Genomic DNA, 133,805 nt, shown 5'->3' with positions numbered 1-133,805 from the left:
ACGTACCAGTTCAACCAGCACACCGCACCTTATGCCTCGTGCAATTTCTTGCTGCTTTTTCTACCTCATATTGACTAGGACAGTCTGTGCAATCATACCACTAGCCACAGAGCTCTGCTAAAAAACCATGCCCTGTCTAGCGTGTTTGTTTAGGTCACTTAACTCTGACCTGTTGTGTTTACAACTGTGTTGTAATGTATGTAAATATGATTGAGTGTGTGGGGGTGTGTGTGTGGGGGTGTGTGTGTGGGTGAGTGTGTGTGGGTGAGTGTGTGTGTGTGTGTGTGTGTGTGTGTGTGTGTGTGTGTGTGTGTGTGTGAGTGGGTGTGTGTGCGTGTGTGTAAGTAAAATAAGTGTGTATGTAGGTATGGTTGTGGATAGGCACTTGTGTGTTGAATCTGTGTAGACTCAAATAGTGTATGTAGGCACTATTACGTATTTGTCTTGTCCATACTGTGTTGTAACAGTTGTGTGTATCACCAATCGCTCCCGGTGAAACATTGTCTCGTCTCACTATGTACTGTGTATATGGCTGAAACGACAATAAAAACCTACTTGACTTGACTTGACTTGAACAATAACTTAAAGACAAACTTTACACTTACTTGTGCCGAGCAAATGAGGACTGATTGGAAACATCCACTCTGAGGAAACGTTTCAGTGCAGGCAGAGGTCAAGTTCATCTGATAGGCAGTGAAAACGGAGCTCAGTGAGGTTTGATCTCCAGCAGCTGTGGATGCAGCACAAGCTGAACAAGTTTAGACTGGCTTTGTAATGTTTCTGTGCAAATGCATCACAAATGAAGAAACAGTCAGAAGAGTGAATGATGAATGAAGGGATGTTACGCTGCCTTTTCATCGTTACCAGTTACAATAACTAGGTAGAAAAAAATCACAACTCACTGTGCTGCTCAAAGGCTACTGACAATTACCAGCAACTATTAAGGTGGAATGTTTTCTTGCATGTTACTCAATGCATGCATTGACGTTGTGAACCAATCAATACTCCTTAAATGTCGATATGACAAATATGAGCATTGGCTTTATTGGCTCTCTCACAAGACTTTAGTAATGATTGTAGAAACCTGCGGCACTCTGCTGCATCATCTTCTACATAATACAATCTGTTCCACAATCTGATTTAACTTAGTTTTCTGAAAAGATAATGAAAGTCATCAAAGAATATTGTTGCCTTTGTAAATTAAAAGGATTCATTGCCTTAAATTGGTGTTTCCTAATAATCAAAGATCAAATCAAATCAAATTAATAGTTCTCTTACACAAAGTGTGATTTATTTCATTGATTCTTTCCTACACTCATACTTGACTTTGCATGTCAAAAACAGATTTGACTATTTCTGAAAATGGGGCAAAAATATTTCTGAAGATCTTCCACTTGATGGAGCTGCTGGTACACGTGTCCAGTACTGAATGTGTTTTCCATTCATCCAACTGGGTCTGTACTATCATCATGTCTGCACTTTGATGTAGTCATCTCTGGTGGCAAAGCAGAAAGGCTCATAGCAGTACATACCTGTGTGAACAACTGTTCTCTTTGATGAAGATAAACAAAACGTCACACAGAAGTCGTCTTACTGACAAACACCTTCAATCAATCCTGAGGGTTTCCTCAGCTCAGAGCCGGAGCCCAGACATAGATGAACTTGTATCCAAGATGAGACACCAAGTGTCTGGCTCAGAGGATTTTATTAATCCCTCGGGAAGATTCGTGTGGGAAATTCAGTTTCCAGCAGCATCTTTACAGTACCATTAAAGAGTCAATGACAGATACAGTAAATAAGAGCAAATGTTAAAATATGAAATGTAAAGCAGCAGGAATTTAAAAAAATAAGTGAAGTGTAAAAGCTGCATAATCAACACAAATGTCCAAGATTGATTGTATAATGTTCAGGTAGAAAAGTGCAGTTATTGTTCAATTGTCTTGTATTGTTTGAAGTGCAGTTATTTTACTGTCCTTTTGTATTGTTTAAAGTTTGAGGTGTGGTTATTTATTTTTTTATTGTTCATTTGTCTTGTTTGTTTAGTCGGCCACGTTCAGGCCTCCTCTGAAAAATATTGCAGCAGCAAACTGAGCTTTAATGCTTTTTTCTACAGGGCATCTGATTTTTCTTTGAAGTAAATTAATTTCTGGCTGTTGTTTGCCTGTAGAAAAAATGTTTTCAACTTAAATTACTCTGGAAACATTTCATAGCCATAAGAAATTAATGCAACTGATTTTTCATTTATTTAATGATTTATGTTGTTTTATAGGAAATAACTTCTGTGCAGTGTTAGTTCCAGATTCATTTCAATTTGTTTTCAGTAAACACTGGACCAATCCGGCCCTCGACTTGGAGCATTTTTTAAATTTTGGTCCACTGTGTATTTGGGTTTGACACCCCTGGATTAGATGCTTTGGATGAAAGTTTGCCAAGAAGACTTTCTGGAGACAGTGGACTGGCAGAATACTGTGAGTCCCAATTTACCATCACCTGCAGCTGCAGAGAGCTGCTGAGAAGCCAACACAAAGGTTCTTAGTAAAGTATTGTTCCACTAGACCATCTTCAGTGCTTCTTGTCAGAGTGGAGGATGAGCAGCATTCTTCTGAAACATATTCCTTCATTTAAGGAGTGCTGTCTAACATCTGACTCCAAAACCTTCACTGCGTCCTCACGTCCTGTGGATGAGGACAGCTTCTCTTTTAGATCTTTTCCTCTCACCATCGTGATCCAAAGTCCTGCTCAGCATTTGTATACATGTCACAGAGTCCAGTATGAGCTACTTGCAGTACATCTGTATGAAAGCATCTGCATTCTCTATGCTCCTCCAACTACTTACTTTATGTTTACACCTAATATTATTAAGTGTTGTCCACATTGTGATTTGACCTCAGTCATCAGGTATGGTAGGTATCAACTCCAGATGTACCTTTCCTGACCTACATCCATTAACACCAGTAAGAGATGGGGAGTTATTCACTTATTCAAGCTCTTTGAACTGGGACAGCTCTTATCAGTAAATGTGTTTTCAATCTAATGTTCCATTTCTTAGAAAAAGGAAAGCTTTGGATGTCTGTGACTCTTTTGTTGAATCTGTTTTTAATCTTTTTTCATTTTGTTGTGGTTTGAAGCCCAAAAATCGTGACGAGGATCATTACTGGACTGAACGCCATCGTCATGAGCAAACTGTGACTTGTACTGATTCCACACAGTATCATATTCTGCAGCAGTGGAGTTTCCTGTCACCCTCTGCCATATGTGTCTTGTCAGTGTCCAGTTGAAGTCAGTGAACATGAGCAGGAAATGCTGGTAACATCTGAAGTGTGGACTTCTTCTAAGCTGATTAGCTTTGTTATCTGTAGCTTTGTGTTTCTTGCAATGTGGTTGGGAGCCAAACGTCCTCCGAGGTATGAGAGGTTAGGTTTAACAGTGAGCTGAGGTAGAATGCTTAAGAGATGCTTTCCTTGATATGTCTGGATATTAAAGACCTGCAGGCAGTGCATCGTTCCTGGTGACATTTTGTCTAGCACCAATCCATCTGCCATCTTTGTTCAGAAATGTTTTGTTATGTTGAGATGAAAATAGTTGATGAAATTTTGGCTGATTCATGATTTAGTCCAGAGGAAAATATCCTGACAGCTGCTCAGAATATCAGTCACAGAGTAAGAGACAGAAATTAGCTGAGAAGACCCGAACCCAGCAGCTCGGTCACTTCCAGAATCTGCACAATGATAATGTGGAAACTGGTGCACAGATAGAGCTCCACAATTCTGATGCATGTTGGAGGATCAGCTTTAAAGTAGAAAACAAAACTCAAACTGAATTAAAGGGACAGATAGAAACAGAATCTACTGTTGACACTGAACCACTTTACATGCAGGTATGTATCCACAGTCTGAGTCATTACAAACACACAACTCCTGTGACTGATTCACATCTTTTAATAAGCACAATGTAGAAGAGAAAATCAGAGCAGCAATTCAAACACAACTGTCAGCATGGATTCAGACTGAAAACAGCCCTGTGTTAAATAAAGTAAATAAATAAATGAATTTTCCAAAATGCCTCCCTTCAGTTTGGGAATAGGAATATACAGGCTTCACTGACATAATCAAAAACAACTTTCTAACAATCATAGGAGGACCGTCCTTACATGTTGGAGCTGTTGGAGGTTTGGCTGCTGTAGGTTAAACTCAGTCGTCTCTCTCCTCCATGTCCTCACAGACAAAGTCCTGCAGAGCTGTTCCACCAGAGATGTACTTGATGCTGTCTATCTCACCTCCACAGTTACTGGACTTCTGAAAGTGGATCCCCAGATAGTCCTGAAGGTCCTCGTCCTCCATGATGTCCTTGATGTCCTTGATGTGATCCAGGAGGATGGTTCTCTTCGGAGAGCCACAGAAGGTCTGAAAGGAATCACAAACATCAGCTTTGTCATCACTGTGCTGACATTGGCTCTGTGTATTTAAGTCTCTGTGTTTCCCTCATTCCTCTGAGCTTCCTCATGCTTCTACTTAGTTCCTGTTCATGTTTTACTGGCAACAGGAATTTTGATGTTTTATACTTATGTTGCATTATGAAGCTCGTCTGAAGTCACAATGACAGGGGGCCCAGCCCCATTATGGTCTATCTGCACACATATCTGCCTTCATTCAAGATACAAATATGAAACTGGTAGAAACAGTAAGTGATATTTATCTCATGGGTTCTGTCTCAGACAGTCAAATGATTTTCAGAAAACATCAAACAGCAGCAGAGTGTGTGTGTGTTCACACTGGGAGTCATGAGGAGGTTTCATGTCTTAATAACACTTCAGCATGTAAACTTCAGTCTGACTGAGACTCAGTCCAACCAGTCACACTGCATATTTGGATAATGAAGAGACAACACACACACACACACACACACACACACATATCTCTCTGGGCAAAGCCTTGCAGTTTACTTTCATTTTGACCAAACTTTGTGGCGCAGATGATTTTCTCCATCTGAAGGTAAATGTCAGCAGTTTTAATGATTTACCTCTCAACTCTCGCTGTTGTTACCTGGGATTTCTGGCGTTAGACTTATTGTGGTTTTTTTTCAGGGTTTTTTTTGTGTGTCAGTTAAAGTGCACACAGACACACACACAAGAAGCTGAGGAAAAAGAAGCTTGAACTGAAGAACTAAGAGCCTTTCCTACACTGACAGGAGGGAGCTGCAGAGGGATGAAGTTCATGGGAAAAATGAGTAAGTGGAGCTCTTGATTGGTTTGATTTGTCTTCATTAAAGGGACATGGTTTTCTCTTTTGTGGAAAATGTTGACAGTGACGTCACAGGTTCTTCTGGTTATTTTAACTGGAGAAACTGGTTTATTACCAGTGTTTTATAGTTGGATGGAGTTTGTTTAAATCAGGAGGACGTTTGAAACAGTCGTCGTCTCAAACTGAAATATCAGCTTGGAAACTTTAGACGAGTAAAGATGGCCGTCTGTTCATGACACTCATGTTTATTTATTTAGCCTTTATTTAACCAGGTAAGTCAGTTGAGAACCAGTTCTCATTTCCAACGACGGCCTGGCCAAGAGACAGAAGAATGAGGCGATACTGAACACAATTACAAACATGAAGTTCACTCTCACAAATATATACAATACATACAACAAGGAGATCCCACGAGCAAATTAGAAGCAGGTGCACTGATCGGAAATTATAGATTGTAATGAGTTATTGAAGGTAGATAAAGGGATGAAGGTACAGAGCTTTAGTGTTTTTCTAACTTATTCCAGTCGCTAGAGGCAACAAAATGGAATGAGGAATGACTGAAGGTGTCGTGTGTGTGTGTGTGTGTGAGCAGGAAAAAAAACTGTTACGAGTCTAAAAGGCAGATCAGTGAAAATGATGAACTTTACAGACGATATTGAACCATGGTGAAATTACAGGATATGGTCTGTAACAGACATGGACTCATGGGCCTCCTTCTCAGAGCAGGAGGAGCAGCTGAATGTTCACTGAATAAAAGCTTTGTTACACTTTTTGATCCAAGCAGATAAAAACATTTTTCAAGTTGACCAACTAAATCACCACAGTAACTGCAACGGTAACTACATTTTCTCTGTGTGCTGCTCTGCACTTCACTGCAGCTTCATGACCCCATCTAGTGGACTGACAGTGGAAGTACAGCAGCTGATGGCAGCTTCCTCTGCCTCACACTGCTGTCTGACTGCATTCAGCTGACACTGATATGAAAGAGGAAAGAAGAGCCAATCAATGGAGGAGCAGCTGATATTTCTACAGGACAAATGATGGAGAGGATGATTTCAGTTGATGTGCAGATGAATGATTTGTGTTTTCTCTCCAGATGAAGGTAGAAAGTGTGTGTGAGCTGATGTGGATGTGAATTCAGCATCATGAATCAGTGTGAGGACAGAGAGGAGGGAGCCCCTCCCCCTAAAAGCAGTCTGTGTGGGGACCATGAGATCCAGACCAAAGCTCAGAGGTGAGATGAGGATCTCTAACTGTCCATGACTCTTCTCCATGTCAGAGCTCAGCACTCACATCACTGCACCATCATTATTCACACTCAAAGCTCTGTGTGTGTTGTGTTGAAGGCCAGAGCAGCAGCACACACCAGACTCTGCTGGACCTGGACCTGAACATGGACCTGAGCCCAGCTGTGTGTCCATGAAGAGTGACAGGTCAAACGATCGCTTCATTGATTTCAAAGGACAGCCTCCCTCTGCTGCAAAGAAGTGAGCTGCAACTGACTACATGTTTTCTTCTTTACTATGAGAACACTGTATGAATAATAGATATGTTGTCCCTGTCCCCTTGTCCCTGATGGTCTTAATCTCTGTGTCCACCAGGATTCATCAGAGACCAGACCTCTCTGTACCTGAGCCCAGCTGTGTGTCCATGAAGAGTGACAGGTCAAAGGATGACCCCATTCATTTCAAAGGACAGCCTCCCTCAGCTGCAAAGAAGTGAGCTGCAGCTGAGTTTAAAATGTATCAGACAGCTGTCCTGTATAACTGGTCTTCTATGAAAGATGAAGTGATTGTGTTTTGTCTCCAGGCTTCATGAATGACACAGTATATGAACATGATCAGGCTGAAACACAGGCTTTAGTGGCAAAGTTGATGTTTCTCTTTTAAAGAAAAGCACTTCTTATGTTCTTGTTCTGTGTGTCATTCAGATCAGAACTAAAACTCCCTGTAACTCAGCACCTATCCAGTTCCAGTGTTTGTGTTAGTGTCCTGTAGCAGAGGTGAGACTTCTGTCAAACCCAGTGTGAGTCCTTAAAACTCATCATTTAAAAGGTGGACTTGTTGTGATGCCGCCAGGTTAGCTCAGTTGGCAGAGCATGAGACTCAACCTCTCAGGGTCGTGGGTTTGAATCCCACTCTGGGTGGCACCACCTCCCATGGGCTCACCACCTGTGGAGGTGCCATAGGCCTTCGGTGCATTGTGAAATGGGCGGGCTGCCCCCGCAACCTGGGCCGGGACCCAGATAAGTGGCAGATGATGACATGACTTGTGATGACTCTAGGTCATGAGGTACAGAACTGATTGCTTGTTTCCTCTCATTGAGAATGTCACAGCACAGTAGTGTTTGCTTTAATCAGGACAGTCACCACAGAACATAAAAGCAGCTGTTGTTTGTGTACAAAGCATAAAACACTCACAGATGCTGCAAACATAATGTGAGCTAATTCTTCATGATTCCTCCACAGAGTGGACCAGGAGAGCTCAGAGGTTCCCAGTGCTCAGTCTGCCCAGCAGCATCAAACACACCTGGACTCCATATTTATGGTCTGTACATGGACAACAACTACTTTGACATCTGTTGTGTTGACAATAATCTCCATGCTGCACTTTTTAGAGCAGTGGGTTGTCAGTGTGTCCAACATGGATCTGATGTTTGGCTCCATGGTTTTACTTTGATTGTGTCATTCATATAGTTTTCTGTTCCAGCTGCTGGAGGAGAACATTGTCACTTTTGTGAAGAAGGAGCTGAAGAAGATCCAGAAGGTTGTGAGTCCAGATTACCCAGAATGCTCAGAGAGTCAGAGGGAGGATGAGGAGGTGTTGGATGGTGAGGATGAAGAGCAGAGGTGGAGCAGCAGAGAGGCTTTTGTGAAGATCACAATGAACTTCCTGAGGAGAATGAAGCAGGAGGAGCTGGCTGACTGTCTGCACAGCAGTAAGAGGAATTCTCGAAAGATTCAACATGATGGACAAATGGGACATTTACTAATGTCTCAAGACATGGAGGGAAACATGTTCATGTGTGTTCTTTAGGGAGATGAACATGTCATGTTTTCTTTATGAATCAGTCATTGATGTTGTTTCTTGTTTGTTCATTCAGGACATGATGCTGCAGTTTGTCAACGTAAACTTAAATCTACTCTGAAGAAGAAGTTCCAGTGTGTGTTTGAGGGGATCTCTAAAGCAGGAAACCCAACCCTTCTGAATCAGATCTACACAGAGCTCTACATCACAGAGGGAGGGACTGGAGAGGTCAATGATGAACATGAGGTCAGACAGATTGAAACAGCATCCAGGAAACCAGCCAGACCAGAAACAAGCATCAGACAAGAAGACATCTTTAAAGCCTCACGTGGAAGAGATGGACAAATCAGAACAGTGATGACAAAGGGAGTGGCTGGCATTGGGAAAACAGTCTTAACACAGAAGTTGACTCTGGACTGGGCTGAAGACAAAGCCAACCAGGACATACACTTCACATTTCCATTCACGTTCAGAGAGCTGAATGTGCTGAAAGAGAAAAAGTTCAGCTTGGTGGAACTTGTTCATCACTTCTTTACTGAAACCAAAGAAGCAGGACTCTGCAGGTTTGAAGAGGTCCAGGTTCTGTTCATCTTTGACGGTCTGGATGAGTGTCGACTTCCTCTGGACTTCCACAACACTGAGATCCTGACTGATGTTACAGAGTCCACCTCAGTGGATGTGCTGCTGACAAACCTCATCAGGGGGAAACTGCTTCCCTCTTCTCGCCTCTGGATAACCACACGACCTGCAGCAGCCAATCAGATCCCTCCTGAGTGTGTTGACATGGTGACAGAGGTCAGAGGGTTCACTGACCCACGGAAGGAGGAGTACTTCAGGAAGAGATTCAGAGAGAAGGAGCAGGTCAGAAGGATCATCTCCCACATCAAGACTTCACGAAGCCTCCACATCATGTGCCACATCCCGGTCTTCTGCTGGATCACTGCTACAGTTCTGGAGGATGTGTTGGAAACCAGAGAGGGAGGAGGGCTGCCCAAGACCCTGACTGAGATGTACATCCACTTCCTGGTGGTTCAGTCCAAACTGAAGAACATTAAGTATGATGGAGGAGCTGAGACAGATCCACACTGGAGTAAAAAGAACAGGAAGATGATTGGGTTTCTGGGAAAACTGGCTTTTGAGCAGTTGCAGAAAGGAAATCTGATCTTCTATGAATCAGACCTGACAGAGTGTGGCATCGATATCAGAGCAGCCTCAGTGTACTCAGGAGTGTTCACACAGGTCTTTAAAGAGGAGAGAGGACTGTACCAGGACAAGGTGTTCTGCTTCATCCATCTGAGTCTTCAGGAGTTTCTGGCTGCTCTTCATGTCCATCTGACCTTCATCAAGTCTGGAGTCAATCTGCTGTCAGAAGAACAATCAACCTCCAACTGGTCTAAACTGTTCAGAGACACACTTGATCCAACACAGCTCTACCAGAGGGCTGTGGACAAGGCCTTACAGAGTCCAAATGGACACCTGGACTTGTTTCTCCGCTTCCTCCTGGGTCTTTCACTGCAGACCAATCAGATTCTCCTACGAGGTCTGCTGACACAGACAGGAAGTGGCTCACAGACCAATCAGCAAACAGTCCAGTACATCAAGAAGAAGATTGAAGAGACTCCCTCTGCAGAGCAAAGCATCAACCTGTTCCACTGTCTGAATGAACTGAATGATCGTTCTCTAGTGGAGCAGATTCAACAGTCCCTGAGTTCAGGACGTCTCTCCACAGATGAACTGTCTCCTGCTCAATGGTCAGCTCTGGTCTTCATCTTACTGTCATCAGAAAAAGATCTGGACGTGTTTGACCTGAAGAAATACTCTGCTTCAGAGGAGGCTCTTCTGAAGCTGCTGCCAGTTGTCAAAGCCTCTAACAAAGCTCTGTAAGTGTATAGATAGTTGGATTTATTCATCATTATATAAAGACTCTGTTATTTTATTCAGCAGGAGGGAAAATAAATTCCTCTCTGCTTTAATTCCTTATCATCATCTCTGAGCTCTGAGCTTCATCACATTGAATCTGAATTAAAATAATGGATCCTACATTAAAGAGCCAAGTCTTAGCTTTAATTTGAGCAGGTTGACATCAGTATAGAAAGAACTGTGTGGGAGATTCAGCCCTTTTAGTGGTTCAAAAGTAACTGGACAAATACACATGAAGTGAAACAAACTCATCAGATTTAATATTTAGTGTAAAATCCTTTGCAGTCATTGACTGTAGTATCCATTATTATATTTTAAAGTGAATGTGCTGAGATCCCAAATAACATATCATGTCTAACTGTCCAAATACTTACGGTCTTGACTGTACATGTCTGTTTATTACTGATTGTATCATATTTAACTGTCATGTCTCCAACTTGTTGAGTATAAAACAGAAAGGATTTGAATCAGAGTCAATGAAAGATGATCATCAATGTAGAAACTCCTCATTGGTTAGCAGGTGGATAAAGAGCTGATATTTCTGCTTCACTCAACAAATCTGTGTTTGATGTTTGGCCCAGTTTTCAAATGCAGGTCTGTTAGTTTGCTGTGAGCTGCAGAGCAAACTGACAGTTTTGTTCCTTTGATTGTCCTTTCAACACAAATGTTATTTGACTTTTTCTTCATTGTTTCCTCTTCAGACTGAGCAGCTGTAACCTCTCAGAGAGAAGCTGTGAAGCTCTGTCCTCAGCTCTCAGCTCCCAGTCCTCTAGACTGAGACACCTGGACCTGAGTAACAACAAGCTGCAGGATTCAGGAGTGAAGCTGCTGTGTGGTTCTCTGGAGAGTCCACACTGTAGACTGGAGACTCTGAGGTCAGTTCACTGTCTGTTACTGTTGTAGATCTTATATCTTTAATCCACAACTGAACCTGGTTTATCTTCATCCAGAACTTGAATCCATTCATCTTGAATGAATGAGATTTGAAATAATTGTTGTTCCATATTGTGACTTTTTCTTATCTCAGACTAAGAATTATTCCTTCAGTTTCACTTCATTTCAGTCTTTTGTCATGAATAACGTCTGTTGACTTCAATGAAACCTTCAGTTAAATGTGTTAAGGAGCAAAGACTTAAAGGACCACACTGTTGGTTTATAGATAGATATACTTTATTCATCCCTCAGGGGGAAATTGTTGTTACAGCAGCAAGTAAAACAGTCACAGTGTGTACATTTATAATAGAAAAATAGAGCCATGGTTCTCTAATGGTGGTATGTACAGTTGTGCAGCAGTGTATAGTTATGTACACATAATATACATATACTAGGGGTGTGCGATATGACGATATTAGATCGTGAAGGATTAGAAAGTGTTGACGATCTGCCAGAGGAGAGAGATCGTATTATCGGCTATAGGGCACATTCTATTAATTGCAGCTCTATGCTTGCGCACAGACGCACGAGAAGGTTTTTTTTTCCTTGGGCAACTAACAGCCCGCTTCACGTGAACATGACCAACCAATCATGACAAAGTATGAGCAGTGCTGATTTTATTTTTACTAGCCTCGCTGTTTCAGTCAAGGTGTAGCGGGTAGCCTTGGCCGACAACGAAAGTGAAAGCTTGGAGTTGGTCCCCAAAAAGAACTCCATTTCAGTCGTATGGACAGTGTTGGGGAGTAACGGAATACATGTAACACCGTTTCTGTCTTGGCCAACACATTCCTGTCCCAGCTCTGTTTTGCCGGCTGCGGCTCAAGTTCTCACTCCTGCTGCTCCTCGTCCGACTCCATTCTGACCGACTGATCAGGTAAATAGCTCGATTATTTACATTTGTTTTCGTGGAGCTGGGGCTTCTGGGAAACGCGTCGGGTTGCCTTCTTTCATTTAGAGAATAAATATAAACTCGTGAAACAGAGAAGTATCGTCACGTAATCCATTGATTTCAACAATGTAACTGTATTCTGAATACTATCTATTTAAACTGTAACTGTAATGGAATACAGTTACTCAGAATTTGTATTCTGAATACGTAAGAGATGACTCTTTTATCTTTAGGGCTAAGTTTTTACATAGAGAATAGTTTGGTTCTAAATTAACTTCACTGTAAAAATGAACTGATAAAATAGTGATCGTGATTTTACCATTAACAAACCGTGATGTGATATTTTTGCCATATCACCCACCCCTAATTTCTCCTAAAGACAGATCACATCTCTCTGATCACATCATGTTGAAAAGAATTCAACCTTATTGGTTTGTTAATTGTGTTTGTGCTCGATCAGTTTTGTGTTGACGACAAATCATTATTCAGTCGTCTGCTACGCTTGTCTAAATATTTCATCCTTTCATATTTAAATATGTGCAGCTCTGATATTGTCAGTCCGTTAGTTTCATTTGTACCTTTTGGTAAAAGTCAGTCCATGTTGCAGCTAATGGACGTGAAGCTAACAGCAGCAGGTAGCTCACAGAGAGAGATCATCTTTAGCAGCTGTCACTGTTCACTGAGCTCAACTGGAGAAAAATATCCTGGAGTCAGAGAAAAATCCTGGACAGTAAAAATGTGGGCGACAGGAGCAGAGTCATGATGGGGACATGTTGGACAGGACAGTTTTTCAGCTTCCAGAGGTTGATGTTGTGGTCCATCAGTCAGTGAAGGTGAGGCTGTAGAGCAGGGGTAGGCAAACTGTTCCACCAAGGGCCGGTGTGGCTGCAGGTTTTTGTTCCAACCAATGAAGAGCACACAGTTTGACCAATCAACTGTCTGAAGACTGAGATCAGTTGATTAAATGAGTCTAGTCTGGTGTGCTGCTGCTTGGTTGGAACAAAAACCTGCAGCCACACCGGCCCTTTGTGGAACAGTTTGCCCACCCCTGCTGTAGAGTGTGATGGACATGAATTCTTCTGGAGCTTCTGGAGAGGAGAAAGGACTCTCTGTTGTAATGACTACAAAAAGAAGGCAGCTGAGACCAGTCACAGTGTTTGGGATTTAGAGCAGGTACACACTGGATATAGATGTGAAAAAGCTGCTGTTTCCTAACAAATCCCACTTTATTTAACAATCATCTGACTGTTGAATCTCTGAGAAATGAAACATGGAGTGAATGAAGAGATCTTTGGATGACAGAGTTTAGGAAAGTTTTCAAAGCTTTGTTATGAATGAAAACCACTTTGTGCTCAGTCTCTGTTGAGTTGAATGAATGTTTTCGTTGTGGATCCAGGAAATAGACTCTACACATGAGAGACATGATAGAATGTGTTGAACTGCTCCTTCCTCCACCAGCCTATGATACCAAACTGCAGTGAGGACAAGCTCAGCGGGAGTCTGTTCTCTGAGCAACTAATTCCAGTAAGAGCAGTTTCTAATGAGCAGATCTCACACACTGACAAACTACAGTCTCCATGACTGGAGCGTCTGGGGTCAAAGGTCAGAACCACCCTCAGGACTTATTACAGAAGACAGTGCGACAGTGATTCATCAGTGTACAGATACATGTCAGTAAATGTTTACCACACTCCATGAAGATCAAACTGCAGCAAAAGCTCAGATCTTCTGCTACAGCTGCTCATTTCTACCTGTCAACAGGTGCAGAGCTCTTCAACAAACAGGTTTTACACCTGGTTAAAGTCATAGAGGTGATGATGATGAATGACACCATCAGATCTGATGTTTGTAAAAAGGCTGGAAGCTGTTTCCAAACAGAGCTGTGAAGCTGAGAGTTGAAGGACGACACCAACAACTCCTTTAATCTGCATCTGACATCTGACTGTTGTTTTCAGATCCAGCTGTGAACATGTGGACTTCTCATTTTAACTGCACAAACCTACTGAGCTACTAAATATATTGATCCTCTAATGACAGACCTGACTGATATGAATCTGCGTTGACATGAACAGGTGTGTGAATGTTGTGGTGACATGTGGATGATGTGTGTAGAAGGCTGACATGATGATGATCCACAGCAACAGAAGGACACAGTCACTCTGCTCATGTTAGAGAGAAGCTCATTGATTAGCACATATCTGATTGGATTATCACTGATTTTCATCTTCATCTGTTATCCTTTGTTCAGGTTGAGTTACTGCAGGTTGTCAGAGATCAGCTGTGCGTCTCTGGCCTCAGCTCTGAAGTCCAACCCCTCCCATCTGAGACACCTGGACCTGAGTGAAAACAGCCTGCAGGATTCAGGAGTGAATCATCTGTGTGGTTTTCTGCAGAGTCCAGACTGTGGACTGGAGACTCTGAGGTCAGACTCCATTGGTTACTTGTGTGCTGAGATGAATATGATGTGAAAGTTGTGCTTTATTCAGTATTTATTAGGTCAAATCTCCTTCAGAATTTCTAACATTCAAAGTGTGAAATGGTTGAAAGGAAGTTGTGAAAGTGCTGACTCTGATTTTCAAAGTGATTTTTAAAGCTTTGAAAATGATTTGGATTCTGACTCTTACAGTCCACATTGACAGTGTCAGCAGTTTGACTGAGTTGAGCTTGTGTTATTCACAAAGTCTCATTGAGATCAGGATGTTTGACAAGAACTGATCTGTACAACACGTGTGAGCAGGTCTGAAGGCACAAGTGTTCATAGCTGCTCCCAATGGCCTCACTCACAGGCACAGTGAAAAGCCTGCTGTCACAGAGAGGACATTTTCACACAGTGTCTCCTGAAGACATTCATAGAGCTACACTCAGCTGCTGAGCTGAACAGGGACACAAATATTTGTGGAACCAATGAAAACAGAGCAGAGAGAGAAGTTCAAACCCTGGCTCCTTTCTCAGCTCCACACAGCCGACCAATCACTGAGCCCACTGGGTGTCAACGTCCCACTGTGTCTTTGTCACACCGACACAAACTGTGGGACACAGACCCCCCCTAAGCTGACAGCCACCAAGAAGGTGGGGCCAGGAATCCCAGAATGCAATGCTGGAACAGCAGATTCAAATGTGTGAGCAGAGAGTGTTGGATGAAGCTCAACTTGCTTTGGACCAAAGACACATGACTGGAATGTGATGAAATGTCTCATTCAACACACTGCACATGTGCTGAATGTCTGCAGCTTCTCAAACTCTCAACACAAACTTCAGTCACACTCAAAACATCAAAGGCTCAAACTATTATTTCACACAATATGAAAGATTTCATTTGAAACCTTAGTGAACACTTTGAAAACTTTCTTCCAAACTGTTAAACCTGAGTGTGAATGTGGGACTTTTTGAAGGAGATTTGAGCTCAGAGATTTGATGCTGATCCACACTGAGCATCTTGTTCAGCTTCATATTTCAAACTCATTGAATGAAGATTCAAAATCCAACACTTGCTAATTGACTCTTTACTTTGGAACAATTTCATCTTCACCTTCAGTTGACTTTTATATTTCTTCACATAAAAAGCAAATATTCCACATTAAGACAGAAAGAAATGTTTCTTCACTCTTTGCTTTATGATCTGTGATGTTTATAGTGACTGAAGTTAATGAGAGCTGTGTTTGACTTTTAGTATCTGACTGTTTTTAAGCTGCATCCTGTTGGTTCAGGTGTTTGGAGTTTCCATTTTCCAAACTTGTACATTCTCAACCTTCTTCAGCTCTGAACAGATGATGAAACACTCAACGCTTTCAAGCAGGAACTTTGTCTCCTAAACTCACATCTTTTATTCTTTATTCAGGTTGAGTTCCTGCAGTTTGTCAAAGATCAGCTGTGCTTCTCTGGCCTCAGCTCTGAAGTCCAACCCCTCCCATCTGAGAGACCTGGACCTGAGTGGAAACTACCTGCAGGATTCAGGAGTGAATCATCTGTGTGGTTTTCTGCAGAGTCCAGACTGTGGACTGGAGACTCTGAGGTCAGACTCCATTGTTTACTTGTGTGCTGAGATGAATATGATGTGAAAGTTGTGCTTTATTCAGTATTTATTAGGTCAAATCTCCTTCAGAATTTCTAACATTCAAAGTGTGAAATGGTTGAAAGGAAGTTGTGAAAGTGCTGACTCTGATTTTCAAAGTGATTTTTAAAGCTTTGAAAATGATTTGGATTCTGACTCTTACAGTCCACATTGACAGTGTCAGCAGTTTGACTGAGTTGAGCTTGTGTTATTCACAAAGTCTCATTGAGATCAGGATGTTTGACAAGAACTGATCTGTACAACACGTGTGAGCAGGTCTGAAGGCACAAGTGTTCATAGCTGCTCCCAATGGCCTCACTCACAGGCACAGTGAAAAGCCTGCTGTCACAGAGAGGACACGTCACCATGGTTTAAATACGGAGAGGACATTTTCACACAGTGTCTCCTGAAGACATTCATAGAGCTACACTCAGCTGCTGAGCTGAACAGGGACACAAATATTTGTGGAACCAATGAAAACAGAGCAGAGAGAGAAGTTCAAACCCTGGCTCCTTTCTCAGCTCCACACAGCCGACCAATCACTGAGCCCACTGGGTGTCAACGTCCCACTGTGTCTTTGTCACAGGGACACAAACTGTGGGACACAGACCCCCCCTAAGCTGACAGCCACCAGGAAGGTGGGGCCGGGAATCCCAGAATGCAATGCTGGAACAGCAGATTCAAATGTGTGAGCAGAGAGTGTTGGATGAAGCTCAACTTGCTTTGGACCAAAGACACATGACTGGAATGTGATGAAATGTCTCATTCAACACACTGCACATGTGCTGAATGTCTGCAGCTTCTCAAACTCTCAACACAAACTTCAGTCACACTCAAAACATCAAAGGCTCAAACTATTATTTCACACAATATGAAAGATTTCATTTGAAACCTTAGTGAACACTTTGAAAACTTTCTTCCAAACTGTTAAACCTGAGTGTGAATGTGGGACTTTTTGAAGGAGATTTGAGCTCAGAGATTTGATGCTGATCCACACTGAGCATCTTGTTCAGCTTCATATTTCAAACTCATTGAATGAAGATTCAAAATCCAACACTTGCTAATTGACTCTTTACTTTGGAACAATTTCATCTATACCTTCAGTAGACTTTTATATTTCTTCACATACAAAGCAAATATTCCACATTAAGACAGAAAGAAATGTTTCTTCACTCTTTGCTTTATGATCTGTGATGTTTATAGTGACTGAAGTTAATGAGAGCTGTGTTTGACTTTTAGTATCTGACTGTTTTTAAGCTGCATCCTGTTGGTTCAGGTGTTTGGAGTTTCCATTTTCCAAACTTGTACATTCTCAACCTTCTTCAGCTCTGAACAGATGATGAAACACTCAACGCTTTCAAGCAGGAACTTTGTCTCCTAAACTCACATCTTTTATTCTTTATTCAGGTTGAGTTACTGCAGTTTGTCAGAGATCAGCTGTGCTTCTCTGGCCTCAGCTCTGAAGTCCAACCCCTCCCATCTGAGACACCTGGACCTGAGTAACAGCAACCTGCAGGATTCAGGACTGAATCATCTGTGTGGTTTTCTGCAGAGTCCAGACTGTGGACTGGAGACTCTGAGGTCAGACTCCATTGTTTACTTGTGTGCTGAGATGAATATGATATGAAAGTTGTGCTTTATTCAGTATTTATTAGGTCAAATCTCCTTCAGAATTTCTAACATTCAAAGTGTGAAATGGTTGAAAGGAAGTTGTGAAAGTGCTGACTCTGATTTTCAAAGTGATTTTTAAAGCTTTGAAAATGATTTGGATTCTGACTCTTACAGTCCACATTGACAGTGTCAGCAGTTTGACTGAGTTGAGCTTGTGTTATTCACAAAGTCTCATTGAGATCAGGATGTTTGACAAGAACTGATCTGTACAACACGTGTGAGCAGGTCTGAAGGCACAAGTGTTCATAGCTGCTCCCAATGGCCTCACTCACAGGCACAGTGAAAAGCCTGCTGTCACAGAGAGGACACGTCACCATGGTTTAAATACGGAGAGGACATTTTCACACAGTGTCTCCTGAAGACATTCATAGAGCTACACTCAGCTGCTGAGCTGAACAGGGACACAAATATTTGTGGAACCAATGAAAACAGAGCAGAGAGAGAAGTTCAAACCCTGGCTCCTTTCTCAGCTCCACACAGCCGACCAATCACTGAGCCCACTGGGTGTCAATGTCCCACTGTGACTTTGTCACAGGGACACAAACTGTGGGACACAGACCCCCCCTAAGCTGACAGCCACCAGGAAGGTGGGGCCAGGAATCCCAGAATGCAATGCTGGAACAGCAGATTCAAATGTGTGAGCAGAGAGTGTTGGATGAAGCTCAACTTGCTTTGGACCAAAGACACATGACTGGAATGTGATGAAATGTCTCATTCAACACACTGCACATGTGCTGAATGTCTGCAGCTTCTCAAACTCTCAACATAAACTTCAGTCACACTCAAAACATCAAAGGCTCAAACTATTATTTCACACAATATGAAAGATTTCATTTGAAACCTTAGTGAACACTTTGAAAACTTTCTTCCAAACTGTTAAACCTGAGTGTGAATGTGGGACTTTTTGAAGGAGATTTGAGCTCAGAGATTTGATGCTGATCCACACTGAGCATCTTGTTCAGCTTCATATTTCAAACTCATTGAATGAAGATTCAAAATCCAACACTTGCTAATTGACTCTTTACTTTGGAACAATTTCATCTTCACCTTCAGTTGACTTTTATATTTCTTCACATACAAAGCAAATATTCCACATTAAGACAGAAAGAAATGTTTCTTCACTCTTTGCTTTATGATCTGTGATGTTTATAGTGACTGAAGTTAATGAGAGCTGTGTTTGACTTTTAGTATCTGACTGTTTTTAAGCTGCATCCTGTTGGTTCAGGTGTTTGGAGTTTCCATTTTCCAAACTTGTACATTCTCAACCTTCTTCAGCTCTGAACAGATGATGAAACACTCAACGCTTTCAAGCAGGAACTTTGTCTCCTAAACTCACATCTTTTATTCTTTATTCAGTTTGAGTTGGTGCAGTTTGTCAGAGATCAGCTGTGCTTCTCTGGCCTCAGCTCTGAAGTCCAACCCCTCCCATCTGAGACACCTGGACCTGTGGGGAAACAACCTGCAGGATTCAGGAGTGAATCATCTGTGTGGTTTTCTGCAGAGTCCAGACTGTGGACTGGAGACTCTGAGGTCAGACTCCATTGTTTACTTGTGTGCTGAGATGAATATGATGTGAAAGTTGTGCTGACAGTAAAGTGCAGACATCACACTGATATTATACTGATCCACACTGAGGATCTTCATGGTAAAGTCTGTTTTCTTCTTCTGTGGTTTAGTCCACTGACTGTGGCAGAGCAATGTTGAGCTACAGATTTCAAAGCTTCATTTAACAAGAAAAAAGCTTCACTCTTTAAATCACATCCAAGTTTTTTCCACACTCACATCAACAAATATATATTCAGTATTTTCTTCTTCCAACACGACTAGAAAGTGATGAGACTAAAGTCAAAGTGACTCAGATACAGCTCTGGAAAAAATTGAGAGACCACTGCAAATTCTTCTGAAATCAATATCTCTACAGGTATGACAGCCATTCCATTCCTGTGTATGTTGAATTCCAACACAAGCACACCTCAGTCTACTTAATGAGGTACTGATTAGGTGATCACCTGAACCAAATCCTATTTAATGAGGAAAAGTATAAAAACCACTGCTGTGATCATCACTATGCTCTTGCAATAGGACTGGATGGATGGCACAAACAGTGCTGGTAGTACCTCAAAAGTAATAGCAATCAAAAAAATAACTATTGACCATGCTAAAACAGTTGAAAAGAAAAGTTTTGTTTGAGGAAAAGAGAGAAAAAAGAGGAAAATTCTGGCTTTACTGGCAGAGGGATACAGTGAGCGTCAGGTTGCTTCCATCCTTTAAATTTCTAAGATGGCTGTTCATAAGAACAAGGTCAAGCAGCAGACACTGGGGACAACAAAGCTACAGGCTGGCAGAGGGCGAAACGACTGTCCACTGACCAGGATGACCGTCAACTCATGCGAATGTCACTCAGCAACCGTAGGATGACATCAAGTAACCTACAAAAAGAATGGCAAATGGCAGCTGGGGTGAAGTGCACGGTGAGAACGGCTCGAAACAAGCTTCTAGGGGCAGGGCTCAAGTCGTGTAAAGCTAGAAATAAGCCCTTCATCAATGAGAAGCAAAGAAGAGCCAGGCTGAAGTTTGCAAAAGATCATAAGGATTGGACCATAGAGGACTGGAGTAAGGTCATCTTCGCTTATGAGTCCAATTTTCAGCTTTGCCCAATACCTGGTCATCTAATGGTTAGACGGAGACCTGGAGAGGCCTACAAGCCACAGTGTCTCACACCCACTGTGAAATTTGGTGGAGGATGGGTGATGTGCTTCAGCAAGGCTGTAATCGGGCAGATTCATCTTTGCGAAGGACGCATGAATCAAGCTACGTACAAGGTTATCTTGGAAGAAAACTTGCTTCCTTCTGCTCTGACAATGTTCCCCAACTCTGAGGATAGTTTTTTCCAGCTGGACAATGCTCCATGCCACACAGCTTGGTCAATCAAGGTGTGGATCAAGGACCGCCAAATCAAGACCCTGTCATGGCCAGCCCAATCTCCAGACCTGAACCCAATTGAAAACCTCTGGAATGTGATCAAGAGGAGGATGGATGGTCACAAGCCATCAAATATACCTGAGCTGCTTGAATTTTTGCATCAGGAGTGGCAGAAAGTCACACAACAGCAACGTGAAAGACTGGTGGAGAGCATGGCAAGATGCTTGAAAGATGTGATTGAAAATCGGGATTATTCCACCAAATATTGATTTCTGAACTCTTCCTAACTTAAAACATTAGTATTGTGTTGTTTAAAAATGAATATGAACTTGTTTTCTTTGCATTATGTGAGGTTTGAGAACACTGCATCTTTTTTGTTATTTTGACCATTTGTCATTTTCTGCAAATAAATGCTCTAAATGATAATATTTTTATTTGGAATTTGGGAGAAATGTTGTCAGTAGTTTATAGAATAAAACAAAAATGTTCTTTTTACTCAAACACATACCTATAAATAGTAACAACGGATAAACTGATCATTTTGCAGTGGTCTCTTAATTTTTTCCAGAGCTGTATTGAGAACAAACTCAGCATGTTTGTTAAATGTCGTCACCGTTACATGAAGTGAAAATCTTTTCCATTTTGTCTCAATCATTTGTTGACTTTCCTCCAAACTTCAGCCTGACATGTTTGTTCTCTGTCAAAACTTTAGGATCTTTAGTAGAATCTGAAACAAATGTCAACAACATGAGTTTGTATAGATGGAGCCACTGGTGGAGCTGGAAGAGTTTAAGAGCTGAAGTCACTATGTCTTTATTGAAGCAGCAGCATGTTGTCATTAATATTAATGAGAGCTGTGTTTGACTTTTAGTATCTGACTGTTTTTAAGCTGCATCCTGTTGGTTCAGGTGTTTGGAGTTTCCATTTTCCAAACTTGTACATTCTCAACCTTCTTCAGCTCTGAACAGATGATGAAACACTCAACGCTTTCAAGCAGGAACTTTGTCTCCTAAACTCACATCTTTTATTCTTTATTCAGGTTGAGGGGCTGCAGTTTGTCAGAGATCAGCTGTGCTTCTCTGGCCTCAGCTCTGAAGTCCAACCCCTCCCATCTGAGACACCTGGACCTGAGTAACAACAAGCTGCAGGATTCAGACCTGAAGGAACTGTGTGGTTTTCTGCGGAGTCCAGACTGTGAACTGGAGACTCTGTGGTCAGACTCCATTGTTTACTTGTGTGCTGAGATGAATATGATGTGAAAGTTGTGCTTTATTCAGTATTTATTAGGTCAAATCTCCTTCAGAATTTCTAACATTCAAAGTGTGAAATGGTTGAAAGGAAGTTGTGAAAGTGCTGACTCTGATTTTCAAAGTGATTTTTAAAGCTTTGAAAATGATTTGGATTCTGACTCTTACAGTCCACATTGACAGTGTCAGCAGTTTGACTGAGTTGAGCTTGTGTTATTCACAAAGTCTCATTGAGATCAGGATGTTTGACAAGAACTGATCTGTACAACACGTGTGAGCAGGTCTGAAGGCACAAGTGTTCATAGCTGCTCCCAATGGCCTCACTCACAGGCACAGTGAAAAGCCTGCTGTCACAGAGAGGACACGTCACCATGGTTTAAATACGGAGAGGACATTTTCACACAGTGTCTCCTGAAGACATTCATAGAGCTACACTCAGCTGCTGAGCTGAACAGGGACACAAATATTTGTGGAACCAATGAAAACAGAGCAGAGAGAGAAGTTCAAACCCTGGCTCCTTTCTCAGCTCCACACAGCCGACCAATCACTGAGCCCACTGGGTGTCAACGTCCCACTGAGTCTTTGTCACAGGGACACAAACTGTGGGACACAGCCCCCCCTAAGCTGACAGCCACCAGGAAGGTGGGGCCAGGAATCCCAGAATGCAATGCTGGAACAGCAGATTCAAATGTGTGAGCAGAGAGTGTTGGATGAAGCTCAACTTGCTTTGGACCAAAGACACATGACTGGAATGTGATGAAATGTCTCATTCAACACACTGCACATGTGCTGAATGTCTGCAGCTTCTCAAACTCTCAACACAAACTTCAGTCACACTCAAAACATCAAAGGCTCAAACTATTATTTCACACAATATGAAAGATTTCATTTGAAACCTTAGTGAACACTTTGAAAACTTTCTTCCAAACTGTTAAACCTGAGTGTGAATGTGGGACTTTTTGAAGGAGATTTGAGCTCAGAGGTTTGATGCTGATCCACACTGAGCATCTTGTTCAGCTTCATATTTCAAACTCATTGAATGAAGATTCAAAATCCAACACTTGCTAATTGACTCTTTGCTTTGGAACAATTTCATCTTCACCTTCAGTTGACTTTTATATTTCTTCACATACAAAGCAAATATTCCACATTAAGACAGAAAGAAATGTTTCTTCACTCTTTGCTTTATGATCTGTGATGTTTATAGTGACTGAAGTTAATGAGAGCTGTGTTTGACTTTTAGTATCTGACTGTTTTTAAGCTGCATCCTGTTGGTTCAGGTGTTTGGAGTTTCCATTTTCCAAACTTGTACATTCTCAACCTTCTTCAGCTCTGAACAGATGATGAAACACTCAACGCTTTCAAGCAGGAACTTTGTCTCCTAAACTCACATCTTTTATTCTTTATTCAGGTTGATTAACTGCAGGTTGTCAGAGATCAGCTGTGCTTCTCTGGCCTCAGCTCTGAAGTCTAACCCCTCCCATCTGAGACACCTGGACCTGAGTGAAAACTTTAACCTGCAGGATTCAGGAGTGAATCATCTGTGTGGTTTTCTGCAGAGTCCAGACTGTGGACTGGAGACTCTGAGGTCAGACTCCATTGTTTACTTGTGTGCTGAGATGAATATGATGTGAAAGTTGTGCTTTATTCAGTATTTATTAGGTCAAATCTCCTTCAGAATTTCTAACATTCAAAGTGTGAAATGGTTGAAAGGAAGTTGTGAAAGTGCTGACTGATTTTCAAAGTGATTTTTAAAGCTTTGAAAATGATTTGGATTCTGACTCTTACAGTCCACATTGACAGTGTCAGCAGTTTGACTGAGTTGAGCTTGTGTTATTCACAAAGTCTCATTGAGATCAGGATGTTTGACAAGAACTGATCTGTACAACACGTGTGAGCAGGTCTGAAGGCACAAGTGTTCATAGCTGCTCCCAATGGCCTCACTCACAGGCACAGTGAAAAGCCTGCTGTCACAGAGAGGACACGTCACCATGGTTTAAATACGGAGAGGACATTTTCACACAGTGTCTCCTGAAGACATTCATAGAGCTACACTCAGCTGCTGAGCTGAACAGGGACACAAATATTTGTGGAACCAATGAAAACAGAGCAGAGAGAGAAGTTCAAACCCTGGCTCCTTTCTCAGCTCCACACAGCCGACCAATCACTGAGCCCACTGGGTGTCAATGTCCCACTGTGACTTTGTCACAGGGACACAAACTGTGGGACACAGACCCCCCCTAAGCTGACAGCCACCAGGAAGGTGGGGCCAGGAATCCCAGAATGCAATGCTGGAACAGCAGATTCAAATGTGTGAGCAGAGAGTGTTGGATGAAGCTCAACTTGCTTTGGACCAAAGACACATGACTGGAATGTGATGAAATGTCTCATTCAACACACTGCACATGTGCTGAATGTCTGCAGCTTCTCAAACTCTCAACATAAACTTCAGTCACACTCAAAACATCAAAGGCTCAAACTATTATTTCACACAATATGAAAGATTTCATTTGAAACCTTAGTGAACACTTTGAAAACTTTCTTCCAAACTGTTAAACCTGAGTGTGAATGTGGGACTTTTTGAAGGAGATTTGAGCTCAGAGATTTGATGCTGATCCACACTGAGCATCTTGTTCAGCTTCATATTTCAAACTCATTGAATGAAGATTCAAAATCCAACACTTGCTAATTGACTCTTTGCTTTGGAACAATTTCATCTTCACCTTCAGTTGACTTTTATATTTCTTCACATACAAAGCAAATATTCCACATTAAGACAGAAAGAAATGTTTCTTCACTCTTTGCTTTATGATCTGTGATGTTTATAGTGACTGAAGTTAATGAGAGCTGTGTTTGACTTTTAGTATCTGACTGTTTTTAAGCTGCATCCTGTTGGTTCAGGTGTTTGGAGTTTCCATTTTCCAAACTTGTACATTCTCAACCTTCTTCAGCTCTGAACAGATGATGAAACACTCAACGCTTTCAAGCAGGAACTTTGTCTCCTAAACTCACATCTTTTATTCTTTATTCAGGTTGATTAACTGCAGGTTGTCAGAGATCAGCTGTGCTTCTCTGGCCTCAGCTCTGAAGTCTAACCCCTCCCATCTGAGACACCTGGACCTGAGTGAAAACTTTAACCTGCAGGATTCAGGAGTTAAGCATCTGTGTGGTTTTCTGCAGAGTCCAGACTGTGGACTGGAGACTCTGAGGTCAGACTCCATTGTTTACTTGTGTGCTGAGATGAATATGATGTGAAAGTTGTGCTGACAGTAAAGTGCAGACATCACACTGATATTATACTGATCCACACTGAGGATCTTCATGGTAAAGTCTGTTTTCTTCTTCTGTGGTTTAGTCCACTGACTGTGGCAGAGCAATGTTGAGCTACAGATTTCAAAGCTTCATTTAACAAGGAAAAAGCTTCACTCTTTAAATCACATCCAAGTTTTTTCCACACTCACATCAACAAATATATATTCAGTATTTTCTTCTTCCAACACGACTAGAAAGTGATGAGACTAAAGTCAAAGTGACTCAGATATTCAGAGCAAACTCAGCATGTTTGTTAAATGTCGTCACCGTTACATGAAGTGAAAATCTTTTCCATTTTGTCTCAATCATTTGTTTACTTTCCTCCAAACTTCAGCCTGACATGTTTGTTCTCTGTCAAAACTTTAGGATCTTTAGTAGAATCTGAAACAAATGTCAACAACATGAGTTTGTATAGATGGAGCCACTGGTGGAGCTGGAAGAGTTTAAGAGCTGAAGTCACTATGTCTTTATTGAAGCAGCAGCAGCATGTTAATATTATTATATATTAATATTAATGAGAGCTGTGTTTGACTTTTCTCAACCTTCTTCAGCTCTGAACAGATGATGAAACACTCAACGCTTTCAAGCAGGAACTTTGTCTCCTAAACTCACATCTTTTATTCTTTATTCAGGTTGAGTGACTGCAGTTTGTCAGAGATCAGCTGTGCTTCTCTGGCCTCAGCTCTGAAGTCCAACCCCTCCCATCTGAGAGACCTGGACCTGAGAGGAAACAACCTGCAGGATTCAGACCTGAAGGATCTGTCTGATCTTGTGAAGAGTCCAGACTGTGGACTGGAGACTCTGAGGTCAGTAGAGGGTTGGAGTCAGTCCATGCTGCTTTCATCTGTATTGTACTAAACACAGTTCGTATCAAAGCAAAGATCCAGTGTCTCCTGTAAACCTCCAACCTTCTCAGTGGCTGCTTTCCTCATTGAAGCTGTGAGAGGAGAACGGGGACAGGCCTCAGGATGGGACAGAAAGACAGAGACGCAGAGGACAGTCAGCCAATCACAGCAGCCACAACCTAATTGTGATCTGTTGTTGTTGTTGTGTTCATGTCAACAGGAAATAAAGCTGGATCACAGCTGACAGCCTCACAGGATGTGTAGAGACAGTTGTCCTCATTGGTCCAACTGTCCTACCATCACATCTAATCTGAGAGTTTGTTGTCTCATTTCAACAGTAAAGAATTGATGAGTTTGATCTTTGTCACAGCTCTGAGATCAGTCTGACTGCAGCCTGCAAATCACTGGCTCTGATTTCAGAGAAGCATCATGACATTTTGTCAGCATGTGGTCTGATACAGAGCAGAACCTCTGCTGAAGTCCAGTGATCACATCTGTATATCTGTCCATCTGTCAGATACTTTCAGTGACAGCCTCCATGTTTATTTGTCAGCTGATATTTCAGAAGCAGATCAGATGTTCATCAACACACAGAGACTCTTTCTTTAAATGGAACATGAGTTGACATGTAACAGCAGTGAATCCATCACTAAACTGTTTGTGCAGTAATGAAGCTTCATGACTCAGCAGTTTATTTCCACTGTGGACTTGAGTGAAATGTTCAGAGTAAACAGACTTGATGCTAAAAGTCTCTGCAGGTGTGTGAGCTTCCAGCTCAGTGTCTTCACTCCAATACGTTAACATGAGAGCTGAGAGGAAGCTGCTACACTACACAGCTGCTCCACTTCTGCTCTGAACAGGACTGAAGTCCCTGCTGCTCTTTATACTGGATGTGCTGCATCAGTGACTGACAGCTGATGAAGTGAGTCTCTGTAAACACTGATTTATCACCTCTGTTGTCTGTCTTCTTCTCTCAACAGATGGAGGTAGTGATCTTTCTAAAGGAGAGAGTGAAGAGGACGGTGTGTGTGTTGAGAGAGGACGAGCTGTGTCCTGATGATCCAGAGAGGTTGAAGCAGCAGCAGCTTGTGTGTAGAGAGGCTCTGATTGGTCCATGTTACTGGGAGGTAGAGTGGAGAGGAGAGCTTCATCCAGCAGTGACTGACAGAGGAACCAGAAGAAGTGGAGAAGACTCTCAGTGCTGCAGTCTGAACTGCTCTGAGAACAGCTCCACTGTCAAGTCCACCATCATCCCTGTGTGTTCCTCTGGATCTGAAAGAGAATCATCAGTGTATCTGGACTGCTCTGCTGCTGCTCTGTCCTTCTACACAGTCTCTGCAGACACACTGAGACTCCTCCACCTCCTCCACCCTCCACCTGGACTTTATCTGGTCTTTCTATTTCATTCACAGATGCTGAACCCAAAATGATAAATCAGATTAATCAGCTCCATCATGTGGTGTGATGGAGAATTGCAGCTAATTTGCACATTATTTTTTTAGTGCAGAGCCTGACGATACATATATTATTATTCACCATACGTCTTATTCTACTTATTATCAAACGACATCAAAAAGTAGTTTGACAGCCTGATTGCTTTGTTATACATGTTTATATACGTTATAATTTATGTGAAATATACATTTCACATAAAAACATGGTTGAAACCTGAAATAAGTCACAAGACTTTACCTTTACCAAGAGTTTACAAGACTACTTTTTACCTTTTTATGAAATCACAGTTAAAGTGTTATATTTTTTCTTTTTATTTTTTTCACTGTCTCAGATTTTATAATGGGTGTGTATTGTATGAAATGTTCAGAGCTGCAGTGACTGACATCACCCACACTCTGTCTAACATCTATTAAAATTTTCCCTAAAAGCTTCTTTCAACTTCTTCATTCTCACAATTACCAACCTTCAGGGACAAATAATATATGACAATGTATAGAAAGTTGTCCTCTCTCACCCAGTGTTACTCTCATTGTGACACAACCCACAGTTTTTAAGTAAATCCCCTCCATACTGACCAAACCTCCCATAGACTGCCACGTTAAACTGAGCTCTGAACTTCTCGTCATGAACAGAGATGATGGGAGGATTTAAACTGTGACAGCTCGTACACCATAAACAGCAGGGACATATAAAATATATCACAAGGCTTTACTGAAGCCTTGTGATGCTCATGGTGAAAATAAAAAAAAGGAATTCAATTTTTCCAACTATCAGGGCATTTTTGATGACATGTTCTGTCCTACTGCTGGGGAGCCCACTACCCTGCACTGCTGACTGCAGCAGACTTTACAAGGTCTAGAAAAGACTTTGAAGCTCCCCTGTGTCCCACTACTGCAGACAGCACCGTAGTGGGCGAATGAGAGCTGCAAAGTCTATGTTCATCGCCACCGTCTGCAGTAAGTGAACCTTCCATTGTGTCTGTGGTCCCCTTTTAAACCTTTTAAATCGTTTTTGGGGAAAAAAAGGTATTTAAATCTTTATTTGTAACAACTTTCCTTTTTAAAGGGTCATTTTAATCTTTCTATAGGATTATAAATAAGAAGATTTTTAAAGATTTTAAATACATAATGCCCGTGCCCCATGGAGCACTCATACAGAGTGCTGCATCTCTTCACCTAACCTAACCTCATCATCCCCAAATCTATCTGTCTCAATCTATCACTCATATGTGTAAAAAATAAAAAGGGTTTGTAGTGTTTTATTATGTGTATAATATAAAGAGCTTAGATGAAGCTCCATGCTTTCAATATCTGTCTTATGGGGAATCTAAATATGCATACTGTTCATTTTTGTTTGCTTTTGCACATTGTGTAAAAGTGTATGTACATGTGTGTCCTAGAGTGTGTGTGTCACCTGGAGAAGGGGGCTGGAGCAGGAAGAGACAGTCTTTTAACCTCACATCCTGGATCCCTGGCTGCTGTAGACTTTTACATTAAAAGACATCATGAATCTCTGAGTTTCCCTTGTGTGCGTGTGTTTGAGTACAACATGTATATAATCCTAAACCTGGGGGCAGTAGACACCAGACATGAACTGCATCATGTTAAAATCAGAGCAAAGCAGCAACGATTACAAAAAGACAGAAAGTCAAACATGTGAGAGCACGATTGAATGTGGAGGAAGAGACAGAGATGATGGTTCTACTTCAGTCCAGCTGCTGAAAACTGTTTCCACTGCAGTTCTACTCCAACGTGGAAAAATGCAGAATATTACCTGACACTTCTAACAGACAGGAGCTGAAAACTTCACACAGAAAATACAAGTGTCCCTGAATAACAAAGAGAGGAACGAGAGGAAGAGAAAGTGGGTGGACAAAGAGAAAAGAAGGAGCTGAGAGAGAGCAATGGAGGAGAGAAACTTTAAAGTCCAACAGTGATTCATCATAGTTTGTGAAAACTAACTGATACTTGTCCTGAGTGTTCAGTCAGTGAAAGAAACCATGAAAACAAAGCTGATTCTTCATTTTACATTTATCATGAATGAGTAAGGGACTTTTTTTTGGATCACTTGATTATTCATCTGAGAAAAGCAGTAAGTTCTTTGAGTTACTGAGTCACTGCAGTGTGTTCAAAACAACTATACTTATAGAAATGAAGGCACTGATCACACAGTCTAAAACATAAGCTTCAGAAAAAAATGAATACATTTCATATGCTGAAGGAAATGTTAGGTTTGTGTCATGTCCAACAGTCGACAATCAACCAAATACCCAAAAAATCCAAGCTGTCTCTTGGGAAAGAAAGCAAAGGCCCACGTGGGACACTTTTCAAAACATTTGACTAAATGAACTAAACACTGACATGAACTACTAACATGTATTGACTCAGCGAAAACCTTGGAGCTGATCTGGACTTTCCTGTGGTTTCCTCTTGTCCTTGTAACAGCAGTAGCTCCTCCCTTCCTTGTCAATAATTGTGCAGAAATATCTGAGGGCTTCTTTCTTCCTAAATCATAAGCAAGTCCTGTCCAGTCCAACTGTTTCTGCTCCTGTTTGACTTCTGAACTTGTCTCTGGCTGTGTGTCCACTTACTGCAGCCTCTGACATCAGACTGTAGAATCTTGATACATCAAAGGCATCAAAGGACAAACACACGCTCACACATACCGGTACTTATATCTTTGTGAGGACACTCTCTGGCATAATGCTTTCCCTCGCCCTAACCTCTCTCTCTCTTAGCATCTCAGACCTATGTCAGTACCTGTGCCTCTGTCAAAGAATACAAAAAAAAAAAAACACTAGACCTGTACACACATAAAGTCATGTATTCATCTGTGAATGTGTGTTTGATGAGTGCAAAGTGAAAATGCTGCATGAACCTTGTTTTTGTAAAAGCTTCTCTTGTTTCCTTTGCTTCTTACAACTGTATATTTTTCAAGCATCATCTGTCATATTGAAGAAATAAGTTCATTCAGTAGCGTTATTTCTTTTTTTACTGTCATCATGTACACTTTTCTTGTCTCGAAGACGGCAGCATCCCCACCAAAGCCTAAAAATAAAGTATACCAGCGAAATGACAACATCTAGCACACATTTCTTCCGCAAAGAAAGAGCAAAGTCGGACAGGGGAGCTCCCACTTGTGGCGCTCTATAAAGATGTTTGACTTTTCACCAACTCAAAAGGCTCAGCCATAAGGCCGAGCCAGCCAAAAATAACTTCAACTCATTGGTGTTCCTCTCCACGGAAGTCTTTAGTAAAAGGCGAAAGACTTGTGCGTTATGAAGAGAAACAAGAGTCAGAACAGGCCTGTCTCAGAGAGCAGCTGAGGACCCTAGTCGTCCCAGCTACCACCGTCGCGGTGCGCCTCCCTTGGCTTGCCGCGTGCTAAATCCCAGCCTCCCCTCCATTGCCCCCCCAGCATCTCCAGCCTGAAAAATCCAGGCCTGGCTTTTACATGGACACTACAAAGTCTGGGAAACGATCAGGCGTCTTCAGGGAGTCCGCGACCAATCATCGTAGCTGAAGTGCACTGTGTTGTTGAGCGGGGTTCCCTGGGTGATATCAGTAAATCAACTGACTGGTTGTGCACAATTCACTTGATAAAAACTTAGCCGCATTTTCCTTCAGCCACTGTAAAAGTTTGACTCCTAACTAAACGTGTGTGTCAGAGCTTGATTTTCTACAAAGCAAGAGAAAGGTGCACCGTTCCCGGCGGCACTGCAATGCCAGGTCGATGCGTGGAGTGAGCGGAGCAAGCTCCCTTTTCAGCTCCCTCTCCTAAAAATGGGTTTAATACGTTATCCCCATATAGGGGACATATCAGATATTAAACTGATAAGAACAGATACTACACTTGATCTTAGCCAAAAGGCCGAGAAGCGATGAGGCCCAAGCATTTGACGTCCAAATCAAGCTCTTGGTACAACCGTCACTTGTCGCGGTGTCCCGTTTGTAAGCCAGCTTATCAATTGCCGCCACTTAGCAACTCCGCCCATCTGTCTGCTGTGTACTTTTCCCTGCCGCTATACAAAGATGTTTGACCTTTCACCAACTCAAAAGGCTCAGCCATACGGCAAACCGGCCAAAAATAGCTTCAACTCATTGCTGTTCCACACCAAAGCCTAGAAATAAAGCATACTAGAACAACATCTAGCACACATTTCTTCCACAAACAAGCAGCACAGTCGGACAGGAGAGCTCACACTTCATTTTGTCATGGAAAGGCCACGCCCACTTCCCCAATTCCAATGGGAACACGGGGAATTGTCATGACTAAACACGCCACTCTGTAGCGCACGCCAGAGAGCTTCTGCAGAGCAACACTGCCGCTTTGTGGACAGACTGCAAAAGCTGACATGTAACTCCAAATCAACAAAGCCACTTCACAAAATGGAGAGCCTTCAGCAGGTTAGCACATGGGCATTCCTGACACATTGTGTTTTCTTCTACACGCACGCAACAGGGGAGAGCGCGAACGCAGTCCCCCACTACCAGAAATTATGCAGTCGAGATTCCCACATTTGGGGAATTCGCAGGGGTCAGCACAGCCGGAGTGCAATGGCTGAGCCTCGCCCTGGGTGAACCACCTTGTTGATCATGGTATCTCCCCTGCCAGGTAAGTATGAGCTGCAGTTGGAAGAGAGCGGGTGGTGGTCACTAGGCACAGCGCTCTGGCTGACGGTGCCTACAATGCATAATCCCACATTTCAGCGCCTTGAGCATCAGCTCCCCTTTGTCTGTTACATTTATGGCTGAAAAGACACAAACACTGCTGCAAATAGGCTGTGGCGTGCGGCAAACGCGCTTTGTTGGATCTACCCATCATGCACTGCTCTGCCAAAAACAAAGGAACACTGTGTGAAATGCCACTAGTCAAGCTGTCTCTTGGGAAAGAAAGCAAAGGCCCACGTGGGACACTTTTCAAAACATTTGACTAAATGAACTAAACACTGACATGAACTACTAACATGTATTGACTCAGCGAAAACCTTGGAGCTGATCTGGACTTTCCTGTGGTTTCCTCTTGTCCCTGTAACAGCAGTAGCTCCTCCCTTCCTTGTCAATAATTGTGCAGAAATATCTGAGGGCTTCTTTCTTCCTAAATCATAAGCAAGTCCTGTCCAGTCCAACTGTTTCTGCTCCTGTTTGACTTCTGAACTTGTCTCTGGCTGTGTGTCCACTTACTGCAGCCTCTGACATCAGACTGTAGAATCTTGATACATCAAAGGCATCAAAGGACAAACACACGCTCACACATACCGGTACTTATATCTTTGTGAGGACACTCTCTGGCATAATGCTTTCCCTCGCCCTAACCTCTCTCTCTCTTAGCATCTCAGACCTATGTCAGTACCTGTGCCTCTGTCAAAGAATACAAAAAAAAAAAAACACTAGACCTGTACACACATAAAGTCATGTATTCATGTAGTCATCTGTGAATGTGTTTGATGAGTGCAAAGTGAAAATGCTGCATGAACCTTGTTTTTGTAAAAGCTTCTCTTGTTTCCTTTGCTTCTTACAACTGTATATTTTTCAAGCATCATCTGTCATATTGAAGAAATAAGTTCATTCAGTAGCGTTATTTCTTTTTTTACTGTCATCATGTACACTTTTCTTGTCTCGAAGACGGCAGCATCCCCACCAAAGCCTAAAAATAAAGTATACCAGCGAAATGACAACATCTAGCACACATTTCTTCCGCAAAGAAAGAGCAAAGTCGGACAGGGGAGCTCCCACTTGTGGCGCTCTATAAAGATGTTTGACTTTTCACCAACTCAAAAGGCTCAGCCATAAGGCCGAGCCAGCCAAAAATAACTTCAACTCATTGGTGTTCCTCTCCACGGAAGTCTTTAGTAAAAGGCGAAAGACTTGTGCGTTATGAAGAGAAACAAGAGTCAGAACAGGCCTGTCTCAGAGAGCAGCTGAGGACCCTAGTCGTCCCAGCTACCACCGTCGCGGTGCGCCTCCCTTGGCTTGCCGCGTGCTAAATCCCAGCCTCCCCTCCATTGCCCCCCCAGCATCTCCAGCCTGAAAAATCCAGGCCTGGCTTTTACATGGACACTACAAAGTCTGGGAAACGATCAGGCGTCTTCAGGGAGTCCGCGACCAATCATCGTAGCTGAAGTGCACTGTGTTGTTGAGCGGGGTTCCCTGGGTGATATCAGTAAATCAACTGACTGGTTGTGCACAATTCACTTGATAAAAACTTAGCTGCATTTTCCTTCAGCCACTCTAAAAGTTTGACTCCTAACTAAACATGCGTGTCAGAGCTTGATTTTCTACAAAGCAAGAGAAAGGTGCACCGTTCCCAGCGGCACTGCAATGCCAGGTCGATGCGTGGAGTGAGCGGAGCAAGCTCCCTTTTCAGCTCCCTCTCCTAAAAATGGGTTTAATACGTTATCCCCATATAGGGGACATATCAGATATTAAACTGATAAGAACAGATACTACACTTGATCTTAGCCAAAAGGCCGAGAAGCGACGAGGCCCAAGCGTTTGACGTCCAAATCAAGCTCTTGGTACAACCGTCACTTGTCGCGGTGTCCCGTTTGTAAGCCAGCTTATCAATTGCCGCCACTTAGCAACTCCGCCCATCTGTCTGCCGTGTACTTTTCCCTGCCGCTATACAAAGATGTTTGACCTTTCACCAACTCAAAAGGCTCAGCCATACGGCAAAGCCGGCCAAAAATAGCTTCAACTCATTGCTGTTCCACACCAAAGCCTAGAAATAAAGCATACTAGAACAACATCTAGCACACGTTTCTTCCACAAACAAGCAGCACAGTCGGACAGGAGAGCTCACACTTCATTTTGTCATGGAAAGGCCACGCCCACTTCCCCAATTCCAACGGGAACACGGGGAATTGTCATGACTAAACACGCCACTCTGTAGCGCACGCCAGAGAGCTTCTGCAGAGCAACACTGCCGCTTTGTGGACAGACTGCAAAAGCTGACATGTAACTCCAAATCAACAAAGCCACTTCACAAAACGGAGAGTCTTCAACAGGTTAGCGCATGGGCATTCCTGACACATTGTGTTTTCTTCTACACGCACGCAACAGGGGAGAGCGCGAACGCAGTCCCCCACTACCAGAAATTATGCAGTCGAGATTCCCACATTTGGGGAATTCGCAGGGGTCAGCACAGCCGGAGTGCAATGACTGAGCCTCGCCCTGGGTGAACCACCTTGTTGATCATGGTATCTCCCCTGCCAGGTAAGTATGAGCTGCAGCTGGAAGAGAGCGGGTGGTGGTCACCAGGCACCGCGCTCTGGCTGACGGTGCCTACAATGCATAATCCCACATTTCAGCGCCTTGAGCATCAGCTCCCCTTTGTCTGTTACATTTATGGCTGAAAAGACACAAACACTGCTGCAAATAGGCTGCGGCGTGCGGCAAACGCGCTTTGTTGGATCTACCCATCATGCACTGCTCTGCCAAAAACAAAGGAACACTGTGTGAAATGCCACTAGTCAAGCTGTCTCTTGGGAAAGAAAGCAAAGGCCCACGTGGGACACTTTTCAAAACATTTGACTAAATGAACTAAACACTGACATGAACTACTAACATGTATTGACTCAGCGAAAACCTTGGAGCTGACCTGGACTTTCCTGTGGTTTCCTCTTGTCCTTGTAACAGCAGTAGCTCCTCCCTTCCTTGTCAATAATTGTGCAGAAATATCTGAGGGCTTCTTTCTTCCTAAATCATAAGCAAGTCCTGTCCAGTCCAACTGTTTCTGCTCCTGTTTGACTTCTGAACTTGTCTCTGGCTGTGTGTCCACTTACTGCAGCCTCTGACATCAGACTGTAGAATCTTGATACATCAAAGGCATCAAAGGACAAACACACGCTCACACATACCGGTACTTATATCTTTGTGAGGACACTCTCTGGCATAATGCTTTCCCTCGCCCTAACCTCTCTCTCTCTTAGCATCTCAGACCTATGTCAGTAGCAGTGCCTCTGTCAAAGAATACAAAAAAAAAAAAAAAAACACTAGACCTGTACACACATAAAGTCATGTATTCATGTAGTCATCTGTGAATGTGTGTTTGATGAGTGCAAAGTGAAAATGCTGCATGAACCTTGTTTTTGTAAAAGCTTCTCTTGTTTCCTTTGCTTCTTACAACTGTATATTTTTCAAGCATCATCTGTCATATTGAAGAAATAAGTTCATTCAGTAGCGTTATTTCTTTTTTTACTGTCATCATGTACACTTTTCTTGTCTCAAAGACGGCAGCATCCCCACCAAAGCCTAAAAATAAAGTATACCAGCGAAATGACAACATCTAGCACACATTTCTTCCGCAAAGAAAGAGCAAAGTCGGACAGGGGAGCTCCCACTTGTGGCGCTCTATAAAGATGTTTGACTTTTCACCAACTCAAAAGGCTCAGCCATAAGGCCGAGCCAGCCAAAAATAACTTCAACTCATTGGTGTTCCTCTCCACGGAAGTCTTTAGTAAAAGGCGAAAGACTTGTGCGTTATGAAGAGAAACAAGAGTCAGAACAGGCCTGTCTCAGAGAGCAGCTGAGGACCCTAGTCGTCCCAGCTACCACCGTCGCGGTGTGCCTCCCTTGGCTTGCCGCGTGCTAAATCCCAGCCTCCCCTCCATTGCCCCCCCAGCATCTCCAGCCTGAAAAATCCAGGCCTGGCTTTTACATGGAGACTACAAAGTCTGGGAAACGATCAGGCGTCTTCAGGGAGTCCGCGACCAATCATCGTAGCTGAAGTGCACTGTGTTGTTGAGCGGGGTTCCCTGGGTGATATCAGTAAATCAACTGACTGGTTGTGCACAATTCACTTGATAAAAACTTAGCCGCATTTTCCTTCAGCCACTGTAAAAGTTTGACTCCTAACTAAACATGCGTGTCAGAGCTTGATTTTCTACAAAGCAAGAGAAAGGTGCACCGTTCCCGGCGGCACTGCAATGCCAGGTCGATGCGTGGAGTGAGCGGAGCAAGCTCCCTTTTCAGCTCCCTCTCCTAAAAATGGGTTTAATACGTTATCCCCATATAGGGGACATATCAGATATTAAACTGATAAGAACAGATACTACACTTGATCTTAGCCAAAAGGCCGAGAAGCGATGAGGCCCAAGCGTTTGACGTCCAAATCAAGCTCTTGGTACAACCGTCACTTGTCGCGGTGTCCCGTTTGTAAGCCAGCTTATCGATTGCCGCCACTTAGCAACTCCGCCCATCTGTCTGCCGTGTACTTTTCCCTGCCGCTATACAAAGATGTTTGACCTTTCACCAACTCAAAAGGCTCAGCCATACGGCAAAGCCGGCCAAAAATAGCTTCAACTCATTGCTGTTCCACACCAAAGCCTAGAAATAAAGCATACTAGAAGAACATCTAGCACACATTTCTTCCACAAACAAGCAGCACAGTCGGACAGGAGAGCTCACACTTCATTTTGTCATGGAAAGGCCACGCCCACTTCCCCAATTCCAACGGGAACACGGGGAATTGTCATGACTAAACACGCCACTCTGTAGCGCACGCCAGAGAGCTTCTGCAGAGCAACACTGCCGCTTTGTGGACAGACTGCAAAAGCTGACATGTAACTCCAAATCAACAAAGCCACTTCACAAAACGGAGAGTCTTCAACAGGTTAGCGCATGGGCATTCCTGACACATTGTGTTTTCTTCTACACGCACGCAACAGGGGAGAGCGCGAACGCAGTCCCCCACTACCAGAAATTATGCAGTCGAGATTCCCACATTTGGGGAATTCGCAGGGGTCAGCACAGCCGGAGTGCAATGACTGAGCCTCGCCCTGGGTGAACCACCTTGTTGATCATGGTATCTCCCCTGCCAGGTAAGTATGAGCTGCAGCTGGAAGAGAGCGGGTGGTGGTCACCAGGCACCGCGCTCTGGCTGACGGTGCCTACAATGCATAATCCCACATTTCAGCGCCTTGAGCATCAGCTCCCCTTTGTCTGTTACATTTATGGCTGAAAAGACACAAACACTGCTGCAAATAGGCTGCGGCGTGCGGCAAACGCGCTTTGTTGGATCTACCCATCATGCACTGCTCTGCCAAAAACAAAGGAACACTGTGTGAAATGCCACTAGTCAAGCTGTCTCTTGGGAAAGAAAGCAAAGGCCCACGTGGGACACTTTTCAAAACATTTGACTAAATGAACTAAACACTGACATGAACTACTAACATGTATTGACTCAGCGAAAACCTTGGAGCTGACCTGGACTTTCCTGTGGTTTCCTCTTGTCCTTGTAACAGCAGTAGCTCCTCCCTTCCTTGTCAATAATTGTGCAGAAATATCTGAGGGCTTCTTTCTTCCTAAATCATAAGCAAGTCCTGTCCAGTCCAACTGTTTCTGCTCCTGTTTGACTTCTGAACTTGTCTCTGGCTGTGTGTCCACTTACTGCAGCCTCTGACATCAGACTGTAGAATCTTGATACATCAAAGGCATCAAAGGACAAACACACGCTCACACATACCGGTACTTATATCTTTGTGAGGACACTCTCTGGCATAATGCTTTCCCTCGCCCTAACCTCTCTCTCTCTTAGCATCTCAGACCTATGTCAGTAGCAGTGCCTCTGTCAAAGAATACAAAAAAAAAAAAAAAAACACTAGACCTGTACACACATAAAGTCATGTATTCATGTAGTCATCTGTGAATGTGTGTTTGATGAGTGCAAAGTGAAAATGCTGCATGAACCTTGTTTTTGTAAAAGCTTCTCTTGTTTCCTTTGCTTCTTACAACTGTATATTTTTCAAGCATCATCTGTCATATTGAAGAAATAAGTTCATTCAGTAGCGTTATTTCTTTTTTTACTGTCATCATGTACACTTTTCTTGTCTCAAAGACGGCAGCATCCCCACCAAAGCCTAAAAATAAAGTATACCAGCGAAATGACAACATCTAGCACACATTTCTTCCGCAAAGAAAGAGCAAAGTCGGACAGGGGAGCTCCCACTTGTGGCGCTCTATAAAGATGTTTGACTTTTCACCAACTCAAAAGGCTCAGCCATAAGGCCGAGCCAGCCAAAAATAACTTCAACTCATTGGTGTTCCTCTCCACGGAAGTCTTTAGTAAAAGGCGAAAGACTTGTGCGTTATGAAGAGAAACAAGAGTCAGAACAGGCCTGTCTCAGAGAGCAGCTGAGGACCCTAGTCGTCCCAGCTACCACCGTCGCGGTGTGCCTCCCTTGGCTTGCCGCGTGCTAAATCCCAGCCTCCCCTCCATTGCCCCCCCAGCATCTCCAGCCTGAAAAATCCAGGCCTGGCTTTTACATGGAGACTACAAAGTCTGGGAAACGATCAGGCGTCTTCAGGGAGTCCGCGACCAATCATCGTAGCTGAAGTGCACTGTGTTGTTGAGCGGGGTTCCCTGGGTGATATCAGTAAATCAACTGACTGGTTGTGCACAATTCACTTGATAAAAACTTAGCCGCATTTTCCTTCAGCCACTGTAAAAGTTTGACTCCTAACTAAACATGCGTGTCAGAGCTTGATTTTCTACAAAGCAAGAGAAAGGTGCACCGTTCCCGGCGGCACTGCAATGCCAGGTCGATGCGTGGAGTGAGCGGAGCAAGCTCCCTTTTCAGCTCCCTCTCCGAAAAATGGGTTTAATACGTTATCCCCATATAGGGGACATATCAGATATTAAACTGATAAGAACAGATACTACACTTGATCTTAGCCAAAAGGCCGAGAAGCGATGAGGCCCAAGCGTTTGACGTCCAAATCAAGCTCTTGGTACAACCGTCACTTGTCGCGGTGTCCCGTTTGTAAGCCAGCTTATCGATTGCCGCCACTTAGCAACTCCGCCCATCTGTCTGCCGTGTACTTTTCCCTGCCGCTATACAAAGATGTTTGACCTTTCACCAACTCAAAAGGCTCAGCCATACGGCAAAGCCGGCCAAAAATAGCTTCAACTCATTGCTGTTCCACACCAAAGCCTAGAAATAAAGCATACTAGAAGAACATCTAGCACACATTTCTTCCACAAACAAGCAGCACAGTCGGACAGGAGAGCTCACACTTCATTTTGTCATGGAAAGGCCACGCCCACTTCCCCAATTCCAACGGGAACACGGGGAATTGTCATGACTAAACACGCCACTCTGTAGCGCACGCCAGAGAGCTTCTGCAGAGCAACACTGCCGCTTTGTGGACAGACTGCAAAAGCTGACATGTAACTCCAAATCAACAAAGCCACTTCACAAAACGGAGAGTCTTCAACAGGTTAGCGCATGGGCATTCCTGACACATTGTGTTTTCTTCTACACGCACGCAACAGGGGAGAGCGCGAACGCAGTCCCCCACTACCAGAAATTATGCAGTCGAGATTCCCACATTTGGGGAATTCGCAGGGGTCAGCACAGCCGGAGTGCAATGACTGAGCCTCGCCCTGGGTGAACCACCTTGTTGATCATGGTATCTCCCCTGCCAGGTAAGTATGAGCTGCAGCTGGAAGAGAGCGGGTGGTGGTCACCAGGCACCGCGCTCTGGCTGACGGTGCCTACAATGCATAATCCCACATTTCAGCGCCTTGAGCATCAGCTCCCCTTTGTCTGTTACATTTATGGCTGAAAAGACACAAACACTGCTGCAAATAGGCTGCGGCGTGCGGCAAACGCGCTTTGTTGGATCTACCCATCATGCACTGCTCTGCCAAAAACAAAGGAACACTGTGTGAAATGCCACTAGTCAAGCTGTCTCTTGGGAAAGAAAGCAAAGGCCCACGTGGGACACTTTTCAAAACATTTGACTAAATGAACTAAACACTGACATGAACTACTAACATGTATTGACTCAGCGAAAACCTTGGAGCTGACCTGGACTTTCCTGTGGTTTCCTCTTGTCCTTGTAACAGCAGTAGCTCCTCCCTTCCTTGTCAATAATTGTGCAGAAATATCTGAGGGCTTCTTTCTTCCTAAATCATAAGCAAGTCCTGTCCAGTCCAACTGTTTCTGCTCCTGTTTGACTTCTGAACTTGTCTCTGGCTGTGTGTCCACTTACTGCAGCCTCTGACATCAGACTGTAGAATCTTGATACATCAAAGGCATCAAAGGACAAACACACGCTCACACATACCGGTACTTATATCTTTGTGAGGACACTCTCTGGCATAATGCTTTCCCTCGCCCTAACCTCTCTCTCTCTTAGCATCTCAGACCTATGTCAGTAGCAGTGCCTCTGTCAAAGAATACAAAAAAAAAAAAAAAAACACTAGACCTGTACACACATAAAGTCATGTATTCATGTAGTCATCTGTGAATGTGTGTTTGATGAGTGCAAAGTGAAAATGCTGCATGAACCTTGTTTTTGTAAAAGCTTCTCTTGTTTCCTTTGCTTCTTACAACTGTATATTTTTCAAGCATCATCTGTCATATTGAAGAAATAAGTTCATTCAGTAGCGTTATTTCTTTTTTTACTGTCATCATGTACACTTTTCTTGTCTCAAAGACGGCAGCATCCCCACCAAAGCCTAAAAATAAAGTATACCAGCGAAATGACAACATCTAGCACACATTTCTTCCGCAAAGAAAGAGCAAAGTCGGACAGGGGAGCTCCCACTTGTGGCGCTCTATAAAGATGTTTGACTTTTCACCAACTCAAAAGGCTCAGCCATAAGGCCGAGCCAGCCAAAAATAACTTCAACTCATTGGTGTTCCTCTCCACGGAAGTCTTTAGTAAAAGGCGAAAGACTTGTGCGTTATGAAGAGAAACAAGAGTCAGAACAGGCCTGTCTCAGAGAGCAGCTGAGGACCCTAGTCGTCCCAGCTACCACCGTCGCGGTGTGCCTCCCTTGGCTTGCCGCGTGCTAAATCCCAGCCTCCCCTCCATTGCCCCCCCAGCATCTCCAGCCTGAAAAATCCAGGCCTGGCTTTTACATGGAGACTACAAAGTCTGGGAAACGATCAGGCGTCTTCAGGGAGTCCGCGACCAATCATCGTAGCTGAAGTGCACTGTGTTGTTGAGCGGGGTTCCCTGGGTGATATCAGTAAATCAACTGACTGGTTGTGCACAATTCACTTGATAAAAACTTAGCCGCATTTTCCTTCAGCCACTGTAAAAGTTTGACTCCTAACTAAACATGCGTGTCAGAGCTTGATTTTCTACAAAGCAAGAGAAAGGTGCACCGTTCCCGGCGGCACTGCAATGCCAGGTCGATGCGTGGAGTGAGCGGAGCAAGCTCCCTTTTCAGCTCCCTCTCCGAAAAATGGGTTTAATACGTTATCCCCATATAGGGGACATATCAGATATTAAACTGATAAGAACAGATACTACACTTGATCTTAGCCAAAAGGCCGAGAAGCGATGAGGCCCAAGCGTTTGACGTCCAAATCAAGCTCTTGGTACAACCGTCACTTGTCGCGGTGTCCCGTTTGTAAGCCAGCTTATCGATTGCCGCCACTTAGCAACTCCGCCCATCTGTCTGCCGTGTACTTTTCCCTGCCGCTATACAAAGATGTTTGACCTTTCACCAACTCAAAAGGCTCAGCCATACGGCAAAGCCGGCCAAAAATAGCTTCAACTCATTGCTGTTCCACACCAAAGCCTAGAAATAAAGCATACTAGAAGAACATCTAGCACACATTTCTTCCACAAACAAGCAGCACAGTCGGACAGGAGAGCTCACACTTCATTTTGTCATGGAAAGGCCACGCCCACTTCCCCAATTCCAACGGGAACACGGGGAATTGTCATGACTAAACACGCCACTCTGTAGCGCACGCCAGAGAGCTTCTGCAGAGCAACACTGCCGCTTTGTGGACAGACTGCAAAAGCTGACATGTAACTCCAAATCAACAAAGCCACTTCACAAAACGGAGAGTCTTCAACAGGTTAGCGCATGGGCATTCCTGACACATTGTGTTTTCTTCTACACGCACGCAACAGGGGAGAGCGCGAACGCAGTCCCCCACTACCAGAAATTATGCAGTCGAGATTCCCACATTTGGGGAATTCGCAGGGGTCAGCACAGCCGGAGTGCAATGACTGAGCCTCGCCCTGGGTGAACCACCTTGTTGATCATGGTATCTCCCCTGCCAGGTAAGTATGAGCTGCAGCTGGAAGAGAGCGGGTGGTGGTCACCAGGCACCGCGCTCTGGCTGACGGTGCCTACAATGCATAATCCCACATTTCAGCGCCTTGAGCATCAGCTCCCCTTTGTCTGTTACATTTATGGCTGAAAAGACACAAACACTGCTGCAAATAGGCTGCGGCGTGCGGCAAACGCGCTTTGTTGGATCTACCCATCATGCACTGCTCTGCCAAAAACAAAGGAACACTGTGTGAAATGCCACTAGTCAAGCTGTCTCTTGGGAAAGAAAGCAAAGGCCCACGTGGGACACTTTTCAAAACATTTGACTAAATGAACTAAACACTGACATGAACTACTAACATGTATTGACTCAGCGAAAACCTTGGAGCTGACCTGGACTTTCCTGTGGTTTCCTCTTGTCCTTGTAACAGCAGTAGCTCCTCCCTTCCTTGTCAATAATTGTGCAGAAATATCTGAGGGCTTCTTTCTTCCTAAATCATAAGCAAGTCCTGTCCAGTCCAACTGTTTCTGCTCCTGTTTGACTTCTGAACTTGTCTCTGGCTGTGTGTCCACTTACTGCAGCCTCTGACATCAGACTGTAGAATCTTGATACATCAAAGGCATCAAAGGACAAACACACGCTCACACATACCGGTACTTATATCTTTGTGAGGACACTCTCTGGCATAATGCTTTCCCTCGCCCTAACCTCTCTCTCTCTTAGCATCTCAGACCTATGTCAGTAGCAGTGCCTCTGTCAAAGAATACAAAAAAAAAAAAAAAAACACTAGACCTGTACACACATAAAGTCATGTATTCATGTAGTCATCTGTGAATGTGTGTTTGATGAGTGCAAAGTGAAAATGCTGCATGAACCTTGTTTTTGTAAAAGCTTCTCTTGTTTCCTTTGCTTCTTACAACTGTATATTTTTCAAGCATCATCTGTCATATTGAAGAAATAAGTTCATTCAGTAGCGTTATTTCTTTTTTTACTGTCATCATGTACACTTTTCTTGTCTCAAAGACGGCAGCATCCCCACCAAAGCCTAAAAATAAAGTATACCAGCGAAATGACAACATCTAGCACACATTTCTTCCGCAAAGAAAGAGCAAAGTCGGACAGGGGAGCTCCCACTTGTGGCGCTCTATAAAGATGTTTGACTTTTCACCAACTCAAAAGGCTCAGCCATAAGGCCGAGCCAGCCAAAAATAACTTCAACTCATTGGTGTTCCTCTCCACGGAAGTCTTTAGTAAAAGGCGAAAGACTTGTGCGTTATGAAGAGAAACAAGAGTCAGAACAGGCCTGTCTCAGAGAGCAGCTGAGGACCCTAGTCGTCCCAGCTACCACCGTCGCGGTGCGCCTCCCTTGGCTTGCCGCGTGCTAAATCCCAGCCTCCCCTCCATTGCCCCCCCAGCATCTCCAGCCTGAAAAATCCAGGCCTGGCTTTTACATGGAGACTACAAAGTCTGGGAAACGATCAGGCGTCTTCAGGGAGTCCGCGACCAATCATCGTAGCTGAAGTGCACTGTGTTGTTGAGCGGGGTTCCCTGGGTGATATCAGTAAATCAACTGACTGGTTGTGCACAATTCACTTGATAAAAACTTAGCCGCATTTTCCTTCAGCCACTGTAAAAGTTTGACTCCTAACTAAACATGCGTGTCAGAGCTTGATTTTCTACAAAGCAAGAGAAAGGTGCACCGTTCCCGGCGGCACTGCAATGCCAGGTCGATGCGTGGAGTGAGCGGAGCAAGCTCCCTTTTCAGCTCCCTCTCCGAAAAATGGGTTTAATACGTTATCCCCATATAGGGGACATATCAGATATTAAACTGATAAGAACAGATACTACACTTGATCTTAGCCAAAAGGCCGAGAAGCGATGAGGCCCAAGCGTTTGACGTCCAAATCAAGCTCTTGGTACAACCGTCACTTGTCGCGGTGTCCCGTTTGTAAGCCAGCTTATCGATTGCCGCCACTTAGCAACTCCGCCCATCTGTCTGCCGTGTACTTTTCCCTGCCGCTATACAAAGATGTTTGACCTTTCACCAACTCAAAAGGCTCAGCCATACGGCAAAGCCGGCCAAAAATAGCTTCAACTCATTGCTGTTCCACACCAAAGCCTAGAAATAAAGCATACTAGAAGAACATCTAGCACACATTTCTTCCACAAACAAGCAGCACAGTCGGACAGGAGAGCTCACACTTCATTTTGTCATGGAAAGGCCACGCCCACTTCCCCAATTCCAACGGGAACACGGGGAATTGTCATGACTAAACACGCCACTCTGTAGCGCACGCCAGAGAGCTTCTGCAGAGCAACACTGCCGCTTTGTGGACAGACTGCAAAAGCTGACATGTAACTCCAAATCAACAAAGCCACTTCACAAAACGGAGAGTCTTCAACAGGTTAGCGCATGGGCATTCCTGACACATTGTGTTTTCTTCTACACGCACGCAACAGGGGAGAGCGCGAACGCAGTCCCCCACTACCAGAAATTATGCAGTCGAGATTCCCACATTTGGGGAATTCGCAGGGGTCAGCACAGCCGGAGTGCAATGACTGAGCCTCGCCCTGGGTGAACCACCTTGTTGATCATGGTATCTCCCCTGCCAGGTAAGTATGAGCTGCAGCTGGAAGAGAGCGGGTGGTGGTCACCAGGCACAGCGCTCTGGCTGACGGTGCCTACAATGCATAATCCCACATTTCAGCGCCTTGAGCATCAGCTCCCCTTTGTCTGTTACATTTATGGCTGAAAAGACACAAACACTGCTGCAAATAGGCTGCGGCGTGCGGCAAACGCGCTTTGTTGGATCTACCCATCATGCACTGCTCTGCCAAAAACAAAGGAACACTGTGTGAAATGCCACTAGTCAAGCTGTCTCTTGGGAAAGAAAGCAAAGGCCCACGTGGGACACTTTTCAAAACATTTGACTAAATGAACTAAACACTGACATGAACTACTAACATGTATTGACTCAGCGAAAACCTTGGAGCTGACCTGGACTTTCCTGTGGTTTCCTCTTGTCCTTGTAACAGCAGTAGCTCCTCCCTTCCTTGTCAATAATTGTGCAGAAATATCTGAGGGCTTCTTTCTTCCTAAATCATAAGCAAGTCCTGTCCAGTCCAACTGTTTCTGCTCCTGTTTGACTTCTGAACTTGTCTCTGGCTGTGTGTCCACTTACTGCAGCCTCTGACATCAGACTGTAGAATCTTGATACATCAAAGGCATCAAAGGACAAACACACGCTCACACATACCGGTACTTATATCTTTGTGAGGACACTCTCTGGCATAATGCTTTCCCTCGCCCTAACCTCTCTCTCTCTTAGCATCTCAGACCTATGTCAGTAGCAGTGCCTCTGTCAAAGAATACAAAAAAAAAAAAAAAAAAACACTAGACCTGTACACACATAAAGTCATGTATTCATGTAGTCATCTGTGAATGTGTGTTTGATGAGTGCAAAGTGAAAATGCTGCATGAACCTTGTTTTTGTAAAAGCTTCTCTTGTTTCCTTTGCTTCTTACAACTGTATATTTTTCAAGCATCATCTGTCATATTGAAGAAATAAGTTCATTCAGTAGCGTTATTTCTTTTTTTACTGTCATCATGTACACTTTTCTTGTCTCAAAGACGGCAGCATCCCCACCAAAGCCTAAAAATAAAGTATACCAGCGAAATGACAACATCTAGCACACATTTCTTCCGCAAAGAAAGAGCAAAGTCGGACAGGGGAGCTCCCACTTGTGGCGCTCTATAAAGATGTTTGACTTTTCACCAACTCAAAAGGCTCAGCCATGAGGCCAAGCCAGCCAAAAATAACTTCAACTCATTGGTGTTCCTCTCCACGGAAGTCTTTAGTAAAAGGCGAAAGACTTGTGCGTTATGAAGAGAAACAAGAGTCACAACAGGCCTGTCTCAGAGAGCAGCTGAGGACCCTAGTCGTCCCAGCTACCACCGTCGCGGTGCGCCTCCCTTGGCTTGCCGCGTGCTAAATCCCAGCCTCCCCTCCAGGCCTGGCTTTTACATGGAGACTACAACGTCTGGGAAACCATCAGGCGTCTTCAGGGAGTCCGCGACCAATCATCGTAGCTGAAGTGCACTGTGTTGTTGAGCGGGGTTCCCTGGGTGATATCAGTAAATCAACTGACTGGTTGTGCACAATTCACTTGATAAAAACTTAGCCGCATTTTCCTTCAGCCACTGTAAAAGTTTGACTCCTAACTAAACATGTGTGTCAGAGCTTGATTTTCTACAAAGCAAGAGAAAGGTGCACCGTTCCCGGCGGCACTGCAATGCCAGGTCGATGCGTGGAGTGAGCGGAGCAAGCTCCCTTTTCAGCTCCCTCTCCTAAAAATGGGTTTAATACGTTGTCCCCATATAGGGGACATATCAGATATTAAACTGATAAGAACAGATACTACACTTGATCTTAGCCAAAAGGCCGAGAAGCGATGAGGCCCAAGCGTTTGACGTCCAAATCAAGCTCTTGGTACAACCGTCACTTGTCGCGTTTGTAAGCCAGCTTATCAATTGCCGCCACTTAGCAACTCCGCCCATCTGTCTGCCGTGTACTTTTCCCTGCCGCTATACAAAGATGTTTGACTTTTCACCAACTCAAAAGGCTCAGCCATACGGCAAAGCCGGCCAAAAATAGCTTCAACTCATTGGTGTTCCACACCAAAGCCTGGAAATAAAGCATACTAGAACAACATCTAGCACGCATTTCTTCCACAAACAAGCAGCAAAGTCGGACAGGAGAGCTCACACTTCATTTTGTCATGGAAAGGCCACGCCCACTTCCCCAATTCCAATGGGAACACAGGGAATTGTCATGACTAAACACGCCACTCTGCAGCGTACGCCAGAGAGCTTCTGCAGAGCAACACTGCCGCTTTGTGGACAGACTGCAAAAGCTGACATGTAACTCTAAATCAACAAAGCCACTTCACAAAATGGAGAGCCTTCAACAGGTTAGCACATGGGCATTCCTGACACATTGTGTTTTCTTCTACACGCACGCGACAGGGGAGAGCGCGAACGCAGTCCCCCACTACCAGAAATTATGCAGTCGAGATTCCCACATTTGGGGAATTCGCAGGGGTCAGCACAGCCGGAGTGCAATGGCTGAGCCTCACCCTGGGTGAACCACCTTGTTGATCATGGTATCTCCCCTGCCAGGTAAGTATGAGCTGCAGTTGGAAGAGAGCGGGTGGTGGTCACCAGGCACAGCGCTCTGGCTGACGGTGCCTACAATGCATAATCCCACATTTCAGTGCCCTGAGCATCAGCTCCCCTTTGTATGTTACATTTGTGGCTGAAAAGACACAAACACTGCTGCAAATAGGCTGCGGCGTGCGGCAAACGCGCTTTGTTGGATCTACCCATCATGCACTGCTCTGCCAAAAACAGAGCATTTCACTGTGTCAAATGCCACTAGTCAAGCTGTCTCTTGGGAAAGAAAGCAAAGGCCCACGTGGGACACTTTTCAAAACATTTGACTAAATGAACTACGAACATGTATTGACTTACTGAAAACCTTGGAGCTGATCTGGACTCTCCTGTGGTTTCCTCTTGTCCTCGTAACAGCAGTAGCTCCTCCCTTCCTTGTCAATAATTGTGCAGAAATATCTGAGTGCTTCTTTCTTCCTAAATCATGAGCAAGTCCTGTCCAGTCCAACTGTTTCTGCTCCTGTTTGACTTCTGAACTTGTCTCTGGCTGTGTGTCCACTTACTGCAGCCTCTGACATCAGACTGTAGAATGTTGATACATCAAAGGCATCAAAGGACAAACACACACACACACACTCACACGTACTGGTACTTATATCTTTGTGAGGACACTCTCTGGCATAATGCATTCCCTCGCCCTAACCTCTCTCTCTCTCTTAGCATCTCAGACCTATGTCAGTACCTGTGCCTCTGTCAAAGAATCCAAAAAAAAAACAAAAAACACTAGACCTGTACACACATAAAGTCATGTATTCATGTAGTCATCTGTGAATGTGTGTTTGATGAGTGCAAAGTGAAAATGCTGCATGAACCTTGTTTTTGTAAAAGCTTCTCTTGTTTCCTTTGCTTCTTACAACTGTATATTTTTCAAGCATCATCTGTCACATTGAAGAAATAAGTTCATTCAGTAGCGTTATTTCTTTTTTTCTTGTCATCATCTACACTTTTCTTGTCTCAAAGACGCCAGCATCCCCACCAAAGCCTAAAAATAAAGTATACCAGCGAAATGACAACATCTGGCACACATTTCTTCCGCAAAGAAAGGGCAATGTCGGACAGGGGAGCTCACACTTGTGGCGCTCTATAAAGATGTTTGACTTTTCACCAACGCAAAAGGCTCAGCCATAAGGCCAAGCCAGCCAAAAATAACTTCAACTCATTGGTGTTCCTCTCCACGGAAGTCTTTAGTAAAAGGCGAAAGACTTGTGCGTTATGAAGAGAAACAAGAGTCACAACAGGCCTGTCTCAGAGAGCAGCTGAGGACCCTAGTCGTCCCAGGTACCACCGTCGCGGTGCGCCTCCCTTGGCTTGCCGCGTGCTAAATCCCAGCCTCCCCTCCAGGCCTGGCTTTTACATGGAGACTACAACGTCTGGGAAACCATCAGGCGTCTTCAGGGAGTCCGCGACCAATCATCGTAGCTGAAGTGCACTGTGTTGTTGAGCGGGGTTCCCTGGGTGAGATCAGTAAATCAACTGACTGGTTGTGCACAATTCACTTGATAAAAACTTAGCCGCCTTTTCCTTCAGCCACTGTAAAAGTTTGACTCCTAACTAAACATGTGTGTCAGAGCTTGATTTTCTACAAAGCAAGAGAAAGGTGCACCGTTCCCGGCGGCACTGCAATGCCAGGTCGATGCGTGGAGTGAGCGGAGCAAGCTCCCTTTTCAGCTCCCTCTCCTAAAAATGGGTTTAATACGTTGTCCCCATATAGGGGACATATCAGATATTAAACTGATAAGAACAGATACTACACTTGATCTTAGCCAAAAGGCCGAGAAGCGATGAGGCCCAAGCGTTTGACGTCCAAATCAAGCTCTTGGTACAACCGTCACTTGTCGCGTTTGTAAGCCAGCTTATCAATTGCCGCCACTTAGCAACTCCGCCCATCTGTCTGCCGTGTACTTTTCCCTGCCGCTATACAAAGATGTTTGACTTTTCACCAACTCAAAAGGCTCAGCCATACGGCAAAGCCGGCCAAAAATAGCTTCAACTCATTGGTGTTCCACACCAAAGCCTGGAAATAAAGCATACTAGAACAACATCTAGCACGCATTTCTTCCACAAACAAGCAGCAAAGTCGGACAGGAGAGCTCACACTTCATTTTGTCATGGAAAGGCCACGCCCACTTCCCCAATTCCAATGGGAACACAGGGAATTGTCATGACTAAACACGCCACTCTGCAGCGTACGCCAGAGAGCTTCTGCAGAGCAACACTGCCGCTTTGTGGACAGACTGCAAAAGCTGACATGTAACTCTAAATCAACAAAGCCACTTCACAAAATGGAGAGCCTTCAACAGGTTAGCACATGGGCATTGCTGACACATTGTGTTTTCTTCTACACGCACGCAACAGGGGAGAGCGCGAACGCAGTCCCCCACTACCAGAAATTATGCAGTCGAGATTCCCACATTTGGGGAATTCGCAGGGGTCAGCACAGCCGGAGTGCAATGGCTGAGCCTCACCCTGGGTGAACCACCTTGTTGATCATGGTATCTCCCCTGCCAGGTAAGTATGAGCTGCAGTTGGAAGAGAGCGGGTGGTGGTCACCAGGCACAGCGCTCTGGCTGACGGTGCCTACAATGCATAATCCCACATTTCAGTGCCCTGAGCATCAGCTCCCCTTTGTATGTTACATTTGTGGCTGAAAAGACACAAACACTGCTGCAAATAGGCTGCGGCGTGCGGCAAACGCGCTTTGTTGGATCTACCCATCATGCACTGCTCTGCCAAAAACAGAGCATTTCACTGTGTCAAATGCCACTAGTCAAGCTGTCTCTTGGGAAAGAAAGCAAAGGCCCACGTGGGACACTTTTCAAAACATTTGACTAAATGAACTACTAACATGTATTGACTTACTGAAAACCTTGGAGCTGATCTGGACTCTCCTGTGGTTTCCTCTTGTCCTCGTAACAGCAGTAGCTCCTCCCTTCCTTGTCAATAATTGTGCAGAAATATCTGAGTGCTTCTTTCTTCCTAAATCATGAGCAAGTCCTGTCCAGTCCAACTGTTTCTGCTCCTGTTTGACTTCTGAACTTGTCTCTGGCTGTGTGTCCACTTACTGCAGCCTCTGACATCAGACTGTAGAATGTTGATACATCAAAGGCATCAAAGGACAAACACACACACTCACACGTACTGGTACTTATATCTTTGTGAGGACACTCTCTGGCATAATGCATTCCCTCGCCCTAACCTCTCTCTCTCTCTTAGCATCTCAGACCTATGTCAGTACCTGTGCCTCTGTCAAAGAATCCAAAAAAAAAACAAAAAACACTAGACCTGTACACACATAAAGTCATGTATTCATGTAGTCATCTGTGAATGTGTGTTTGATGAGTGCAAAGTGAAAATGCTGCATGAACCTTGTTTTTGTAAAAGCTTCTCTTGTTTCCTTTGCTTCTTACAACTGTATATTTTTCAAGCATCATCTGTCACATTGAAGAAATAAGTTCATTCAGTAGCGTTATTTCTTTTTTTCTTGTCATCATCTACACTTTTCTTGTCTCAAAGACGCCAGCATCCCCACCAAAGCCTAAAAATAAAGTATACCAGCGAAATGACAACATCTGGCACACATTTCTTCCGCAAAGAAAGGGCAATGTCGGACAGGGGAGCTCACACTTGTGGCGCTCTATAAAGATGTTTGACTTTTCACCAACGCAAAAGGCTCAGCCATAAGGCCAAGCCAGCCAAAAATAACTTCAACTCATTGGTGTTCCTCTCCACGGAAGTCTTTAGTAAAAGGCGAAAGACTTGTGCGTTATGAAGAGAAACAAGAGTCACAACAGGCCTGTCTCAGAGAGCAGCTGAGGACCCTAGTCGTCCCAGGTACCACCGTCGCGGTGCGCCTCCCTTGGCTTGCCGCGTGCTAAATCCCAGCCTCCCCTCCAGGCCTGGCTTTTACATGGAGACTACAACGTCTGGGAAACCATCAGGCGTCTTCAGGGAGTCCGCGACCAATCATCGTAGCTGAAGTGCACTGTGTTGTTGAGCGGGGTTCCCTGGGTGAGATCAGTAAATCAACTGACTGGTTGTGCACAATTCACTTGATAAAAACTTAGCCGCCTTTTCCTTCAGCCACTGTAAAAGTTTGACTCCTAACTAAACATGTGTGTCAGAGCTTGATTTTCTACAAAGCAAGAGAAAGGTGCACCGTTCCCGGCGGCACTGCAATGCCAGGTCGATGCGTGGAGTGAGCGGAGCAAGCTCCCTTTTCAGCTCCCTCTCCTAAAAATGGGTTTAATACGTTGTCCCCATATAGGGGACATATCAGATATTAAACTGATAAGAACAGATACTACACTTGATCTTAGCCAAAAGGCCGAGAAGCGATGAGGCCCAAGCGTTTGACGTCCAAATCAAGCTCTTGGTACAACCGTCACTTGTCGCGTTTGTAAGCCAGCTTATCAATTGCCGCCACTTAGCAACTCCGCCCATCTGTCTGCCGTGTACTTTTCCCTGCCGCTATACAAAGATGTTTGACTTTTCACCAACTCAAAAGGCTCAGCCATACGGCAAAGCCGGCCAAAAATAGCTTCAACTCATTGGTGTTCCACACCAAAGCCTGGAAATAAAGCATACTAGAACAACATCTAGCACGCATTTCTTCCACAAACAAGCAGCAAAGTCGGACAGGAGAGCTCACACTTCATTTTGTCATGGAAAGGCCACGCCCACTTCCCCAATTCCAATGGGAACACAGGGAATTGTCATGACTAAACACGCCACTCTGCAGCGTACGCCAGAGAGCTTCTGCAGAGCAACACTGCCGCTTTGTGGACAGACTGCAAAAGCTGACATGTAACTCTAAATCAACAAAGCCACTTCACAAAATGGAGAGCCTTCAACAGGTTAGCACATGGGCATTCCTCACACATTGTGTTTTCTTCTACACGCACGCGACAGGGGAGAGCGCGAACGCAGTCCCCCACTACCAGAAATTATGCAGTCGAGATTCCCACATTTGGGGAATTCGCAGGGGTCAGCACAGCCGGAGTGCAATGGCTGAGCCTCACCCTGGGTGAACCACCTTGTTGATCATGGTATCTCCCCTGCCAGGTAAGTATGAGCTGCAGTTGGAAGAGAGCGGGTGGTGGTCACCAGGCACAGCGCTCTGGCTGACGGTGCCTACAATGCATAATCCCACATTTCAGTGCCCTGAGCATCAGCTCCCCTTTGTATGTTACATTTATGGCTGAAAAGACACAAACACTGCTGCAAATAGGCTGCGGCGTGCGGCAAACGCGCTTTGTTGGATCTACCCATCATGCACTGCTCTGCCAAAAACAGAGCATTTCACTGTGTCAAATGCCACTAGTCAAGCTGTCTCTTGGGAAAGAAAGCAAAGGCCCACGTGGGACACTTTTCAAAACATTTGACTAAATGAACTACTAACATGTATTGACTTACTGAAAACCTTGGAGCTGATCTGGACTCTCCTGTGGTTTCCTCTTGTCCTCGTAACAGCAGTAGCTCCTCCCTTCCTTGTCAATAATTGTGCAGAAATATCTGAGTGCTTCTTTCTTCCTAAATCATGAGCAAGTCCTGTCCAGTCCAACTGTTTCTGCTCCTGTTTGACTTCTGAACTTGTCTCTGGCTGTGTGTCCACTTACTGCAGCCTCTGACATCAGACTGTAGAATGTTGATACATCAAAGGCATCAAAGGACAAACACACACACTCACACGTACTGGTACTTATATCTTTGTGAGGACACTCTCTGGCATAATGCATTCCCTCGCCCTAACCTCTCTCTCTCTCTTAGCATCTCAGACCTATGTCAGTACCTGTGCCTCTGTCAAAGAATCCAAAAAAAAAACAAAACACTAGACCTGTACACACATAAAGTCATGTATTCATGTAGTCATCTGTGAATGTGTGTTTGATGAGTGCAAAGTGAAAATGCTGCATGAACCTTGTTTTTGTAAAAGCTTCTCTTGTTTCCTTTGCTTCTTACAACTGTATATTTTTCAAGCATCATCTGTCACATTGAAGAAATAAGTTCATTCAGTAGCGTTATTTCTTTTTTTCTTGTCATCATGTACACTTTTCTTGTCTCAAAGACGCCAGCATCCCCACCAAAGCCTAAAAATAAAGTATACCAGCGAAATGACAACATCTGGCACACATTTCTTCCGCAAAGAAAGGGCAATGTCGGACAGGGGAGCTCACACTTGTGGCGCTCTATAAAGATGTTTGACTTTTCACCAACTCAAAAGGCTCAGCCATGAGGCCAAGCCAGCCAAAAATAACTTCAACTCATTGGTGTTCCTCTCCACGGAAGTCTTTAGTAAAAGGCGAAAGACTTGTGCGTTATGAAGAGAAACAAGAGTGACAACAGGCCTGTCTCAGAGAGCAGCTGAGGACCCTAGTCGTCCCAGCTACCACCGTCGCGGTGCGCCTCCCTTGGCTTGCCGCGTGCTAAATCCCAGCCTCCCCTCCAGGCCTGGCTTTTACATGGAGACTACAACGTCTGGGAAACCATCAGGCGTCTTCAGGGAGTCCGCGACCAATCATCGTAGCTGAAGTGCACTGTGTTGTTGAGCGGGGTTCCCTGGGTGATATCAGTAAATCAACTGACTGGTTGTGCACAATTCACTTGATAAAAACTTAGCCGCATTTTCCTTCAGCCACTGTAAAAGTTTGACTCCTAACTAAACATGTGTGTCAGAGCTTGATTTTCTACAAAGCAAGAGAAAGGTGCACCGTTCCCGGCGGCACTGCAATGCCAGGTCGATGCGTGGAGTGAGCGGAGCAAGCTCCCTTTTCAGCTCCCTCTCCTAAAAATGGGTTTAATACGTTGTCCCCATATAGGGGACATATCAGATATTAAACTGATAAGAACAGATACTACACTTGATCTTAGCCAAAAGGCCGAGAAGCGATGAGGCCCAAGCGTTTGACGTCCAAATCAAGCTCTTGGTACAACCGTCACTTGTCGCGTTTGTAAGCCAGCTTATCAATTGCCGCCACTTAGCAACTCCGCCCATCTGTCTGCCGTGTACTTTTCCCTGCCGCTATACAAAGATGTTTGACTTTTCACCAACTCAAAAGGCTCAGCCATACGGCAAAGCCGGCCAAAAATAGCTTCAACTCATTGGTGTTCCACACCAAAGCCTGGAAATAAAGCATACTAGAACAACATCTAGCACGCATTTCTTCCACAAACAAGCAGCAAAGTCGGACAGGAGAGCTCACACTTCATTTTGTCATGGAAAGGCCACGCCCACTTCCCCAATTCCAATGGGAACACAGGGAATTGTCATGACTAAACACGCCACTCTGCAGCGTACGCCAGAGAGCTTCTGCAGAGCAACACTGCCGCTTTGTGGACAGACTGCAAAAGCTGACATGTAACTCTAAATCAACAAAGCCACTTCACAAAATGGAGAGCCTTCAACAGGTTAGCACATGGGCATTCCTCACACATTGTGTTTTCTTCTACACGCACGCGACAGGGGAGAGCGCGAACGCAGTCCCCCACTACCAGAAATTATGCAGTCGAGATTCCCACATTTGGGGAATTCGCAGGGGTCAGCACAGCCGGAGTGCAATGGCTGAGCCTCACCCTGGGTGAACCACCTTGTTGATCATGGTATCTCCCCTGCCAGGTAAGTATGAGCTGCAGTTGGAAGAGAGCGGGTGGTGGTCACCAGGCACAGCGCTCTGGCTGACGGTGCCTACAATGCATAATCCCACATTTCAGTGCCCTGAGCATCAGCTCCCCTTTGTATGTTACATTTATGGCTGAAAAGACACAAACACTGCTGCAAATAGGCTGCGGCGTACGGCAAACGCGCTTTGTTGGATCTACCCATCATGCACTGCTCTGCCAAAAACAGAGCATTTCACTGTGTCAAATGCCACTAGTCAAGCTGTCTCTTGGGAAAGAAAGCAAAGGCCCACGTGGGACACTTTTCAAAACATTTGACTAAATGAACTACTAACATGTATTGACTTACTGAAAACCTTGGAGCTGATCTGGACTCTCCTGTGGTTTCCTCTTGTCCTCGTAACAGCAGTAGCTCCTCCCTTCCTTGTCAATAATTATGCAGAAATATCTGAGTGCTTCTTTCTTCCTAAATCATGAGCAAGTCCTGTCCAGTCCAACTGTTTCTGCTCCTGTTTGACTTCTGAACTTGTCTCTGGCTGTGTGTCCACTTACTGCAGCCTCTGACATCAGACTGTAGAATGTTGATACATCAAAGGCATCAAAGGACAAACACACACTCACACGTACTGGTACTTATATCTTTGTGAGGACACTCTCTGGCATAATGCATTCCCTCGCCCTAACCTCTCTCTCTCTCTTAGCATCTCAGACCTATGTCAGTACCTGTGCCTCTGTCAAAGAATCCAAAAAAAAAACAAAACACTAGACCTGTACACACATAAAGTCATGTATTCATGTAGTCATCTGTGAATGTGTGTTTGATGAGTGCAAAGTGAAAATGCTGCATGAACCTTGTTTTTGTAAAAGCTTCTCTTGTTTCCTTTGCTTCTTACAACTGTATATTTTTCAAGCATCATCTGTCACATTGAAGAAATAAGTTCATTCAGTAGCGTTATTTCTTTTTTTCTTGTCATCATGTACACTTTTCTTGTCTCAAAGACGCCAGCATCCCCACCAAAGCCTAAAAATAAAGTATACCAGCGAAATGACAACATCTGGCACACATTTCTTCCGCAAAGAAAGGGCAATGTCGGACAGGGGAGCTCACACTTGTGGCGCTCTATAAAGATGTTTGACTTTTCACCAACTCAAAAGGCTCAGCCATGAGGCCAAGCCAGCCAAAAATAACTTCAACTCATTGGTGTTCCTCTCCACGGAAGTCTTTAGTAAAAGGCGAAAGACTTGTGCGTTATGAAGAGAAACAAGAGTGACAACAGGCCTGTCTCAGAGAGCAGCTGAGGACCCTAGTCGTCCCAGCTACCACCGTCGCGGTGCGCCTCCCTTGGCTTGCCGCGTGCTAAATCCCAGCCTCCCCTCCAGGCCTGGCTTTTACATGGAGACTACAACGTCTGGGAAACCATCAGGCGTCTTCAGGGAGTCCGCGACCAATCATCGTAGCTGAAGTGCACTGTGTTGTTGAGCGGGGTTCCCTGGGTGATATCAGTAAATCAACTGACTGGTTGTGCACAATTCACTTGATAAAAACTTAGCCGCATTTTCCTTCAGCCACTGTAAAAGTTTGACTCCTAACTAAACATGTGTGTCAGAGCTTGATTTTCTACAAAGCAAGAGAAAGGTGCACCGTTCCCGGCGGCACTGCAATGCCAGGTCGATGCGTGGAGTGAGCGGAGCAAGCTCCCTTTTCAGCTCCCTCTCCTAAAAATGGGTTTAATACGTTGTCCCCATATAGGGGACATATCAGATATTAAACTGATAAGAACAGATACTACACTTGATCTTAGCCAAAAGGCCGAGAAGCGATGAGGCCCAAGCGTTTGACGTCCAAATCAAGCTCTTGGTACAACCGTCACTTGTCGCGTTTGTAAGCCAGCTTATCAATTGCCGCCACTTAGCAACTCCGCCCATCTGTCTGCCGTGTACTTTTCCCTGCCGCTATACAAAGATGTTTGACTTTTCACCAACTCAAAAGGCTCAGCCATACGGCAAAGCCGGCCAAAAATAGCTTCAACTCATTGGTGTTCCACACCAAAGCCTGGAAATAAAGCATACTAGAACAACATCTAGCACGCATTTCTTCCACAAACAAGCAGCAAAGTCGGACAGGAGAGCTCACACTTCATTTTGTCATGGAAAGGCCACGCCCACTTCCCCAATTCCAATGGGAACACAGGGAATTGTCATGACTAAACACGCCACTCTGCAGCGTACGCCAGAGAGCTTCTGCAGAGCAACACTGCCGCTTTGTGGACAGACTGCAAAAGCTGACATGTAACTCTAAATCAACAAAGCCACTTCACAAAATGGAGAGCCTTCAACAGGTTAGCACATGGGCATTCCTCACACATTGTGTTTTCTTCTACACGCACGCGACAGGGGAGAGCGCGAACGCAGTCCCCCACTACCAGAAATTATGCAGTCGAGATTCCCACATTTGGGGAATTCGCAGGGGTCAGCACAGCCGGAGTGCAATGGCTGAGCCTCACCCTGGGTGAACCACCTTGTTGATCATGGTATCTCCCCTGCCAGGTAAGTATGAGCTGCAGTTGGAAGAGAGCGGGTGGTGGTCACCAGGCACAGCGCTCTGGCTGACGGTGCCTACAATGCATAATCCCACATTTCAGTGCCCTGAGCATCAGCTCCCCTTTGTATGTTACATTTATGGCTGAAAAGACACAAACACTGCTGCAAATAGGCTGCGGCGTACGGCAAACGCGCTTTGTTGGATCTACCCATCATGCACTGCTCTGCCAAAAACAGAGCATTTCACTGTGTCAAATGCCACTAGTCAAGCTGTCTCTTGGGAAAGAAAGCAAAGGCCCACGTGGGACACTTTTCAAAACATTTGACTAAATGAACTACTAACATGTATTGACTTACTGAAAACCTTGGAGCTGATCTGGACTCTCCTGTGGTTTCCTCTTGTCCTCGTAACAGCAGTAGCTCCTCCCTTCCTTGTCAATAATTATGCAGAAATATCTGAGTGCTTCTTTCTTCCTAAATCATGAGCAAGTCCTGTCCAGTCCAACTGTTTCTGCTCCTGTTTGACTTCTGAACTTGTCTCTGGCTGTGTGTCCACTTACTGCAGCCTCTGACATCAGACTGTAGAATGTTGATACATCAAAGGCATCAAAGGACAAACACACACTCACACGTACTGGTACTTATATCTTTGTGAGGACACTCTCTGGCATAATGCATTCCCTCGCCCTAACCTCTCTCTCTCTCTTAGCATCTCAGACCTATGTCAGTACCTGTGCCTCTGTCAAAGAATCCAAAAAAAAAACAAAACACTAGACCTGTACACACATAAAGTCATGTATTCATGTAGTCATCTGTGAATGTGTGTTTGATGAGTGCAAAGTGAAAATGCTGCATGAACCTTGTTTTTGTAAAAGCTTCTCTTGTTTCCTTTGCTTCTTACAACTGTATATTTTTCAAGCATCATCTGTCACATTGAAGAAATAAGTTCATTCAGTAGCGTTATTTCTTTTTTTCTTGTCATCATGTACACTTTTCTTGTCTCAAAGACGCCAGCATCCCCACCAAAGCCTAAAAATAAAGTATACCAGCGAAATGACAACATCTGGCACACATTTCTTCCGCAAAGAAAGGGCAATGTCGGACAGGGGAGCTCACACTTGTGGCGCTCTATAAAGATGTTTGACTTTTCACCAACTCAAAAGGCTCAGCCATAAGGCCAAGCCAGCCAAAAATAACTTCAACTCATTGGTGTTCCTCTCCACGGAAGTCTTTAGTAAAAGGCGAAAGACTTGTGTGTTATGAAGAGAAACAAGAGTCACAACAGGCCTGTCTTAGAGAGCAGCTGAGGACCCTAGTCGTCCCAGCTACCACCGTCGCGGTGCGCCTCCCTTGGCTTGCCGCGTGCTAAATCCCAGCCTCCCCTCCAGGCCTGGCTTTTACATGGAGACTACAACGTCTGGGAAACCATCAGGCGTCTTCAGGGAGTCCGCGACCAATCATCGTAGCTGAAGTGCACTGTGTTGTTGAGCGGGGTTCCCTGGGTGATATCAGTAAATCAACTGACTGGTTGTGCACAATTCACTTGATAAAAACTTAGCCGCCTTTTCCTTCAGCCACTGTAAAAGTTTGACTCCTAACTAAACATGTGTGTCAGAGCTTGATTTTCTACAAAGCAAGAGAAAGGTGCACCGTTCCCGGCGGCACTGCAATGCCAGGTCGATGCGTGGAGTGAGCGGAGCAAGCTCCCTTTTCAGCTCCCTCTCCTAAAAATGGGTTTAATACGTTGTCCCCATATAGGGGACATATCAGATATTAAACTGATAAGAACAGATACTACACTTGATCTTAGCCAAAAGGCCGAGAAGCGATGAGGCCCAAGCGTTTGACGTCCAAATCAAGCTCTTGGTACAACCGTCACTTGTCGCGTTTGTAAGCCAGCTTATCAATTGCCGCCACTTAGCAACTCCGCCCATCTGTCTGCCGTGTACTTTTCCCTGCCGCTATACAAAGATGTTTGACTTTTCACCAACTCAAAAGGCTCAGCCATACGGCAAAGCCGGCCAAAAATAGCTTCAACTCATTGGTGTTCCACACCAAAGCCTGGAAATAAAGCATACTAGAACAACATCTAGCACGCATTTCTTCCACAAACAAGCAGCAAAGTCGGACAGGAGAGCTCACACTTCATTTTGTCATGGAAAGGCCACGCCCACTTCCCCAATTCCAATGGGAACACAGGGAATTGTCATGACTAAACACGCCACTCTGCAGCGTACGCCAGAGAGCTTCTGCAGAGCAACACTGCCGCTTTGTGGACAGACTGCAAAAGCTGACATGTAACTCTAAATCAACAAAGCCACTTCACAAAATGGAGAGCCTTCAACAGGTTAGCACATGGGCATTCCTGACACATTGTGTTTTCTTCTACACGCACGCGACAGGGGAGAGCGCGAACGCAGTCCCCCACTACCAGAAATTATGCAGTCGAGATTCCCACATTTGGGGAATTCGCAGGGGTCAGCACAGCCGGAGTGCAATGGCTGAGCCTCACCCTGGGTGAACCACCTTGTTGATCATGGTATCTCCCCTGCCAGGTAAGTATGAGCTGCAGTTGGAAGAGAGCGGGTGGTGGTCACCAGGCACAGCGCTCTGGCTGACGGTGCCTACAATGCATAATCCCACATTTCAGTGCCCTGAGCATCAGCTCCCCTTTGTATGTTACATTTGTGGCTGAAAAGACACAAACACTGCTGCAAATAGGCTGCGGCGTGCGGCAAACGCGCTTTGTTGGATCTACCCATCATGCACTGCTCTGCCAAAAACAGAGCATTTCACTGTGTCAAATGCCACTAGTCAAGCTGTCTCTTGGGAAAGAAAGCAAAGGCCCACGTGGGACACTTTTCAAAACATTTGACTAAATGAACTACGAACATGTATTGACTTACTGAAAACCTTGGAGCTGATCTGGACTCTCCTGTGGTTTCCTCTTGTCCTCGTAACAGCAGTAGCTCCTCCCTTCCTTGTCAATAATTGTGCAGAAATATCTGAGTGCTTCTTTCTTCCTAAATCATGAGCAAGTCCTGTCCAGTCCAACTGTTTCTGCTCCTGTTTGACTTCTGAACTTGTCTCTGGCTGTGTGTCCACTTACTGCAGCCTCTGACATCAGACTGTAGAATGTTGATACATCAAAGGCATCAAAGGACAAACACACACACACACACTCACACGTACTGGTACTTATATCTTTGTGAGGACACTCTCTGGCATAATGCATTCCCTCGCCCTAACCTCTCTCTCTCTCTTAGCATCTCAGACCTATGTCAGTACCTGTGCCTCTGTCAAAGAATCCAAAAAAAAACAAAAAACACTAGACCTGTACACACATAAAGTCATGTATTCATGTAGTCATCTGTGAATGTGTGTTTGATGAGTGCAAAGTGAAAATGCTGCATGAACCTTGTTTTTGTAAAAGCTTCTCTTGTTTCCTTTGCTTCTTACAACTGTATATTTTTCAAGCATCATCTGTCACATTGAAGAAATAAGTTCATTCAGTAGCGTTATTTCTTTTTTTCTTGTCATCATCTACACTTTTCTTGTCTCAAAGACGCCAGCATCCCCACCAAAGCCTAAAAATAAAGTATACCAGCGAAATGACAACATCTGGCACACATTTCTTCCGCAAAGAAAGGGCAATGTCGGACAGGGGAGCTCACACTTGTGGCGCTCTATAAAGATGTTTGACTTTTCACCAACGCAAAAGGCTCAGCCATAAGGCCAAGCCAGCCAAAAATAACTTCAACTCATTGGTGTTCCTCTCCACGGAAGTCTTTAGTAAAAGGCGAAAGACTTGTGCGTTATGAAGAGAAACAAGAGTCACAACAGGCCTGTCTCAGAGAGCAGCTGAGGACCCTAGTCGTCCCAGGTACCACCGTCGCGGTGCGCCTCCCTTGGCTTGCCGCGTGCTAAATCCCAGCCTCCCCTCCAGGCCTGGCTTTTACATGGAGACTACAACGTCTGGGAAACCATCAGGCGTCTTCAGGGAGTCCGCGACCAATCATCGTAGCTGAAGTGCACTGTGTTGTTGAGCGGGGTTCCCTGGGTGAGATCAGTAAATCAACTGACTGGTTGTGCACAATTCACTTGATAAAAACTTAGCTGCCTTTTCCTTCAGCCACTGTAAAAGTTTGACTCCTAACTAAACATGTGTGTCAGAGCTTGATTTTCTACAAAGCAAGAGAAAGGTGCACCGTTCCCGGCGGCACTGCAATGCCAGGTCGATGCGTGGAGTGAGCGGAGCAAGCTCCCTTTTCAGCTCCCTCTCCTAAAAATGGGTTTAATACGTTGTCCCCATATAGGGGACATATCAGATATTAAACTGATAAGAACAGATACTACACTTGATCTTAGCCAAAAGGCCGAGAAGCGATGAGGCCCAAGCGTTTGACGTCCAAATCAAGCTCTTGGTACAACCGTCACTTGTCGCGTTTGTAAGCCAGCTTATCAATTGCCGCCACTTAGCAACTCCGCCCATCTGTCTGCCGTGTACTTTTCCCTGCCGCTATACAAAGATGTTTGACTTTTCACCAACTCAAAAGGCTCAGCCATACGGCAAAGCCGGCCAAAAATAGCTTCAACTCATTGGTGTTCCACACCAAAGCCTGGAAATAAAGCATACTAGAACAACATCTAGCACGCATTTCTTCCACAAACAAGCAGCAAAGTCGGACAGGAGAGCTCACACTTCATTTTGTCATGGAAAGGCCACGCCCACTTCCCCAATTCCAATGGGAACACAGGGAATTGTCATGACTAAACACGCCACTCTGCAGCGTACGCCAGAGAGCTTCTGCAGAGCAACACTGCCGCTTTGTGGACAGACTGCAAAAGCTGACATGTAACTCTAAATCAACAAAGCCACTTCACAAAATGGAGAGCCTTCAACAGGTTAGCACATGGGCATTCCTGACACATTGTGTTTTCTTCTACACGCACGCGACAGGGGAGAGCGCGAACGCAGTCCCCCACTACCAGAAATTATGCAGTCGAGATTCCCACATTTGGGGAATTCGCAGGGGTCAGCACAGCCGGAGTGCAATGGCTGAGCCTCACCCTGGGTGAACCACCTTGTTGATCATGGTATCTCCCCTGCCAGGTAAGTATGAGCTGCAGTTGGAAGAGAGCGGGTGGTGGTCACCAGGCACAGCGCTCTGGCTGACGGTGCCTACAATGCATAATCCCACATTTCAGTGCCCTGAGCATCAGCTCCCCTTTGTATGTTACATTTGTGGCTGAAAAGACACAAACACTGCTGCAAATAGGCTGCGGCGTGCGGCAAACGCGCTTTGTTGGATCTACCCATCATGCACTGCTCTGCCAAAAACAGAGCATTTCACTGTGTCAAATGCCACTAGTCAAGCTGTCTCTTGGGAAAGAAAGCAAAGGCCCACGTGGGACACTTTTCAAAACATTTGACTAAATGAACTACTAACATGTATTGACTTACTGAAAACCTTGGAGCTGATCTGGACTCTCCTGTGGTTTCCTCTTGTCCTCGTAACAGCAGTAGCTCCTCCCTTCCTTGTCAATAATTGTGCAGAAATATCTGAGTGCTTCTTTCTTCCTAAATCATGAGCAAGTCCTGTCCAGTCCAACTGTTTCTGCTCCTGTTTGACTTCTGAACTTGTCTCTGGCTGTGTGTCCACTTACTGCAGCCTCTGACATCAGACTGTAGAATGTTGATACATCAAAGGCATCAAAGGACAAACACACACACTCACACGTACTGGTACTTATATCTTTGTGAGGACACTCTCTGGCATAATGCATTCCCTCGCCCTAACCTCTCTCTCTCTCTTAGCATCTCAGACCTATGTCAGTACCTGTGCCTCTGTCAAAGAATCCAAAAAAAAAACAAAAAACACTAGACCTGTACACACATAAAGTCATGTATTCATGTAGTCATCTGTGAATGTGTGTTTGATGAGTGCAAAGTGAAAATGCTGCATGAACCTTGTTTTTGTAAAAGCTTCTCTTGTTTCCTTTGCTTCTTACAACTGTATATTTTTCAAGCATCATCTGTCACATTGAAGAAATAAGTTCATTCAGTAGCGTTATTTCTTTTTTTCTTGTCATCATCTACACTTTTCTTGTCTCAAAGACGCCAGCATCCCCACCAAAGCCTAAAAATAAAGTATACCAGCGAAATGACAACATCTGGCACACATTTCTTCCGCAAAGAAAGGGCAATGTCGGACAGGGGAGCTCACACTTGTGGCGCTCTATAAAGATGTTTGACTTTTCACCAACGCAAAAGGCTCAGCCATAAGGCCAAGCCAGCCAAAAATAACTTCAACTCATTGGTGTTCCTCTCCACGGAAGTCTTTAGTAAAAGGCGAAAGACTTGTGCGTTATGAAGAGAAACAAGAGTCACAACAGGCCTGTCTCAGAGAGCAGCTGAGGACCCTAGTCGTCCCAGGTACCACCGTCGCGGTGCGCCTCCCTTGGCTTGCCGCGTGCTAAATCCCAGCCTCCCCTCCAGGCCTGGCTTTTACATGGAGACTACAACGTCTGGGAAACCATCAGGCGTCTTCAGGGAGTCCGCGACCAATCATCGTAGCTGAAGTGCACTGTGTTGTTGAGCGGGGTTCCCTGGGTGAGATCAGTAAATCAACTGACTGGTTGTGCACAATTCACTTGATAAAAACTTAGCCGCCTTTTCCTTCAGCCACTGTAAAAGTTTGACTCCTAACTAAACATGTGTGTCAGAGCTTGATTTTCTACAAAGCAAGAGAAAGGTGCACCGTTCCCGGCGGCACTGCAATGCCAGGTCGATGCGTGGAGTGAGCGGAGCAAGCTCCCTTTTCAGCTCCCTCTCCTAAAAATGGGTTTAATACGTTGTCCCCATATAGGGGACATATCAGATATTAAACTGATAAGAACAGATACTACACTTGATCTTAGCCAAAAGGCCGAGAAGCGATGAGGCCCAAGCGTTTGACGTCCAAATCAAGCTCTTGGTACAACCGTCACTTGTCGCGTTTGTAAGCCAGCTTATCAATTGCCGCCACTTAGCAACTCCGCCCATCTGTCTGCCGTGTACTTTTCCCTGCCGCTATACAAAGATGTTTGACTTTTCACCAACTCAAAAGGCTCAGCCATACGGCAAAGCCGGCCAAAAATAGCTTCAACTCATTGGTGTTCCACACCAAAGCCTGGAAATAAAGCATACTAGAACAACATCTAGCACGCATTTCTTCCACAAACAAGCAGCAAAGTCGGACAGGAGAGCTCACACTTCATTTTGTCATGGAAAGGCCACGCCCACTTCCCCAATTCCAATGGGAACACAGGGAATTGTCATGACTAAACACGCCACTCTGCAGCGTACGCCAGAGAGCTTCTGCAGAGCAACACTGCCGCTTTGTGGACAGACTGCAAAAGCTGACATGTAACTCTAAATCAACAAAGCCACTTCACAAAATGGAGAGCCTTCAACAGGTTAGCACATGGGCATTCCTCACACATTGTGTTTTCTTCTACACGCACGCGACAGGGGAGAGCGCGAACGCAGTCCCCCACTACCAGAAATTATGCAGTCGAGATTCCCACATTTGGGGAATTCGCAGGGGTCAGCACAGCCGGAGTGCAATGGCTGAGCCTCACCCTGGGTGAACCACCTTGTTGATCATGGTATCTCCCCTGCCAGGTAAGTATGAGCTGCAGTTGGAAGAGAGCGGGTGGTGGTCACCAGGCACAGCGCTCTGGCTGACGGTGCCTACAATGCATAATCCCACATTTCAGTGCCCTGAGCATCAGCTCCCCTTTGTATGTTACATTTGTGGCTGAAAAGACACAAACACTGCTGCAAATAGGCTGCGGCGTGCGGCAAACGCGCTTTGTTGGATCTACCCATCATGCACTGCTCTGCCAAAAACAGAGCATTTCACTGTGTCAAATGCCACTAGTCAAGCTGTCTCTTGGGAAAGAAAGCAAAGGCCCACGTGGGACACTTTTCAAAACATTTGACTAAATGAACTACTAACATGTATTGACTTACTGAAAACCTTGGAGCTGATCTGGACTCTCCTGTGGTTTCCTCTTGTCCTCGTAACAGCAGTAGCTCCTCCCTTCCTTGTCAATAATTGTGCAGAAATATCTGAGTGCTTCTTTCTTCCTAAATCATGAGCAAGTCCTGTCCAGTCCAACTGTTTCTGCTCCTGTTTGACTTCTGAACTTGTCTCTGGCTGTGTGTCCACTTACTGCAGCCTCTGACATCAGACTGTAGAATGTTGATACATCAAAGGCATCAAAGGACAAACACACACACTCACACGTACTGGTACTTATATCTTTGTGAGGACACTCTCTGGCATAATGCATTCCCTCGCCCTAACCTCTCTCTCTCTCTTAGCATCTCAGACCTATGTCAGTACCTGTGCCTCTGTCAAAGAATCCAAAAAAAAAACAAAAAACACTAGACCTGTACACACATAAAGTCATGTATTCATGTAGTCATCTGTGAATGTGTGTTTGATGAGTGCAAAGTGAAAATGCTGCATGAACCTTGTTTTTGTAAAAGCTTCTCTTGTTTCCTTTGCTTCTTACAACTGTATATTTTTCAAGCATCATCTGTCACATTGAAGAAATAAGTTCATTCAGTAGCGTTATTTCTTTTTTTCTTGTCATCATCTACACTTTTCTTGTCTCAAAGACGCCAGCATCCCCACCAAAGCCTAAAAATAAAGTATACCAGCGAAATGACAACATCTGGCACACATTTCTTCCGCAAAGAAAGGGCAATGTCGGACAGGGGAGCTCACACTTGTGGCGCTCTATAAAGATGTTTGACTTTTCACCAACGCAAAAGGCTCAGCCATAAGGCCAAGCCAGCCAAAAATAACTTCAACTCATTGGTGTTCCTCTCCACGGAAGTCTTTAGTAAAAGGCGAAAGACTTGTGCGTTATGAAGAGAAACAAGAGTCACAACAGGCCTGTCTCAGAGAGCAGCTGAGGACCCTAGTCGTCCCAGGTACCACCGTCGCGGTGCGCCTCCCTTGGCTTGCCGCGTGCTAAATCCCAGCCTCCCCTCCAGGCCTGGCTTTTACATGGAGACTACAACGTCTGGGAAACCATCAGGCGTCTTCAGGGAGTCCGCGACCAATCATCGTAGCTGAAGTGCACTGTGTTGTTGAGCGGGGTTCCCTGGGTGAGATCAGTAAATCAACTGACTGGTTGTGCACAATTCACTTGATAAAAACTTAGCCGCCTTTTCCTTCAGCCACTGTAAAAGTTTGACTCCTAACTAAACATGTGTGTCAGAGCTTGATTTTCTACAAAGCAAGAGAAAGGTGCACCGTTCCCGGCGGCACTGCAATGCCAGGTCGATGCGTGGAGTGAGCGGAGCAAGCTCCCTTTTCAGCTCCCTCTCCTAAAAATGGGTTTAATACGTTGTCCCCATATAGGGGACATATCAGATATTAAACTGATAAGAACAGATACTACACTTGATCTTAGCCAAAAGGCCGAGAAGCGATGAGGCCCAAGCGTTTGACGTCCAAATCAAGCTCTTGGTACAACCGTCACTTGTCGCATTTGTAAGCCAGCTTATCAATTGCCGCCACTTAGCAACTCCGCCCATCTGTCTGCCGTGTACTTTTCCCTGCCGCTATACAAAGATGTTTGACTTTTCACCAACTCAAAAGGCTCAGCCATACGGCAAAGCCGGCCAAAAATAGCTTCAACTCATTGGTGTTCCACACCAAAGCCTGGAAATAAAGCATACTAGAACAACATCTAGCACGCATTTCTTCCACAAACAAGCAGCAAAGTCGGACAGGAGAGCTCACACTTCATTTTGTCATGGAAAGGCCACGCCCACTTCCCCAATTCCAATGGGAACACAGGGAATTGTCATGACTAAACACGCCACTCTGCAGCGTACGCCAGAGAGCTTCTGCAGAGCAACACTGCCGCTTTGTGGACAGACTGCAAAAGCTGACATGTAACTCTAAATCAACAAAGCCACTTCACAAAATGGAGAGCCTTCAACAGGTTAGCACATGGGCATTCCTCACACATTGTGTTTTCTTCTACACGCACGCGACAGGGGAGAGCGCGAACGCAGTCCCCCACTACCAGAAATTATGCAGTCGAGATTCCCACATTTGGGGAATTCGCAGGGGTCAGCACAGCCGGAGTGCAATGGCTGAGCCTCACCCTGGGTGAACCACCTTGTTGATCATGGTATCTCCCCTGCCAGGTAAGTATGAGCTGCAGTTGGAAGAGAGCGGGTGGTGGTCACCAGGCACAGCGCTCTGGCTGACGGTGCCTACAATGCATAATCCCACATTTCAGTGCCCTGAGCATCAGCTCCCCTTTGTATGTTACATTTATGGCTGAAAAGACACAAACACTGCTGCAAATAGGCTGCGGCGTGCGGCAAACGCGCTTTGTTGGATCTACCCATCATGCACTGCTCTGCCAAAAACAGAGCATTTCACTGTGTCAAATGCCACTAGTCAAGCTGTCTCTTGGGAAAGAAAGCAAAGGCCCACGTGGGACACTTTTCAAAACATTTGACTAAATGAACTACTAATATGTATTGACTTACTGAAAACCTTGGAGCTGATCTGGACTCTCCTGTGGTTTCCTCTTGTCCTCGTAACAGCAGTAGCTCCTCCCTTCCTTGTCAATAATTGTGCAGAAATATCTGAGTGCTTCTTTCTTCCTAAATCATGAGCAAGTCCTGTCCAGTCCAACTGTTTCTGCTCCTGTTTGACTTCTGAACTTGTCTCTGGCTGTGTGTCCACTTACTGCAGCCTCTGACATCAGACTGTAGAATGTTGATACATCAAAGGCATCAAAGGACAAACACACACACTCACACGTACTGGTACTTATATCTTTGTGAGGACACTCTCTGGCATAATGCATTCCCTCGCCCTAACCTCTCTCTCTCTCTCTTAGCATCTCAGACCTATGTCAGTACCTGTGCCTCTGTCAAAGAATCCAAAAAAAAAAAAAAACACTAGACCTGTACACACATAAAGTCATGTATTCATGTAGTCATCTGTGAATGTGTGTTTGATGAGTGCAAAGTGAAAATGCTGCATGAACCTTGTTTTTGTAAAAGCTTCTCTTGTTTCCTTTGCTTCTTACAACTGTATATTTTTCAAGCATCATCTGTCACATTGAAGAAATAAGTTCATTCAGTAGCGTTATTTCTTTTTTTCTTGTCATCATCTACACTTTTCTTGTCTCAAAGACGCCAGCATCCCCACCAAAGCCTAAAAATAAAGTATACCAGCGAAATGACAACATCTGGCACACATTTCTTCCGCAAAGAAAGGGCAATGTCGGACAGGGGAGCTCACACTTGTGGCGCTCTATAAAGATGTTTGACTTTTCACCAACTCAAAAGGCTCAGCCATAAAGCCAAGCCAGCCAAAAATAACTTCAACTCATTGGTGTTCCTCTCCACGGAAGTCTTTAGTAAAAGGCGAAAGACTTGTGCGTTATGAAGAGAAACAAGAGTCACAACAGGCCTGTCTCAGAGAGCAGCTGAGGACCCTAGTCGTCCCAGGTACCACCGTCGCGGTGCGCCTCCCTTGGCTTGCCGCGTGCTAAATCCCAGCCTCCCCTCCAGGCCTGGCTTTTACATGGAGACTACAACGTCTGGGAAACCATCAGGCGTCTTCAGGGAGTCCGCGACCAATCATCGTAGCTGAAGTGCACTGTGTTGTTGAGCGGGGTTCCCTGGGTGATATCAGTAAATCAACTGACTGGTTGTGCACAATTCACTTGATAAAAACTTAGCCGCCTTTTCCTTCAGCCACTGTAAAAGTTTGACTCCTAACTAAACATGTGTGTCAGAGCTTGATTTTCTACAAAGCAAGAGAAAGGTGCACCGTTCCCGGCGGCACTGCAATGCCAGGTCGATGCGTGGAGTGAGCGGAGTAAGCTCCCTTTTCAGCTCCCTCTCCTAAAAATGGGTTTAATACGTTGTCCCCATATAGGGGACATATCAGATATTAAACTGATAAGAACAGATACTACACTTGATCTTAGCCAAAAGGCCGAGAAGCGATGAGGCCCAAGCGTTTGACGTCCAAATCAAGCTCTTGGTACAACCGTCACTTGTCGCGTTTGTAAGCCAGCTTATCAATTGCCGCCACTTAGCAACTCCGCCCATCTGTCTGCCGTGTACTTTTCCCTGCCGCTATACAAAGATGTTTGACTTTTCACCAACTCAAAAGGCTCAGCCATACGGCAAAGCCGGCCAAAAATAGCTTCAACTCATTGGTGTTCCACACCAAAGCCTGGAAATAAAGCATACTAGAACAACATCTAGCACGCATTTCTTCCACAAACAAGCAGCAAAGTCGGACAGGAGAGCTCACACTTCATTTTGTCATGGAAAGGCCACGCCCACTTCCCCAATTCCAATGGGAACACAGGGAATTGTCATGACTAAACACGCCACTCTGCAGCGTACGCCAGAGAGCTTCTGCAGAGCAACACTGCCGCTTTGTGGACAGACTGCAAAAGCTGACATGTAACTCTAAATCAACAAAGCCACTTCACAAAATGGAGAGCCTTCAACAGGTTAGCACATGGGCATTCCTGACACATTGTGTTTTCTTCTACACGCACGCGACAGGGGAGAGCGCGAACGCAGTCCCCCACTACCAGAAATTATGCAGTCGAGATTCCCACATTTGGGGAATTCGCAGGGGTCAGCACAGCCGGAGTGCAATGGCTGAGCCTCACCCTGGGTGAACCACCTTGTTGATCATGGTATCTCCCCTGCCAGGTAAGTATGAGCTGCAGTTGGAAGAGAGCGGGTGGTGGTCACCAGGCACAGCGCTCTGGCTGACGGTGCCTACAATGCATAATCCCACATTTCAGTGCCCTGAGCATCAGCTCCCCTTTGTATGTTACATTTATGGCTGAAAAGACACAAACACTGCTGCAAATAGGCTGCGGCGTACGGCAAACGCGCTTTGTTGGATCTACCCATCATGCACTGCTCTGCCAAAAACAGAGCATTTCACTGTGTCAAATGCCACTAGTCAAGCTGTCTCTTGGGAAAGAAAGCAAAGGCCCACGTGGGACACTTTTCAAAACATTTGACTAAATGAACTACTAACATGTATTGACTTACTGAAAACCTTGGAGCTGATCTGGACTCTCCTGTGGTTTCCTCTTGTCCTCGTAACAGCAGTAGCTCCTCCCTTCCTTGTCAATAATTGTGCAGAAATATCTGAGTGCTTCTTTCTTCCTAAATCATGAGCAAGTCCTGTCCAGTCCAACTGTTTCTGCTCCTGTTTGACTTCTGAACTTGTCTCTGGCTGTGTGTCCACTTACTGCAGCCTCTGACATCAGACTGTAGAATGTTGATACATCAAAGGCATCAAAGGACAAACACACACACTCACACGTACTGGTACTTATATCTTTGTGAGGACACTCTCTGGCATAATGCATTCCCTCGCCCTAACCTCTCTCTCTCTCTTAGCATCTCAGACCTATGTCAGTACCTGTGCCTCTGTCAAAGAATCCAAAAAAAAAACAAAACACTAGACCTGTACACACATAAAGTCATGTATTCATGTAGTCATCTGTGAATGTGTGTTTGATGAGTGCAAAGTGAAAATGCTGCATGAACCTTGTTTTTGTAAAAGCTTCTCTTGTTTCCTTTGCTTCTTACAACTGTATATTTTTCAAGCATCATCTGTCACATTGAAGAAATAAGTTCATTCAGTAGCGTTATTTCTTTTTTTCTTGTCATCATGTACACTTTTCTTGTCTCAAAGACGCCAGCATCCCCACCAAAGCCTAAAAATAAAGTATACCAGCGAAATGACAACATCTGGCACACATTTCTTCCGCAAAGAAAGGGCAATGTCGGACAGGGGAGCTCACACTTGTGGCGCTCTATAAAGATGTTTGACTTTTCACCAACTCAAAAGGCTCAGCCATAAGGCCAAGCCAGCCAAAAATAACTTCAACTCATTGGTGTTCCTCTCCACGGAAGTCTTTAGTAAAAGGCGAAAGACTTGTGCGTTATGAAGAGAAACAAGAGTCACAACAGGCCTGTCTCAGAGAGCAGCTGAGGACCCTAGTCGTCCCGGCTACCACCGTCGCGGTGCGCCTCCCTTGGCTTGCCGCGTGCTAAATCCCAGCCTCCCCTCCAGGCCTGGCTTTTACATGGAGACTACAACGTCTGGGAAACCATCAGGCGTCTTCAGGGAGTCCGTGACCAATCATCGTAGCTGAAGTGCACTGTGTTGTTGAGCGGGGTTCCCTGGGTGATATCAGTAAATCAACTGACTGGTTGTGCACAATTCACTTGATAAAAACTTAGCCGCCTTTTCCTTCAGCCACTGTAAAAGTTTGACTCCTAACTAAACATGTGTGTCAGAGCTTGATTTTCTACAAAGCAAGAGAAAGGTGCACCGTTCCCGGCGGCACTGCAATGCCAGGTCGATGCGTGGAGTGAGCGGAGCAAGCTCCCTTTTCAGCTCCCTCTCCTAAAAATGGGTTTAATACGTTGTCCCCATATAGGGGACATATCAGATATTAAACTGATAAGAACAGATACTACACTTGATCTTAGCCAAAAGGCCGAGAAGCGATGAGGCCCAAGCGTTTGACGTCCAAATCAAGCTCTTGGTACAACCGTCACTTGTCGCGTTTGTAAGCCAGCTTATCAATTGCCGCCACTTAGCAACTCCGCCCATCTGTCTGCCGTGTACTTTTCCCTGCCGCTATACAAAGATGTTTGACTTTTCACCAACTCAAAAGGCTCAGCCATACGGCAAAGCCGGCCAAAAATAGCTTCAACTCATTGGTGTTCCACACCAAAGCCTGGAAATAAAGCATACTAGAACAACATCTAGCACGCATTTCTTCCACAAACAAGCAGCAAAGTCGGACAGGAGAGCTCACACTTCATTTTGTCATGGAAAGGCCACGCCCACTTCCCCAATTCCAATGGGAACACAGGGAATTGTCATGACTAAACACGCCACTCTGCAGCGTACGCCAGAGAGCTTCTGCAGAGCAACACTGCCGCTTTGTGGACAGACTGCAAAAGCTGACATGTAACTCTAAATCAACAAAGCCACTTCACAAAATGGAGAGCCTTCAACAGGTTAGCACATGGGCATTCCTGACACATTGTGTTTTCTTCTACACGCACGCGACAGGGGAGAGCGCGAACGCAGTCCCCCACTACCAGAAATTATGCAGTCGAGATTCCCACATTTGGGGAATTCGCAGGGGTCAGCACAGCCGGAGTGCAATGGCTGAGCCTCACCCTGGGTGAACCACCTTGTTGATCATGGTATCTCCCCTGCCAGGTAAGTATGAGCTGCAGTTGGAAGAGAGCGGGTGGTGGTCACCAGGCACAGCGCTCTGGCTGACGGTGCCTACAATGCATAATCCCACATTTCAGTGCCCTGAGCATCAGCTCCCCTTTGTATGTTACATTTATGGCTGAAAAGACACAAACACTGCTGCAAATAGGCTGCGGCGTACGGCAAACGCGCTTTGTTGGATCTACCCATCATGCACTGCTCTGCCAAAAACAGAGCATTTCACTGTGTCAAATGCCACTAGTCAAGCTGTCTCTTGGGAAAGAAAGCAAAGGCCCACGTGGGACACTTTTCAAAACATTTGACTAAATGAACTACTAACATGTATTGACTTACTGAAAACCTTGGAGCTGATCTGGACTCTCCTGTGGTTTCCTCTTGTCCTCGTAACAGCAGTAGCTCCTCCCTTCCTTGTCAATAATTGTGCAGAAATATCTGAGTGCTTCTTTCTTCCTAAATCATGAGCAAGTCCTGTCCAGTCCAACTGTTTCTGCTCCTGTTTGACTTCTGAACTTGTCTCTGGCTGTGTGTCCACTTACTGCAGCCTCTGACATCAGACTGTAGAATGTTGATACATCAAAGGCATCAAAGGACAAACACACACACTCACACGTACTGGTACTTATATCTTTGTGAGGACACTCTCTGGCATAATGCATTCCCTCGCCCTAACCTCTCTCTCTCTCTTAGCATCTCAGACCTATGTCAGTACCTGTGCCTCTGTCAAAGAATCCAAAAAAAAAACAAAACACTAGACCTGTACACACATAAAGTCATGTATTCATGTAGTCATCTGTGAATGTGTGTTTGATGAGTGCAAAGTGAAAATGCTGCATGAACCTTGTTTTTGTAAAAGCTTCTCTTGTTTCCTTTGCTTCTTACAACTGTATATTTTTCAAGCATCATCTGTCACATTGAAGAAATAAGTTCATTCAGTAGCGTTATTTCTTTTTTTCTTGTCATCATGTACACTTTTCTTGTCTCAAAGACGCCAGCATCCCCACCAAAGCCTAAAAATAAAGTATACCAGCGAAATGACAACATCTGGCACACATTTCTTCCGCAAAGAAAGGGCAATGTCGGACAGGGGAGCTCACACTTGTGGCGCTCTATAAAGATGTTTGACTTTTCACCAACTCAAAAGGCTCAGCCATAAGGCCAAGCCAGCCAAAAATAACTTCAACTCATTGGTGTTCCTCTCCACGGAAGTCTTTAGTAAAAGGCGAAAGACTTGTGCGTTATGAAGAGAAACAAGAGTCAGAACAGGCCTGTCTCAGAGAGCAGCTGAGGACCCTAGTCGTCCCAGCTACCACCGTCGCGGTGCGCCTCCCTTGGCTTGCCGCGTGCTAAATCCCAGCCTCCCCTCCAGGCCTGGCTTTTACATGGAGACTACAACGTCTGGGAAACCATCAGGCGTCTTCAGGGAGTCCGCGACCAATCATCGTAGCTGAAGTGCACTGTGTTGTTGAGCGGGGTTCCCTGGGTGATATCAGTAAATCAACTGACTGGTTGTGCACAATTCACTTGATAAAAACTTAGCCGCCTTTTCCTTCAGCCACTGTAAAAGTTTGACTCCTAACTAAACATGTGTGTCAGAGCTTGATTTTCTACAAAGCAAGAGAAAGGTGCACCGTTCCCGGCGGCACTGCAATGCCAGGTCGATGCGTGGAGTGAGCGGAGCAAGCTCCCTTTTCAGCTCCCTCTCCTAAAAATGGGTTTAATACGTTGTCCCCATATAGGGGACATATCAGATATTAAACTGATAAGAACAGATACTACACTTGATCTTAGCCAAAAGGCCGAGAAGCGATGAGGCCCAAGCGTTTGACGTCCAAATCAAGCTCTTGGTACAACCGTCACTTGTCGCGTTTGTAAGCCAGCTTATCAATTGCCGCCACTTAGCAACTCCGCCCATCTGTCTGCCGTGTACTTTTCCCTGCCGCTATACAAAGATGTTTGACTTTTCACCAACTCAAAAGGCTCAGCCATACGGCAAAGCCGGCCAAAAATAGCTTCAACTCATTGGTGTTCCACACCAAAGCCTGGAAATAAAGCATACTAGAACAACATCTAGCACGCATTTCTTCCACAAACAAGCAGCAAAGTCGGACAGGAGAGCTCACACTTCATTTTGTCATGGAAAGGCCACGCCCACTTCCCCAATTCCAATGGGAACACAGGGAATTGTCATGACTAAACACGCCACTCTGCAGCGTACGCCAGAGAGCTTCTGCAGAGCAACACTGCCGCTTTGTGGACAGACTGCAAAAGCTGACATGTAACTCTAAATCAACAAAGCCACTTCACAAAATGGAGAGCCTTCAACAGGTTAGCACATGGGCATTCCTGACACATTGTATTTTCTTCTACACGCACGCGACAGGGGAGAGCGCGAACGCAGTCCCCCACTACCAGAAATTATGCAGTCGAGATTCCCACATTTGGGGAATTCGCAGGGGTCAGCACAGCCGGAGTGCAATGGCTGAGCCTCACCCTGGGTGAACCACCTTGTTGATCATGGTATCTCCCCTGCCAGGTAAGTATGAGCTGCAGTTGGAAGAGAGCGGGTGGTGGTCACCAGGCACAGCGCTCTGGCTGACGGTGCCTACAATGCATAATCCCACATTTCAGTGCCCTGAGCATCAGCTCCCCTTTGTCTGTTACATTTGTGGCTGAAAAGACACAAACACTGCTGCAAATAGGCTGCGGCGTGCGGCAAACGCGCTTTGTTGGATCTACCCATCATGCACTGCTCTGCCAAAAACAGAGCATTTCACTGTGTCAAATGCCACTAGTCAAGCTGTCTCTTGGGAAAGAAAGCAAAGGCCCACGTGGGACACTTTTCAAAACATTTGACTAAATGAACTACTAACATGTATTGACTTACTGAAAACCTTGGAGCTGATCTGGACTCTCCTGTGGTTTCCTCTTGTCCTCGTAACAGCAGTAGCTCCTCCCTTCCTTGTCAATAATTGTGCAGAAATATCTGAGTGCTTCTTTCTTCCTAAATCATGAGCAAGTCCTGTCCAGTCCAACTGTTTCTGCTCCTGTTTGACTTCTGAACTTGTCTCTGGCTGTGTGTCCACTTACTGCAGCCTCTGACATCAGACTGTAGAATGTTGATACATCAAAGGCATCAAAGGACAAACACACACACACACACTCACACGTACTGGTACTTATATCTTTGTGAGGACACTCTCTGGCATAATGCATTCCCTTGCCCTAACCTCTCTCTCTCTCTTAGCATCTCAGACCTATGTCAGTACCTGTGCCTCTGTCAAAGAATCCAAAAAAAAACCAAAACACTAGACCTGTACACACATAAAGTCATGTATTCATGTAGTCATCTGTGAATGTGTGTTTGATGAGTGCAAAGTGAAAATGCTGCATGAACCTTGTTTTTGTAAAAGCTTCTCTTGTTTCCTTTGCTTCTTACAACTGTATATTTTTCAAGCATCATCTGTCACATTGAAGAAATAAGTTCATTCAGTAGCGTTATTTCTTTTTTTCTTGTCATCATGTACACTTTTCTTGTCTCAAAGACGCCAGCATCCCCACCAAAGCCTAAAAATAAAGTATACCAGCGAAATGACAACATCTGGCACACATTTCTTCCGCAAAGAAAGGGCAATGTCGGACAGGGGAGCTCACACTTGTGGCGCTCTATAAAGATGTTTGACTTTTCACCAACTCAAAAGGCTCAGCCATGAGGCCAAGCCAGCCAAAAATAACTTCAACTCATTGGTGTTCCTCTCCACGGAAGTCTTTAGTAAAAGGCGAAAGACTTGTGCGTTATGAAGAGAAACAAGAGTCACAACAGGCCTGTCTCAGAGAGCAGCTGAGGACCCTAGTCGTCCCAGCTACCACCGTCGCGGTGCGCCTCCCTTGGCTTGCCGCGTGCTAAATCCCAGCCTCCCCTCCAGGCCTGGCTTTTACATGGAGACTACAACGTCTGGGAAACCATCAGGCGTCTTCAGGGAGTCCGCGACCAATCATCGTAGCTGAAGTGCACTGTGTTGTTGAGCGGGGTTCCCTGGGTGATATCAGTAAATCAACTGACTGGTTGTGCACAATTCACTTGATAAAAACTTAGCCGCCTTTTCCTTCAGCCACTGTAAAAGTTTGACTCCTAACTAAACGTGTGTCAGAGCTTGATTTTCTACAAAGCAAGAGAAAGGTGCACCGTTCCCGGCGGCACTGCAATGCCAGGTCGATGCGTGGAGTGAGCGGAGCAAGCTACCTTTTCAGCTCCCTCTCCTAAAAATGGGTTTAATACGTTGTCCCCATATAGGGTACATATCAGATATTAAACTGATAAGAACAGATACTACACTTGATCTTAGCCAAAAGGCCGAGAAGCGATGAGGCCCAAGCGTTTGACGTCCAAATCAAGCTCTTGGTACAACCGTCACTTGTCGCGTTTGTAAGCCAGCTTATCAATTGCCGCCACTTAGCAACTCCGCCCATCTGTCTGCCGTGTACTTTTCCCTGCCGCTATACAAAGATGTTTGACTTTTCACCAACTCAAAAGGCTCAGCCATACGGCAAAGCCGGCCAAAAATAGCTTCAACTCATTGGTGTTCCACACCAAAGCCTGGAAATAAAGCATACTAGAACAACATCTAGCACGCATTTCTTCCACAAACAAGCAGCAAAGTCGGACAGGAGAGCTCACACTTCATTTTGTCATGGAAAGGCCACGCCCACTTCCCCAATTCCAATGGGAACACAGGGAATTGTCATGACTAAACACGCCACTCTGCAGCGTACGCCAGAGAGCTTCTGCAGAGCAACACTGCCGCTTTGTGGACAGACTGCAAAAGCTGACATGTAACTCTAAATCAACAAAGCCACTTCACAAAATGGAGAGCCTTCAACAGGTTAGCACATGGGCATTCCTGACACATTGTGTTTTCTTCTACACGCACGCGACAGGGGAGAGCGCGAACGCAGTCCCCCACTACCAGAAATTATGCAGTCGAGATTCCCACATTTGGGGAATTCGCAGGGGTCAGCACAGCCGGAGTGCAATGGCTGAGCCTCACCCTGGGTGAACCACCTTGTTGATCATAGTATCTCCCCTGCCAGGTAAGTATGAGCTGCAGTTGGAAGAGAGCGGGTGGTGGTCACCAGGCACAGCGCTCTGGCTGACGGTGCCTACAATGCATAATCCCACATTTCAGTGCCCTGAGCATCAGCTCCCCTTTGTATGTTACATTTGTGGCTGAAAAGACACAAACACTGCTGCAAATAGGCTGCGGCGTGCGGCAAACGCGCTTTGTTGGATCTACCCATCATGCACTGCTCTGCCAAAAACAGAGCATTTCACTGTGTCAAATGCCACTAGTCAAGCTGTCTCTTGGGAAAGAAAGCAAAGGCCCACGTGGGACACTTTTCAAAACATTTGACTAAATGAACTACTAACATGTATTGACTTACTGAAAACCTTGGAGCTGATCTGGACTCTCCTGTGGTTTCCTCTTGTCCTCGTAACAGCAGTAGCTCCTCCCTTCCTTGTCAATAATTGTGCAGAAATATCTGAGTGCTTCTTTCTTCCTAAATCATGAGCAAGTCCTGTCCAGTCCAACTGTTTCTGCTCCTGTTTGACTTCTGAACTTGTCTCTGGCTGTGTGTCCACTTACTGCAGCCTCTGACATCAGACTGTAGAATGTTGATACATCAAAGGCATCAAAGGACAAACACACACACACACACACTCACACGTACTGGTACTTATATCTTTGTGAGGACACTCTCTGGCATAATGCATTCCCTCGCCCTAACCTCTCTCTCTCTCTTAGCATCTCAGACCTATGTCAGTACCTGTGCCTCTGTCAAAGAATCAAAAAAAAAAACAAAAAACACTAGACCTGTACACACATAAAGTCATGTATTCATGTAGTCATCTGTGAATGTGTGTTTGATGAGTGCAAAGTGAAAATGCTGCATGAACCTTGTTTTTGTAAAAGCTTCTCTTGTTTCCTTTGCTTCTTACAACTGTATATTTTTCAAGCATCATCTGTCACATTGAAGAAATAAGTTCATTCAGTAGCGTTATTTCTTTTTTTCTTGTCATCATGTACACTTTTCTTGTCTCAAAGACGCCAGCATCCCCACCAAAGCCTAAAAATAAAGTATACCAGCGAAATGACAACATCTGGCACACATTTCTTCCGCAAAGAAAGGGCAATGTCGGACAGGGGAGCTCACACTTGTGGCGCTCTATAAAGATGTTTGACTTTTCACCAACTCAAAAGGCTCAGCCATAAGGCCAAGCCAGCCAAAAATAACTTCAACTCATTGGTGTTCCTCTCCACGGAAGTCTTTAGTAAAAGGCGAAAGACTTGTGCGTTATGAAGAGAAACAAGAGTCAGAACAGGCCTGTCTCAGAGAGCAGCTGAGGACCCTAGTCGTCCCAGCTACCACCGTCGCGGTGCGCCTCCCTTGGCTTGCCGCGTGCTAAATCCCAGCCTCCCCTCCAGGCCTGGCTTTTACATGGAGACTACAACGTCTGGGAAACCATCAGGCGTCTTCAGGGAGTCCGCGACCAATCATCGTAGCTGAAGTGCACTGTGTTGTTGAGCGGGGTTCCCTGGGTGATATCAGTAAATCAACTGACTGGTTGTGCACAATTCACTTGATAAAAACTTAGCCGCCTTTTCCTTCAGCCACTGTAAAAGTTTGACTCCTAACTAAACGTGTGTCAGAGCTTGATTTTCTACAAAGCAAGAGAAAGGTGCACCGTTCCCGGCGGCACTGCAATGCCAGGTCGATGCGTGGAGTGAGCGGAGCAAGCTACCTTTTCAGCTCCCTCTCCTAAAAATGGGTTTAATACGTTGTCCCCATATAGGGGACATATCAGATATTAAACTGATAAGAACAGATACTACACTTGATCTTAGCCAAAAGGCCGAGAAGCGATGAGGCCCAAGCGTTTGACGTCCAAATCAAGCTCTTGGTACAACCGTCACTTGTCGCGTTTGTAAGCCAGCTTATCAATTGCCGCCACTTAGCAACTCCGCCCATCTGTCTGCCGTGTACTTTTCCCTGCCGCTATACAAAGATGTTTGACTTTTCACCAACTCAAAAGGCTCAGCCATACGGCAAAGCCGGCCAAAAATAGCTTCAACTCATTGGTGTTCCACACCAAAGCCTGGAAATAAAGCATACTAGAACAACATCTAGCACGCATTTCTTCCACAAACAAGCAGCAAAGTCGGACAGGAGAGCTCACACTTCATTTTGTCATGGAAAGGCCACGCCCACTTCCCCAATTCCAATGGGAACACAGGGAATTGTCATGACTAAACACGCCACTCTGCAGCGTACGCCAGAGAGCTTCTGCAGAGCAACACTGCCGCTTTGTGGACAGACTGCAAAAGCTGACATGTAACTCTAAATCAACAAAGCCACTTCACAAAATGGAGAGCCTTCAACAGGTTAGCACATGGGCATTCCTGACACATTGTGTTTTCTTCTACACGCACGCGACAGGGGAGAGCGCGAACGCAGTCCCGCACTACCAGAAATTATGCAGTCGAGATTCCCACATTTGGGGAATTCGCAGGGGTCAGCACAGCCGGAGTGCAATGGCTGAGCCTCACCCTGGGTGAACCACCTTGTTGATCATGGTATCTCCCCTGCCAGGTAAGTATGAGCTGCAGCTGGAAGAGAGCGGGTGGTGGTCACCAGGCACAGCGCTCTGGCTGACGATGCCTACAATGCATAATCCCACATTTCAGTGCCCTGAGCATCAGCTCCCCTTTGTATGTTACATTTATGGCTGAAAAGACACAAACACTGCTGCAAATAGGCTGCGGCGTGCGGCAAACGCGCTTTGTTGGATCTACCCATCATGCACTGCTCTGCCAAAAACAGAGCATTTCACTGTGTCAAATGCCACTAGTCAAGCTGTCTCTTGGGAAAGAAAGCAAAGGCCCACGTGGGACACTTTTCAAAACATTTGACTAAATGAACTACTAACATGTATTGACTTACTGAAAACCTTGGAGCTGATCTGGACTCTCCTGTGGTTTCCTCTTGTCCTCGTAACAGCAGTAGCTCCTCCCTTCCTTGTCAATAATTGTGCAGAAATATCTGAGTGCTTCTTTCTTCCTAAATCATGAGCAAGTCCTGTCCAGTCCAACTGTTTCTGCTCCTGTTTGACTTCTGAACTTGTCTCTGGCTGTGTGTCCACTTACTGCAGCCTCTGACATCAGACTGTAGAATGTTGATACATCAAAGGCATCAAAGGACAAACACACACACTCACACGTACTGGTACTTATATCTTTGTGAGGACACTCTCTGGCATAATGCATTCCCTCGCCCTAACCTCTCTCTCTCTCTTAGCATCTCAGACCTATGTCAGTACCTGTGCCTCTGTCAAAGAATCCAAAAAAAAAAAAAAACACTAGACCTGTACACACATAAAGTCATGTATTCATGTAGTCATCTGTGAATGTGTGTTTGATGAGTGCAAAGTGAAAATGCTGCATGAACCTTGTTTTTGTAAAAGCTTCTCTTGTTTCCTTTGCTTCTTACAACTGTATATTTTTCAAGCATCATCTGTCACATTGAAGAAATAAGTTCATTCAGTAGCGTTATTTCTTTTTTTCTTGTCATCATGTACACTTTTCTTGTCTCAAAGACGCCAGCATCCCCACCAAAGCCTAAAAATAAAGTATACCAGCGAAATGACAACATCTGGCACACATTTCTTCCGCAAAGAAAGGGCAATGTCGGACAGGGGAGCTCACACTTGTGGCGCTCTATAAAGATGTTTGACTTTTCACCAACTCAAAAGGCTCAGCCATAAGGCCAAGCCAGCCAAAAATAACTTCAACTCATTGGTGTTCCTCTCCACGGAAGTCTTTAGTAAAAGGCGAAAGACTTGTGCGTTATGAAGAGAAACAAGAGTCACAACAGGCCTGTCTCAGAGAGCAGCTGAGGACCCTAGTCGTCCCAGGTACCACCGTCGCGGTGCGCCTCCCTTGGCTTGCCGCGTGCTAAATCCCAGCCTCCCCTCCAGGCCTGGCTTTTACATGGAGACTACAACGTCTGGGAAACCATCAGGCGTCTTCAGGGAGTCCGCGACCAATCATCGTAGCTGAAGTGCACTGTGTTGTTGAGCGGGGTTCCCTGGGTGAGATCAGTAAATCAACTGACTGGTTGTGTACAATTCACTTGATAAAAACTTAGCCGCCTTTTCCTTCAGCCACTGTAAAAGTTTGACTCCTAACTAAACATGTGTGTCAGAGCTTGATTTTCTACAAAGCAAGAGAAAGGTGCACCGTTCCCGGCAGCACTGCAATGCCAGGTCGATGCGTGGAGTGAGCGGAGCAAGCTCCCTTTTCAGCTCCCTCTCCTAAAAATGGGTTTAATACGTTGTCCCCATATAGGGGACATATCAGATATTAAACTGATAAGAACAGATACTACACTTGATCTTAGCCAAAAGGCCGAGAAGCGATGAGGCCCAAGCGTTTGACGTCCAAATCAAGCTCTTGGTACAACCGTCACTTGTCGCGTTTGTAAGCCAGCTTATCAATTGCCGCCACTTAGCAACTCCGCCCATCTGTCTGCCGTGTACTTTTCCCTGCCGCTATACAAAGATGTTTGACTTTTCACCAACTCAAAAGGCTCAGCCATACGGCAAAGCCGGCCAAAAATAGCTTCAACTCATTGGTGTTCCACACCAAAGCCTGGAAATAAAGCATACTAGAACAACATCTAGCACGCATTTCTTCCACAAACAAGCAGCAAAGTCGGACAGGAGAGCTCACACTTCATTTTGTCATGGAAAGGCCACGCCCACTTCCCCAATTCCAATGGGAACACAGGGAATTGTCATGACTAAACACGCCACTCTGCAGCGTACGCCAGAGAGCTTCTGCAGAGCAACACTGCCGCTTTGTGGACAGACTGCAAAAGCTGACATGTAACTCTAAATCAACAAAGCCACTTCACAAAATGGAGAGCCTTCAACAGGTTAGCACATGGGCATTCCTGACACATTGTGTTTTCTTCTACACGCACGCGACAGGGGAGAGCGCGAACGCAGTCCCCCACTACCAGAAATTATGCAGTCGAGATTCCCACATTTGGGGAATTCGCAGGGGTCAGCACAGCCGGAGTGCAATGGCTGAGCCTCACCCTGGGTGAACCACCTTGTTGATCATGGTATCTCCCCTGCCAGGTAAGTATGAGCTGCAGTTGGAAGAGAGCGGGTGGTGGTCACCAGGCACAGCGCTCTGGCTGACGGTGCCTACAATGCATAATCCCACATTTCAGTGCCCTGAGCATCAGCTCCCCTTTGTATGTTACATTTGTGGCTGAAAAGACACAAACACTGCTGCAAATAGGCTGCGGCGTGCGGCAAACGCGCTTTGTTGGATCTACCCATCATGCACTGCTCTGCCAAAAACAAAGGAACACTGTGTGAAATGCCACTAGTCAAGCTGTCTCTTGGGAAAGAAAGCAAAGGCCCACGTGGGACACTTTTCAAAACATTTGACTAAATGAACTACTAACATGTATTGACTTACTGAAAACCTTGGAGCTGATTTGGACTCTCCTGTGGTTTCCTCTTGTCCTCGTAACAGCAGTAGCTCCTCCCTTCCTTGTCAATAATTGTGCAGAAATATCTGAGTGCTTCTTTCTTCCTAAATCATGAGCAAGTCCTGTCCAGTCCAACTGTTTCTGCTCCTGTTTGACTTCTGAACTTGTCTCTGGCTGTGTGTCCACTTACTGCAGCCTCTGACATCAGACTGTAGAATGTTGATACATCAAAGGCATCAAAGGACAAACACACACACACACACTCACACGTACTGGTACTTATATCTTTGTGAGGACACTCTCTGGCATAATGCATTCCCTTGCCCTAACCTCTCTCTCTCTCTTAGCATCTCAGACCTATGTCAGTACCTGTGCCTCTGTCAAAGAATCCAAAAAAAAAAACAAAACACTAGACCTGTACACACATAAAGTCATGTATTCATGTAGTCATCTGTGAATGTGTGTTTGATGAGTGCAAAGTGAAAATGCTGCATGAACCTTGTTTTTGTAAAAGCTTCTCTTGTTTCCTTTGCTTCTTACAACTGTATATTTTTCAAGCATCATCTGTCACATTGAAGAAATAAGTTCATTCAGTAGCGTTATTTCTTTTTTTCTTGTCATCATGTACACTTTTCTTGTCTCAAAGACGCCAGCATCCCCACCAAAGCCTAAAAATAAAGTATACCAGCGAAATGACAACATCTGGCACACATTTCTTCCGCAAAGAAAGGGCAATGTCGGACAGGGGAGCTCACACTTGTGGCGCTCTATAAAGATGTTTGACTTTTCACCAACTCAAAAGGCTCAGCCATGAGGCCAAGCCAGCCAAAAATAACTTCAACTCATTGGTGTTCCTCTCCACGGAAGTCTTTAGTAAAAGGCGAAAGACTTGTGCGTTATGAAGAGAAACAAGAGTCACAACAGGCCTGTCTCAGAGAGCAGCTGAGGACCCTAGTCGTCCCAGCTACCACCGTCGCGGTGCGCCTCCCTTGGCTTGCCGCGTGCTAAATCCCAGCCTCCCCTCCAGGCCTGGCTTTTACATGGAGACTACAACGTCTGGGAAACCATCAGGCGTCTTCAGGGAGTCCGCGACCAATCATCGTAGCTGAAGTGCACTGTGTTGTTGAGCGGGGTTCCCTGGGTGATATCAGTAAATCAACTGACTGGTTGTGCACAATTCACTTGATAAAAACTTAGCCGCCTTTTCCTTCAGCCACTGTAAAAGTTTGACTCCTAACTAAACGTGTGTCAGAGCTTGATTTTCTACAAAGCAAGAGAAAGGTGCACCGTTCCCGGCGGCACTGCAATGCCAGGTCGATGCGTGGAGTGAGCGGAGCAAGCTACCTTTTCAGCTCCCTCTCCTAAAAATGGGTTTAATACGTTGTCCCCATATAGGGGACATATCAGATATTAAACTGATAAGAACAGATACTACACTTGATCTTAGCCAAAAGGCCGAGAAGCGATGAGGCCCAAGCGTTTGACGTCCAAATCAAGCTCTTGGTACAACCGTCACTTGTCGCGTTTGTAAGCCAGCTTATCAATTGCCGCCACTTAGCAACTCCGCCCATCTGTCTGCCGTGTACTTTTCCCTGCCGCTATACAAAGATGTTTGACTTTTCACCAACTCAAAAGGCTCAGCCATACGGCAAAGCCGGCCAAAAATAGCTTCAACTCATTGGTGTTCCACACCAAAGCCTGGAAATAAAGCATACTAGAACAACATCTAGCACGCATTTCTTCCACAAACAAGCAGCAAAGTCGGACAGGAGAGCTCACACTTCATTTTGTCATGGAAAGGCCACGCCCACTTCCCCAATTCCAATGGGAACACAGGGAATTGTCATGACTAAACACGCCACTCTGCAGCGTACGCCAGAGAGCTTCTGCAGAGCAACACTGCCGCTTTGTGGACAGACTGCAAAAGCTGACATGTAACTCTAAATCAACAAAGCCACTTCACAAAATGGAGAGCCTTCAACAGGTTAGCACATGGGCATTCCTGACACATTGTGTTTTCTTCTACACGCACGCGACAGGGGAGAGCGCGAACGCAGTCCCCCACTACCAGAAATTATGCAGTCGAGATTCCCACATTTGGGGAATTCGCAGGGGTCAGCACAGCCGGAGTGCAATGGCTGAGCCTCACCCTGGGTGAACCACCTTGTTGATCATGGTATCTCCCCTGCCAGGTAAGTATGAGCTGCAGTTGGAAGAGAGCGGGTGGTGGTCACCAGGCACAGCGCTCTGGCTGACGGTGCCTACAATGCATAATCCCACATTTCAGTGCCCTGAGCATCAGCTCCCCTTTGTATGTTACATTTGTGGCTGAAAAGACACAAACACTGCTGCAAATAGGCTGCGGCGTGCGGCAAACGCGCTTTGTTGGATCTACCCATCATGCACTGCTCTGCCAAAAACAAAGGAACACTGTGTCAAATGCCACTAGTCAAGCTGTCTCTTGGGAAAGAAAGCAAAGGCCCACGTGGGACACTTTTCAAAACATTTGACTAAATGAACTACTAACATGTATTGACTTACTGAAAACCTTGGAGCTGATCTGGACTCTCCTGTGGTTTCCTCTTGTCCTCGTAACAGCAGTAGCTCCTCCCTTCCTTGTCAATAATTGTGCAGAAATATCTGAGTGCTTCTTTCTTCCTAAATCATGAGCAAGTCCTGTCCAGTCCAACTGTTTCTGCTCCTGTTTGACTTCTGAACTTGTCTCTGGCTGTGTGTCCACTTACTGCAGCCTCTGACATCAGACTGTAGAATGTTGATACATCAAAGGCATCAAAGGACAAACACACACACACACACACTCACACGTACTGGTACTTATATCTTTGTGAGGACACTCTCTGGCATAATGCATTCCCTCGCCCTAACCTCTCTCTCTCTCTTAGCATCTCAGACCTATGTCAGTACCTGTGCCTCTGTCAAAGAATCAAAAAAAAAAACAAAAAACACTAGACCTGTACACACATAAAGTCATGTATTCATGTAGTCATCTGTGAATGTGTGTTTGATGAGTGCAAAGTGAAAATGCTGCATGAACCTTGTTTTTGTAAAAGCTTCTCTTGTTTCCTTTGCTTCTTACAACTGTATATTTTTCAAGCATCATCTGTCACATTGAAGAAATAAGTTCATTCAGTAGCGTTATTTCTTTTTTTCTTGTCATCATGTACACTTTTCTTGTCTCAAAGACGCCAGCATCCCCACCAAAGCCTAAAAATAAAGTATACCAGCGAAATGACAACATCTGGCACACATTTCTTCCGCAAAGAAAGGGCAATGTCGGACAGGGGAGCTCACACTTGTGGCGCTCTATAAAGATGTTTGACTTTTCACCAACTCAAAAGGCTCAGCCATAAGGCCAAGCCAGCCAAAAATAACTTCAACTCATTGGTGTTCCTCTCCACGGAAGTCTTTAGTAAAAGGCGAAAGACTTGTGCGTTATGAAGAGAAACAAGAGTCAGAACAGGCCTGTCTCAGAGAGCAGCTGAGGACCCTAGTCGTCCCAGCTACCACCGTCGCGGTGCGCCTCCCTTGGCTTGCCGCGTGCTAAATCCCAGCCTCCCCTCCAGGCCTGGCTTTTACATGGAGACTACAACGTCTGGGAAACCATCAGGCGTCTTCAGGGAGTCCGCGACCAATCATCGTAGCTGAAGTGCACTGTGTTGTTGAGCGGGGTTCCCTGGGTGATATCAGTAAATCAACTGACTGGTTGTACACAATTCACTTGATAAAAACTTAGCCGCCTTTTCCTTCAGCCACTGTAAAAGTTTAACTCCTAACTAAACATGTGTGTCAGAGCTTGATTTTCTACAAAGCAAGAGAAAGGTGCACCGTTCCCGGCGGCACTGCAATGCCAGGTCGATGCGTGGAGTGAGCGGAGCAAGCTCCCTTTTCAGCTCCCTCTCCTAAAAATGGGTTTAATACGTTGTCCCCATATAGGGGACATATCAGATATTAAACTGATAAGAACAGATACTACACTTGATCTTAGCCAAAAGGCCGAGAAGCGATGAGGCCCAAGCGTTTGACGTCCAAATCAAGCTCTTGGTACAACCGTCACTTGTCGCGTTTGTAAGCCAGCTTATCAATTGCCGCCACTTAGCAACTCCGCCCATCTGTCTGCCGTGTACTTTTCCCTGCCGCTATACAAAGATGTTTGACTTTTCACCAACTCAAAAGGCTCAGCCATACGGCAAAGCCGGCCAAAAATAGCTTCAACTCATTGGTGTTCCACACCAAAGCCTGGAAATAAAGCATACTAGAACAACATCTAGCACGCATTTCTTCCACAAACAAGCAGCAAAGTCGGACAGGAGAGCTCACACTTCATTTTGTCATGGAAAGGCCACGCCCACTTCCCCAATTCCAATGGGAACACAGGGAATTGTCATGACTAAACACGCCACTCTGCAGAGTACGCCAGAGAGCTTCTGCAGAGCAACACTGCCGCTTTGTGGACAGACTGCAAAAGCTGACATGTAACTCTAAATCAACAAAGCCACTTCACAAAATGGAGAGCCTTCAACAGGTTAGCACATGGGCATTCCTGACACATTGTGTTTTCTTCTACATGCACGCGACAGGGGAGAGCGCGAACGCAGTCCCCCACTACCAGAAATTATGCAGTCGAGATTCCCACATTTGGGGAATTTGCAGGGGTCAGCACAGCCGGAGTGCAATGGCTGAGCCTCACCCTGGGTGAACCACCTTGTTGATCATGGTATCTCCCCTGCCAGGTAAGTATGAGCTGCAGTTGGAAGAGAGCGGGTGGTGGTCACCAGGCACAGCGCTCTGGCTGACGGTGCCTACAATGCATAATCCCACATTTCAGTGCCCTGAGCATCAGCTCCCCTTTGTATGTTACATTTATGGCTGAAAAGACACAAACACTGCTGCAAATAGGCTGCGGCGTGCGGCAAACGCGCTTTGTTGGATCTACCCATCATGCACTGCTCTGCCAAAAACAGAGCATTTCACTGTGTCAAATGCCACTAGTCAAGCTGTCTCTTGGGAAAGAAAGCAAAGGCCCATGTGGGACACTTTTCAAAACATTTGACTAAATGAACTACTAACATGTATTGACTTACTGAAAACCTTGGAGCTGATTTGGACTCTCCTGTGGTTTCCTCTTGTCCTCGTAACAGCAGTAGCTCCTCCCTTCCTTGTCAATAATTGTGCAGAAATATCTGAGTGCTTCTTTCTTCCTAAATCATGAGCAAGTCCTGTCCAGTCCAACTGTTTCTGCTCCTGTTTGACTTCTGAACTTGTCTCTGGCTGTGTGTCCACTTACTGCAGCCTCTGACATCAGACTGTAGAATGTTGATACATCAAAGGCATCAAAGGACAAACACACACACACACACTCACACGTACTGGTACTTATATCTTTGTGAGGACACTCTCTGGCATAATGCATTCCCTTGCCCTAACCTCTCTCTCTCTCTTAGCATCTCAGACCTATGTCAGTACCTGTGCCTCTGTCAAAGAATCCAAAAAAAAAACAAAACACTAGACCTGTACACACATAAAGTCATGTATTCATGTAGTCATCTGTGAATGTGTGTTTGATGAGTGCAAAGTGAAAATGCTGCATGAACCTTGTTTTTGTAAAAGCTTCTCTTGTTTCCTTTGCTTCTTACAACTGTATATTTTTCAAGCATCATCTGTCACATTGAAGAAATAAGTTCATTCAGTAGCGTTATTTCTTTTTTTCTTGTCATCATCTACACTTTTCTTGTCTCAAAGACGCCAGCATCCCCACCAAAGCCTAAAAATAAAGTATACCAGCGAAATGACAACATCTGGCACACATTTCTTCCGCAAAGAAAGGGCAATGTCGGACAGGGGAGCTCACACTTGTGGCGCTCTATAAAGATGTTTGACTTTTCACCAACTCAAAAGGCTCAGCCATGAGGCCAAGCCAGCCAAAAATAACTTCAACTCATTGGTGTTCCTCTCCACGGAAGTCTTTAGTAAAAGGCGAAAGACTTGTGCGTTATGAAGAGAAACAAGAGTCACAACAGGCCTGTCTCAGAGAGCAGCTGAGGACCCTAGTCGTCCCAGCTACCACCGTCGCGGTGCGCCTCCCTTGGCTTGCCGCGTGCTAAATCCCAGCCTCCCCTCCAGGCCTGGCTTTTACATGGAGACTACAACGTCTGGGAAACCATCAGGCGTCTTCAGGGAGTCCGCGACCAATCATCGTAGCTGAAGTGCACTGTGTTGTTGAGCGGGGTTCCCTGGGTGATATCAGTAAATCAACTGACTGGTTGTGCACAATTCACTTGATAAAAACTTAGCCGCCTTTTCCTTCAGCCACTGTAAAAGTTTGACTCCTAACTAAACGTGTGTCAGAGCTTGATTTTCTACAAAGCAAGAGAAAGGTGCACCGTTCCCGGCGGCACTGCAATGCCAGGTCGATGCGTGGAGTGAGCGGAGCAAGCTACCTTTTCAGCTCCCTCTCCTAAAAATGGGTTTAATACGTTGTCCCCATATAGGGGACATATCAGATATTAAACTGATAAGAACAGATACTACACTTGATCTTAGCCAAAAGGCCGAGAAGCGATGAGGCCCAAGCGTTTGACGTCCAAATCAAGCTCTTGGTACAACCGTCACTTGTCGCGTTTGTAAGCCAGCTTATCAATTGCCGCCACTTAGCAACTCCGCCCATCTGTCTGCCGTGTACTTTTCCCTGCCGCTATACAAAGATGTTTGACTTTTCACCAACTCAAAAGGCTCAGCCATACGGCAAAGCCGGCCAAAAATAGCTTCAACTCATTGGTGTTCCACACCAAAGCCTGGAAATAAAGCATACTAGAACAACATCTAGCACGCATTTCTTCCACAAACAAGCAGCAAAGTCGGACAGGAGAGCTCACACTTCATTTTGTCATGGAAAGGCCACGCCCACTTCCCCAATTCCAATGGGAACACAGGGAATTGTCATGACTAAACACGCCACTCTGCAGCGTACGCCAGAGAGCTTCTGCAGAGCAACACTGCCGCTTTGTGGACAGACTGCAAAAGCTGACATGTAACTCTAAATCAACAAAGCCACTTCACAAAATGGAGAGCCTTCAACAGGTTAGCACATGGGCATTGCTGACACATTGTGTTTTCTTCTACACGCACGCGACAGGGGAGAGCGCGAACGCAGTCCCCCACTACCAGAAATTATGCAGTCGAGATTCCCACATTTGGGGAATTCGCAGGGGTCAGCACAGCCGGAGTGCAATGGCTGAGCCTCACCCTGGGTGAACCACCTTGTTGATCATGGTATCTCCCCTGCCAGGTAAGTATGAGCTGCAGTTGGAAGAGAGCGGGTGGTGGTCACCAGGCACAGCGCTCTGGCTGACGGTGCCTACAATGCATAATCCCACATTTCAGTGCCCTGAGCATCAGCTCCCCTTTGTATGTTACATTTGTGGCTGAAAAGACACAAACACTGCTGCAAATAGGCTGCGGCGTGCGGCAAACGCGCTTTGTTGGATCTACCCATCATGCACTGCTCTGCCAAAAACAGAGCATTTCACTGTGTCAAATGCCACTAGTCAAGCTGTCTCTTGGGAAAGAAAGCAAAGGCCCACGTGGGACACTTTTCAAAACATTTGACTAAATGAACTACTAACATGTATTGACTTACTGAAAACCTTGGAGCTGATCTGGACTCTCCTGTGGTTTCCTCTTGTCCTCGTAACAGCAGTAGCTCCTCCCTTCCTTGTCAATAATTGTGCAGAAATATCTGAGTGCTTCTTTCTTCCTAAATCATGAGCAAGTCCTGTCCAGTCCAACTGTTTCTGCTCCTGTTTGACTTCTGAACTTGTCTCTGGCTGTGTGTCCACTTACTGCAGCCTCTGACATCAGACTGTAGAATGTTGATACATCAAAGGCATCAAAGGACAAACACACACACTCACACGTACTGGTACTTATATCTTTGTGAGGACACTCTCTGGCATAATGCATTCCCTCGCCCTAACCTCTCTCTCTCTCTTAGCATCTCAGACCTATGTCAGTACCTGTGCCTCTGTCAAAGAATCCAAAAAAAAAACAAAAAACACTAGACCTGTACACACATAAAGTCATGTATTCATGTAGTCATCTGTGAATGTGTGTTTGATGAGTGCAAAGTGAAAATGCTGCATGAACCTTGTTTTTGTAAAAGCTTCTCTTGTTTCCTTTGCTTCTTACAACTGTATATTTTTCAAGCATCATCTGTCACATTGAAGAAATAAGTTCATTCAGTAGCGTTATTTCTTTTTTTCTTGTCATCATCTACACTTTTCTTGTCTCAAAGACGCCAGCATCCCCACCAAAGCCTAAAAATAAAGTATACCAGCGAAATGACAACATCTGGCACACATTTCTTCCGCAAAGAAAGGGCAATGTCGGACAGGGGAGCTCACACTTGTGGCGCTCTATAAAGATGTTTGACTTTTCACCAACTCAAAAGGCTCAGCCATAAGGCCAAGCCAGCCAAAAATAACTTCAACTCATTGGTGTTCCTCTCCACGGAAGTCTTTAGTAAAAGGCGAAAGACTTGTGCGTTATGAAGAGAAACAAGAGTCACAACAGGCCTGTCTCAGAGAGCAGCTGAGGACCCTAGTCGTCCCAGGTACCACCGTCGCGGTGCGCCTCCCTTGGCTTGCCGCGTGCTAAATCCCAGCCTCCCCTCCAGGCCTGGCTTTTACATGGAGACTACAACGTCTGGGAAACCATCAGGCGTCTTCAGGGAGTCCGCGACCAATCATCGTAGCTGAAGTGCACTGTGTTGTTGAGCGGGGTTCCCTGGGTGATATCAGTAAATCAACTGACTGGTTGTGCACAATTCACTTGATAAAAACTTAGCCGCCTTTTCCTTCAGCCACTGTAAAAGTTTGACTCCTAACTAAACATGTGTGTCAGAGCTTGATTTTCTACAAAGCAAGAGAAAGGTGCACCGTTCCCGGCGGCACTGCAATGCCAGGTCGATGCGTGGAGTGAGCGGAGCAAGCTACCTTTTCAGCTCCCTCTCCTAAAAATGGGTTTAATACGTTGTCCCCATATAGGGGACATATCAGATATTAAACTGATAAGAACAGATACTACACTTGATCTTAGCCAAAAGGCCGAGAAGCGATGAGGCCCAAGCGTTTGACGTCCAAATCAAGCTCTTGGTACAACCGTCACTTGTCGCGTTTGTAAGCCAGCTTATCAATTGCCGCCACTTAGCAACTCCGCCCATCTGTCTGCCGTGTACTTTTCCCTGCCGCTATACAAAGATGTTTGACTTTTCACCAACTCAAAAGGCTCAGCCATACGGCAAAGCCGGCCAAAAATAGCTTCAACTCATTGGTGTTCCACACCAAAGCCTGGAAATAAAGCATACTAGAACAACATCTAGCACGCATTTCTTCCACAAACAAGCAGCAAAGTCGGACAGGAGAGCTCACACTTCATTTTGTCATGGAAAGGCCACGCCCACTTCCCCAATTCCAATGGGAACACAGGGAATTGTCATGACTAAACACGCCACTCTGCAGCGTACGCCAGAGAGCTTCTGCAGAGCAACACTGCCGCTTTGTGGACAGACTGCAAAAGCTGCCATGTAACTCTAAATCAACAAAGCCACTTCACAAAATGGAGAGCCTTCAACAGGTTAGCACATGGGCATTCCTCACACATTGTGTTTTCTTCTACACGCACGCGACAGGGGAGAGCGCGAACGCAGTCCCCCACTACCAGAAATTATGCAGTCGAGATTCCCACATTTGGGGAATTCGCAGGGGTCAGCACAGCCGGAGTGCAATGGCTGAGCCTCACCCTGGGTGAACCACCTTGTTGATCATGGTATCTCCCCTGCCAGGTAAGTATGAGCTGCAGTTGGAAGAGAGCGGGTGGTGGTCACCAGGCACAGCGCTCTGGCTGACGGTGCCTACAATGCATAATCCCACATTTCAGTGCCCTGAGCATCAGCTCCCCTTTGTATGTTACATTTGTGGCTGAAAAGACACAAACACTGCTGCAAATAGGCTGCGGCGTGCGGCAAACGCGCTTTGTTGGATCTACCCATCATGCACTGCTCTGCCAAAAACAGAGCATTTCACTGTGTCAAATGCCACTAGTCAAGCTGTCTCTTGGGAAAGAAAGCAAAGGCCCACGTGGGACACTTTTCAAAACATTTGACTAAATGAACTACTAACATGTATTGACTTACTGAAAACCTTGGAGCTGATCTGGACTCTCCTGTGGTTTCCTCTTGTCCTCGTAACAGCAGTAGCTCCTCCCTTCCTTGTCAATAATTGTGCAGAAATATCTGAGTGCTTCTTTCTTCCTAAATCATGAGCAAGTCCTGTCCAGTCCAACTGTTTCTGCTCCTGTTTGACTTCTGAACTTGTCTCTGGCTGTGTGTCCACTTACTGCAGCCTCTGACATCAGACTGTAGAATGTTGATACATCAAAGGCATCAAAGGACAAACACACACACACACACACTCACACGTACTGGTACTTATATCTTTGTGAGGACACTCTCTGGCATAATGCATTCCCTCGCCCTAACCTCTCTCTCTCTCTTAGCATCTCAGACCTATGTCAGTACCTGTGCCTCTGTCAAAGAATCAAAAAAAAAAACAAAAAACACTAGACCTGTACACACATAAAGTCATGTATTCATGTAGTCATCTGTGAATGTGTGTTTGATGAGTGCAAAGTGAAAATGCTGCATGAACCTTGTTTTTGTAAAAGCTTCTCTTGTTTCCTTTGCTTCTTACAACTGTATATTTTTCAAGCATCATCTGTCACATTGAAGAAATAAGTTCATTCAGTAGCGTTATTTCTTTTTTTCTTGTCATCATGTACACTTTTCTTGTCTCAAAGACGCCAGCATCCCCACCAAAGCCTAAAAATAAAGTATACCAGCGAAATGACAACATCTGGCACACATTTCTTCCGCAAAGAAAGGGCAATGTCGGACAGGGGAGCTCACACTTGTGGCGCTCTATAAAGATGTTTGACTTTTCACCAACTCAAAAGGCTCAGCCATAAGGCCAAGCCAGCCAAAAATAACTTCAACTCATTGGTGTTCCTCTCCACGGAAGTCTTTAGTAAAAGGCGAAAGACTTGTGCGTTATGAAGAGAAACAAGAGTCAGAACAGGCCTGTCTCAGAGAGCAGCTGAGGACCCTAGTCGTCCCAGCTACCACCGTCGCGGTGCGCCTCCCTTGGCTTGCCGCGTGCTAAATCCCAGCCTCCCCTCCAGGCCTGGCTTTTACATGGAGACTACAACGTCTGGGAAACCATCAGGCGTCTTCAGGGAGTCCGCGACCAATCATCGTAGCTGAAGTGCACTGTGTTGTTGAGCGGGGTTCCCTGGGTGATATCAGTAAATCAACTGACTGGTTGTACACAATTCACTTGATAAAAACTTAGCCGCCTTTTCCTTCAGCCACTGTAAAAGTTTAACTCCTAACTAAACATGTGTGTCAGAGCTTGATTTTCTACAAAGCAAGAGAAAGGTGCACCGTTCCCGGCGGCACTGCAATGCCAGGTCGATGCGTGGAGTGAGCGGAGCAAGCTCCCTTTTCAGCTCCCTCTCCTAAAAATGGGTTTAATACGTTGTCCCCATATAGGGGACATATCAGATATTAAACTGATAAGAACAGATACTACACTTGATCTTAGCCAAAAGGCCGAGAAGCGATGAGGCCCAAGCGTTTGACGTCCAAATCAAGCTCTTGGTACAACCGTCACTTGTCGCGTTTGTAAGCCAGCTTATCAATTGCCGCCACTTAGCAACTCCGCCCATCTGTCTGCCGTGTACTTTTCCCTGCCGCTATACAAAGATGTTTGACTTTTCACCAACTCAAAAGGCTCAGCCATACGGCAAAGCCGGCCAAAAATAGCTTCAACTCATTGGTGTTCCACACCAAAGCCTGGAAATAAAGCATACTAGAACAACATCTAGCACGCATTTCTTCCACAAACAAGCAGCAAAGTCGGACAGGAGAGCTCACACTTCATTTTGTCATGGAAAGGCCACGCCCACTTCCCCAATTCCAATGGGAACACAGGGAATTGTCATGACTAAACACGCCACTCTGCAGAGTACGCCAGAGAGCTTCTGCAGAGCAACACTGCCGCTTTGTGGACAGACTGCAAAAGCTGACATGTAACTCTAAATCAACAAAGCCACTTCACAAAATGGAGAGCCTTCAACAAGTTAGCACATGGGCATTCCTGACACATTGTGTTTTCTTCTACATGCACGCGACAGGGGAGAGCGCGAACGCAGTCCCCCACTACCAGAAATTATGCAGTCGAGATTCCCACATTTGGGGAATTTGCAGGGGTCAGCACAGCCGGAGTGCAATGGCTGAGCCTCACCCTGGGTGAACCACCTTGTTGATCATGGTATCTCCCCTGCCAGGTAAGTATGAGCTGCAGTTGGAAGAGAGCGGGTGGTGGTCACCAGGCACAGCGCTCTGGCTGACGGTGCCTACAATGCATAATCCCACATTTCAGTGCCCTGAGCATCAGCTCCCCTTTGTATGTTACATTTATGGCTGAAAAGACACAAACACTGCTGCAAATAGGCTGCGGCGTGCGGCAAACGCGCTTTGTTGGATCTACCCATCATGCACTGCTCTGCCAAAAACAGAGCATTTCACTGTGTCAAATGCCACTAGTCAAGCTGTCTCTTGGGAAAGAAAGCAAAGGCCCATGTGGGACACTTTTCAAAACATTTGACTAAATGAACTACTAACATGTATTGACTTACTGAAAACCTTGGAGCTGATTTGGACTCTCCTGTGGTTTCCTCTTGTCCTCGTAACAGCAGTAGCTCCTCCCTTCCTTGTCAATAATTGTGCAGAAATATCTGAGTGCTTCTTTCTTCCTAAATCATGAGCAAGTCCTGTCCAGTCCAACTGTTTCTGCTCCTGTTTGACTTCTGAACTTGTCTCTGGCTGTGTGTCCACTTACTGCAGCCTCTGACATCAGACTGTAGAATGTTGATACATCAAAGGCATCAAAGGACAAACACACACACACACACTCACACGTACTGGTACTTATATCTTTGTGAGGACACTCTCTGGCATAATGCATTCCCTTGCCCTAACCTCTCTCTCTCTCTTAGCATCTCAGACCTATGTCAGTACCTGTGCCTCTGTCAAAGAATCCAAAAAAAAAACAAAACACTAGACCTGTACACACATAAAGTCATGTATTCATGTAGTCATCTGTGAATGTGTGTTTGATGAGTGCAAAGTGAAAATGCTGCATGAACCTTGTTTTTGTAAAAGCTTCTCTTGTTTCCTTTGCTTCTTACAACTGTATATTTTTCAAGCATCATCTGTCACATTGAAGAAATAAGTTCATTCAGTAGCGTTATTTCTTTTTTTCTTGTCATCATCTACACTTTTCTTGTCTCAAAGACGCCAGCATCCCCACCAAAGCCTAAAAATAAAGTATACCAGCGAAATGACAACATCTGGCACACATTTCTTCCGCAAAGAAAGGGCAATGTCGGACAGGGGAGCTCACACTTGTGGCGCTCTATAAAGATGTTTGACTTTTCACCAACTCAAAAGGCTCAGCCATGAGGCCAAGCCAGCCAAAAATAACTTCAACTCATTGGTGTTCCTCTCCACGGAAGTCTTTAGTAAAAGGCGAAAGACTTGTGCGTTATGAAGAGAAACAAGAGTCACAACAGGCCTGTCTCAGAGAGCAGCTGAGGACCCTAGTCGTCCCAGCTACCACCGTCGCGGTGCGCCTCCCTTGGCTTGCCGCGTGCTAAATCCCAGCCTCCCCTCCAGGCCTGGCTTTTACATGGAGACTACAACGTCTGGGAAACCATCAGGCGTCTTCAGGGAGTCCGCGACCAATCATCGTAGCTGAAGTGCACTGTGTTGTTGAGCGGGGTTCCCTGGGTGATATCAGTAAATCAACTGACTGGTTGTGCACAATTCACTTGATAAAAACTTAGCCGCCTTTTCCTTCAGCCACTGTAAAAGTTTGACTCCTAACTAAACGTGTGTCAGAGCTTGATTTTCTACAAAGCAAGAGAAAGGTGCACCGTTCCCGGCGGCACTGCAATGCCAGGTCGATGCGTGGAGTGAGCGGAGCAAGCTACCTTTTCAGCTCCCTCTCCTAAAAATGGGTTTAATACGTTGTCCCCATATAGGGGACATATCAGATATTAAACTGATAAGAACAGATACTACACTTGATCTTAGCCAAAAGGCCGAGAAGCGATGAGGCCCAAGCGTTTGACGTCCAAATCAAGCTCTTGGTACAACCGTCACTTGTCGCGTTTGTAAGCCAGCTTATCAATTGCCGCCACTTAGCAACTCCGCCCATCTGTCTGCCGTGTACTTTTCCCTGCCGCTATACAAAGATGTTTGACTTTTCACCAACTCAAAAGGCTCAGCCATACGGCAAAGCCGGCCAAAAATAGCTTCAACTCATTGGTGTTCCACACCAAAGCCTGGAAATAAAGCATACTAGAACAACATCTAGCACGCATTTCTTCCACAAACAAGCAGCAAAGTCGGACAGGAGAGCTCACACTTCATTTTGTCATGGAAAGGCCACGCCCACTTCCCCAATTCCAATGGGAACACAGGGAATTGTCATGACTAAACACGCCACTCTGCAGCGTACGCCAGAGAGCTTCTGCAGAGCAACACTGCCGCTTTGTGGACAGACTGCAAAAGCTGACATGTAACTCTAAATCAACAAAGCCACTTCACAAAATGGAGAGCCTTCAACAGGTTAGCACATGGGCATTGCTGACACATTGTGTTTTCTTCTACACGCACGCGACAGGGGAGAGCGCGAACGCAGTCCCCCACTACCAGAAATTATGCAGTCGAGATTCCCACATTTGGGGAATTCGCAGGGGTCAGCACAGCCGGAGTGCAATGGCTGAGCCTCACCCTGGGTGAACCACCTTGTTGATCATGGTATCTCCCCTGCCAGGTAAGTATGAGCTGCAGTTGGAAGAGAGCGGGTGGTGGTCACCAGGCACAGCGCTCTGGCTGACGGTGCCTACAATGCATAATCCCACATTTCAGTGCCCTGAGCATCAGCTCCCCTTTGTATGTTACATTTGTGGCTGAAAAGACACAAACACTGCTGCAAATAGGCTGCGGCGTGCGGCAAACGCGCTTTGTTGGATCTACCCATCATGCACTGCTCTGCCAAAAACAGAGCATTTCACTGTGTCAAATGCCACTAGTCAAGCTGTCTCTTGGGAAAGAAAGCAAAGGCCCACGTGGGACACTTTTCAAAACATTTGACTAAATGAACTACTAACATGTATTGACTTACTGAAAACCTTGGAGCTGATCTGGACTCTCCTGTGGTTTCCTCTTGTCCTCGTAACAGCAGTAGCTCCTCCCTTCCTTGTCAATAATTGTGCAGAAATATCTGAGTGCTTCTTTCTTCCTAAATCATGAGCAAGTCCTGTCCAGTCCAACTGTTTCTGCTCCTGTTTGACTTCTGAACTTGTCTCTGGCTGTGTGTCCACTTACTGCAGCCTCTGACATCAGACTGTAGAATGTTGATACATCAAAGGCATCAAAGGACAAACACACACACTCACACGTACTGGTACTTATATCTTTGTGAGGACACTCTCTGGCATAATGCATTCCCTCGCCCTAACCTCTCTCTCTCTCTTAGCATCTCAGACCTATGTCAGTACCTGTGCCTCTGTCAAAGAATCCAAAAAAAAAACAAAAAACACTAGACCTGTACACACATAAAGTCATGTATTCATGTAGTCATCTGTGAATGTGTGTTTGATGAGTGCAAAGTGAAAATGCTGCATGAACCTTGTTTTTGTAAAAGCTTCTCTTGTTTCCTTTGCTTCTTACAACTGTATATTTTTCAAGCATCATCTGTCACATTGAAGAAATAAGTTCATTCAGTAGCGTTATTTCTTTTTTTCTTGTCATCATGTACACTTTTCTTGTCTCAAAGACGCCAGCATCCCCACCAAAGCCTAAAAATAAAGTATACCAGCGAAATGACAACATCTGGCACACATTTCTTCCGCAAAGAAAGGGCAATGTCGGACAGGGGAGCTCACACTTGTGGCGCTCTATAAAGATGTTTGACTTTTCACCAACTCAAAAGGCTCAGCCATAAGGCCAAGCCAGCCAAAAATAACTTCAACTCATTGGTGTTCCTCTCCACGGAAGTCTTTAGTAAAAGGCGAAAGACTTGTGCGTTATGAAGAGAAACAAGAGTCACAACAGGCCTGTCTCAGAGAGCAGCTGAGGACCCTAGTCGTCCCAGGTACCACCGTCGCGGTGCGCCTCCCTTGGCTTGCCGCGTGCTAAATCCCAGCCTCCCCTCCAGGCCTGGCTTTTACATGGAGACTACAACGTCTGGGAAACCATCAGGCGTCTTCAGGGAGTCCGCGACCAATCATCGTAGCTGAAGTGCACTGTGTTGTTGAGCGGGGTTCCCTGGGTGATATCAGTAAATCAACTGACTGGTTGTGCACAATTCACTTGATAAAAACTTAGCCGCCTTTTCCTTCAGCCACTGTAAAAGTTTGACTCCTAACTAAACATGTGTGTCAGAGCTTGATTTTCTACAAAGCAAGAGAAAGGTGCACCGTTCCCGGCGGCACTGCAATGCCAGGTCGATGCGTGGAGTGAGCGGAGCAAGCTACCTTTTCAGCTCCCTCTCCTAAAAATGGGTTTAATACGTTGTCCCCATATAGGGGACATATCAGATATTAAACTGATAAGAACAGATACTACACTTGATCTTAGCCAAAAGGCCGAGAAGCGATGAGGCCCAAGCGTTTGACGTCCAAATCAAGCTCTTGGTACAACCGTCACTTGTCGCGTTTGTAAGCCAGCTTATCAATTGCCGCCACTTAGCAACTCCGCCCATCTGTCTGCCGTGTACTTTTCCCTGCCGCTATACAAAGATGTTTGACTTTTCACCAACTCAAAAGGCTCAGCCATACGGCAAAGCCGGCCAAAAATAGCTTCAACTCATTGGTGTTCCACACCAAAGCCTGGAAATAAAGCATACTAGAACAACATCTAGCACGCATTTCTTCCACAAACAAGCAGCAAAGTCGGACAGGAGAGCTCACACTTCATTTTGTCATGGAAAGGCCACGCCCACTTCCCCAATTCCAATGGGAACACAGGGAATTGTCATGACTAAACACGCCACTCTGCAGCGTACGCCAGAGAGCTTCTGCAGAGCAACACTGCCGCTTTGTGGACAGACTGCAAAAGCTGCCATGTAACTCTAAATCAACAAAGCCACTTCACAAAATGGAGAGCCTTCAACAGGTTAGCACATGGGCATTCCTCACACATTGTGTTTTCTTCTACACGCACGCGACAGGGGAGAGCGCGAACGCAGTCCCCCACTACCAGAAATTATGCAGTCGAGATTCCCACATTTGGGGAATTCGCAGGGGTCAGCACAGCCGGAGTGCAATGGCTGAGCCTCACCCTGGGTGAACCACCTTGTTGATCATGGTATCTCCCCTGCCAGGTAAGTATGAGCTGCAGTTGGAAGAGAGCGGGTGGTGGTCACCAGGCACAGCGCTCTGGCTGACGGTGCCTACAATGCATAATCCCACATTTCAGTGCCCTGAGCATCAGCTCCCCTTTGTATGTTACATTTGTGGCTGAAAAGACACAAACACTGCTGCAAATAGGCTGCGGCGTGCGGCAAACGCGCTTTGTTGGATCTACCCATCATGCACTGCTCTGCCAAAAACAGAGCATTTCACTGTGTCAAATGCCACTAGTCAAGCTGTCTCTTGGGAAAGAAAGCAAAGGCCCACGTGGGACACTTTTCAAAACATTTGACTAAATGAACTACTAACATGTATTGACTTACTGAAAACCTTGGAGCTGATCTGGACTCTCCTGTGGTTTCCTCTTGTCCTCGTAACAGCAGTAGCTCCTCCCTTCCTTGTCAATAATTGTGCAGAAATATCTGAGTGCTTCTTTCTTCCTAAATCATGAGCAAGTCCTGTCCAGTCCAACTGTTTCTGCTCCTGTTTGACTTCTGAACTTGTCTCTGGCTGTGTGTCCACTTACTGCAGCCTCTGACATCAGACTGTAGAATGTTGATACATCAAAGGCATCAAAGGACAAACACACACACACACACACTCACACGTACTGGTACTTATATCTTTGTGAGGACACTCTCTGGCATAATGCATTCCCTCGCCCTAACCTCTCTCTCTCTCTTAGCATCTCAGACCTATGTCAGTACCTGTGCCTCTGTCAAAGAATCAAAAAAAAAAACAAAAAACACTAGACCTGTACACACATAAAGTCATGTATTCATGTAGTCATCTGTGAATGTGTGTTTGATGAGTGCAAAGTGAAAATGCTGCATGAACCTTGTTTTTGTAAAAGCTTCTCTTGTTTCCTTTGCTTCTTACAACTGTATATTTTTCAAGCATCATCTGTCACATTGAAGAAATAAGTTCATTCAGTAGCGTTATTTCTTTTTTTCTTGTCATCATGTACACTTTTCTTGTCTCAAAGACGCCAGCATCCCCACCAAAGCCTAAAAATAAAGTATACCAGCGAAATGACAACATCTGGCACACATTTCTTCCGCAAAGAAAGGGCAATGTCGGACAGGGGAGCTCACACTTGTGGCGCTCTATAAAGATGTTTGACTTTTCACCAACTCAAAAGGCTCAGCCATAAGGCCAAGCCAGCCAAAAATAACTTCAACTCATTGGTGTTCCTCTCCACGGAAGTCTTTAGTAAAAGGCGAAAGACTTGTGCGTTATGAAGAGAAACAAGAGTCAGAACAGGCCTGTCTCAGAGAGCAGCTGAGGACCCTAGTCGTCCCAGCTACCACCGTCGCGGTGCGCCTCCCTTGGCTTGCCGCGTGCTAAATCCCAGCCTCCCCTCCAGGCCTGGCTTTTACATGGAGACTACAACGTCTGGGAAACCATCAGGCGTCTTCAGGGAGTCCGCGACCAATCATCGTAGCTGAAGTGCACTGTGTTGTTGAGCGGGGTTCCCTGGGTGATATCAGTAAATCAACTGACTGGTTGTACACAATTCACTTGATAAAAACTTAGCCGCCTTTTCCTTCAGCCACTGTAAAAGTTTAACTCCTAACTAAACATGTGTGTCAGAGCTTGATTTTCTACAAAGCAAGAGAAAGGTGCACCGTTCCCGGCGGCACTGCAATGCCAGGTCGATGCGTGGAGTGAGCGGAGCAAGCTCCCTTTTCAGCTCCCTCTCCTAAAAATGGGTTTAATACGTTGTCCCCATATAGGGGACATATCAGATATTAAACTGATAAGAACAGATACTACACTTGATCTTAGCCAAAAGGCCGAGAAGCGATGAGGCCCAAGCGTTTGACGTCCAAATCAAGCTCTTGGTACAACCGTCACTTGTCGCGTTTGTAAGCCAGCTTATCAATTGCCGCCACTTAGCAACTCCGCCCATCTGTCTGCCGTGTACTTTTCCCTGCCGCTATACAAAGATGTTTGACTTTTCACCAACTCAAAAGGCTCAGCCATACGGCAAAGCCGGCCAAAAATAGCTTCAACTCATTGGTGTTCCACACCAAAGCCTGGAAATAAAGCATACTAGAACAACATCTAGCACGCATTTCTTCCACAAACAAGCAGCAAAGTCGGACAGGAGAGCTCACACTTCATTTTGTCATGGAAAGGCCACGCCCACTTCCCCAATTCCAATGGGAACACAGGGAATTGTCATGACTAAACACGCCACTCTGCAGAGTACGCCAGAGAGCTTCTGCAGAGCAACACTGCCGCTTTGTGGACAGACTGCAAAAGCTGACATGTAACTCTAAATCAACAAAGCCACTTCACAAAATGGAGAGCCTTCAACAGGTTAGCACATGGGCATTCCTGACACATTGTGTTTTCTTCTACATGCACGCGACAGGGGAGAGCGCGAACGCAGTCCCCCACTACCAGAAATTATGCAGTCGAGATTCCCACATTTGGGGAATTTGCAGGGGTCAGCACAGCCGGAGTGCAATGGCTGAGCCTCACCCTGGGTGAACCACCTTGTTGATCATGGTATCTCCCCTGCCAGGTAAGTATGAGCTGCAGTTGGAAGAGAGCGGGTGGTGGTCACCAGGCACAGCGCTCTGGCTGACGGTGCCTACAATGCATAATCCCACATTTCAGTGCCCTGAGCATCAGCTCCCCTTTGTATGTTACATTTATGGCTGAAAAGACACAAACACTGCTGCAAATAGGCTGCGGCGTGCGGCAAACGCGCTTTGTTGGATCTACCCATCATGCACTGCTCTGCCAAAAACAGAGCATTTCACTGTGTCAAATGCCACTAGTCAAGCTGTCTCTTGGGAAAGAAAGCAAAGGCCCATGTGGGACACTTTTCAAAACATTTGACTAAATGAACTACTAACATGTATTGACTTACTGAAAACCTTGGAGCTGATTTGGACTCTCCTGTGGTTTCCTCTTGTCCTCGTAACAGCAGTAGCTCCTCCCTTCCTTGTCAATAATTGTGCAGAAATATCTGAGTGCTTCTTTCTTCCTAAATCATGAGCAAGTCCTGTCCAGTCCAACTGTTTCTGCTCCTGTTTGACTTCTGAACTTGTCTCTGGCTGTGTGTCCACTTACTGCAGCCTCTGACATCAGACTGTAGAATGTTGATACATCAAAGGCATCAAAGGACAAACACACACACACACACTCACACGTACTGGTACTTATATCTTTGTGAGGACACTCTCTGGCATAATGCATTCCCTTGCCCTAACCTCTCTCTCTCTCTTAGCATCTCAGACCTATGTCAGTACCTGTGCCTCTGTCAAAGAATCCAAAAAAAAAACAAAACACTAGACCTGTACACACATAAAGTCATGTATTCATGTAGTCATCTGTGAATGTGTGTTTGATGAGTGCAAAGTGAAAATGCTGCATGAACCTTGTTTTTGTAAAAGCTTCTCTTGTTTCCTTTGCTTCTTACAACTGTATATTTTTCAAGCATCATCTGTCACATTGAAGAAATAAGTTCATTCAGTAGCGTTATTTCTTTTTTTCTTGTCATCATCTACACTTTTCTTGTCTCAAAGACGCCAGCATCCCCACCAAAGCCTAAAAATAAAGTATACCAGCGAAATGACAACATCTGGCACACATTTCTTCCGCAAAGAAAGGGCAATGTCGGACAGGGGAGCTCACACTTGTGGCGCTCTATAAAGATGTTTGACTTTTCACCAACTCAAAAGGCTCAGCCATGAGGCCAAGCCAGCCAAAAATAACTTCAACTCATTGGTGTTCCTCTCCACGGAAGTCTTTAGTAAAAGGCGAAAGACTTGTGCGTTATGAAGAGAAACAAGAGTCACAACAGGCCTGTCTCAGAGAGCAGCTGAGGACCCTAGTCGTCCCAGCTACCACCGTCGCGGTGCGCCTCCCTTGGCTTGCCGCGTGCTAAATCCCAGCCTCCCCTCCAGGCCTGGCTTTTACATGGAGACTACAACGTCTGGGAAACCATCAGGCGTCTTCAGGGAGTCCGCGACCAATCATCGTAGCTGAAGTGCACTGTGTTGTTGAGCGGGGTTCCCTGGGTGATATCAGTAAATCAACTGACTGGTTGTGCACAATTCACTTGATAAAAACTTAGCCGCCTTTTCCTTCAGCCACTGTAAAAGTTTGACTCCTAACTAAACGTGTGTCAGAGCTTGATTTTCTACAAAGCAAGAGAAAGGTGCACCGTTCCCGGCGGCACTGCAATGCCAGGTCGATGCGTGGAGTGAGCGGAGCAAGCTACCTTTTCAGCTCCCTCTCCTAAAAATGGGTTTAATACGTTGTCCCCATATAGGGGACATATCAGATATTAAACTGATAAGAACAGATACTACACTTGATCTTAGCCAAAAGGCCGAGAAGCGATGAGGCCCAAGCGTTTGACGTCCAAATCAAGCTCTTGGTACAACCGTCACTTGTCGCGTTTGTAAGCCAGCTTATCAATTGCCGCCACTTAGCAACTCCGCCCATCTGTCTGCCGTGTACTTTTCCCTGCCGCTATACAAAGATGTTTGACTTTTCACCAACTCAAAAGGCTCAGCCATACGGCAAAGCCGGCCAAAAATAGCTTCAACTCATTGGTGTTCCACACCAAAGCCTGGAAATAAAGCATACTAGAACAACATCTAGCACGCATTTCTTCCACAAACAAGCAGCAAAGTCGGACAGGAGAGCTCACACTTCATTTTGTCATGGAAAGGCCACGCCCACTTCCCCAATTCCAATGGGAACACAGGGAATTGTCATGACTAAACACGCCACTCTGCAGCGTACGCCAGAGAGCTTCTGCAGAGCAACACTGCCGCTTTGTGGACAGACTGCAAAAGCTGACATGTAACTCTAAATCAACAAAGCCACTTCACAAAATGGAGAGCCTTCAACAGGTTAGCACATGGGCATTGCTGACACATTGTGTTTTCTTCTACACGCACGCGACAGGGGAGAGCGCGAACGCAGTCCCCCACTACCAGAAATTATGCAGTCGAGATTCCCACATTTGGGGAATTCGCAGGGGTCAGCACAGCCGGAGTGCAATGGCTGAGCCTCACCCTGGGTGAACCACCTTGTTGATCATGGTATCTCCCCTGCCAGGTAAGTATGAGCTGCAGTTGGAAGAGAGCGGGTGGTGGTCACCAGGCACAGCGCTCTGGCTGACGGTGCCTACAATGCATAATCCCACATTTCAGTGCCCTGAGCATCAGCTCCCCTTTGTATGTTACATTTGTGGCTGAAAAGACACAAACACTGCTGCAAATAGGCTGCGGCGTGCGGCAAACGCGCTTTGTTGGATCTACCCATCATGCACTGCTCTGCCAAAAACAGAGCATTTCACTGTGTCAAATGCCACTAGTCAAGCTGTCTCTTGGGAAAGAAAGCAAAGGCCCACGTGGGACACTTTTCAAAACATTTGACTAAATGAACTACTAACATGTATTGACTTACTGAAAACCTTGGAGCTGATCTGGACTCTCCTGTGGTTTCCTCTTGTCCTCGTAACAGCAGTAGCTCCTCCCTTCCTTGTCAATAATTGTGCAGAAATATCTGAGTGCTTCTTTCTTCCTAAATCATGAGCAAGTCCTGTCCAGTCCAACTGTTTCTGCTCCTGTTTGACTTCTGAACTTGTCTCTGGCTGTGTGTCCACTTACTGCAGCCTCTGACATCAGACTGTAGAATGTTGATACATCAAAGGCATCAAAGGACAAACACACACACTCACACGTACTGGTACTTATATCTTTGTGAGGACACTCTCTGGCATAATGCATTCCCTCGCCCTAACCTCTCTCTCTCTCTTAGCATCTCAGACCTATGTCAGTACCTGTGCCTCTGTCAAAGAATCCAAAAAAAAAACAAAAAACACTAGACCTGTACACACATAAAGTCATGTATTCATGTAGTCATCTGTGAATGTGTGTTTGATGAGTGCAAAGTGAAAATGCTGCATGAACCTTGTTTTTGTAAAAGCTTCTCTTGTTTCCTTTGCTTCTTACAACTGTATATTTTTCAAGCATCATCTGTCACATTGAAGAAATAAGTTCATTCAGTAGCGTTATTTCTTTTTTTCTTGTCATCATGTACACTTTTCTTGTCTCAAAGACGCCAGCATCCCCACCAAAGCCTAAAAATAAAGTATACCAGCGAAATGACAACATCTGGCACACATTTCTTCCGCAAAGAAAGGGCAATGTCGGACAGGGGAGCTCACACTTGTGGCGCTCTATAAAGATGTTTGACTTTTCACCAACTCAAAAGGCTCAGCCATAAGGCCAAGCCAGCCAAAAATAACTTCAACTCATTGGTGTTCCTCTCCACGGAAGTCTTTAGTAAAAGGCGAAAGACTTGTGCGTTATGAAGAGAAACAAGAGTCACAACAGGCCTGTCTCAGAGAGCAGCTGAGGACCCTAGTCGTCCCAGGTACCACCGTCGCGGTGCGCCTCCCTTGGCTTGCCGCGTGCTAAATCCCAGCCTCCCCTCCAGGCCTGGCTTTTACATGGAGACTACAACGTCTGGGAAACCATCAGGCGTCTTCAGGGAGTCCGCGACCAATCATCGTAGCTGAAGTGCACTGTGTTGTTGAGCGGGGTTCCCTGGGTGATATCAGTAAATCAACTGACTGGTTGTGCACAATTCACTTGATAAAAACTTAGCCGCCTTTTCCTTCAGCCACTGTAAAAGTTTGACTCCTAACTAAACATGTGTGTCAGAGCTTGATTTTCTACAAAGCAAGAGAAAGGTGCACCGTTCCCGGCGGCACTGCAATGCCAGGTCGATGCGTGGAGTGAGCGGAGCAAGCTACCTTTTCAGCTCCCTCTCCTAAAAATGGGTTTAATACGTTGTCCCCATATAGGGGACATATCAGATATTAAACTGATAAGAACAGATACTACACTTGATCTTAGCCAAAAGGCCGAGAAGCGATGAGGCCCAAGCGTTTGACGTCCAAATCAAGCTCTTGGTACAACCGTCACTTGTCGCGTTTGTAAGCCAGCTTATCAATTGCCGCCACTTAGCAACTCCGCCCATCTGTCTGCCGTGTACTTTTCCCTGCCGCTATACAAAGATGTTTGACTTTTCACCAACTCAAAAGGCTCAGCCATACGGCAAAGCCGGCCAAAAATAGCTTCAACTCATTGGTGTTCCACACCAAAGCCTGGAAATAAAGCATACTAGAACAACATCTAGCACGCATTTCTTCCACAAACAAGCAGCAAAGTCGGACAGGAGAGCTCACACTTCATTTTGTCATGGAAAGGCCACGCCCACTTCCCCAATTCCAATGGGAACACAGGGAATTGTCATGACTAAACACGCCACTCTGCAGCGTACGCCAGAGAGCTTCTGCAGAGCAACACTGCCGCTTTGTGGACAGACTGCAAAAGCTGCCATGTAACTCTAAATCAACAAAGCCACTTCACAAAATGGAGAGCCTTCAACAGGTTAGCACATGGGCATTCCTCACACATTGTGTTTTCTTCTACACGCACGCGACAGGGGAGAGCGCGAACGCAGTCCCCCACTACCAGAAATTATGCAGTCGAGATTCCCACATTTGGGGAATTCGCAGGGGTCAGCACAGCCGGAGTGCAATGGCTGAGCCTCACCCTGGGTGAACCACCTTGTTGATCATGGTATCTCCCCTGCCAGGTAAGTATGAGCTGCAGTTGGAAGAGAGCGGGTGGTGGTCACCAGGCACAGCGCTCTGGCTGACGGTGCCTACAATGCATAATCCCACATTTCAGTGCCCTGAGCATCAGCTCCCCTTTGTATGTTACATTTGTGGCTGAAAAGACACAAACACTGCTGCAAATAGGCTGCGGCGTGCGGCAAACGCGCTTTGTTGGATCTACCCATCATGCACTGCTCTGCCAAAAACAGAGCATTTCACTGTGTCAAATGCCACTAGTCAAGCTGTCTCTTGGGAAAGAAAGCAAAGGCCCACGTGGGACACTTTTCAAAACATTTGACTAAATGAACTACTAACATGTATTGACTTACTGAAAACCTTGGAGCTGATCTGGACTCTCCTGTGGTTTCCTCTTGTCCTCGTAACAGCAGTAGCTCCTCCCTTCCTTGTCAATAATTGTGCAGAAATATCTGAGTGCTTCTTTCTTCCTAAATCATGAGCAAGTCCTGTCCAGTCCAACTGTTTCTGCTCCTGTTTGACTTCTGAACTTGTCTCTGGCTGTGTGTCCACTTACTGCAGCCTCTGACATCAGACTGTAGAATGTTGATACATCAAAGGCATCAAAGGACAAACACACACACTCACACGTACTGGTACTTATATCTTTGTGAGGACACTCTCTGGCATAATGCATTCCCTCGCCCTAACCTCTCTCTCTCTCTTAGCATCTCAGACCTATGTCAGTACCTGTGCCTCTGTCAAAGAATCCAAAAAAAAAAAAAAAACACTAGACCTGTACACACATAAAGTCATGTATTCATGTAGTCATCTGTGAATGTGTGTTTGATGAGTGCAAAGTGAAAATGCTGCATGAACCTTGTTTTTGTAAAAGCTTCTCTTGTTTCCTTTGCTTCTTACAACTGTATATTTTTCAAGCATCATCTGTCACATTGAAGAAATAAGTTCATTCAGTAGCGTTATTTCTTTTTTTCTTGTCATCATGTACACTTTTCTTGTCTCAAAGACGCCAGCATCCCCACCAAAGCCTAAAAATAAAGTATACCAGCGAAATGACAACATCTGGCACACATTTCTTCCGCAAAGAAAGGGCAATGTCGGACAGGGGAGCTCACACTTGTGGCGCTCTATAAAGATGTTTGACTTTTCACCAACTCAAAAGGCTCAGCCATAAGGCCAAGCCAGCCAAAAATAACTTCAACTCATTGGTGTTCCTCTCCACGGAAGTCTTTAGTAAAAGGCGAAAGACTTGTGCGTTATGAAGAGAAACAAGAGTCACAACAGGCCTGTCTCAGAGAGCAGCTGAGGACCCTAGTCGTCCCAGGTACCACCGTCGCGGTGCGCCTCCCTTGGCTTGCCGCGTGCTAAATCCCAGCCTCCCCTCCAGGCCTGGCTTTTACATGGAGACTACAACGTCTGGGAAACCATCAGGCGTCTTCAGGGAGTCCGCGACCAATCATCGTAGCTGAAGTGCACTGTGTTGTTGAGCGGGGTTCCCTGGGTGATATCAGTAAATCAACTGACTGGTTGTGCACAATTCACTTGATAAAAACTTAGCCGCCTTTTCCTTCAGCCACTGTAAAAGTTTGACTCCTAACTAAACATGTGTGTCAGAGCTTGATTTTCTACAAAGCAAGAGAAAGGTGCACCGTTCCCGGCGGCACTGCAATGCCAGGTCGATGCGTGGAGTGAGCGGAGCAAGCTCCCTTTTCAGCTCCCTCTCCTAAAAATGGGTTTAATACGTTGTCCCCATATAGGGAACATATCAGATATTAAACTGATAAGAACAGATACTACACTTGATCTTAGCCAAAAGGCCGAGAAGCGATGAGGCCCAAGCGTTTGACGTCCAAATCAAGCTCTTGGTACAACCGTCACTTGTCGCGTTTGTAAGCCAGCTTATCAATTGCCGCCACTTAGCAACTCTGCCCATCTGTCTGCCGTGTACTTTTCCCTGCCGCTATACAAAGATGTTTGACTTTTCACCAACTCAAAAGGCTCAGCCATACGGCAAAGCCGGCCAAAAATAGCTTCAACTCATTGGTGTTCCACACCAAAGCCTGGAAATAAAGCATACTAGAACAACATCTAGCACGCATTTCTTCCACAAACAAGCAGCAAAGTCGGACAGGAGAGCTCACACTTCATTTTGTCATGGAAAGGCCACGCCCACTTCCCCAATTCCAATGGGAACACAGGGAATTGTCATGACTAAACACGCCACTCTGCAGCGTACGCCAGAGAGCTTCTGCAGAGCAACACTGCCGCTTTGTGGACAGACTGCAAAAGCTGACATGTAACTCTAAATCAACAAAGCCACTTCACAAAATGGAGAGCCTTCAACAGGTTAGCACATGGGCATTCCTCACACATTGTGTTTTCTTCTACACGCACGCAACAGGGGAGAGCGCGAACACAGTCCCCCACTACCAGAAATTATGCAGTCAAGATTCCCACATTTGGGGAATTCGCAGGGGTCAGCACAGCCGGAGTGCAATGGCTGAGCCTCACCCTGGGTGAACCACCTTGTTGATCATGGTATCTCCCCTGCCAGGTAAGTATGAGCTGCAGTTGGAAGAGAGCGGGTGGTGGTCACCAGGCACAGCGCTCTGGCTGACGGTGCCTACAATGCATAATCCCACATTTCAGTGCCCTGAGCATCAGCTCCCCTTTGTATGTTACATTTATGGCTGAAAAGACACAAACACTGCTGCAAATAGGCTGCGGCGTGCGGCAAACGCGCTTTGTTGGATCTACCCATCATGCACTGCTCTGCCAAAAACAGAGCATTTCACTGTGTCAAATGCCACTAGTCAAGCTGTCTCTTGGGAAAGAAAGCAAAGGCCCACGTGGGACACTTTTCAAAACATTTGACTAAATGAACTACTAACATGTATTGACTTACTGAAAACCTTGGAGCTGATCTGGACTCTCCTGTGGTTTCCTCTTGTCCTCGTAACAGCAGTAGCTCCTCCCTTCCTTGTCAATAATTGTGCAGAAATATCTGAGTGCTTCTTTCTTCCTAAATCATGAGCAAGTCCTGTCCAGTCCAACTGTTTCTGCTCCTGTTTGACTTCTGAACTTGTCTCTGGCTGTGTGTCCACTTACTGCAGCCTCTGACATCAGACTGTAGAATGTTGATACATCAAAGGCATCAAAGGACAAACACACACACACACACTCACACATACTGGTACTTATATCTTTGTGAGGACACTCTCTGGCATAATGCATTCCCTCGCCCTAACCTCTCTCTCTCTCTTAGCATCTCAGACCTATGTCAGTACCTGTGCCTCTGTCAAAGAATCCAAAAAAAAAAAAAAAACACTAGACCTGTACACACATAAAGTCATGTATTCATGTAGTCATCTGTGAATGTGTGTTTGATGAGTGCAAAGTGAAAATGCTGCATGAACCTTGTTTTTGTAAAAGCTTCTCTTGTTTCCTTTGCTTCTTACAACTGTATATTTTTCAAGCATCATCTGTCACATTGAAGAAATAAGTTCATTCAGTAGCGTTATTTCTTTTTTTCTTGTCATCATGTACACTTTTCTTGTCTCAAAGACGCCAGCATCCCCACCAAAGCCTAAAAATAAAGTATACCAGCGAAATGACAACATCTGGCACACATTTCTTCCGCAAAGAAAGGGCAATGTCGGACAGGGGAGCTCACACTTGTGGCGCTCTATAAAGATGTTTGACTTTTCACCAACTCAAAAGGCTCAGCCATAAGGCCAAGCCAGCCAAAAATAACTTCAACTCATTGGTGTTCCTCTCCACGGAAGTCTTTAGTAAAAGGCGAAAGACTTGTGCGTTATGAAGAGAAACAAGAGTCACAACAGGCCTGTCTCAGAGAGCAGCTGAGGACCCTAGTCGTCCCAGGTACCACCGTCGCGGTGCGCCTCCCTTGGCTTGCCGCGTGCTAAATCCCAGCCTCCCCTCCAGGCCTGGCTTTTACATGGAGACTACAACGTCTGGGAAACCATCAGGCGTCTTCAGGGAGTCCGCGACCAATCATCGTAGCTGAAGTGCACTGTGTTGTTGAGCGGGGTTCCCTGGGTGATATCAGTAAATCAACTGACTGGTTGTGCACAATTCACTTGATAAAAACTTAGCCGCCTTTTCCTTCAGCCACTGTAAAAGTTTGACTCCTAACTAAACGTGTGTCAGAGCTTGATTTTCTACAAAGCAAGAGAAAGGTGCACCGTTCCCGGCGGCACTGCAATGCCAGGTCGATGCGTGGAGTGAGCGGAGCAAGCTCCCTTTTCAGCTCCCTCTCCTAAAAATGGGTTTAATACGTTGTCCCCATATAGGGGACATATCAGATATTAAACTGATAAGAACAGATACTACACTTGATCTTAGCCAAAAGGCCGAGAAGCGATGAGGCCCAAGCGTTTGACGTCCAAATCAAGCTCTTGGTACAACCGTCACTTGTCGCGTTTGTAAGCCAGCTTATCAATTGCCGCCACTTAGCAACTCTGCCCATCTGTCTGCCGTGTACTTTTCCCTGCCGCTATACAAAGATGTTTGACTTTTCACCAACTCAAAAGGCTCAGCCATACGGCAAAGCCGGCCAAAAATAGCTTCAACTCATTGGTGTTCCACACCAAAGCCTAGAAATAAAGCATACTAGAACAACATCTAGCACGCATTTCTTCCACAAACAAGCAGCAAAGTCGGACAGGAGAGCTCACACTTCATTTTGTCATGGAAAGGCCACGCCCACTTCCCCAATTCCAATGGGAACACAGGGAATTGTCATGACTAAACACGCCACTCTGCAGCGTACGCCAGAGAGCTTCTGCAGAGCAACACTGCCGCTTTGTGGACAGACTGCAAAAGCTGACATGTAACTCTAAATCAACAAAGCCACTTCACAAAATGGAGAGCCTTCAACAGGTTAGCACATGGGCATTCCTGACACATTGTGTTTTCTTCTACACGCACGCGACAGGGGAGAGCGCGAACGCAGTCCCCCACTACCAGAAATTATGCAGTCGAGATTCCCACATTTGGGGAATTCGCAGGGGTCAGCACAGCCGGAGTGCAATGGCTGAGCCTCACCCTGGGTGAACCACCTTGTTGATCATGGTATCTCCCCTGCCAGGTAAGTATGAGCTGCAGTTGGAAGAGAGCGGGTGGTGGTCACCAGGCACAGCGCTCTGGCTGACGGTGCCTACAATGCATAATCCCACATTTCAGTGCCCTGAGCATCAGCTCCCCTTTGTATGTTACATTTATGGCTGAAAAGACACAAACACTGCTGCAAATAGGCTGCGGCGTGCGGCAAACGCGCTTTGTTGGATCTACCCATCATGCACTGCTCTGCCAAAAACAGAGCATTTCACTGTGTGAAATGCCACTAGTCAAGCTGTCTCTTGGGAAAGAAAGCAAAGGCCCACGTGGGACACTTTTCAAAACATTTGACTAAATGAACTAAACACTGACATGAACTACTAACATGTATTGACTCACCGAAAACCTTGGAGCTGATCTGGACTCTCCTGTGGTTTCCTCTTGTCCTTGTAACAGCAGTAGCTTTCCCTCGCCCTAACCTCTCTCTCTCTTAGCATCTCAGACCTATGTCAGTACCTGTGCCTCTGTCAAAGAATCCAAAAAAAAAAAACACTAGACCTGTACACACATAAAGTCATGTATTCATGTAGTCATCTGTGAATGTGTGTTTGATGAGTGCAAAGTGAAAATGCTGCATGAACCTTGTTTTTGTAAAAGCTTCTCTTGTTTCCTTTGCTTCTTACAACTGTATATTTTTCAAGCATCATCTGTCATATTGAAGAAATAAGTTCATTCAGTAGTTATTTCTTTTTTTATTGTCATCATGTACAGTGGACTGGTAACCTCGCTCACAGCTGCTTCTTAGTAACACAGTTTACATTTCCTGATTTGAGAGGAATACACTGTGGAGGGTGTGTGGAGGAAAAACAAAGCAGTAGCTCCCTCAGAGAGGATCAATGAATGAGGCCAACTGATTGTTTGTATAATAACCATCTGTGGTTATACACCTGAGAGCAGAAAGATAAATGAATGACATCTACTTTGCACCTATGTTGCTGGGACAAAAGATGATGAAAGAATGATGAAGAATTATTTTCTTTCTGGTGGAGAACAGATTGAATATGGAGGCTCCATTGGACATAATAGCTGTTTATCAAAGGGCTGCTGGTGTCAATATTATGTGTTGATTTTTCTAAACATTGGTTTAATAAGAATCTCTCTGCAATGTGAAACCAATTTTGTGGGAAGGCTGAGTTACCTTGAAGCATTTCACCACCTGACAGCAGCAAAGCTGGAGCCTTTTTTTCACGTGTCTGATCATTTAACAAACTGATATTGAAGGGTCACTTCACTGCTACAGACAGCTCCTCTATGGCTCTGATTTGTCTGCTAAATAAAGCTGTTTGACAGTTGATTTAAACACCATGTACAGTTCAGCAGCTCTGAGGAGAAGAAGTGAATCAGTGTCTCAGTGTCCAGGTAAATGGGAGCTTCACCTTTTTGTCTCTGTGTCTTCTGTGAGCCAGTGGAGGAGTTTCTGTGGATGAAGATACTGAATGTTAGTTGGAACATCTGCACAGATTATAGTACAATGTGACTCACAGAGAAATACATCAGATCAATGAAGCAGATGCATCATAAAGCAATAAAACTGTCAATTGTATCAATGTCAGTGTTTCAGTATATAGAGTTTTTCTTGTCAGTGAGGTTGTGAATAATTTTCAGTGTTGAAAAGTTAAAACGCTTTCAACAGTAGTTTTCAACATCAGTTCTAAAATCTGCAGACTAACACCGAGGCCACAGAGTTTTCTAAGTAAATAAAGTTGCTGTGAGCATCTTTTGTATTTTCAGAGAAGCTCACCAGGGAGTCCAGAACTGTACCAAGGCATCTGAAGTTTTCCTCAGCTTCAGCATGTTGGCTATCAAGTGAAACTGGCTCTGTGTTCAGATCTTGTTTTGTACTGATAAATAATTATTTATTGATTTCCAGCTGGCTAATGAAACAGCATGTTTGAAAGTTGACAGTACAGTGATATTCATTTTGTCTTTTCAGATCTCACCAATCACTGTACACATTTGTTTTTATTGTGACATTTATTCCTAATTGCAGCTTTGAACTGATGATCCATCACCTCAGAGGATGTTTTTTTTTCTGATTTGTTGTTGTTGTTCCAGATGGTTGAACACTGACACCAACAGTCCCTACAAAGATCCCATTATTCTGTGTTGACTGGCTGTGGATCATCTTTCTTCCTCCTCTAACTCTTCTATGAACAGACACTGCAGCTGGTGTCTCTGTTCACAGCAGAGTGACCTCCTGTAAAGGAGAATAAGTGAAGTGGACAGAGAAGATGGAGACTCACTTCTCTTTCTGCCAGGATATTTAGGATTGTTTCCATTAATGATGAGATCCAGTTCTCTCTGTGGAGTAAAGGCCCAGTGACAGAGACCAACACACTTTAAACTGGATCTGAACCAGAAAGTGATGCTCTGCTCTACAGTCACTTGGCTCTCAGTCAGAGGCAACGTGTTATTAAAACCAGGTCTTTCGGAAGTTTTCACAGGGTTTACATGCCAGCTGAGAGCTGCAGTGCTGCAACACAGAGCTGAAGAACAACAACAGCACAAACAGTCAGAAATCAAACGCTCTCAGCAGAGTCACAGGTAATCAGCTGGGGGTCTGGTGTGATGGAAACCACTGGGATGGAGTCACCAGAAATAGATGAGGAGCTCTTTATTCAGGACAGAGACCAACACATTTACAGTGTGAACCATGTGTGAATGCATTACACCATCACACTGAAGCTCCACTCTGGCAGGTGAAAAGTAGCAGCTGACCTGCATGTGGACAGAAGGAGGAATATATCTGTCTACACCCTGCAACAGTAGAGTCAGTGGAGAACTGGACTTGGGATCTGGGAAAAAAAGGATAGGATGGAAATAAGAGATGATAGAGAGATGACTGTACAACTGTGATTTCATCAATTTGAAGTAACACTGAAAAAATGGAACCATATGAGAAAAATAAAGAGTGTAAACAGTGAGAATTGTTTTGTACTGTAGAGAGAACAGCAGTCGTCTCTGCCTCTTTCCATGGTGCTGACTGAGAGCTTGTTAATGCTTCACTTCACAGTCCACATTGTTTGGAGTTGAGGAAAATCTACAGCAACAGGATTAAAAATAAAGTAGCAACTCTCATAAACCTTCAAATTATTATTTTTTAAAACTAATTGTCTTCATCCTGTGTTGCAAATAATAATATGTGTGAACTTCATTATAGAGGCTAATGGGCTCATTATTGGCTAATTGCAGCAGGTTACTGCCATCAGCCTGGAGGCCACTTTATGCTACTTCCAACAGGATTTCAGCAGATACACTAACATGAATGTTGTACACACTCCATCTATCTGTTAGTAGTTGTGTACAGTTCAGCTGCTGCTGTCCTTGGTGCTGAATTCACCAACCCAGCTGAATGGTCCTGAGTGAACAGTGAACACATGAATATCTCTTTGACCAAAAGCAGCTTCAGTTCCTGCAGACAGTCCCTATGAGGAGTAGTAGTTAGTTGAGTGGAGAAGCACTTTTATTTGTGAAGCATCTATCAAATCAGTCCAGAGTGAGTCCTCAGGGTCTAAAAGATCTCACAGCTTCTTCTCTCAGTCAACACAGCCTCAGATTCACCAACATTAGCTTGACACACTGACATCCAAAGGTTTGCTGGAGGACAGAAACACTGTGGGCTGGAAATGAATTATGAAACAAGGCTCTTAGTGAAGTTCTTTGTTCTTTCTATCCTGTGACAGTGGAAATAAAAAGTTGTGTTGAGTAAATGTCCATCATTTACACTTTACTGTGTTGGACAGTAAATAATAATAATAATGTTTCTTCTGTAGATGTTCTCACTGCAGCTGGAGGGAAGAATAAAAAGTAAAGAAACAGCTTCAATGGCTCTGACAGAACTAAGTGGAATAAATCTGCTGTCACGCTTGTTTGCACACAGATAACTGGCTTTATCCAATGAGACCAACTAGACTGTTTTCACTTTGACCTCTGACATATACTGGAACACCACTGTATATATGGGACTAATCAGCTCCTGTAGAGACACTAGAAGGATTTTAGACTGAAAAGACATATATATTTTTATAATACCATCATATATTAAAAGTGGAAAATATGCACTAATGTTATTCACACAAATAATTTATTTTTTCTTAATGTGCCAATTTTCCATATGAGCTGTCGTCTTCACCTTTTGTCCTCAGCTCATTTAGAATTATAAAGGCAGATACTTGAGTCTGACTCATGTTGTTTCCTGCATTAATCAGCTCATCTTCTGTCTGAAGGAAAATAAACTTGCACACGTGTTTAAACTACACATGGTCAGTGTCAGTGAACATCACACAGCTTTAATATGTGATAAAAGAACTTTTTTTTTCCTCTGGACATTAGACAGTGTCCACTGTGACTGTCCACCTGAGTATGAATGTTTAACGGTGCAGAGACAGAATAACACAGAGACAAACTGCTGGCTAAGATCCCATCAGAGACCAGCAAACACTTTGTGTTGCTTCCTCCTCCCATTCCCCTCCTCTTCACTGGCTTCACTTCACTCCATGTGACAAATTATGGTTGTGGTGCTGAATGAAATGAGTTGGATTTGTCCAGATTAGTCCTGCTGTCAGTCCTGAACCATGAAACGCTGCTTTAGTAGCAACATACTGAGCACACACACACACAGAGACAGAGGACTCACACACAGACACAGTCTCTTCCTCTCTGGATAACAGTTCCGGTAGGGGTCGCTAATGTCCGTGTGAAAGCAGCAGAAGAAGCAGCGACAGAGTCTCCAGCTCTTGTGTTCATCAGCAGCGTTCACACTGGGATTTCTTCCTCCGCTCGGCTTCATCTGCAGCGCTTTCTCTTCTGGAAATGAACCGCTGGACACGGAGCTTCGTCGGGAAGAGCGCGGAGCTTTTGCAGCTGATTAAAGGACACCATGCTTTACTTCTGGATACACACCGTGTGGATCCCCGCCGTCGCTTTGCTCTTTGGATTTCAAGGCAAAGGATCGTTTCACTCTTTTCATTTCATGTCCTGGCGTTTTCCACTAGGAAACACCGGAGCTGAGAGGGTACAGTTATCATCAGAATAGTAATGCAGTTATGTGAGTCGTCCAACAGTCATCAGTTTATTGTGTTTTTATTGATTTATTTTACAAAAGCATGTCTGAGTCTAAATAGGCCACTTAAGTCTGCAGTTAAGATTCAGTGTGAGGGCTGAACATTGCTTTGCTCTCCAGCACAGATTTATAATGACTGGGCCATTAATAGTTGTTATATGTGTATATGTTTAAGATCATAGTAAAACCATTAGAACAATGCACAGAGCAATATCATAAACACACTACTTAATATATATAATGAGTGTAAAAGTACTTTTCATTCTGTCCTCAGAGTGGGACAGCAACATGGCTTCTCTTCTGGTGCTGCTTCATCTTCTCACTCCACAACCAGCTGGAAGAAAGCGTCCCACAAAGATCAGCGTCGGAGAGGCAACGGATCATCTGGTAAAATTTCAGAAGGTTTGTCAAAACTTCCAAATACTGTAGATGTTGCTGAGTTTTAGAAACACATTTTTGTAAACATATTTCTCTTGTTTCAGTCATCCCAAAGCCCTGAGGATCATCTCCTGACCACTGAAGGAACCCATCAGCCATATCTTCTTACCACAGGAACTTCAAAGACCCAGGTTTTCACCTTTTATATTGTCTTGGACAAAAAGCTTCTGTCATGTCAGTCATGTACATCCTTTGGTGTCAGGGTTCGCCCTGGACGCCAGGGTGGTTTTATTTTGTTTTGCTTATTTAGTGTTTCCTGTTTTATTTTGTCTATGCCTTAGTTCCGGTTGTTCACTGTTTTCCCTCTCAGGTGTCTCGACTTCCCTCTCCCCGTGTGCTCCTCCCACTTCCTGATTACCTTTCCTCCCTTAATGTGTTTCACCTGTTTGTAATTGTCGCACCTACCCCTGGTGTATTTAGTCTCCGTCTCCCCTGCACTCATTGCCAGATTGTCTTGTGTGTTCCGACCAAGCATTCCAGCGTACCTTACCTATTCTAGTTTCGTGTGTATTCCTAGTGTTGTGTATGACCCCTGCCTGGACTTCTGGATTTTGAGCTAGCCTTTTCCCTGACTGTACCTCTGCCTTCTTGGACTGACTACCTGTGTATCGTACCTGGACTGATTAAACCGTTTTGATATACGCTGTCTCTGCACCTGTGTCCGCTTCCCCTCTCCTCCTGAGCCTGACATTTGGTGCTTTTGATGAGCTGTTCAAGTCACATTTTGTTTTCAGTGTGAAGTATGATGACGCTCTCTCCAGCCTGTACACATTTCTGCAGACAGCTCTGTACTAATATTGATACAACTGAAGAATCTCCCAGAGTAAAAGAGCTCAGAGCAAAGCTGTTAAACAAACCATAAGTAGCTTATTTAGCCAAAATGTTGAGATGTTTCCTCTGTAATTCATCCTTTGGTTCAGTGTTGTTTTTGTTCAGGAACCTCAAATGAATTCATGCCATGTATCCAGGTAAAAGTCTCTCTAGTTATTGTGGATTCAGGAGACATCTCATTAAGATACACAGCTCCATTGATAACACAAGTGTGTCTAACCAGATCCCTTTCAACAACGACACAGAGACAGTAAACAATTCTCAGTCTGTAACTGATGAAATACTTCATCTCATTTCCAAAATACTGAAGCAGCTCCTTCAGGTTCTACTCACAACAAAGACGTGTGTGCTTCAGTTATAGCCAAGCTTTTGGGGAGTGGTGAACCAAATACTGTAGTTCTTTATACAACTGAAAATGTAGAGGAATTTATCAAGCAGGTTACCAAGCAGCTATCACTGGGAATGCCTGTCCTTAAAAACAGTTGAGTCTGGTCCAGTTAAAATGTGTTCAGTTGAAACACTGGATTTTTCTGAAGATATAACAGCATCTCTTCACCTTGATTGTGAAGCCATCGTCTGTCACACAGTGGGTGAAATGCTGTGGAGCTGAGTATGGTGTTGGACTCTTTGTGTGCACTGGTACTGATGAAAACATGAACCATTGTTCAGCAAAATAACATCAGTCATTTTGCACAAAGTGTTTTTTGTTTTGATTGAGCATGAAACTTGTTTCCATGATCACTTCCATGCTTTCCAAGTGAGTGACACTACACAGAGTGAACTGATTCTAGAAAGGGAGAGATTAAGATATTTCAAATGGTTTGATGCTCAGATGTCATATGGTTGTGATTCATAATGTTATGTTGTATCAGACAGTTGCATAAAATGATTTCTAATCTGAATTGAATGAGTTCTCTTACTGTTTTATACTTGAACTGTAAAGTGAGTAGTCGTCTACCTCAAGTTACACAATGCACCACAGAGAAATGTGTCAGTTTTTATACATTTGCAGACATTTTATTATGCAGTAATGTGTTGTTTACAGTGTTTTGTACAACTTCACTAATGTTTTTCATTGGCATTATTTGCTTCCTGTCATGTTGAATTTTTAAATGTATTTGCACAAATAAAAGCAAAAAAAATCAACAGGATGGTGTTTGATGGTCATTTTCCCATAAAACTAAATAATATAATGAATACATTTTAACTACACATGAACTTATACAAAAATAAACACTTCTGTAGTGATGAAGAAAAGTGTCCATGTAACATTTAGGGCTTGACCATGGTTCCTGGCCCCTAAACAGAGGAGGAGCAGAGAAAATGTGGGCCAATAGGAGCTGTTTTAGGGTTCTGAGTAAAGTTGATCATTTTGAATGTGATTTCCAGAAATGTCGTCTCTATATTGTTTCCAAACCTCTTTGCACTCACCCCACCAGGGATGGCAGCTGAGATGTTCAGATAAACAGAAGTGAACCATGAAGCACGTGCTGGGTTAAACATCATCACTGGCTGACAGATGAAGTCCAGGGTAAGAAAGCTGAGAGCAGAAGAGGAACAAATTCACAAAGTGTGATATTAAAGAGAGTCAACAATGAAATCTGCTCTTCACCTGAGCTTCTTTCCACTAACTGACTCTAGAAGGTGCCAAAGCTCCTGAAGTGCTGATTTGGAAATGTTTCATATTATCTCAGGAATAATATGATGGAAACTTGAAATGATTGTGATGATTGTTTACTGTATAAGTCCATTATTTGTTATTATTTACTAGAGGAAGTCAGGCTGCTTCCTGAACGGAGACAACTATTCACAAATGTACTCAGTGGTTTCACTGTGTTAGGTAATAACTAAGATTTCATGTTTCATTCTAAACTCCAGTGCCAGCCAATGGAGACAGGCCAATACTGAGTGAATACAATACTGAATACATATGAAAAACTGCAGGATCTGTGCATGAGGATATTTTCAACTCTTTTTGGACTTTTGTTAAACTCTATATAGAACCTTTTGGACTCCTGAGAACTCTTGGGTTTGTTAGTAGTTTCCTGTTTTTGTTAAAACATGTTTCTCTTGTTTTGGTCTCTTGAGTTTTGGTTTTGCTTTTCCCGTTTTATTTTGAAGCCCTAGCCCTTGTGTATCTGTCCTCTGTCTACTTCTTGTCTTTTTCCTGTTTCCCTCCTTTGCTGATTGTCTGTCCCGCCCTAATGTGTGTCACCTGTTGTCAATTAGCCCGAGTGTATTTAAGTGTCATTCTTCCCTTGTCTCCTTGTCAGTGTGTCTGAGTACTAGCCCGTGTTCACCTGTGTTTCGTCCAAGTCTGTTCCTGCTGTGTTCTTGCTGTGGTTGTACCTGCTTTTCTCATCCTGGACTCTGTGTTCACCTGCTGTCCTGTCCTTAGTGTTACCTGTTTCTCTGTCTTTGTCACCTCTGGGATTTGTCCTCTGTTCCCTTTGGATTCACTTTCATTTGTTCACCCCAAGTAAGGACTTCAAAGTTTGAAGTTTTAGACTTGAGCTTCTGAAGTTTTTCTCCTTCTTGGATGATTTAGTTGTTTAAGTTTTGTTTCCTGGCCTTGGACTTTGATCCAGTGATTGTGAGTTTAATAAAGAGGACTTACACTGACTCGTCTGTCCGTCTTGGGGTTTCTACACCTGTCCCCTCCCCCTTAGTGTTCTTGGCCACAGCAGTGACTGTAACAGGTCCCTGCTGACCTCTCATTTCATATTATTACACTGTGTTTAAATATATGACACCATGTGGACACAATATCATCTGAAAGGATTTCAAACCTCAGGATGAGGCCACTTGAAAGTTTACTGATCCCTGGAACAACATCTGATGCTGTAGCTGATTTTCTCACCTGGTCATCTGCATCTCCAGAGCACATGTCCATCTGACCACTGCTCTCAGCATTTATTAATTGTTTGAATGCATGTCTGCTGCTCTTCCTTTTTGAACTTTATCTATTCTATCTACCTATCTACATGTATATCTATCTCTATTATTTGTGTGACCACTCAATATTTGTAAGTTATATTGCCTTGAGGTTTATGATTTTAACTCCTCAGGCCTCTCTACACTCTGAGGTGGGTCACACATGGGTTCTGACAGTCATACAAATTCAAAGCCATGTAATATTACCTGTTATCACTATTACTAGGACTTGAAAACCAATGGGGGGCACAAAAGGTGTCAAGGACTCAGTCTGATAAGTAGGACTTAAACCAGCTTAGTGAGGTTCCTTTGATGCCAATTAAAAGTTCCAGTCTCTGTAATAGGATGTGATGATCAGTGGTGTCAAATGCAACATTAAGAAATGACAAGTACAGTGACAAGTTCTTTGTCTCATGTACTTCAAAGGTCATTTGTAACCTCAGTTAATTTTGATCAAGACTTGTCCTTTAACTTCCTCATCAAAGAAACTTCAAGGGCTGCTGCCTTTTTTCACCTCCTTAATATGAAAACAATCAGAAACATCCTGTCTCAGAATGATGCAGAAAAACTCCATGCTTTTGTTACTTCTCGGCTGGACTGTTGCAATTCTATTATTATCTATTATTATCTAAAGACTCTCCAGCTGATTCTAAATGTTGCAGTGTGAGCACTGACAGGAACAAGGAAAAGAGTGTCAGTGTGGTGTGTTCAGAGTTGTAGTTACTGACAGTGACCACTGGAGGGCAGTGATCATGGTAGTTTCTCTGTGAACAGTCCAGTTCCATCCACATGAATGTGAAGCCTGAATGTTTGTGTTGAAGACATCACTGTTGAAATGGAGAATTTAGTTCCATTGGAGCTCAGCTGATTCAACTGATCAATAATCAATAATAATAAAAACATCAAACAGCAGCAGAGTGTGTGTGTGTTCACACTGGGAGTCATGAGGAGGTTTCATGTCTTAATAACACTTCAGCATGTGAACTTCAGTCACAACACACACACGCACACGCACACACACACACACACACACACACACACCTCTCTGGGCAAAGCCTTGGAGTTTACTTTCACTTTGACCAAACATTGTGGCGCAGATGATTTTCTCCATCTGAAGGTAAATGTCAGCAGTTTAATGATTTACTCATCAACCCTGTTGTTACCTGGGATTTCTGACCTTTGAGTTATTGTAGTGTTGTTTCCGGGTTTTGTTTGTCAGTTAAAGTGCACACACACCCACATACACACACACACACACACACTCATATGAGAACCTGAGGAAAAAGAAGCTTGAACTGAAGAACTAAGAGCCTTTCCTACACTGACAGGAGAGAGCTGCAGAGGGATGAAGTTCATGCGAATAACTGAGTAAGTGGAGCTCTTGATTGGTTTGATTTGTCTTCATTAAAGGGACATGGTTTTCTCTAGTTTGTGGAAAATGTTGACAGTGACGTCACTAGTTCTTCTGGTTATTTTAGCTGGAGAAACTGGTTTATTACCAGTGTTTTACAGTTGGATGGAGTTTGTTTAAATCAGGAGGAGGTTTGAAACAGTCGTCGTCTCAAACTGAAATATCAGCCTGGAAACTTTAGACGAGTAAAGATGACCGTCTGTTCATGACATTCATGTGTGTGTGCCACAATAACTCAAAGGTCAGAAATCACAGGTAACAACAGGAAGTGTTGATGAGTAAATCATTAAACTGCTGACATTTACCTTCAGATGGAGAAAATCAAAGTTTGGTGAAACGAAAGCAAACTCCAAGGCTTTACCTGGAGAGGTGTGCGTGCGTGTGTTTGTGTGTGTGTGTGTGTGTGTGTGTGTTGTTGATGTTGTTGTTGTTGTGTAATTTGTGGAAGTCTTTATAACAGCTGTATATCCAGTGTTTTAACAGTTTAAGCTCCTTATTAGAGCTCCAGTAAAATGTGTAAGTGTGTGTGTTTTGCCTGTGAAACTGAAATGTTTGGAATTGTGAGATGTCAGTTCACAAGAGGAACTGGATTTTTGTTTTGCTTTATTCTCGAATTCTTTGTTTTAATTTGAAATGATTAAGGCCCAGCAGGCCCAGTTTATCACCTTGATGCTGATGAAACCTATTTTGACTTTATTGATGTATTTATGTTTAACTGTAGATGCTACAGCAGCATCAGCTTGGTTTGTTATAATGAGTAACTTTTATTGTTACGAGCTACATTTTCTTGTCAAACAATATTTTTATATGATTAGTGCAAGTGTCAGTTTCCAGTTTATCAGAGGTGTAAATCCAGTATTTCAACTGTTAATGTTCATTGCTGGTGTTCAAATAAAACATCAGTGTGTGCATGCTTGCACATGCAGACATTTTTTTCCCCACAATATTTTTATTGAAATTTTACAAATGAGATACAGACAGTTATAACAAACACAAACAAAACAAAACCTACAACAATGCTCATCTGTTTATACTAGGTAATCTTCAAATAATACATTATGTACATTAAAATAAAATATCAAATTTCTGAGATAAAAAAAATGATTTTGATAAAAGAAAATGAAATCACAATCATAGAGACGAAATGGTCCACATCCATCCTTCGCCTTCTCCTTCACAAGTTATGTTTAAATTCTTAACATAGTCAATAAAAGGGCGCCATATCTTCTCAAACACATCTTTTAAATTTAAGTATATATATGTTATTTTTCAAGAGGAAGGGTTGTTAACATCTGTCTCAACCACTGTGTCACATCTGGTCTATGAGTCTTTTTCCATAGTAGTGCAATGTATTTATTGGCATTGAGCAAACTGAGGTCTATGAGTGTTCTTTCTCTTTTATTGAATTTATGCTTTTCTGGATACAGACCCAACAAAAACAGTTTAGGGTCCAATGTGATTTGTTTTGAGATTATTTTTTCAGTTGTTACTCTCACCTCTTCCCAAAACATTCTAATTTTTCTACATTGCCATAAACAATAGAATAGGGGTCCTTCACTTTCCATACATTTTGTGCAAATATCTGGTATGTTTTTGTTAAATCTGTTTAGTTCCACTGGTGTAACATACATCTGCATTATCCATTTAGAATGTATTAGTTTAAGACGTACATTTATTGATTTGGTTTGAACTCCTGCACAAGCCATTTCCCACTGTAGAATTTCAGTCTCCTTCAATCTCTTGTGTGAGTTTTCTAAGTTAAGTTTAATTTAATCCTTTATTCGTCCCTCAAGCCGGGGAAATTTATTCTCTGCATTTTACCCACACAAAGTGAACGAAACAGACACACAAGCATGCACATGCACTAGAGACGCTGTGGCAAGGGGCTTCCCTGGGAGGAGCCCAGGGAGCTGGGGTAGATCGGTTATTCATTGTGCTTGGTCAAGGAATCGAACCGGCGAATCTCCAATCTCTGGGCGGTCCAAAGTCCAAAGCCGCACGCTTAACTTGCTGCGCTACGGCCCGCCCCCCCACCACAGTGAGGTGAGGAAAGTGTCAAAAAATGATAAAACTCTGAAATGATGCCCTTTCTCAGACTGTCCTTTATCAGCAGGTCGAGTGAGGGCATTGTTTGATTTGATCTAATAAAATTTCTAAGCTGAAGATATTTAAAAAATTGGGTTCTATTAAGATTACATTTAATCCTCAGCTCTTCAAAAGACATTCACATGCTGTAATTTTAAGCACACATGTCCCTTTTACCTGTGGAACAGAATTTTGTGGAAGTGTGAAATGCCACGTCACAACAGGCACTGGGTTTTTATTTCTTTTTTCCTTAAATTTCCAAATGAAGCTAATTTTTAACACAACTGAGTAATTCACAGTGGGACTGTGTGTGTCCTCTTTGCTTCTTTTAATGATTTACTCATCAACACTCCCTGTTGTTATCTGTGATTTCTGACCTTTGAGTTATTGTGGCGTTGTTTCCAGGTTTTGTTTGTCAGTTAAAGTGTAAACACACACACACACACACACTCATGAAGCACCATCAGTTAAACTGATTTGAAAAAAGAAGCTTGAACTGAAGAACTAAGAGTCTTTCCTACACTGACAGGAGAGAGCTGCAGAGGGATGAAGTCCATGTGAATAACTGAGTACGTGGAGCTCTTGATTGGTTTGATTTGTCTTCATTAAAGGGACATGGTTTTCTCTAGTTTGTGGAAAATGTTGACAGTGACGTCATTAGCTCTTCTGGTAATTTTAGCTGGAGAAACTGGTTTATTACCAGTGTTTTACAGTTGGATGGAGTTTGTTTAAATCAGGAGGAGGTTTGAAACAGTCGTCGTCTCAAACTGAAATATCAGCTTGGAAACTTTAGACGAGTAAAGATGGCGTCTGTTCATGACATTCATATGTATGTGTGTGAGCAGGAACAGAAACTGTTTTGAGTCCAAAAGGCAGATCAGTGAAAAGTCCTGATGATGTAAAATTGTGCTGATTGTACGTGATCAATGATTAAATGAAAGAGATTTGCTTTAAAAAAAGTTTTAATATTATTGTAAAGGCTTTATTGAAATTGTCTGTCTTTTATTTTGAAAAGCGCACTGAAACTCCAGTGTTTCCATTTTCTGCTTCTTTATACTTTTACTTCACAACTTTTCAGAGGGAAATATTTCACTGTTTTACTACATTTATTTCACAGCTACAGTTACTTTTCAGATTAAGATTTGAAATAAAACCAAATGAGTCTGTTCTGCATGATCAGCACTTTTACTTTTGACAGTTGAAGTATATTTTACTGATTACACTCGTTTTAGATTGTGTCAGATAAAACCAGTGGATCTCAGTCTGTCTGTATGTCAGTGAATGGAAATGCTCATGACCCCATCTAGTGGACTGACAGTGGAAGTACAGCAGCTGATGGCAGCTTCCTCTGCCTCACACTGCTGTCTGACTGCATTCAACTGACACTGATATGAAAGAGGAAAGAAGAGCCAATCAGTGGAGGAGCAGCTGATATTTCTACAGGACAAATGATGGAGAGGATAATTTCAGTTGATGTGCAGATGAATGATTTGTGTTTTCTCTCCACATGAAGGTAGAAAGTGTGTGTGAGCTGATGTGGATGTGAATTCAGCATCATGAATCAGTGTGAGGACAGAGAGGAGGGAGCCCCTCCCCCTAAAAGCAGTCTGTGTGGGGACCATGAGATCCAGACCAAAGCTCAGAGGTGAGATGAGGATCTCTAACTGTCCATGACTCTTCTCCATGTCAGAGCTCAGCACTCACATCACTGCACCCTCATTATTCACACTCAAAGCTCTGTGTGTGTTGTGTTGAAGGCCAGAGCAGCAGCACACACCAGACTCTGCAGGACCTGGACCTGAACATGGACCTGAGCCCAGCTGTGTGTCCATGAAGAGTGACATGTCAATGGGTCGCCTCATTAATTTCAAAGGACAGCCTCCCTCTGCTGCAAAGAAGTGAGCTGCAACTGAAAACATGTTTTCTTCTTTACTGTACAACAACACTGTATGAATAATACATATGTTGTCCCTGTCCCCATGTCCCTGATGGTCCTAATCTCTGTGTACAGCAGGATCCATCAGAGACCAGACTTCCCTGTACCTGAGTCCAGCTGTTTGTCCATGAAGAGTGACAGGTCAAAGGATCACCTCATTGATTTCAAAGGACAGCCTCCCTCTGCTGCAAAGAAGTGAGCTGCAGCTGAGTTTAAAATGTATCAGACAGCTGTCCTGTATAACTGGTCTTCTATGAAAGATGACGTGATTGTGTTTTGTCTCCAGGCTTCATGAATGACACAGTATATGAACATGATCAGGCTGAAACACAGGCTTTAGTGGCAAAGTTGATGTTTCTCTTTTCAAGAAAAGCACTTCTTATGTTCTTATATGTGTCATTCAGATCAGAACTAAAACTCCCTGTAACTCAGCACCTATCCAGTTCCAGTGTTTGTGTTAGTGTCCTGTAGCAGAGGTGAGACTTCTGTCAAACCCAGTGTGAGTCCTTAAACTCATCATTTAAAAGGTGGACTTGTTGTGATGACTCTAGGTCATGAGGTACAGAGCTGATTGCTTGTTTCCTCTCATTGAGAATGTCACAGCACAGTAGTGTTTGCTTTAATCAGGACAGTCACCACAGAACATAAAAGCAGCTGTTGTTTGTGTACAAAGCATAAAACACTCACAGATGCTGCAAACATAATGTGAGCTAATTCTTCATCATTCCTCCACAGAGTGGACCAGGAGAGCTCAGAGGTTCCCAGTGCTCAGTCTGCCCAGCAGCATCAAACACACCTGGACTCCATATTTATGGTCTGTACATTGGACAACAACTACTTTGACATCTGTTGTGTTGACAATAATCTCCATGCTGCACTTTTTAGAGCAGTGGATTGTCAGTGTGTCCAACATGGATCTGATGTTTGGCTCCATGGTTTTACTTTGATTGTGTCATTCATATAGTTTTCTGTTCCAGCTGCTGGAGGAGAACATTGTCACTTTTGTGAAGAAGGAGCTGAAGAAGATCCAGAAGGTTGTGAGTCCAGATTACCCAGAATGCTCAGAGAGTCAGAGGGAGGATGAAGAGGTGTTGGATGGTGAGGATGAAGAGCAGAGGAGGAGCAGCAGAGAGGCTTTTGTGAAGATCACAGTGAACTTCCTGAAGAGAATGAAGCAGGAGGATCTGGTTGACTGTCTGCACAGCAGTAAGAGGATTTCTCGAAAGATTCAACATGATGGACAAATGGGACATTTACTAACGTCTCAAGACATGGAGGGAAATATGTTAATGTTTGTTCTTTAGGGGGATGAACATGTCATGTTTTCTTTATGAATCAGTCACTGATGTTGTTTCTTGTTTGTTCATTCAGGACATGTTGCTGCAGTTTGTCAACGTAAACTTAAATCTGCTCTGAAGAAGAAGTTCCAGTGTGTGTTTGAGGGGATCTCTAAAGCAGGAAACCCAACCCTTCTGAATCAGATCTACACAGAGCTCTACATCACAGAGGGAGGGACTGGAGAGGTCAATGATGAACATGAGGTCAGACAGATTGAAACAGCATCCAGGAAACCAGCCAGACCAGAAACACGCATCAGACAAGAAGACATCTTTAAAGCCTCACCTGGAAGAGATGGACCAATCAGAACAGTGATGACAAAGGGAGTGGCTGGTATTGGGAAAACAGTCTTAACACAGAAGTTGACTCTGGACTGGGCTGAAGACAAAACCAACCAGGACATACACTTCACATTTCCATTCACGTTCAGAGAGCTGAATGTGCTGAAAGAGAAAAAGTTCAGCTTGGTGGAACTTGTTCATCACTTCTTTACTGAAACCAAAGAAGCAGGACTCTGCAGGTTTGAAGAGGTCCAGGTTCTGTTCATCTTTGACGGTCTGGATGAGTGTCGACTTCCTCTGGACTTCCACAACACTGAGATCCTGACTGATGTTACAGAGTCCACCTCAGTGGATGTGCTGCTGACAAACCTCATCAGGGGGAAACTGCTTCCCTCTGCTCGCCTCTGGATAACCACACGACCTGCAGCAGCCAATCAGATTCCTCCTGAGTGTGTTGACATGGTGACAGAGGTCAGAGGGTTCACTGACCCACAGAAGGAGGAGTACTTCAGGAAGAGGTTCAGAGAGAAGGAGCAGGCCAGAAGGATCATCTCCCACATCAAGACTTCACGAAGCCTCCACATCATGTGCCACATCCCGGTCTTCTGCTGTATCTCTGCTACAGTTCTGGAGGATGTGTTGGAAACCAGAGAGGGAGGAGAGCTGCCCAAGACCCTGACTCAGATGTACATACACTTCCTGGTGGTTCAGTCCAAACTGAAGAACGTTAAGTATGATGGAGGAGCTGAGACAGATCCACACTGGAGTCCAGAGACCAGGAAGATGATGGAGTCTCTGGGAAAACTGGCTTTTGAGCAGCTGCAGAAAGGAAACCTGATCTTCTATGAATCAGACCTGACAGAGTGTGGCATCGATATCAGAGCAGCCTCAGTGTACTCAGGAGTGTTCACACAGGTCTTTAAAGAGGAGAGAGGACTGTACCAGGACAAGGTGTTCTGCTTCGTCCATCTGAGTCTTCAGGAGTTTCTGGCTGCTCTTCATGTCCATCTGACCTTCATCAAGTCTGGAGTCAATCTGCTGTCAGAAGAACAATCAACCTCCAACTGGTCTAAACTGTTCAGAGACAAACCTGATCCAACACAGCTCTACCAGAGGGCTGTGGACAAGGCCTTACGGAGTCCAAATGGACACCTGGACTTGTTCCTCCGCTTCCTCCTGGGTCTTTCACTGCAGACCAATCAGACTCTCCTACGAGGTCTGCTGACACAGACAGGAAGTGTCTCACAGACCAATCAGCAAACAGTCCAGTACATCAAGAAGAAGATTGAAGAGACTCCCTCTGCAGAGCAAAGCATCAACCTGTTCCACTGTCTGAATGAACTGAATGATCGTTCTCTAGTGGAGCAGATCCAACAGTCCCTGAGTTCAGGACGTCTCTCCACAGATGAGCTGTCTCCTGCTCAATGGTCAGCTCTGGTCTTCATCTTACTGTCATCAGAAAAAGATCTGGACGTGTTTGACCTGAAGAAATACTCTGCTTCAGAGGAGGCTCTTCTGAAGCTGCTGCCAGTTGTCAAAGCCTCTAACAAAGCTCTGTAAGTGTATAGATAGTTGGATTTATTCATCATTATATAAAGACTCTGCTATTTTACTCATCAGGAGGGAAAATAAATTCCTCTCTTCTTTAATTTCTTATCATCATCTCTGAGCTCTGATCTTCATCACATTGAATCTGAATTAAAATAATGGATCCTACATTAAAGAGCCAAGTCTCAGCTTTAATTTGAGCAGGTTGACATCAGTATAGAAATAACTGTGTGGGAGATTCAGCCCTTTTAGTGGTTCAAAAGTAACTGGACAAATACACATGAAGTAAAACAAACTCATCAGATTTAATATTTAGTGTAAAATCCTTTGCAGTCATTGACTGTAGTATCAATTATTATATTTTAAAGTGAAAGTGCTGAGATCCCAAATAACATATCATGTCTAACTGTCCAAATACTTACGGCCTTGACTGTACATGTCAGTTTATTACTGATTGTATCATATTTAACTGTCATGTCTCCAACTTGTTGAGAATAAAACAGAAAGGATTTGAATCAGAGCCAATAAAAGATTATCATCAATGTAGAAACTCCTCATTGGTTAGCAGGTGGATAAAGAGCTGATATTTCTGCTTCACTCAACAAATCTGTGTTTGATGTTTGGCCCAGTTTTCAAATGCAGGTCTGTTAGTTTGCTGTGAGCTGCAGAGCAAACTGAGAGTTTTGTTCCTTTGATTGTCCTTTCAACACAAATGTTATTTGACTTTTTCTTCATTGTTTCCTCTTCAGACTGAGCAGCTGTAACCTCTCAGAGAGAAGCTGTGAAGCTCTGTCCTCAGTTCTCAGCTCCCAGTCCTCTAGTCTGAGACACCTGGACCTGAGCTACAACAAGCTGCAGGATTCAGGGGTAAAGCTTCTGTCTGCTGGATTGAAGAGTCCACACTGTGGACTGGAGACTCTGAGGTCAGTTCACTGTCTGTTACTGTTGTAGATCTTATATCTTTAATCCACAACTGAACCTGCTTGATCTTCATCCAGAACTTGAATCCATTCATCTTGAATGAATGAATGAGATTGTAAATAGTTGTTGTTCCATATTGTGACTTTTTCTTCTCTCAGACTAAGAATTATTCCTTCAGTTTCACTTCATTTCAGTCAGTTGTCATGAATAATGTCTGTTGACTTCAAGGAAACCTTCAGAACTCACACACTCGTATTTGTCACAGTCAGACTAATGTTTTCTAAATGAAGTGTAGAAAATGTACATTTTTATCACAACAATATACAGAAGATCCTCACAACTAATACACACTGTGTGTGTGTGTTTTGATATTTAACACAAGTGTGGTAAATTGTGGTCTTTTCTCATTGAGTTGAATTGACTTGTTAAATGTGTAAATGTGTTAAGGAGCAAAGACTTAAAGGACCACACTGTTGGTTTATAGATAGATAGATAGAAAGATAAACATAAATATATATGACAAGAAAAATAACAATAATATTAATAAGATAAAATAAAAAAAAAGGAGGAGAATAATATGTACAATAATATATACAATGTTGTAAAAATATAACCTGTCAGGTGTGCAGTGTGTACATTTATAATAGAAAAATAGAGCCATGGTTCTCTAATGGTGATATGTACAGTTGTGCAGCAGTGTATAGTTATGTACACATAATATACATATACTAGGGGTGTGCGATATGACGATATTAGATCGTGAAGGATTAGAAAGTGTTGACGATCTGCCAGAGGAGAGAGATCGTATTATCGTCTATAGGGCACATTCTATTAATTGCAGCTCTATGCTTGCGCACAGACGC

The 133,805-nt window shown here is 44.8% G+C and overlaps 99 non-coding genes across 99 annotated transcripts; all 99 read right to left on the bottom strand.

The window, feature by feature from the left end:
- Positions 1–30,694: 30,694 nt before the first annotated feature.
- Positions 30,695–30,809, bottom strand: LOC121196728. Its single transcript, XR_005896158.1, has one exon. It is a non-coding gene; the product is annotated as a U5 spliceosomal RNA (small nuclear RNA).
- A 394-nt stretch (positions 30,810–31,203) lies between these two features.
- On the bottom strand, positions 31,204–31,394 carry LOC121196514. Its single transcript, XR_005895966.1, has one exon. It is a non-coding gene; the product is annotated as a U2 spliceosomal RNA (small nuclear RNA).
- A 576-nt stretch (positions 31,395–31,970) lies between these two features.
- LOC121196105 lies at positions 31,971–32,134 on the bottom strand. Its single transcript, XR_005895584.1, has one exon. It is a non-coding gene; the product is annotated as a U1 spliceosomal RNA (small nuclear RNA).
- Positions 32,135–33,293: 1,159 nt separating this feature from the next.
- Positions 33,294–33,408, bottom strand: LOC121196725. Its single transcript, XR_005896156.1, has one exon. It is a non-coding gene; the product is annotated as a U5 spliceosomal RNA (small nuclear RNA).
- A 394-nt stretch (positions 33,409–33,802) lies between these two features.
- On the bottom strand, positions 33,803–33,993 carry LOC121196685. Its single transcript, XR_005896127.1, has one exon. It is a non-coding gene; the product is annotated as a U2 spliceosomal RNA (small nuclear RNA).
- Positions 33,994–34,570: 577 nt separating this feature from the next.
- On the bottom strand, positions 34,571–34,734 carry LOC121196303. The gene has a single exon (XR_005895771.1). It is a non-coding gene; the product is annotated as a U1 spliceosomal RNA (small nuclear RNA).
- Positions 34,735–35,899: 1,165 nt separating this feature from the next.
- Positions 35,900–36,014, bottom strand: LOC121196724. Its single transcript, XR_005896155.1, has one exon. It is a non-coding gene; the product is annotated as a U5 spliceosomal RNA (small nuclear RNA).
- A 394-nt stretch (positions 36,015–36,408) lies between these two features.
- Positions 36,409–36,599, bottom strand: LOC121196513. Its single transcript, XR_005895965.1, has one exon. It is a non-coding gene; the product is annotated as a U2 spliceosomal RNA (small nuclear RNA).
- A 577-nt stretch (positions 36,600–37,176) lies between these two features.
- LOC121196302 lies at positions 37,177–37,340 on the bottom strand. Its single transcript, XR_005895770.1, has one exon. It is a non-coding gene; the product is annotated as a U1 spliceosomal RNA (small nuclear RNA).
- Positions 37,341–38,505: 1,165 nt separating this feature from the next.
- LOC121196723 lies at positions 38,506–38,620 on the bottom strand. The gene has a single exon (XR_005896154.1). It is a non-coding gene; the product is annotated as a U5 spliceosomal RNA (small nuclear RNA).
- A 394-nt stretch (positions 38,621–39,014) lies between these two features.
- On the bottom strand, positions 39,015–39,205 carry LOC121196634. The gene has a single exon (XR_005896079.1). It is a non-coding gene; the product is annotated as a U2 spliceosomal RNA (small nuclear RNA).
- A 577-nt stretch (positions 39,206–39,782) lies between these two features.
- Positions 39,783–39,946, bottom strand: LOC121196301. Its single transcript, XR_005895769.1, has one exon. It is a non-coding gene; the product is annotated as a U1 spliceosomal RNA (small nuclear RNA).
- Positions 39,947–41,111: 1,165 nt separating this feature from the next.
- LOC121196722 lies at positions 41,112–41,226 on the bottom strand. Its single transcript, XR_005896153.1, has one exon. It is a non-coding gene; the product is annotated as a U5 spliceosomal RNA (small nuclear RNA).
- Positions 41,227–41,620: 394 nt separating this feature from the next.
- Positions 41,621–41,811, bottom strand: LOC121196633. The gene has a single exon (XR_005896078.1). It is a non-coding gene; the product is annotated as a U2 spliceosomal RNA (small nuclear RNA).
- A 577-nt stretch (positions 41,812–42,388) lies between these two features.
- Positions 42,389–42,552, bottom strand: LOC121196300. The gene has a single exon (XR_005895768.1). It is a non-coding gene; the product is annotated as a U1 spliceosomal RNA (small nuclear RNA).
- A 1,165-nt stretch (positions 42,553–43,717) lies between these two features.
- LOC121196721 lies at positions 43,718–43,832 on the bottom strand. The gene has a single exon (XR_005896152.1). It is a non-coding gene; the product is annotated as a U5 spliceosomal RNA (small nuclear RNA).
- Positions 43,833–44,226: 394 nt separating this feature from the next.
- LOC121196631 lies at positions 44,227–44,417 on the bottom strand. Its single transcript, XR_005896076.1, has one exon. It is a non-coding gene; the product is annotated as a U2 spliceosomal RNA (small nuclear RNA).
- Positions 44,418–44,994: 577 nt separating this feature from the next.
- Positions 44,995–45,158, bottom strand: LOC121196299. The gene has a single exon (XR_005895767.1). It is a non-coding gene; the product is annotated as a U1 spliceosomal RNA (small nuclear RNA).
- Positions 45,159–46,328: 1,170 nt separating this feature from the next.
- On the bottom strand, positions 46,329–46,440 carry LOC121196202. The gene has a single exon (XR_005895676.1). It is a non-coding gene; the product is annotated as a U5 spliceosomal RNA (small nuclear RNA).
- A 360-nt stretch (positions 46,441–46,800) lies between these two features.
- LOC121196483 lies at positions 46,801–46,991 on the bottom strand. The gene has a single exon (XR_005895936.1). It is a non-coding gene; the product is annotated as a U2 spliceosomal RNA (small nuclear RNA).
- Positions 46,992–47,560: 569 nt separating this feature from the next.
- LOC121196539 lies at positions 47,561–47,724 on the bottom strand. The gene has a single exon (XR_005895989.1). It is a non-coding gene; the product is annotated as a U1 spliceosomal RNA (small nuclear RNA).
- A 1,160-nt stretch (positions 47,725–48,884) lies between these two features.
- On the bottom strand, positions 48,885–48,999 carry LOC121196192. Its single transcript, XR_005895666.1, has one exon. It is a non-coding gene; the product is annotated as a U5 spliceosomal RNA (small nuclear RNA).
- A 360-nt stretch (positions 49,000–49,359) lies between these two features.
- On the bottom strand, positions 49,360–49,550 carry LOC121196481. The gene has a single exon (XR_005895935.1). It is a non-coding gene; the product is annotated as a U2 spliceosomal RNA (small nuclear RNA).
- A 569-nt stretch (positions 49,551–50,119) lies between these two features.
- Positions 50,120–50,283, bottom strand: LOC121196527. Its single transcript, XR_005895978.1, has one exon. It is a non-coding gene; the product is annotated as a U1 spliceosomal RNA (small nuclear RNA).
- A 1,154-nt stretch (positions 50,284–51,437) lies between these two features.
- LOC121196191 lies at positions 51,438–51,552 on the bottom strand. The gene has a single exon (XR_005895665.1). It is a non-coding gene; the product is annotated as a U5 spliceosomal RNA (small nuclear RNA).
- A 360-nt stretch (positions 51,553–51,912) lies between these two features.
- On the bottom strand, positions 51,913–52,103 carry LOC121196479. The gene has a single exon (XR_005895933.1). It is a non-coding gene; the product is annotated as a U2 spliceosomal RNA (small nuclear RNA).
- Positions 52,104–52,672: 569 nt separating this feature from the next.
- LOC121196515 lies at positions 52,673–52,836 on the bottom strand. The gene has a single exon (XR_005895967.1). It is a non-coding gene; the product is annotated as a U1 spliceosomal RNA (small nuclear RNA).
- A 1,155-nt stretch (positions 52,837–53,991) lies between these two features.
- On the bottom strand, positions 53,992–54,103 carry LOC121196217. Its single transcript, XR_005895690.1, has one exon. It is a non-coding gene; the product is annotated as a U5 spliceosomal RNA (small nuclear RNA).
- A 360-nt stretch (positions 54,104–54,463) lies between these two features.
- Positions 54,464–54,654, bottom strand: LOC121196478. The gene has a single exon (XR_005895932.1). It is a non-coding gene; the product is annotated as a U2 spliceosomal RNA (small nuclear RNA).
- Positions 54,655–55,223: 569 nt separating this feature from the next.
- LOC121196503 lies at positions 55,224–55,387 on the bottom strand. The gene has a single exon (XR_005895956.1). It is a non-coding gene; the product is annotated as a U1 spliceosomal RNA (small nuclear RNA).
- Positions 55,388–56,540: 1,153 nt separating this feature from the next.
- On the bottom strand, positions 56,541–56,652 carry LOC121196216. Its single transcript, XR_005895689.1, has one exon. It is a non-coding gene; the product is annotated as a U5 spliceosomal RNA (small nuclear RNA).
- A 360-nt stretch (positions 56,653–57,012) lies between these two features.
- LOC121196477 lies at positions 57,013–57,203 on the bottom strand. The gene has a single exon (XR_005895931.1). It is a non-coding gene; the product is annotated as a U2 spliceosomal RNA (small nuclear RNA).
- Positions 57,204–57,772: 569 nt separating this feature from the next.
- Positions 57,773–57,936, bottom strand: LOC121196492. The gene has a single exon (XR_005895945.1). It is a non-coding gene; the product is annotated as a U1 spliceosomal RNA (small nuclear RNA).
- Positions 57,937–59,086: 1,150 nt separating this feature from the next.
- On the bottom strand, positions 59,087–59,201 carry LOC121196240. The gene has a single exon (XR_005895712.1). It is a non-coding gene; the product is annotated as a U5 spliceosomal RNA (small nuclear RNA).
- Positions 59,202–59,561: 360 nt separating this feature from the next.
- LOC121196476 lies at positions 59,562–59,752 on the bottom strand. The gene has a single exon (XR_005895930.1). It is a non-coding gene; the product is annotated as a U2 spliceosomal RNA (small nuclear RNA).
- A 569-nt stretch (positions 59,753–60,321) lies between these two features.
- Positions 60,322–60,485, bottom strand: LOC121196480. Its single transcript, XR_005895934.1, has one exon. It is a non-coding gene; the product is annotated as a U1 spliceosomal RNA (small nuclear RNA).
- A 1,159-nt stretch (positions 60,486–61,644) lies between these two features.
- Positions 61,645–61,759, bottom strand: LOC121196190. The gene has a single exon (XR_005895664.1). It is a non-coding gene; the product is annotated as a U5 spliceosomal RNA (small nuclear RNA).
- Positions 61,760–62,119: 360 nt separating this feature from the next.
- LOC121196475 lies at positions 62,120–62,310 on the bottom strand. Its single transcript, XR_005895929.1, has one exon. It is a non-coding gene; the product is annotated as a U2 spliceosomal RNA (small nuclear RNA).
- Positions 62,311–62,879: 569 nt separating this feature from the next.
- On the bottom strand, positions 62,880–63,043 carry LOC121196468. The gene has a single exon (XR_005895923.1). It is a non-coding gene; the product is annotated as a U1 spliceosomal RNA (small nuclear RNA).
- A 1,154-nt stretch (positions 63,044–64,197) lies between these two features.
- Positions 64,198–64,312, bottom strand: LOC121196189. The gene has a single exon (XR_005895663.1). It is a non-coding gene; the product is annotated as a U5 spliceosomal RNA (small nuclear RNA).
- A 360-nt stretch (positions 64,313–64,672) lies between these two features.
- LOC121196473 lies at positions 64,673–64,863 on the bottom strand. The gene has a single exon (XR_005895928.1). It is a non-coding gene; the product is annotated as a U2 spliceosomal RNA (small nuclear RNA).
- A 569-nt stretch (positions 64,864–65,432) lies between these two features.
- Positions 65,433–65,596, bottom strand: LOC121196456. Its single transcript, XR_005895915.1, has one exon. It is a non-coding gene; the product is annotated as a U1 spliceosomal RNA (small nuclear RNA).
- A 1,154-nt stretch (positions 65,597–66,750) lies between these two features.
- On the bottom strand, positions 66,751–66,865 carry LOC121196188. The gene has a single exon (XR_005895662.1). It is a non-coding gene; the product is annotated as a U5 spliceosomal RNA (small nuclear RNA).
- Positions 66,866–67,225: 360 nt separating this feature from the next.
- On the bottom strand, positions 67,226–67,416 carry LOC121196472. Its single transcript, XR_005895927.1, has one exon. It is a non-coding gene; the product is annotated as a U2 spliceosomal RNA (small nuclear RNA).
- Positions 67,417–67,985: 569 nt separating this feature from the next.
- On the bottom strand, positions 67,986–68,149 carry LOC121196444. The gene has a single exon (XR_005895906.1). It is a non-coding gene; the product is annotated as a U1 spliceosomal RNA (small nuclear RNA).
- A 1,157-nt stretch (positions 68,150–69,306) lies between these two features.
- On the bottom strand, positions 69,307–69,418 carry LOC121196220. The gene has a single exon (XR_005895693.1). It is a non-coding gene; the product is annotated as a U5 spliceosomal RNA (small nuclear RNA).
- Positions 69,419–69,778: 360 nt separating this feature from the next.
- On the bottom strand, positions 69,779–69,969 carry LOC121196672. The gene has a single exon (XR_005896115.1). It is a non-coding gene; the product is annotated as a U2 spliceosomal RNA (small nuclear RNA).
- A 569-nt stretch (positions 69,970–70,538) lies between these two features.
- LOC121196432 lies at positions 70,539–70,702 on the bottom strand. Its single transcript, XR_005895894.1, has one exon. It is a non-coding gene; the product is annotated as a U1 spliceosomal RNA (small nuclear RNA).
- Positions 70,703–71,854: 1,152 nt separating this feature from the next.
- On the bottom strand, positions 71,855–71,969 carry LOC121196171. The gene has a single exon (XR_005895646.1). It is a non-coding gene; the product is annotated as a U5 spliceosomal RNA (small nuclear RNA).
- Positions 71,970–72,329: 360 nt separating this feature from the next.
- On the bottom strand, positions 72,330–72,520 carry LOC121196471. The gene has a single exon (XR_005895926.1). It is a non-coding gene; the product is annotated as a U2 spliceosomal RNA (small nuclear RNA).
- A 569-nt stretch (positions 72,521–73,089) lies between these two features.
- On the bottom strand, positions 73,090–73,253 carry LOC121196420. The gene has a single exon (XR_005895883.1). It is a non-coding gene; the product is annotated as a U1 spliceosomal RNA (small nuclear RNA).
- A 1,152-nt stretch (positions 73,254–74,405) lies between these two features.
- On the bottom strand, positions 74,406–74,520 carry LOC121196170. Its single transcript, XR_005895645.1, has one exon. It is a non-coding gene; the product is annotated as a U5 spliceosomal RNA (small nuclear RNA).
- Positions 74,521–74,880: 360 nt separating this feature from the next.
- LOC121196470 lies at positions 74,881–75,071 on the bottom strand. Its single transcript, XR_005895925.1, has one exon. It is a non-coding gene; the product is annotated as a U2 spliceosomal RNA (small nuclear RNA).
- Positions 75,072–75,640: 569 nt separating this feature from the next.
- Positions 75,641–75,804, bottom strand: LOC121196409. The gene has a single exon (XR_005895872.1). It is a non-coding gene; the product is annotated as a U1 spliceosomal RNA (small nuclear RNA).
- Positions 75,805–76,965: 1,161 nt separating this feature from the next.
- On the bottom strand, positions 76,966–77,077 carry LOC121196201. Its single transcript, XR_005895675.1, has one exon. It is a non-coding gene; the product is annotated as a U5 spliceosomal RNA (small nuclear RNA).
- A 358-nt stretch (positions 77,078–77,435) lies between these two features.
- LOC121196686 lies at positions 77,436–77,626 on the bottom strand. Its single transcript, XR_005896128.1, has one exon. It is a non-coding gene; the product is annotated as a U2 spliceosomal RNA (small nuclear RNA).
- A 569-nt stretch (positions 77,627–78,195) lies between these two features.
- Positions 78,196–78,359, bottom strand: LOC121196400. Its single transcript, XR_005895863.1, has one exon. It is a non-coding gene; the product is annotated as a U1 spliceosomal RNA (small nuclear RNA).
- Positions 78,360–79,521: 1,162 nt separating this feature from the next.
- On the bottom strand, positions 79,522–79,636 carry LOC121196169. Its single transcript, XR_005895644.1, has one exon. It is a non-coding gene; the product is annotated as a U5 spliceosomal RNA (small nuclear RNA).
- Positions 79,637–79,994: 358 nt separating this feature from the next.
- On the bottom strand, positions 79,995–80,185 carry LOC121196651. Its single transcript, XR_005896095.1, has one exon. It is a non-coding gene; the product is annotated as a U2 spliceosomal RNA (small nuclear RNA).
- Positions 80,186–80,754: 569 nt separating this feature from the next.
- On the bottom strand, positions 80,755–80,918 carry LOC121196408. The gene has a single exon (XR_005895871.1). It is a non-coding gene; the product is annotated as a U1 spliceosomal RNA (small nuclear RNA).
- Positions 80,919–82,070: 1,152 nt separating this feature from the next.
- On the bottom strand, positions 82,071–82,185 carry LOC121196168. The gene has a single exon (XR_005895643.1). It is a non-coding gene; the product is annotated as a U5 spliceosomal RNA (small nuclear RNA).
- Positions 82,186–82,545: 360 nt separating this feature from the next.
- LOC121196502 lies at positions 82,546–82,736 on the bottom strand. The gene has a single exon (XR_005895955.1). It is a non-coding gene; the product is annotated as a U2 spliceosomal RNA (small nuclear RNA).
- Positions 82,737–83,305: 569 nt separating this feature from the next.
- Positions 83,306–83,469, bottom strand: LOC121196398. The gene has a single exon (XR_005895861.1). It is a non-coding gene; the product is annotated as a U1 spliceosomal RNA (small nuclear RNA).
- A 1,160-nt stretch (positions 83,470–84,629) lies between these two features.
- On the bottom strand, positions 84,630–84,741 carry LOC121196200. The gene has a single exon (XR_005895674.1). It is a non-coding gene; the product is annotated as a U5 spliceosomal RNA (small nuclear RNA).
- Positions 84,742–85,099: 358 nt separating this feature from the next.
- On the bottom strand, positions 85,100–85,290 carry LOC121196650. The gene has a single exon (XR_005896094.1). It is a non-coding gene; the product is annotated as a U2 spliceosomal RNA (small nuclear RNA).
- A 569-nt stretch (positions 85,291–85,859) lies between these two features.
- On the bottom strand, positions 85,860–86,023 carry LOC121196386. The gene has a single exon (XR_005895850.1). It is a non-coding gene; the product is annotated as a U1 spliceosomal RNA (small nuclear RNA).
- Positions 86,024–87,183: 1,160 nt separating this feature from the next.
- On the bottom strand, positions 87,184–87,298 carry LOC121196167. The gene has a single exon (XR_005895642.1). It is a non-coding gene; the product is annotated as a U5 spliceosomal RNA (small nuclear RNA).
- Positions 87,299–87,658: 360 nt separating this feature from the next.
- On the bottom strand, positions 87,659–87,849 carry LOC121196469. Its single transcript, XR_005895924.1, has one exon. It is a non-coding gene; the product is annotated as a U2 spliceosomal RNA (small nuclear RNA).
- Positions 87,850–88,418: 569 nt separating this feature from the next.
- LOC121196413 lies at positions 88,419–88,582 on the bottom strand. Its single transcript, XR_005895876.1, has one exon. It is a non-coding gene; the product is annotated as a U1 spliceosomal RNA (small nuclear RNA).
- Positions 88,583–89,743: 1,161 nt separating this feature from the next.
- On the bottom strand, positions 89,744–89,855 carry LOC121196199. Its single transcript, XR_005895673.1, has one exon. It is a non-coding gene; the product is annotated as a U5 spliceosomal RNA (small nuclear RNA).
- A 358-nt stretch (positions 89,856–90,213) lies between these two features.
- LOC121196649 lies at positions 90,214–90,404 on the bottom strand. The gene has a single exon (XR_005896093.1). It is a non-coding gene; the product is annotated as a U2 spliceosomal RNA (small nuclear RNA).
- A 569-nt stretch (positions 90,405–90,973) lies between these two features.
- On the bottom strand, positions 90,974–91,137 carry LOC121196374. The gene has a single exon (XR_005895839.1). It is a non-coding gene; the product is annotated as a U1 spliceosomal RNA (small nuclear RNA).
- A 1,154-nt stretch (positions 91,138–92,291) lies between these two features.
- LOC121196166 lies at positions 92,292–92,406 on the bottom strand. Its single transcript, XR_005895641.1, has one exon. It is a non-coding gene; the product is annotated as a U5 spliceosomal RNA (small nuclear RNA).
- A 360-nt stretch (positions 92,407–92,766) lies between these two features.
- On the bottom strand, positions 92,767–92,957 carry LOC121196648. The gene has a single exon (XR_005896092.1). It is a non-coding gene; the product is annotated as a U2 spliceosomal RNA (small nuclear RNA).
- A 569-nt stretch (positions 92,958–93,526) lies between these two features.
- Positions 93,527–93,690, bottom strand: LOC121196362. Its single transcript, XR_005895827.1, has one exon. It is a non-coding gene; the product is annotated as a U1 spliceosomal RNA (small nuclear RNA).
- Positions 93,691–94,852: 1,162 nt separating this feature from the next.
- LOC121196165 lies at positions 94,853–94,967 on the bottom strand. Its single transcript, XR_005895640.1, has one exon. It is a non-coding gene; the product is annotated as a U5 spliceosomal RNA (small nuclear RNA).
- Positions 94,968–95,327: 360 nt separating this feature from the next.
- LOC121196467 lies at positions 95,328–95,518 on the bottom strand. Its single transcript, XR_005895922.1, has one exon. It is a non-coding gene; the product is annotated as a U2 spliceosomal RNA (small nuclear RNA).
- A 569-nt stretch (positions 95,519–96,087) lies between these two features.
- Positions 96,088–96,251, bottom strand: LOC121196412. The gene has a single exon (XR_005895875.1). It is a non-coding gene; the product is annotated as a U1 spliceosomal RNA (small nuclear RNA).
- Positions 96,252–97,412: 1,161 nt separating this feature from the next.
- On the bottom strand, positions 97,413–97,524 carry LOC121196197. Its single transcript, XR_005895671.1, has one exon. It is a non-coding gene; the product is annotated as a U5 spliceosomal RNA (small nuclear RNA).
- A 358-nt stretch (positions 97,525–97,882) lies between these two features.
- Positions 97,883–98,073, bottom strand: LOC121196647. The gene has a single exon (XR_005896091.1). It is a non-coding gene; the product is annotated as a U2 spliceosomal RNA (small nuclear RNA).
- A 569-nt stretch (positions 98,074–98,642) lies between these two features.
- On the bottom strand, positions 98,643–98,806 carry LOC121196350. The gene has a single exon (XR_005895816.1). It is a non-coding gene; the product is annotated as a U1 spliceosomal RNA (small nuclear RNA).
- A 1,154-nt stretch (positions 98,807–99,960) lies between these two features.
- Positions 99,961–100,075, bottom strand: LOC121196163. Its single transcript, XR_005895638.1, has one exon. It is a non-coding gene; the product is annotated as a U5 spliceosomal RNA (small nuclear RNA).
- A 360-nt stretch (positions 100,076–100,435) lies between these two features.
- On the bottom strand, positions 100,436–100,626 carry LOC121196646. The gene has a single exon (XR_005896090.1). It is a non-coding gene; the product is annotated as a U2 spliceosomal RNA (small nuclear RNA).
- Positions 100,627–101,195: 569 nt separating this feature from the next.
- On the bottom strand, positions 101,196–101,359 carry LOC121196338. The gene has a single exon (XR_005895805.1). It is a non-coding gene; the product is annotated as a U1 spliceosomal RNA (small nuclear RNA).
- A 1,162-nt stretch (positions 101,360–102,521) lies between these two features.
- LOC121196162 lies at positions 102,522–102,636 on the bottom strand. The gene has a single exon (XR_005895637.1). It is a non-coding gene; the product is annotated as a U5 spliceosomal RNA (small nuclear RNA).
- A 360-nt stretch (positions 102,637–102,996) lies between these two features.
- Positions 102,997–103,187, bottom strand: LOC121196465. Its single transcript, XR_005895921.1, has one exon. It is a non-coding gene; the product is annotated as a U2 spliceosomal RNA (small nuclear RNA).
- Positions 103,188–103,756: 569 nt separating this feature from the next.
- Positions 103,757–103,920, bottom strand: LOC121196411. Its single transcript, XR_005895874.1, has one exon. It is a non-coding gene; the product is annotated as a U1 spliceosomal RNA (small nuclear RNA).
- A 1,161-nt stretch (positions 103,921–105,081) lies between these two features.
- LOC121196196 lies at positions 105,082–105,193 on the bottom strand. Its single transcript, XR_005895670.1, has one exon. It is a non-coding gene; the product is annotated as a U5 spliceosomal RNA (small nuclear RNA).
- A 358-nt stretch (positions 105,194–105,551) lies between these two features.
- LOC121196644 lies at positions 105,552–105,742 on the bottom strand. The gene has a single exon (XR_005896089.1). It is a non-coding gene; the product is annotated as a U2 spliceosomal RNA (small nuclear RNA).
- A 569-nt stretch (positions 105,743–106,311) lies between these two features.
- Positions 106,312–106,475, bottom strand: LOC121196326. Its single transcript, XR_005895794.1, has one exon. It is a non-coding gene; the product is annotated as a U1 spliceosomal RNA (small nuclear RNA).
- Positions 106,476–107,629: 1,154 nt separating this feature from the next.
- On the bottom strand, positions 107,630–107,744 carry LOC121196159. Its single transcript, XR_005895636.1, has one exon. It is a non-coding gene; the product is annotated as a U5 spliceosomal RNA (small nuclear RNA).
- Positions 107,745–108,104: 360 nt separating this feature from the next.
- LOC121196642 lies at positions 108,105–108,295 on the bottom strand. The gene has a single exon (XR_005896087.1). It is a non-coding gene; the product is annotated as a U2 spliceosomal RNA (small nuclear RNA).
- Positions 108,296–108,864: 569 nt separating this feature from the next.
- Positions 108,865–109,028, bottom strand: LOC121196315. Its single transcript, XR_005895783.1, has one exon. It is a non-coding gene; the product is annotated as a U1 spliceosomal RNA (small nuclear RNA).
- Positions 109,029–110,181: 1,153 nt separating this feature from the next.
- LOC121196158 lies at positions 110,182–110,296 on the bottom strand. Its single transcript, XR_005895635.1, has one exon. It is a non-coding gene; the product is annotated as a U5 spliceosomal RNA (small nuclear RNA).
- A 360-nt stretch (positions 110,297–110,656) lies between these two features.
- Positions 110,657–110,847, bottom strand: LOC121196511. The gene has a single exon (XR_005895963.1). It is a non-coding gene; the product is annotated as a U2 spliceosomal RNA (small nuclear RNA).
- Positions 110,848–111,416: 569 nt separating this feature from the next.
- On the bottom strand, positions 111,417–111,580 carry LOC121196414. The gene has a single exon (XR_005895877.1). It is a non-coding gene; the product is annotated as a U1 spliceosomal RNA (small nuclear RNA).
- Positions 111,581–112,739: 1,159 nt separating this feature from the next.
- LOC121196157 lies at positions 112,740–112,854 on the bottom strand. Its single transcript, XR_005895634.1, has one exon. It is a non-coding gene; the product is annotated as a U5 spliceosomal RNA (small nuclear RNA).
- Positions 112,855–113,212: 358 nt separating this feature from the next.
- LOC121196464 lies at positions 113,213–113,403 on the bottom strand. Its single transcript, XR_005895920.1, has one exon. It is a non-coding gene; the product is annotated as a U2 spliceosomal RNA (small nuclear RNA).
- Positions 113,404–113,972: 569 nt separating this feature from the next.
- On the bottom strand, positions 113,973–114,136 carry LOC121196304. The gene has a single exon (XR_005895772.1). It is a non-coding gene; the product is annotated as a U1 spliceosomal RNA (small nuclear RNA).
- Positions 114,137–133,805: the final 19,669 nt, after the last annotated feature.

This window comes from Toxotes jaculatrix, chromosome 16 (assembly GCF_017976425.1).
Source record: "Toxotes jaculatrix isolate fToxJac2 chromosome 16, fToxJac2.pri, whole genome shotgun sequence".
NCBI classification, from domain to species: Eukaryota; Metazoa; Chordata; class Actinopteri; family Toxotidae; genus Toxotes; species Toxotes jaculatrix.
This window is presented reverse-complemented; position numbering and strand designations above follow the sequence as displayed.